General features: G+C 46.6%; 1 protein-coding gene across 1 annotated transcript; it reads left to right on the top strand.

Moving 5' to 3' along the window:
- The first annotated feature begins 12098 nt into the window (after positions 1-12098).
- LOC149468114 (uncharacterized) lies at positions 12099-104068 on the top strand. Its single transcript, XM_089670636.1, has 3 exons — positions 12099-13327; positions 80571-82101; positions 102778-104068. Exons 1-3 carry the CDS (start codon positions 12223-12225, stop codon positions 103655-103657), a joined length of 3516 nt encoding a protein of 1171 aa, XP_089526762.1. The 5' UTR covers positions 12099-12222; the 3' UTR covers positions 103658-104068.
- Positions 104069-133279: the final 29211 nt, after the last annotated feature.

Here is a 133279-nt window from a genome sequence, read left to right as displayed (position 1 = left end):
AGAGTACTGCTCACCAAGTCCCGCCCCCACAGAGTACTGCTCACCAAGTCCCTCCCCACAGAGTACTGCTCACCAAGTCCCGCCCCCACAGAGTACTGCTCACCAAGTCCCGCCCCCACAGAGTACTGCTCACCAAGTCCTGCCCCCACAGAGTACTGCTCACCAAGTCCTGCCCCCACAGAGTCTTGTTCTCCCAAGTCCAACACCCACAGAGTACAGACACATAGAAAGGGAAATGGGTGCTAATAGGCTGCAGGAGATCCGCTGAGACATAGAGAGGGAAATGGGAGCTAATGGGCTGCGGGAGATCCACTGAGACATAGAGAGGGAAATGGGTGCTAATAGGCTGCAGGAGATCCGCTGAGACATAGAGAGGGAAATGGGTGCTAATAGGCTGCAGGAGATCTGCTGACACATAGAGAGGGAAATGGGAGCTAATAGGCTGCAGGAGTGTGTTCAGGGTGTTATGAATGTGTCTGATTACACCCTAATCACCCTGTTCATATTGGCATTTTGGCTGTGTGTGGTGGTGGGGGGATGGGAAAGGTCCCCCAATGAGCAGCTGATAAGTGTGGAAGATTTCTCCTTCACTCTGAATCTGCAGGCAGGGAGGTCATGTGTCGGGGGAGGGGATCAGAAACATCTCCTCTGTGAATGGCAGAGGGCCTCCATGTATGTATGAAGATTGGATTGTCTGTGTCCCACCAATCATTAAGAGGAAACATCTCTGGAAATGGAAACCTCCGGAGAGGGAACATCAACAGAAATGTCGGCCAATCAAATGCAGGTAAATACTCTAAGCCACACCTCTTTTCCTTAGATAAGGGGGTTTTGGATATAAAAGGGGAGGGGCTCTCAGACAAGGACTGACACTGGACGGTGCACACGGATCTTCACAGACACTCATCTGATCCTCATCTCCACTCTCCACCAATCCAGACTCTCCATACCAGAACAGATTCTATGGGGAGCAGCCATTGGGAATCCTCGGGGGCGGTCCTATCATCCACCACAGCTCTCCTCACCTGGTAAAGTATAAATGAATCTCTCCTCTGTGAAATGTCATCTCATTTCTGAATCTGAGGGAGTTTGGACCTTCATAGTTTGTCTGATAGACATTTGGGGTTCAGTCCTCTTCCAAGGTGTCATCTCCACTAAGGAATCCAAGTCATGGAGAGGGGCGGAGTCAGTGGGAGGCGTCATCTAGACTCCATCCTGGTATTCTGCTGCAGAGACTGGAAGGTGACGGACTGATTGGGGGACCTTGTTGTCTACCAGTGGAGTCTGAATGACTTGTATTCCCAGATGGTGGGGACTGGACCTCCTGAATGAAGAATAGGGAACCTGAAAATTGTCCTGGGCAGGAAGGGGGTAAAAGTGCCCGGAATTGAAGGAGTTAAAGGGCAAATATGACAAGAAAACATTCAAAATGCTGAACACAGCACAAGGCCGGGATCACACCATGAGACATTTCTTGGGGCTGCAGTTCCTCTGAGCTCCACAAGGTGGTGATCTCACTTCTACCCAGACAGGAAGTCTCTATGGAAGACAGAAAGTGATGTCAGCTACAGACAGGAAGTGATGTCAGCTAAAGACAGGAAGTGATGTCAGGTACAGACAGGAAGTCATGACAGCTATAGACAGGAAGTAGAGAGGAGACGTTGCTGGAAGTGGCAGCAGAGGAGGTAATAAGATGTTATGTTCTATTTACACCCAGTAACCCCCTGTCACGTCCATCCTCTTCCTCCATCATCACGTCCGTCCTCTTCCTCCATAGTCACGTCCGTCCTCTTCCTCCATAGTCACGTCCGTCCTCTTCCTCCGTAGTCGTGTCCGTCCTCTTCCTCCGTAGTCGTGTCCATCCTCTTCCGTAGTCACGTCCGTCCTCTTCCTCCGTAGTCACATCCGTCCTCTTCCTCCGTAGTCACTTCCGTCCTCTTCCTCCGTAGTCACGTCCGTCCTCTTCCTCCATAGTCACGTCCGTCCTCCTCCTCCGTAGTCACGTCCGTCCTCCTCCTCCATAGTCACGTCTGTCCTCCTCCTCCGTAGTCACGTCCGTCCTCTCCCTCCATAGTCACGTCTGTCCTCTCCCTCCGTAGTCACGTCCGTCCTCTCCCTCCGTAGTCACGTCCGTCCTCTCCCTCCGTAGTCACGTCCGTCCTCTTCCTCCGTTGTCACGTCCGTCCTCTTCCTCCATAGTCACGTCCGTCCTCTTACTGCATAGTCACGTCCGTCCTCTTCCTCCATAGTCACGTCCGTCCTCTTCCTCCATAGTCACGTCCGTCCTCTTCCTCCATAGTCACGTCCGTCCTCTTCCTCCATAGTCATTTCCGTCCTCTTCCTCCATAGTCATTTCTGTCCTCTTCCTCCATAGTCATTTCCGTCCTCTTCCTCCATAGTCACGTCCGTCCTCTTCCTCCATAGTCATGCCTGTCCTCTTCCTCCATAGTCATGTCCGTCCTCTTCCTCCATAGTCACTGTGACATCTTTTATCTCCAGCAGATGATGATACACGCATATATAGTGTGGGAACCCAGATGAACCCCTTCAGGGGCAGAACATTCCCCCACTTCCGGGGCCGGAACATTCTCCTCATTGTGGAGATAAATTCTAGTAATATGGTCCTCTAAACAAACAGCACTGACAATAAATAGACAAGACAAGGACCATCCTGACCATACATGGCCTACAAAGGACAATGATGACACTACACAGGCAGCCAATGGGCAATCATTACACTATGCAGCCAACACAATGATGGAGTGCCGGGGTCAGGAGTATGGAGCATAGAGCCCCTTACATTGCTGCTCAGGAGGAAGGAAACATTCCCCAGCCGGCCATGAAGAATATGTTCCATCATTGGTGTCAGAGGGAGGGAAATACTGAGGGGTCTGAGGGAAGTAGAGGAGCTGAGGGGCAGTGAGGGTTTAGTAAAGCTGAAGGACTTAAGGGCCTCTGAAGGGGGAATCTGGGACCTTTTAGGGGGTAGTCAGGCTGCAGGGCTTTGGGGGAATAGGGGGCTGGAGGGCTCAGGGGACTTGGAAGGAGGGGAGGTCTCTGGGTCTGTGGTGGCCCCCACCTGTCCTTATTTTTCTGACCTTACAGAACTGGCAATCTTAATCATCTTATTATCTCACTGGTCATGTGACATGTTCTGGAATATCAAGTAACATAGAGAAGGACATTCCTTCACTCAGTGAGCACTTGTTCTTAGAGGAGTCCTGATTCAGCTGCAAACCAGTTCAGAAACAAAACAATCCCAACAGAGAAAAGGGAATTTCTGATCCGACGAACCAAGAGGGTTCCAGGTCCTTCAAGATGTAACAAACACTAAACAGTCCAAACTAAATGTCTTCCCATGGGGGGAGTAGTCCTTACATGTCCAGCAACCCTCCTATTCCCCCCTCACATCCACATCCTATTATTGTGTGACCAATACCATCCAAATCATTCTTACTTTCATTTCCCAAAGTTATCCGTCTACAAGGAGACCTGTATAGATCACATGATGGCACCAATGAGGATGGAGGAGGACCGGAGTCACATGACTGAGAAGATACTAAACCTCACCCTGGAGATCATCTACCTGCTGACCGGAGAGGTGAGGAGGATTCTAGGAGGTCACATGACATCACTCTCATCTCTATTAATAAAATACAGACCTGACCGGAGAGGTGAGGAGGATTCTGGGAGGTCACATGACATCACTCTTATCTCTATTAATAAAACACAGACCTGACCGGAGAGGTGAGGAGGATTCTGGGAGGTCACATGACATCACTCTTATCTCTATTAATAAAACACAGACCTGACCGGAGAGGTGAGGAGGATTCTGGGAGTCTAACATGATATTCCTATTGGTTCCCCAATACAGAGATTTCCTCTTCTGAAGTCAGGTGATCATATGACCATCACAGTGCCTCCATGTGACTCCCTAAACCCTGAGAGACACAACATGCAGAAGATTCTAGAAGTCACCAAGAAGATGATGGAGCTGCTGACAGGAGAGGTGAGCGGTGCCGGGAATTCTGGGACATTCTCCAGTAACAGACAAGGGATGTGTCTGGATGGTGACTGTATCATTGTGTGTGTCAGGTTCCTATAAGGTGTCAGGGTGTCACTGTCTATTTCTCCATGGAGGAGTGGGAGTATTTAGAAGGACACAAGGATCTCTACAAGGACGTCATGATGGACAATCAGCCGCCCCTCACATCACCGGGTAAGAGGAGACTTTATTGTAAAGGAGAGAGCAGTACGGAGGATCCACCTAGATCCCCCATCATCTGATAAACACATAGAAACAATGGATTCAGTCAGTGTGTGTGTTTCCTACAGATGGATCCAGTCATGGGAACCCACCAGAGAGATGTCCCCGTCCTCTGTATTCCCGGGATTCCACACAGGAAGGTCACACCATCCCTCACCATCATCAGGTAGATGATGACAATTATTGGTAGTTGTGATTTATACACAGCATGTTTGTTACAATGAATGTTTTATTATATCTTTCAGAGTGGAATCCTCGGGGATGAGAATATTGATGTTAAAGAAGAGTATAAAGAGGAGGATGAGGAGTATGGAGTGATGGAGGAGTTTTCAGAAGGACACAAGGAGATGATGGAGCCACCTAATACCAGGAACCCACCAGAGAGATGTCCCCGTCCTCTGTATTCCCGGGATTCCACACAGGAAGGTCACACCATCCCTCACTATTACAAGGTTGGTGGGATGGAGCATCTAGAACATGGACTTGTGGAGACAATGTGTGGATTTTTATGTGACCTTATATTTTACAGATGATATTTTCTCTCATTTCCTTGATTTAGAGTGGAGATCCAATCGATATAGAATTTGAGGTGAAAGCAGAAGAAGAAGAGGCGTATGTGAGGGATGATCAGCAGTCTATGGAGGAGGATGGAATAACGGGGACATTTATAGAGGAGGACACTCCTACAGAGATCAGCACAGGTGGGTCATGAACACTAAATCCATTCCTCCACCCATACTGCTCACTGATTGGTCCAGAGTAGGGCGGGGACTGGGTGATATCAGCCTGTAATCCCCTGGTCACTTTCCTGAGCTGTGTTCCCCGTCCTGTATTCCTGGATTTCTCTCGGATAATCTTCCTTCTCTGTGCTGCAGACACAATTTATGTATCTAGACTGGATTTATGGAGGTTCTGGGGTTCAGCTGGCAGCAAAATGTTGATTTTTACTCTAAGCATTGCATAATGTAGGCACCCAGGACATGTGACTGGGGTCTCCTGCCTTGTGCCTGACTCCTCCAGGGGACCTTCTCTGTTATCTGCTGGCTGTGCCGGGTGGAGGGATATGTCTGTAGTGTCTCAGCCCCAAGTCACTGAGTGCAGTCTCAGGAGATGGGAGGCAGCGGTGTGGGACCTACATAGTTACATAGTTAGTCTGGCTGAAAAAAGACATCCATCTAGTTGTACCATTAAAAATAAAAGTTATAATCCGACACCCACAGCTGATCCACCAGAAGGCAAAAACCCAGCAAAGCACGATCCAATCTGCTCCTGCAGGGGAAAAAATTCCTTCCTGACCCCCCGAGAGGCAATCGGATATTCCCTGGATCAACTTTCCCTATAAATGTTATATCCAGTTATATTCTGTGTATCCAAGAAAGAATCCAGGACTTTCCTACAGCAATCCCCCCCTTATGTATTATACATGGTGATCATATCCCCCTTATGTATTATACATGGAGATCATATCCCCCCCTTATGTATTATACATGGAGATCATATCCCCCCTTATGTATTAAACATGGAGATCATATCCCCCCCTTATGTATTATACATGGAGATCATATCCCCCCTTATGTGTTACACATGGAGATCATATCCCCCTTATGTGTTATACATAGAGATCATACCCCCCCCCTTATGTATTATACATGGAGATCATATCCCCCCTTATGTATTATACATGGAGATCATATCCCCCCTTATGTATTATACATGGAGATCATATCCCCCCTTATGTATTATACATGGAGATCATATCCCCCCTTATGTATTATACATGGAGATCATATCCCCCTTATGTATTATACATGGAGATCATATCCCCCTTATGTATTATACATGGAGATCATATCCCCCCTTATGTATTATACATGGAGATCATATCCCCCTTATGTATTATACATGGAGATCATATCCCCCTTATGTATTATACATGGAGATCATATCCCCCCTTATGTATTATACATGGAGATCATATCCCCCCTGATGTATTATACATGGAGATCATATCCCCCCTTATGTATTATACATGGAGATCATATCCCCCCTTATGTATTATACATGGAGATCATATCCCCCCTTATGTATTATACATGGAGATCATATCCCCCCTTATGTATTATACATGGAGATCATATCCCCCCTTATGTATTACACATGGAGATCATATCCCCCTTATGTATTATACATAGAGATCATACCCCCCCTTATGTATTATACATGGAGATCATATCCCCCCTTATGTATTATACATGGAGATCATATCCCCCCTTATGTATTATACATGGAGATCATATCCCCCCTTATGTATTATACATGGAGATCATATCCCCCCTTATGTATTATACATGGTGATCATATCCCCCTTATGTATTATACATGGAGATCATATCCCCCCTTATGTATTATACATGGTGATCATATCCCCCCCCCTTATGTATTATACATGGAGATCATATCCCCCCCTTATGTATTATACATGGAGATCATATCCCCCCTTATGTATTATACATGGAGATTATATCCCCCCTTATGTATTATACATGGAGATCATATCCCCCCTTATGTATTGTACATGGAGATCATATCCCCCCTTATGTATTGTACATGGAGATCATATCCCCCCTTATGTATTGTACATGGAGATCATATCCCCCTTATGTATTATACATGGAGATCATATCCCCCCTTATGTATTATACATGGAGATCATATCCCCCTTATGTATTATACATGGAGATCATATCCCCCTTATGTATTATACATGGAGATCATATCCCCCTTATGTATTATACATGGAGATCATATCCCCCTTATGTATTATACATGGAGATCATATCCCCCTTATGTATTATACATGGAGATCATATCCCCCTTATGTATTATACATGGAGATCATATCCCCCTTATGTATTATACATGGAGATCATATCCCCCCCTTATGTATTATACATGGAGATCATATCCCCCCTTATGTATTAAACATGGAGATCATATCCCCCCCTTATGTATTATACATGGAGATCATATCCCCCCTTATGTGTTACACATGGAGATCATATCCCCCTTATGTGTTATACATAGAGATCATACCCCCCCCCCCTTATGTATTATACATGGAGATCATATCCCCCCTTATGTATTATACATGGAGATCATATCCCCCTTATGTATTATACATGGAGATCATATCCCCCCTTATGTATTATACATGGAAATCATATCCCCCCTTATGTGTTATACATGGAGATCATATCCCCCTTATGTATTATACATGGAGATCATATCCCCCCCTTATGTATTATACATGGAGATCATATCCCCCCTTATGTATTATATATGGAGATCATATCCCCCCTTATGTATTATACATGGAGATCATATCCCCCCTTATGTATTATACATGGAGATCATATCCCCCCTTATGTATTATACATGGAGATCATATCCCCCCTTATGTATTATACATGGTGATCATATCCCCCTTATGTATTATACATGGAGATCATATCCCCCCTTATGTATTATACATGGTGATCATATCCCCCCCTTATGTATTATACATGGAGATCATATCCCCCCCCTTATGTATTATACATGGAGATCATATCCCCCCTTATGTATTATACATGGAGATCATATCCCCCCTTATGTATTATACATGGAGATCATATCCCCCCTTATGTATTATACATGGTGATCATATCCCCCTTATGTATTATACATGGAGATCATATCCCCCCTTATGTATTATACATGGTGATCATATCCCCCCCCTTATGTATTATACATGGAGATCATATCCCCCCCTTATGTATTATACATGGAGATCATATCCCCCCTTATGTATTATACATGGAGATTATATCCCCCCTTATGTATTATACATGGAGATCATATCCCCCCTTATGTATTGTACATGGTGATCATATCCCCCCTTATGTATTATACATGGAGATCATATCCCCCCTTATGTATTATACATGGAGATCATATCCCCCCTTATGTATTATACATGGAGATCATATCCCCCTTATGTATTATACATGGAGATCATATCCCCCTTATGTATTATACATGGAGATCATATCCCCCCTTATGTATTATACATGGAGATCATATCCCCCCCTTATGTATTATACATGGAGATCATATCCCCCTTATGTATTATACATGGAGATCATATCCCCCCTTATGTATTATACATGGAGATCATATCCCCCCTTATGTATTATACATGGAGATCATATCCCCCCTTATGTATTATACATGGAGATCATATCCCCCCTTATGTATTATACATGGTGATCATATCCCCCCTTATGTATTATACATGGTGATCATATCCCCCCTTATGTATTATACATGGAGATCATATCCCCCCTTATGTATTATACATGGAGATCATATCCCCCTTATGTATTATACATGGAGATCATATCCCCCTTATGTATTATACATGGAGATCATATCCCCCTTATGTATTATACATGGAGATCATATCCCCCTTATGTATTATACATGGAGATCATATCCCCCCCTTATGTATTATACATGGAGATCATATCCCCCCCTTATGTATTATACATGGAGATCATATCCCCCCTTAATCTCCTCTTCTCAGTAGAGAATACATTCTGTTCCTCTAATCTTTCCTCATAGCTGATCTCCTCCATTCCTCGTATCAGTTTAGTTGCCCTTCTCTGTACTTCCTCCAGTTCCCCAATGTTCTTTTTGTTAATTGGAGCCCAAAACTGAACTGCATATTCCAGATGAGGTCTTACTAATGATTTGTACCCGGGGGGGGGGGGAGGGGGGGTGATATCTCTCTCTCTGAAGTCTATACCTCTCCTAATACAAGAGAGGATTTTGCTCGCTTTAGAACCCACAGTTTTGCATTGCATGCCATATTTAACTTGTGATTTACTAGAACTTCCAGATCCTTCTCCACCATTAACCCCCCAGATCCTTTTTCACTATTGCCCCCCCCAGATCCTTCTCCACCACTGACCCCCTACCCCTCCAGATCCTTCTCAACCACTGACCCCTACCCCTCCAGATCCTAATCCACCACTGACCCCTTCCCCTCCAGATTCTTCTCCACCATTGACCCCCTAGATCCTTCTCCACCATTGACCCCCTAGATCCTTCTCCACCATTGACCCCCTAGATCCTTCTTCACCATTGAACCTCCACCAGTTGTACCCCCTAGTATGTATGATGCATATTCTTAGCCCCCCCAAGTGCAGAACCTTACATTTATCACCATTAGCCCTCATTGGCCCCATAGTCCCCCAATTACACAGAGCATTGAGGTCGGCTTGTAAGTTGGAGACATCCTGTAAGGACGTTATTCCCCGGCACAGCTTGGTGTCATCTGCAAAGACTGGAATGGGGTTTATAATCTCACACCCCATATTGTTTATATACTGTATATATTAATAAGTAAGGGTCCCAACACTGAACCTTGGGGTACCCCACTAATAACACTGAACCCTGGGGTACCCCACTAATAACACTGAACCTTGGGGTACCCCACTAATAACACTGAACCCTGGGGTACCCCACTAATAACACTGAACCCTGGTGTACCCCACTAATAACACTGAACCTTGGGGTACCCCACTAATAACACTGAACCTTGGGGTACCCCACTATTAACACTGAACCCTGGGGTACCCCACTAATAACACTGAACCTTGGGGTACCCCACTATTAACACTGAACCCTGGGGTACCCCACTATTAAAACTAAACCTTGGGGTACCCCACTAATAACACTGAATCATGGGGTACCCCACTAATAACACTGAACCCTGGGGTACCCCACTAATAACACTGAACCTTGGGGTACCCCACTAATAACACTGAACCCTGGGGTGCCCCACTAATCACATTGAACCTTGGGGTACCCACTAATAGCACTGAACCTTGGAGTACACCATTAATAACACTGAACACTGGGGTACCCCACTAATAATACTGAACCTTGGCGTCCCCCACAAATAACACTGAATCGTGGGGTACCCCACTAATAACACTGAACCCTGGGGTGCCTCACTAATCACATTGAACCTTGGGGTACCCCATTATTAACACTGAACACTGGGGTACACCACTAATTACACTGAACCTTGGGGTACCCCACTGAAGACACTGAACTTTGGGGTACCCCACTAATCACACTGAACCTTGGTGTACACCACTAATAACACTGAATCTTGGGGTACACCACTAATCACACTGAATCATGGGGTACCCCACAAAAATTCCTGAACCTTAGGTTACCCACTTGTCACACTGAACCTTGGGGTTTCCCAGTAATAACACTGAACCTTGGGGAACCCCACTAATAAAACTTTTGCGTACCACACTAAGAACACAGCCACCCTTCTGTCCAAGTATACCACATCCACCGACACCCCTCTGTCCAAGTATACCACGTCCACTGCCACCCCTCTGTCCGAGTATACAACATCCATCGCCACCCCTCTGTCCAAGTATACCACGTCCTCCACCACCCCTCTGTCCAAGTATACCAGATCCAAGGCCATCCCTTTGACCATGTATACCACGTCCTCCACCACCCCTATGTCCAAGTATACCGTGTCCACAGCCACCCATCTGTCCAAGGATTTGCTCACCCCCAATCTAACCTGTTTCATGATGGTTGAATCCCATCTCACCTCTACATGTTGTCTACAGTAAACATTTAGGCTTCCACTGATTACAGAACACTAATACTGTGAGTCCTGACCCTGATACTATATAACTTGTACATTACATACTCCTGACCCCTGCACTATATACTCTATGTTGTACATTACATACTCCTGACCCCTGCACTAAATACTATATGTTGTACATTACATACTCCTGACCCCTGCACTATATTCTTTATGTTGTACATTACATACTCCTGACCCCTGCACTATATACTCTGTGTTGTACATTACATACTCCTGACCCCTGCACTATATACTCTATGTTGTACATTACATACTCCTGACCCCTGCACTATATACTCTATGTTGTACATTACATACTCCTGACCCCTGCACTATATACTCTATGTTGTACATTACATACTCCTGACCCCTGCACTATATACTGTATGTTGTACATTACATACTCCTGACCCCTGCACTATATACTCTATGATGTACATTACATCCTCCTGACCCCTGTACTAAATATGCTATATTGTACATTACTTCCTCCTGACCCCTGCACTATATACTCTATATTGTACATTACATACTCCTGACCCCTGCACTATATACGCTGTTGTACATTACATACTCCTGACCCCTGCACTATGTACTCTATGTTGTACATTACATACTCCTGACCCCTGCACTATATACTCCATGTTGTACATTCCATAGTCCTGACTTCTGCTCTCCCCCTCCCCCCACTGCTATATTTACACATAATATGGATTCTCTTTTGTTTCCCCCATTTCCTCCCAGCTGGACATTTTATATCGGATGATGTGATTGGAGCACAGACTTTTACATGGTGATAATAATGTGATAACATCCTCCAATTTTGGACCCTTAAACAGAAAGTGATAATGAGGGAGGAGTCAATACCCCAATGATGGTGGTCTTCAGGATCAGTCCAGTCTTTATGTTGGTTGTTCTCCCCCCATCCTCACTCTCTGACCTCTGGTGGGGCTCAGCCCCGCTGTTCTTCATGACTAAATCATGGACTAAATAAGGAAGTGCAGTACTTCTTGTGTTGGGAAGATGGTGATGAGTGATAGAGGGGGTGGGGACCCTCGTCCTATAATCCCCTCATCACTGTCCCTCCTATAAAGGACAGTTCTGGTTGTTTCCTCACTCTCTGACTAAGGTCCATGAATAAAGAAATGACCTGGTAGGAGATCAGAGGAGCCATTTCCTAGTTCCCTTGAGGGTGGAATTGTAAGCTCCTCAGAGACCAAGCTGCCTGATGTGGGCGGAGTCCTGGTTTGGGGGAACCAATCAGCTCCTGTCTAGTAATCCTCTTTGTCTTTGTATTTTAGTCCATGGCCGGGAGATGAGTAAAACCTCTGAGGATTGTCTCACTTTGTCTCCAGACTGGAAAGTAGAAGATGAGGACATCACACAGTATAGTCCAGGAGAAAACCCGGCTCCCTCCAATGTCCATCCAGCACCACCCAGTGTAGATGGACCATCGGATTCCTCGTATCCTGAGGAACCTCAGACTGTGCGGGACCGAGCCGGCCTTCCAACAGGGAAGAGCTTCTCCTGTACTGAGTGCGGGAAGTGTTTTTCAGATAAGTCTAATCTTTACAGACATAAGAAATTGCACATTGGGGACAAGCCACATTCTTGTCCTGAGTGTGGGAAATGTTTTTCACAGAAGTCCCATCTTTACAAACATCAGAGATCTCACACGGGGGAGAAGCCATATTCCTGTTCTGAGTGTGGAAAATGTTTTCCATGGAAGTCCGATCTTTCGAGACATCAGAGATCGCACACGGGCAAGAAGCCATATCCCTGTCCAGAGTGTGGGAAATGTTTTTCAGACAAGTCCAGTGTTCACACACATCAGAGATCTCACACGGGGGAGAAGCTGTATTCCTGTCCTGAGTGTGAGAAATGTTTTCCACGGAAGTCCGATCTTTACATACATCAGAGATCGCACACGGGCGAGAAGCCATATCCCTGTCCAGAGTGTGGGAAATGTTTTTCAGACAAGTCCAGTGTTCACACACATCAGAGATCTCACACGGGGGAGAAGCTGTATTCCTGTCCTGAGTGTGAGAAATGTTTTCCACGGAAGTCCGATCTTTACATACATCAGAGATCGCACACGGGCGAGAAGCCATATCCCTGTCCAGAGTGTGGGAAATGTTTTTCACACAAGTCCAGTCTTCAGACACATCAGAGATCTCACACAGGGGAGAAGCCGTATTGCTGTTCTGAGTGTGGGAAATGTTTTTCACGTAAGCGTAATCTTTACACACATCAGAGATCTCACACGGGGGAGAAGCCTTATTCCTGTTTTGAGTGCGGGAAATGTTTTTCAGACAAGTCCCATCTATACACACATCAGAGATCTCACATGGGGGAGAAGTTGTATTCCTGTCCTGAGTGTGGGAAATGTTTTTCAGTGAAGTCCCGTCTTTCTAGACATCAGAAATCTCATATGGGAGAGAAGCCATATTCCTGTCCTGAGTGCGGGAAATGTTTTTCACAGAAGTCACATCTTTCCACACATCAGAGATCTCACACGGGGAAGAAGGCACTTTCCTGTCCTGAGTGAGGGAAATGTTCCTCACTGAAGTCCTGTCTTCCTGTACATGAGGGGTCCCACACAACCCTGGAGGTGTATTACTGCCTTGAGTGTGGGAAATGTCTTCTAGATGAATGTTGCTGGACATCCCAGCTCTCATGTGGGGAAGAAGCACACCCTGATATACACCTCAGATATACTCCATGGCTGATCTTCATCATGGAAGAAACAGTTGATAAGGAGATGAGAGGCCCCCAAAGACATGGATGAAGTGCAGTAAATGTCGGGGTGCAGAGTGGTCAGTAGATCCTGGAATTGAAGGACACAACTTCAGCCCTTCTTGGGTGTCGGAGTTGCGTTTCCTGATAATGATATAGCGGGTTACAGAGCTAGAAGCCGGGAGAGCCCAGATCTCGTTATCGGGGAACTTTACACAGACAACAAGAACTTCTGAAGTTGATGTCCTTCATTTCAAGGCTCTACAGAACAGTGGTGACCCCGAAGCGTCTCTCTGTCTTCAGTCCATCCTTCTCCCATCCCCCAACAGGAGGGAAGGAGAACTCAGCCCCAAACTAGGGGGGAACTTTCCTCTCATTATTTCCCTTGGCTTCTGTGTGGGTTTGGGTGGTTGGAGGAGTGCGGCACGAGAGGGAACACAGCTTGTTGTTCTATGTCTACATATGGGGTCTGGGTAGAGGGGATCCACCAGAAAATATTTCTACTCTTTGATTTTGTGCAAATCGTTTCTGTTTTCACTTTGAAGGGCGATATTATGTGTGGTTTGTAAAAGGGATTGGCCCAATAGATACCACCCCACTTAGAGAATAGATGGACTAATATGACCAGCATTCATTCAGCCATGTCACATGTTGGGATCTTTTCTACAATACTTTGTTATAATAATGGAACACGTTGTGTATTGTATTGTACACCAATAATAATGACTCCGCCCCCACATTCCAGAAAAGGGATCTTCCTGACCAATCAGATTCCTTCTTTTACCGTTTACTGATTTTTTTTCTGCAATCTTGTTAAAAGTGAAATTATAATAAAAAATGTATTGAACAGAAAAAAATTGTGTGTGTGTGCAATGATGACAAAGCTGTGTATCCAGAAACGGCTGGTCGGTGACACTTCCATATACAGCCCAATGAAGTGACAAGGAAGCCCTAGAACCCTTTGGAGGAACCCTGGCTGAGAAAGGCTGGACTAGGCAGTCACATATCTCTGCCCCCCTTGCAGGGTTCCCAACCCTCCGTGACTTTTATTACTGACACAACATGAACATTTACTGACGGAGGACATGTTTTTACTGACATCCTGAAAAATGACAGAACTCCTGTTAGGATGTCAGACGATGGATATTGAATCCATATAACAGGACATGTGATCACTGACAATCCCCAGAACAAGCCATCTGCCTGGTTTACACCTAATAATTCAATCCATGGTGACCACAAATCAGCCCAACGCAGACACATGAAAACCAAGTTCTGCTCGGCATGCCATGGAGAGTAATGGGCACGGTCAGATGGGAGGGGCTTAGAAGAGGATGATGTCTCAGACCCGCCCCCTGATCACCTACCTCTAAATGAAGAAAGCAGCTGATTGGGTGAGTACACATTGCTGTGACCTCCATGCTTAGCTTCACAGTGCGGCAATTTTACCTTCACATGCCGAGTCTCACAGGTGGCACCGCCTGTCATCCATTGTGCTGAAATGTCATTGCAGCAACTCAGAATGGTCCTCAGTAGTCTGTATGGCCCCCATGTGCTTGTATTCATGCCTGACAACGTCGGGGGAGGGTCCTAATAATATATCACCAGCAAGACTCCCATCATCCATCCACTACACATCTGCATCAGAGGCTGGTCAGGAGCTCTGAGGAAAGGGATTCATCCTCGAAACGCGTCAGCCATTTGACCGCACTGATACTTGGAACACCTTGCTTGTCGTTGTGGCCATCGTCATTATGCAAATGATTTTTAGATACATGCTTCACCTGTGAGTATGTTTTTATTTTTCACTCCTTTCAATAAACCTTGGATAATGCACAAGGTGTGTGCGCACCTGTTTATTCTCTATCTAGTGGCTGATCTCCCCGTCTGAGGAGAGCTGCACCCCTGAAGCATTTCCTTTGGTTGTCGCTGTCCTGGTTCCCTTGGCTTCCCTTTTGGCTGTGCATATCCTGAGGCGCTGGAAACTACATACGATATCTGGTTTGGTTGCAACCTGGTGGCGTCGGATGGACCAAAACATGATATCCTAGAGGTGTTCTGTTGGATTTAGGTCAGGTAAGTGAAAGGATGATTTTCTTATCCCCTCAGAGACCCCCGGTCTGTGGAGAGATTCCTGGTTTATCAGCAGAATTCTGGGAACACCCCTTGAACACGGAAATAACGGCAGCTTATGTTCAGAGATGTTCAAAGTTTATTAGACATTACTAAGATTATATAGGATACAGAAATAATAAGGGAGGGGGGAGCGAGTTCTAAAACTGTAACTTGTAAGTTTCCATCATGAGCTGACTACATGAAACATGACATATACATTTCTTGGTATAAACTGATTTTGCTAGCTTTCTGAGAAATAGCCGGGCAAAGAAAACTTCAGGGTCATGTTATCTTTTGTTGATACATCCTTCAGCAAACTAAAACAGTTCCATTAAACTTCTAATATATCTGCAAAAACCTAACTTAATACTTAAAATGGCGTACATCAACACAATGGAGGTTCTCTAGATCCTTTCAATCCCCTCTTAGATCATGAACATGATCTCAATTCTTTACCTCATTCATCTTTTTGTACATAGCCAGATAACCTTCATTTGTATTTTGCGGCTTGGTAGCTCTAGCAATGCAATATAATAAGCATTTAAAACATAGATATAAAAATAAAACAAAAAACAATATCATGACTATTCTTACAGTGATACCTTTCATCCATGAAAAGACGGAACCAAATCCTGATCCTAGCCAATCAAAAGGAGTCCATCCATCTTTTCCTATAGCTCTAGCTTCTTCCATTAAACCATCTACCTGTTCCCTGTGTTGCTTTATTATTTCATAATAATCTGGAACAGTCATTGTGGTATTATATATCCAAGTACAACATTCAGAATCCTCTGTCATCTCACACAGACCTGTCAGAGCAGCACTCATGCTTTCAATAGCTAATTCTTGCATCTCCAGCTGTTCTCTAATAGCTCTGGTCTCAGTATTTAGCAACCCCATGTCCTTAGAGTTCCTCTCCAGTATATCATCAATAATGTTTGTGTAATTATTTATTTTGTTCATGAGTGTTATTCCCCATCCCGTGTAGGTAGGGAACCATGACCAAACCTTATCACCTGTAGAGAATAGATCTACCTTTTCTTGTTTGGTTTCCCTTCTCTGTCTCAGAGTTAGTTGGTGTTTTGGGTATGTACTGGCTTTTACCTGATGTTCCTTCTGGTCTATGGCTGCCATGATTGGCACTAATTGGGCTACATAGCACCAGCCCTGGACATTACTCGGTATCCAAGGGTAACAGATCTTACCACAACAGATATAGGTATTGTTTCCCAAGGAGATCGGCAATTTTTGTATTGCAGAGCAAAATTCAGGGGTGACAACAAGTGTGAAATAAAAAAGAAGTTTTCCAAACATAGTTTTCCCAACATTATCTTGTATCTCTTCTAAACTTTCATTCAGGGCTCTACCATTTACTTGCCAGAGTTTCACAGAAGAAGTTCCATCCCTCCTTCCAGGATCAGATATATTTAATATGGACTGAGAGCACATTCCCTTTCCCTTGTGGGAAGTATTCCCCAGTCTAAAACACCAATCGGGGAGTTGAGTGACTCCCAGAGTTGGAAAAGATATGGCGGCATTAGAAGTAATATTGGTCAAACCAATACTTACATTCCCTGTTATTAAAAAAATATTTTGCCTGGAGCGGCCAGAAGAGGAATTTCCTATGTGCTCGGATGTAACTTACTACAGATCCAACATTTATCAGAACCTGACTTTTGAGCATAAGCAGATTTAAACTGCATCATCAACATTTTCCTGAAAAAGGATTGTTCTCTTCAAAACTTCTTTTTTATTTTCTTTCACTTTTGGTTATCTGGGTCTCATTTAAATCTAGTCCTTGACCACAGATACCTTTTATTAGGCCCAAGTCCTCAGGGTGATAAATACAGTTAGTTAGGATCCATACTGGCAGGAAAAAGAGCAGTCAGTGTGCCCAATAGGACCCAGATCTTCAAAGCACCATGAGGGGCAGTAAGGAATGTCATCTTCAGGGTCTTTTTCACTTACTTCACCCGCTCTTTGAGGATTTTCCTCTCATACTTCACCTCCTTTTTCCGTCTTGTGTTTCTCAAGTGTTTGGTTCACCTTCTTCACTCGACTAGCATGGATCCAGGACTGGGAATTCTCCACCAGAACAGCCGTTCTGGTAACCGCTATCACCGTAGTAGGTGGTCCAAAGGGGTAGCCTTGCTTCTTGTCTTTAGCGAGTTGGCGGACCACTACGACATCTCCCACTTGGAAAAGGTGTGTTGGTTCCTGAAAAGATAAAGGAGAGGTGCGAGCAACATTTCTTTCAATCTGATCTAAAGTCTGAATCAGTTTTCTCACATATTCTTGTTGTACCAGGTCAAGGTCCCCTCTTTCTAACATAAGTGGCTGTCTAGCCCAAGGAGTGGGGAACGGTCTTCCCATTAATATTTCAAAAGGAGATAACCCTGTAGTCTTATTAGGTGTCATTCTTACCTCTGCTAGAATTGCAGGTAACATCTTCTTCCAGTGGGTATAGGTTCCTCCAGTGGCCTTCCTCAACTTATCCCTAATTGTCCTGTTCATCCTTTCTACTATACCCCAACTTTGAGGATGATAGGGAATATGACATTTCCAATCTAAGTACTTTTACCAGGTCTTGGCGTACCTTGGCCACAATGGCTGGTCCGTTATCAGAATTTATCTGCAGCGGACATCCCCATCTGGGTATTATCTCCTGTGTAAGAATTCTGACTACAGTCTGTGCATCTTCTTTATTAGTGACAAATGCTTCCACCCATCTGCTGAACATATCCACCATTACCAACAAAAACTCTTGCCTCTGTCCTGTTTTTGGCATGTGGGTAAAATCTATTTGTAAATGGGTGAAAGGTGTAGTTGGGTACACTAGATGCTGGTGTTGTGGTTTCTTTGGGTTCTGTGGATTGTTCCTTATACATGTAATGCACCTGGAAACATATTCTTTCACCAACCTAGATAAGCCTGTAATGTAAAAATCCTGCAATAATGTTTCACACGTCGTTTTCCATCCTCTATGTCCTAGACCGTGGTACTGTGCAATGAACAATGGGGCACTTGACATGGGAATGCATGGTTTCCCCTCTAAGCACACTAGACCAGAAGCTGGATCTAGTTGTGCTCCAGAACCATTCCAGTCTGCTAGATCGACTTTTATAGCAAATGTTTGTAAATCTGCTATACATCTGGTCATGTGGGGTGGTTGTGATGCCTGAAGTGGGCATAGACATCTGTTCACTGGCCACCTGTTGTAATGCAGCTTCCTTTGCTACCTTATCTGCTAATGCATTTCCTTTGGCAATATGATCTCTGTGATTTGTATGTGTCCTGCAATGTAGAATGGCTGATGTTTTTGGTAACTGTATGGCTTTGAGTAGATCAGATATCAAGGAAGAGTGAGATATGGTTTTGCCATCAGCAGCAATGAATCCTCTTCTCTCCCAAATGACCCCAAAATCATGTACAGCACCATGGGTGTACTTGGAGTCTGTGTAAATGTTGACATCCTGTCCTGCAAATAATTGACATGCTCTTGTAAGGGCAATCAGTTGGGCTGCTTGGGCTGACTGATATGGGATTGGCTTTGCCTCGAGTATTTTGTCAGGAAGTTGCACAATGCCGTATCCTGCATGGTAAGTATTATCATTTGGCCTAGAGCATGAGCCATCTACAAACACATCTGGGGCCCCATCAAGAGCCACAGCTGACATGTCGGGCCTAGGGGAAGTGTCTTGCTGTATGTGGGTTATACAGTTGTGTTCTGGTGCCACTTCATCCTGTTCTCCCTTTAGCCCCAATAGGGCATTCAAAATTGGAGCAGGACCTGAATTTGCTGAAGAATATTTAATAATCAAGTTGGGATCAGATAGAAGAATCACTTCATATCCGCTCAACCTTTGTGCTGACATGTGTTGAGTGTGTATGTTTTTCAGTAGTAAGGACACTTGATGTGTGGTGTGTAGGGTAGTTTCATGTCCCAATGTGAAAGAAATAGCCATCTCCACCACCATAGCGCAGGATGCAACAGCTCTCAGACAAGCAGGCATGTCCTGAACCTGAGTTGGCACTACTTTGGAAAAAAAAAGCTACAGGGCGGAGCTTGCCTCCATGTTCCTGAGCCAGGACCCCCGCCATGGTTGTACAATTTTCCCCCGCATACAGATGAAACATTTTCTATAGTCAGGTAGTCCAAGACCAGGGGCCGTTACCATAGCATTCTTCAGGTACACAAAGGCATCAACCATTTCATTTGACCATGTGAGAATGTCAGGTGATTCTGAAAGTGTGACAGACCTCAGAGTGTGATCATAGAATGAACAATCAGGTATCCATTGGCGGCAGTAACCAATCATACCAAGAAAAGGTAGCATGTCCTTTTTTGTTTGTGGGCGGGGCAGACCCACGAGAGCCGCAGCTCTTTTGTGACTGACATTCCTCTCACCATGACTTAGAGTAACACCAAGGGATTCAACCTGTTTTTGGCACCATTGCAGTTTCTTTTTAGATGCTTTGTGACCATTCCCTGACAACCATTCTAACAGAGACCAACTATCCTCCTGACTGGCCGCATGACTTGGACTACAAATCAATAGGTCCCACATATTGTAGGAGGACCGAACCATTGGGAGGGGTCCAGGACCTCAGTGTGGTCTGGAGGGCAAGTGAGTAGACTGCAGGCAAATCTACAAAACCCTAGGACATTCTACACCAGGTGATCTGGCAATTTCAGAATATAAATACAAATAGCGCCCTCGTCTGGTGGTCCATAGGAACCGAAAAAAATGCATTTGTTAAATCAATCACTGTAAAATACTCTGCATCGGATGGAATGGAGGTGAGGAGTGATGGGACATCAGGCACTATTGGGGCTATTGGAACCACCAAATTATTTATGGTCCTCAAATCTTGTACAAACCTGCAGGAGCCATCTGGCTTCTTAACAGGATTGATAGGTGTGTTGTAAGGAGAAACCGTTTCTTCTAAAATACCTGTCTCTAAAAATCTTTCCACTAGAGGAGCAATCCCTTCCTCCTTCTCTGGCGACAATTTGTATTGTCTCTGTTTGTAGGGCAATGCCCCTTCCTTGAGTGTGACTGTGTACGGTGTACATGAAATGAATCCTACATCCATAGAATTTGTGGCCCAAACTGGATGTGTATCAGGAGGGGGTGTAATGTGTGAGGGATGACTCTCATCATTGAAATAGGCAGGTATAATGGGTACTTTGGAGGATCTGGAAACAATACCTCCTTCTGATGTTACACTCAGAGAAATCCCTAAAATTCCCATAAGATCTCTTCCCAACAAATTTACAGGGCAATTTGGAATGATTCTGAACCTGTGACAAGTGATGGCCTCATCCCATGTGAGGGCTGAAACGGGCAAGGGGGGAGTCTTGAGGGTTTTTGTTAGTATCCCATTTATTCCCATAGAAGGTTCGGCATTTTTAGTTTCCCCATGATACATTCCTCACTCAGGCTGCTGCATGTAGCACCTGAATCAATCAAAAATGGAACTTCAGCCCCCCCTACTTGTAAAGAAATGAGGGGCTGCTGCCTGTATGATGAAGAAACCAAGGGAAATGCCGGGACACCACCTTCCAGGCATCCCTATTGTCTATGGTTCTGCTGTGGCCCCCACTGAATTGGATATTTAATATCTTGGGGTTGTGCCTGTGGTGTTTGGGGGGTGGTGGTGGCATTAGGTGGTTGGTATCTCTGTTGGCGCTGTTGTGGCTGTCCCTGGGAGGAGGAAGGTTCATATGGACAGTTATATCTCCAGTGATCCTGTCCTCCACAGTTGAAACATCCAGTTCTTCTGGGGATTTGGAGGGGTTCAGAGTTACTTCTTCCCCTGCCAATCCTCCTTTTCCTCTACCTCTATACCATCCTCTTCCTCTTTGTCCTTGCCCTTGATTTCCCTGTTGGGGGTCACTTTGGAAATGACTACTATTAACCTTCTCTTTTCTTACAATATCTAAACATCCCGCTGCCTCCTTCTTGTGAAGGGAGGTCTGAAACTCAACAACAGTTTTAGTTGCCCAGTCAGACCTGCTGCTTCACGGCTAATCCTGCTTCTGGCTTAAGACCTGTTATGTCTGAATCATCAATGAACTTAACTCTCCAGTTAGAGCCAGTCCTGCTTCTTGTGTCCAGACATCCTTCAACCTTTTCCAGAATTCTAATACAGTTTCTCCTGCCTTCTGTTTACATGCTGTAGCAATAGGGAGGGAAGCCTTATTCTTGAAAACCCTTTTTAGTTCTGTGTCAAGCTCCCCCCACATAGTTTCTCTCCCTTCTGTGGTGTTCAGTTTATAGGCAGTAGCCTGTGTATTACTTGGTTCTATGTGACTAATGCTTTTTACATTTATCCAATCCCAAGCTGGATTATTTCCCAGAATACCATCAATGATCAATCTCATATCTTCCTGTGTGTAATTTCTTCCCAAACATGCCTTTTTTACATAAGCAAGTGTACCTCCAGGAGATACTGTAGGCTTGGGACAATGTTTAACAATCTTACTAATATCTTCTAATTCTATGGGGTTTTTTAGAATTAGTTCTCCTGCTGTGAGAAATGGTAGTGTCAATATAGCCACCTCCTTTCCTCCTACGGCCCCCTCATCTTCTCTTTTTCCCTCTTGTTTCTTATCCATGGATCTAAGCTGCATTCTAAATTCCTCCACCTCTCTGCCCTTTCTATGACTGGTGTCACTTCTTCTCCATTGACCATCCTTTTTCTGTAATTTTATTATATTTACCTGTCCCTGTTCTTCGTATTCCAACTCTCCTTCGTTGTCATTATTTTCCGTAAGGATGCCTTGAACTTGGCTACCCTCTTTGTCTGGTGATTTTATACTAATGATCTGTTTGGGTCAAGTGGAGGGGCCTGGCTGTATTAAGTTGTTTTAAAAATTGGTTGTAGATCCGGGACGGGAAATGGCGCAGGGACAGGGGCAGGGACTGGAGGGGCAGGGGCAGGAGCAGGGGCTGGAGCTGCAGAGACAGGAGCAGGGGCTGGAGGGGCATTAGGCTGGGGAGTAATCATCCCCAAACTAATCAAAAAATCATCATCAGCAGCATTTTTAAAACAACTTAATGAAGGATATATATTATACGGAGGGGGTGGGATTGGTGTCTGAACTGTTTTCAGTCCAATCTTGGGTCTGCATGTCTTTTCAGATTGATGCTTTTCCTGTCATATTTTTAATGTATCCAATTTCAACTTCCTCTTTTGTTTTAAAGAGAAAATCAAATTTAACTTTCCTTTGCTATTATCAACCCAATACGGTGACCATTTCAACCAGTTTTCTCCCCCTTTCTTCATATAAACTTGGTCCCATTGTGGGTCCCCCTCATACCAAGGAAAGGCTTGTTTGTCCCCCAAACATAATCCCTTAACCATGTCTGTATGAAAAGGATCATTTGCCCCCTTTCTTGGGAATGGGTCTGTACTCCCCATAGCTTCTGTCCAGCCTGCCATACAATCCACCCAGGGATTTATTAAATAATAGTCCGTTCCACAAACTCTAGCAACATAATCCCTACAATTTTCTCCCTTTTCTGGGGGACCTGGTGGGTAACTACCTCCTTGACCCATATTTAGACAGTGGATAAGACAATTTTACCTTCAAATCTTATTTTGTTCCACACAACAAATTATCTTATACTTCTACGCGACAGAAAGAAAAAGCAAAAGACAGACAAACCAGAATCTGCTCCACAGACTTATTAACCTTTTGATAACTTCCCAAAAGTTATCTCTTCACTGTTTTACCAAAGGACAGTGTGTTCTACCAAAGAACAATTTCTTTTATGTTCTACCAGAGAACAATCTGTGTTTTACCAAAAAGACTCTTTTTTTTTATAGTGCACTATATTGTAACTTTACCAAAGAGTTACGTCTGCTTTACCAAAAGCAGCTACAGGTTATCACGGGTCTATATAGACAATACAGAATGATTCAAGACCTTCCCTCAACACAGGGCAAGAAAGAGCTTTTAGTCATAAAAAGACAAATGGTTTACTTACCAAGTGAGGTGGGTGGTCATCCCGGACGAGCCCCCAGCTGAAAGGATGATTTTCTTTATCCCCTCAGAGACCCCCGGTCTGTGGAGAGATTCCTGGTTTATCAGCAGAATTCTGGGAACACCCCTTGAACACGGAAATAACAGCTTATGTTCAGAGATGTTGAAAGTTTATTAGACATTAATAAGATTATATAGACTACAGATAATAATAAGGGGGGGGAGCGAGTTCTAAAACTGTAATTGTAAATATCCATCATGAGCTGACTACATGAAACATGACATATACATTTCTTGGTATAAGTTATTTTGGCTAACTTTCTGAAAAACAACCAGATAAAGACATTGTCAGGGTCATGTTAGCTTCTGTTGATACAACCTTCAACAACTAAAACAGTTTCATTAAACTTCTAATATATCTGGAAAAAGCTAACTTAATACTTAAAATGGCGTACATAATACAATGGAAGTTATCTAGATCCTTTCACATAATGCTGCCCCAAACTACCTCACCGATCTGATACCCAAATACCACCCAACCCATAATCTTCGCTCCTCACAAGACCTCCTACTTTCTAGCTCCCTGGTCTCCACCTACCACGCCCATTTGCAGGACTTCTCCAGGACTTCCCCCATCCTCTGGAACTCACTACCCCAATCCATAAGACTGTCACCTACCCTCCTCACCTTTAGTTGCACCCTGAAAACCCATCTCTTCAGGGAAGCCTACCCCACCCTCACCTAACAACCAATCTCCTCCACTCCTCCTACCTCTCCATCCCCCACAGCCACTTCCTCCTGTACCACTATCCCCTCCCTCCTAGATTGTAAGCTCCCAGGATCAGGGCCCTCACACCCCTCATGTATTGTATTGTTACTGTATTGTCTCATGTTCTGTCCCCACTATAATGTACAGCGCGGAGCAAACCTTCTGCCGCTATATAAATACTGTATAATAATAAGAATGGATGGCGAGGGGTTAATGGCTCTAACGAGCTGTTAATGACTCCCTGGTGTCGTAGTGTGCCACGATCGTACTGGCAGGTGGACGGAGCTCTCTTCCCTGAGCGTCCATCGCCGGAGCCACTGCGCATGCGCCCCTACATCACTGGACTTTGAATGGTAATACCAGGATGATGCCTACAGCATTGGAGACCAGAGTGGTGCCAATCATCTCTATAGTCTAAGAATTCGGAAGCTACAAGCATTTCATCACTTCAGTTTCGCAGGATAGAAACAGCGCCATTTGTAAATTGGGAAAGCATCTGATCACCGATGTTGGTTTGATTAGATAATGTAAGGGCAGAGGAGATATCCAGAGTCTGATAGACCCCAGATTTCTCAAAAAAGAATATATGACAATGTCCATTGAAGTTATAGGGGATATTTGTATTCCCTGTGATTGTATTAAAAGTGATAAAAAAAATGAAAGGGACAGTGTAAAAATAATAAAAAAAATCAAAATATTTAAAAAAAAAAACCAGGGCTGGCCAGCGGGTGCTCCCAGCAATCAGAGACTCAATCTTGCAGCCAGCCAAACACCTGAAACTGCTTATACTGGTGTATTTAAGGGATGGCCAGACCTGCAGACTCGGCCTTGGTGTGTGTTTTTCCTGGGCCCTGTATCCTGCTTCCTGCTTCCTGTTTCTGTTCCTATTCCTGTTCCTGTCTTGTTGCTGACCCGGCCTGATCTGTACCTCTGCTGACTTCTCCTGCTCTGACCCCGGCTCGTTCCTGACCATCCCTCTGCCTGACCCTCTGTACCACGCTGCCCGCTACCTGCTGACCCTGGCTTGTGACCCCAACCATTCTCCGCTTGCTCCCCCTGTACCTACCTGCCCGATTGATATTGACCCGGCCTGCCTGACGACGCTTGCATTGTATGTACTGTTATCTGTGGGTGGTTGGTTTGGTTTGTTTGCACTGTATTATGTTAGCATTGCACTGCGTTTATGTTTGTATTGTTAGTGTTAATAAATTATATTGTTTATAACATATCTGAAGCCTGCGTTTCCCTGCGTCAGTCACACACCTCTGGTCATACCCGGGAGCCCTGACATTACACCAAGGCCAATCCTGACCAGAAGTGGCTGCACAGGGAAGCCATCTTGGCTTGTTGATGGGAAGGATGGATCTGGATGAGGTTGTGTATTTATCTCTGCTAGTGTTTGTCTTGGAAATTCGCTTTAACGAATTTCTCCTTACCGTGAGTACTCGCAGTTGGATGCGCAGAAATCCCCCATAAAGCTGTGCGAATCTCGCTTACCACGACTGCAGCCAAACTACACGATTCCTGCCCATCCAAATACTTTGGTTCTGTTGAATTTGTGGGTGATTGGAGCTCCGTTACCCTAGAATGATCAAACGACACTCAGGATCTGTTGCAACTCACATAAGGGCCGGCTTTAGGCTCAGCTCTCTGTTTTATTAAAAATACACACATGCCCCCCACATGAATAAAGTCAATCCCTCCCACCGAACAATGCAATGGGGATTGCCTATACAGAGGATGTACATTCCAATTGGAGCATAGCCTTTGCTATTATCTATCACTGGTCCTCCCCCATGAGTCTTCTGAGGTCAGCAGACTTCCTCCCCTTCCCCCCTATGAGCCATCTGAGGTCATATTTCCTGTCCTACTAGCTTCTATTGGTATGCAAAATTCTCTGCACAAGCATCTCCCTAAAAATATCAGTCTGTACCTGGATGGGCCCGATACGATCTTTATTAAAACACATCCATCCGGATACAGTTCAGATTTGTAATGGGTTGTAAGATATGCATAAGCCTACACGTGGAGTTCACACCGCTTGCGCATTGCGTTATGAAGCCCACGTGGTACCATGCTGCTGATATGCGGATACAGGCCCACGGTCTACTGACAGCAGCATTCGCATGGAATGCCGTGGTGGTATACACGCCGGTCTATAAGCGCAGATCTGCCATCTCATCCATTACCAAGCTGAGTACTGTAATACATACATTGTACATGCGCATGGCCCAATTGCAGCCTTCAGAGCTTTAATTAAGCCACACGAGAGACATATGAATAACACGAATATATGACACATTTAAAGTTCGACCAATAATACAAAATTTCCATGACATTCCCTCCTGTTTTATCATATTCTCCTCGTGTCCCTTCTTGATCTTCTTCAGCTTGATGGGTGTAGTCTCAAACTTCAAAGAGTTCCTGTAGTTGTCCCTGAGAATAAAGCTCCACGGGGTACCTGAAACAACAAGACCCGACGCAGACTCGACGCAAACAGGCTTGATTGAAGCGATGATCCTCAAGAGCGTTGGAACCTTCACTACAGGAAGGCTCTTGCAAAAACCACAAACAGACTTGTGGTATGAATAAGGCTTGTGATCCCACGGTGGTCTGGGGAGATCCAGCAATAGATTCTCAAATTGCCCCTGCAGACGGGGCCACACAAGGCTGGTCTCGACCCAGACAGTTTTCCAAATCGCAGACACAAACCATGATGAGGCTTGAAGCTTGCTTGAAGGTCTTGGAGAATGTGGTCTTCAGAGAGATAAATTAGAGGGAAGCCAGGATGTAATCTGTAGAGAAGGTGGTTGGTTGGTGAGGTCTTCCTCCGATCAGTGGTTGGAGTGGAATCCCAGGAGCGGGCATGGAGATGTGGTCGTCTGCCCGAGCTTGGCTTACACGGTCGATGAGGCAACAGGAACATCTCACCGCGGCATATAAAAGGCAGATGAAAAAGAGAAGCATCAGGACATACACTCCCACTTCCTTCAACCAAGATCCGATGGAGAACAGGAAATCTCCCAATCCTCCCAAACCCTTGAACGGATTCCAACCCTCACTAGCTATAGCTCTAGCTTTTCCCTGTAGTTCACTAACTTTGTCCATATGGGCCTGGACCTTGTCATCGGTGTCTTCTATCCAAGTACAACAATCCTCTCCGATGAACTCACAGAACCCCCCTTTGGCGGCTAAAAGATAATCAAGGGCCATCTTCTCCTGAAGCACTAAAATTCCCATCTGCCGTTGTTCTTGGGCAATTTCTCTGACAGCCTCTACGGTCTCGTTAAACATACTATCCACGATGACAGAAAAATTGTTCAGGCGCTTCATAAGTTCTATTCCCCATCCAGTCCATGAGGGGAACCAAGCCCATGCCTGGTCGCCCTCAGAGAACAGCTCTCTGCGAACTCTCCCTGCCATCCTTACCTTCTTGTGGACCATCAACTCTTCATGGTCCATCACTACATAGGATGCGGGGACTAGCTTTATGAGGGCACACGAACCTTTCGCGTTCTGGGGGAATGTTCTATAGGCTGCCGAACCACACAGAAAATAGTATGGACCTGTCAGAGCAGAACAGGAGGAGTTCCTCGTTCGGCCTCTGGCACTGAGCAACAGTTGCACAGACTGGGGGATTGCTCCCTCAGTCTGCACATCACATCCGTCCTTCCAACACACGTGGTCTGGTCGGTCAGTGTGGTTACTCAGAAGGGAAGTCTGGTTAGTCAGATTGACAGTTATACCTCCCTCACAGGTGGTAGTCCCAACAAACTTGTTACCTGTGCCAAAGCTGATGTTAAAGCACACCTGAGGGCTGCCTAGCTGCCCAGTTACCCATAATGGACTGGTGAGGGCCCTACAGGAGCTAGAGCTAATATTGGTGCTGAAACTGATGTTACCTGCTAAAAATGTGTCATTAAGTTCTACCGATAAATGTCTACGTGGGGGCTGACCAGGGGTCCCTTGCTTTTTCATGCCGACGCGGATGTCATATAGGGCATGAACAGCGGCCATTGCGGACATGTGATGACTGGGTGGGGGCTTAGAGCATACCCAACAGTTGGTTTTGTTGGCGGTTCTGGCTAAACGTAGGTGCATTTTAAATAAAAGGTTGGGGTATCTGCCATCTTTTCCTCCGTTCACACACATGTAAGACATACAAACAAAAAGAAAAAGGAAAATGACACCCCTCATTCTCTGGTGTAGCTGAGAAGCTTCTTGCAGTGGCTTGCGTGCACCCAGTTGTCTCGTCCCTCGAGCTTGAGTGAGGTAGGTGTCGTCAGCTGGACTTGGTATGGTCCGGTGAACCGTGGCTCGAGTCCGGTTCTTTGATGTTTCTTTAGGACGACCCAATCACCTGGCTCAATAGAAAGAACACCTGTTATTGTATTTGGATCGGGGAGCGATTCGCGAACCCGATGGTGTATCTTCTGCAGCTCCCGTTGCAGAGATTGCACATAACCTGTAAGCTGTGAATGCAAAGACAACAACTGTTGAGGAAAGTACAACCCTGTTTTGGGAGGTCCCCCAAACAACACCTCGTAGGGTGATAGCCCATGTGGTTGCCGAGGGGCATTCCGGATGGAATAGGGGGCAATGGGGAGACACTCAGGCCAAGGTTTTTGGGTATCGGAAGACGTTCAACCTTACCGCTACTCTCGGGGTGATATGGGGTGTGTCGCCGCTGACTCCAGTTCCACCAAAGAAATGCAGTCGTGTCCTTTGGAAGAGAGATTAGTAGTGGACAAAGAAGACATGTTAGCAGAAGAGGTGTTAGTATTGTTAGTCGTGTTGCAAAATTCAGCACTGTCATTGCTGTCCTCCCCCCCCTTCTCATCTTCCGACACAGGAAGAAGAGAAGCTGGGTTAAGAATAGTGCATCGTTTGATAGTGAGGTTAGTAGGGGTTAGGAGGGCTTTCCCCTGAGAGGGGTACCTTGCCTTGGATGTCCTGTTTTCGCAGGACCGTTCTTGCTGCACCGGTGTCAGTGAGGCAAGGGAGGGGATATTTTAATTCCTCTAGAAAAAGATGGATCTGGGCCGACACCGATTTGTCAACTTCCTATGAGAATTCATAGGAGTTACTTACCATGGTGGTCATAGGGGCGGAGGACTCATCAGGAATGAACTGCCACCGACCTTTAGGTAATTGGGGACAGCTCCTCCTCATGTGCCCCGTTTGGTGGCACTGGAAGCACCTGGGTGGGGGCCTATCCTTCCTGTGACCCAGATCCCTTGGTTTTTCGTGTGGGGTCTGGGACATAAGAACTTTGGCCTTGTCTTGTTTTCTTCTATCCATTTCCCTCTCTATTGCCGCAAGAGTGGAAAGGATAGCAGGGATAGACATCTCATTATATTCGGGTCAGGCCAGAACCAGCCTTTCCCGAATTTTAGTATCGATGCCTTCCAAAAATTTGGCCCGCAACAGAATGTGCGTCGCGGTCACCTTTACCCCTTCAGTTGGAGCATCAGGTCCAACTTCCAGATCCGCATCCAGTGCCGTCTGCTTGAGACGGCGCCAGAAGCAGGCGCTTTCCTCATTAGGACCCTGGGTGAGCTTCATCATGTCCGTAGTAGAGGTAGCACCATACATTTCTGGAAGCTTTGCCTTTAGCTGTGTACAGAACTCTTTGCCCCCTGAAGTCATCTCCTCATGCGTGGTTATAGAGCACCCTGCAATCACTGTACTGGCCACTTCCATGCCCACCTTTGCCCGTAGGATCTGTGCACAATCTGACCCGCTCATACCATAGCTGAACTGGTTTTGTCCAAACATTCGAGCAAATCCTCTCGGATTGACTCGATAGTCCGGGAGCTCAGCCAGAATAGTGCGGATCTCTGCCGGGGTGAAGGGGACATGCCAAACTACCCGTTCCCCTAAAGTCCGTTCCCCCCGTGCATTGGGAGGACCTTCAAATTGCTGCACCCTGACTGGATAGGCCTCGGTCCGGGAAGAGTGCAAGGGCTGACCCAGCATCATCGGTGGGCTTAGATTAACCACCTCGCTTACTGCACCTTCAGGTTTGAGGTCCCTCAGATCAGGGTATAGCTGGGGGGCAGGGGTCTGATCAGTGGTTCGTAGCGCTTTGATGCAATCCGCCCTGTTTTTTAACCGGGTGTCTATTCCCCTTGATTCACAGATAGTCTGCAAATCGGTTGTTGAGTAGGCTTCATAGTTGGAAACAGAAGGAGCTGGGGTGAAGCAGGGAGAAGGGAGAGGTAGAGGCAGAGGCTGAGGCATAGAGACAGAAGACACAGAAGGTATGTCAAGAGTGACGTCACTAACAGAAGAGACAGGTGCAGTTATACTTATCTCAGCCACTGTTGGTTGTTGGGGGACCCCAGCAGACCCTGATCCTGCCTGCCTTAGTAGAGTCAGCCCTGAAAGAGCTTCCTCCACCTCTGACACTGGATCCTCCTGTTTTATTCCCTCTGGAGGCCAGGTATACATCACCTGGTTCTTCCGGACAGACACCAGTTTATGTATGCCCTGCTTCCCTAATCGGATTGACCTGTGAAGCCATAGCTGTGCGATCTCTAGTTCTGACGCCTGCATCCGTGGTTCAAATTCAGAGATGAATTTTTCCCACCTCCATGCGTCAAATGTACCTTCCCGGGGAATTTCCCATCTGGTACCCTTCGACCATTTATTCCACCTTTTGAGGGGTTCTGTAGACTTCCCCCCCAAACTCACCTTCATCAGTTGTGCAGCTGTCCTTACCCTGAAGAGGGCTGGTTCCCCCTCTCTCTTCATGGACTGACTACTGCCCATCGTGACTAGTCACTGGTATATATCCCGCGTCCGGGTACCTGTTTACCCCCTGGAGCACTCGGTGGGATCCTACCGAGAGGCCTGATTCCACCACTTTCCCAGCACAGCGTAATTTATGTGATACTTATCGATCACCCGAAGCGCATCAAGTGGCGGTCAGACTGAGAGCACACCTCCCACTCCCACAGCGCAATTTGTGCGATCCTGACCACCCGAAGTGTTTGTGGTAACCAGGCTAAGTGTTACTTCCCTGGACCGCCCACTCCCACAGCGTAATTTATGTGGTTCTCATCACCCACTGTGTTTGGCAGGCCACACCGCACAATGATGAAAGTGGCTTTTCTCTCCCTGCACACAGTAGCTAACACAAGTCAAAACAAAAAGAGGGGTTCTTGGATGTTACTTCGGGGTCACTGGTTGGGCAGAAACCTACTAACTGACCTTTAGGAAATTTGTGTAAAGAAAAAAACTTTCCTAATACACACAGAAAAACCCTTTTTCAACCTGAAAAACTGTTAAAAAGGACAAAGTGGATCCTTATGAAAAACACGGGACGTTTCACAGTAAAACAATTACACAGAGGTAAACCGAAAAACTGCGCCAAAAGTAACCTTGTTGCTGACGCAAAAATCACTCCTATCAGCACCGCTAAACGATCCACGTTATACACGCAATCTTTACTGCAACCACCTAGAACCGTTTACACAAAAAGTCTGCTGGACGTGAAACACGCGACACAGCAGCTTAAAACAAACCCGCTTTACAATAAGGAACTACTTTTAACAGGAAAAACACAAGAAAAACATAATCACTATACAAGAAATCTATGTGCAAAAACCCAGACTACACCGCGCTCATTAAATGTGGAACACGTGAAGGGAAAACTCGCTTAATACACTTTAAATTGGCTGGCAATACGCAAATTTAAAGCTAAAAGCAAACAAATGAAACTGTAAAAAATTTGGATTAAAAACACAATATGGGTCAAATGCATATAGGAAACTTCATGCACATTGCATAGAGATTACTGCACATTTGGTAGCCAACAAAATGGCCACCAAACAAAAGGAGTCCATGTGGTTTAGTCAAGAAAATGACCCCCCACAGTGAAGCACATGGTAACACTCTAGCCTCAAAATTGCCTCTTACATAAAACAGACTTTTAGACAGAACATACACTGGACAATTACACAACAATATGAAGTACACATACAACACAATTTGGGCACAATCACAGAACGGACATAAAACACCAACATATCACACTAACATGCACATGTAACAGAAAGGACCCCCTGCTGCATGCTTGCTGGGAGCAGTAGTACCACAAAACATTGCACAGACTACATACAAAGATCTTACAACAGTTAACAATTAACCTAAACCTTTCAGCACTGTAATAATTACCTCACGTGGAGGGGGGTAAAGCAATCACCACAGTACCTACAGCCCACAAATACTTACCTAACACTATGCAACAACTTTTACCCACTAAAACATATACCCGTTTAATTTTTGGTTGGAAGATTTTTTAAACTTGACCAAATCCAGCCAACCAAAACCCCCCCCTCTGCTGCTCTCAGCAGAGACAAACCCTCGTCTTTCACCCACAAATCAAGAGTTTAGGACAAAAAACGAGGTCCTTGTTAAGCGGTATTTCTTGTTAGCTAACAGAGAGCGAAATCAGCCACACGAACACGCAAAAAGCGATCCTCTTAATGGCAGAGAGACCTGAAATGTGCCGGCATACTTTTTGCTAGTTCATGATAGTTCATTTCCCCCCCGTTCTTTGTTAGCTATGCAATAATACGCGTTAGTATCCACCAGGCTCGCCAAACTGTCTTGGAAATTCGCTTTAACGAATTTCTCCTTACCGTGAGTACTCGCAGTTGGATGCGCAGAAATCCCCCATAAAGCTGTGCGAATCTCGCTTACCACGACTGCAGCCAAACTACACGATTCCTGCCCATCCAAATACTTTGGTTCTGTTGAATTTGTGGGTGATTGGAGCTCCGTTACCCTAGAATGATCAAACGACACTCAGGATCTGTTGCAACTCACATAAGGGCCGGCTTTAGGCTCAGCTCTCTGTTTTATTAAAAATACACACATGCCCCCCACATGAATAAAGTCAATCCCTCCCACCGAACAATGCAATGGGGATTGCCTATACAGAGGATGTACATTCCAATTGGAGCATAGCCTTTGCTATTATCTATCACTGGTCCTCCCCCATGAGTCTTCTGAGGTCAGCAGACTTCCTCCCCTTCCCCCCTATGAGCCATCTGAGGTCATATTTCCTGTCCTACTAGCTTCTATTGGTATGCAAAATTCTCTGCACAAGCATCTCCCTAAAAATATCAGTCTGTACCTGGATGGGCCCGATACGATCTTTATTAAAACACATCCATCCGGATACAGTTCAGATTTGTAATGGGTTGTAAGATATGCATAAGCCTACACGTGGAGTTCACACCGCTTGCGCATTGCGTTATGAAGCCCACGTGGTACCATGCTGCTGATATGTGGATACAGGCCCACGGTCTACTGACAGCAGCATTCGCATGGAATGCCGTGGTGGTATACACGCCGGTCTAAAAGCGCAGATCTGCCATCTCATCCATTACCAAGCTGAGTACTGTAATACATACATTGTACATGCGCATGGCCCAATTGCAGCCTTCAGAGCTTTAATTAAGCCACACGAGAGACATATGAATAACACGAATATATGACACATTTAAAGTTCGACCAATAATACAAAATTTCCATGACATGTTTGATGACAGGGAGTATGCTTATCAGACTCTGAAGGAGTATCCCCGGGATGAACTGCTAGAATGTATACGGATCGCTCATGTTCTAGTAGATCAGGGCACAGAGTTCTCTGAGGTGCAGCCTTTGATTGAGGTTTGTGCAGAGTTGGTTTCATCTGGTACCCCCGAATGCAGGGATGAATTTTTGCCCCCATTTAGTGCAGACCAGGTAGAGTCCCTGGTGTGGTTATTAGAGGATGATGTGGGTTACTTTCTGGAGCGTTATTCCACATGTTCACCACAGATACTAAGAGATTGTATAAACGCAGTGCAGTCTTTGGTCAGACAGGCTTTGTGTAAGCTCAGCTTTGTTCAACCCATACTGCAGACATGGTCAGACTTGTTACACCCAGCCTCAGTCAGCTTACAAAGACCCAGTCCTGCTTCTAATCCATTTCCTCAAAGCTCTATTCCTGCATTCCCAACAGCACCTTCAGTTACAGCCCAGTATACCCTGCTACCTACCGCATGTCAGTACCCTGTTCCCACTCGCTGCACCTATCCTGCCTTTAACCCTGTAAAGAAGTCCTCTGTAGCAACTGTTCCCTCCCCTGTTCCATCCTCCAGCTCTTCTCTGTCTCCAGCTGCTCCATTCATTTGCAGACCTGCGTTTACTTGCAGTGCTCCAGTAGTTAAAACCAGAAAAAAAGCGAAAATTCTTTCCAACCAGTACCATCCTGCCAGTATCCAAACCGGTGAGCCTGCCGTCTGAGAAGCTGCCTTCCGTTGTTCAGCCTGGTGCCTCGGCACCCGCACTTCAGCCTGATGCCTGTACCCAGCCTGATGCCTGTACCCAGCCTGATGCCTCTACCCAGCCTGATGCCTCTACGCAGCCTGATGCCTCTACGCAGCCTGATGCCTCTACTCAGCCTGATGCCTCTACTCAGCCTGATGAACTGATCCAGCCTGATGATCCTATTAGGCCAGTTGACCCGATGCCCGCTGTCTAGCCAAACGATCCAATGCCTGGTGACCCGGTGCCCACTGCCTTGCCAGATGACGCGGTGCCCGCTGGCAAGCCAAATGACCTGATGCCTGGTGACCCAGTGCCCACTGTCATACCTGGTGACCCGATGCCCGCTGTCGAGCCAGACGATCCAATGCCTGGTGACCCGGTGCCCACTGCCTTGCCAGATGACGCGGTGCCCGCTGGCAAGCCAAATGACCTGATGCCTGGTGACCCAGTGCCCGCTGTCATACTTGGTGACCCGATGCCCGCTGTCTAGCCAGACAATCCGGTACCTAATGACCCGGTGCCCGCTGTCATGCCAATTGACTCAGAGCCCACTGTCATGCCTGGTGACTTGGTACCCACTGCCTTGCCAGATGACGCGGTGCCCGCTGTTGAGCCAAGTGACCTGATGCCTGGTGACCCGATGCCCGCTGTCCAGCCAGACGATCCAATGTCTGACCCAGTGCCCGCGTGTCAAGGTCCTACATTTTCCCTGCGGTTATGTTACTCCATGTGCTGGCGTCCATCTTGGATTCTGCTGTGCATGATGGGAATCCTTTTATGCCTTCAGGTCTCTGTGGTCCATCCCCCAGAGGGGTGTGGCTGATGACATATAAGCCTGTGGCCCGCACATGCTCTTTGCACTTGTGTCTTGTGTCTTTGTGTTGCTATTACTCTGTTCTGACTCTCGTGACTCTCCTGGTATCTGATTCGGCTTGTGACTTGACTATTCTTTGTATTCTCCTTTGATCTGACCCTCTGTTGCTGAACCCGGCTCGTGACCTGTGATTCTCGTCTGCTGTCCTGTACTGTTTTGTCCTGTTGTTATTGACCCGGCTTGTCTGACTACTCTTTTGTCTCTTCCACCAGCTACACGCCATTGGCGGCGGCCATTACCGCAGCTGAGGTGTCTCGGGGGCCGCGACCTGGTTCCTGGCTGCGTCAAGTCCATCCCCACTATCAGGGGCCCTGGTGAAGGGCAGCCTGGGACTTAGACTCCGCGCCCTGAGGGACTTCGGTCTGTGGGTGGTGGTTGTCGTCAGCCAGTGCGTTACATTGTTAGGCCTGCCTGTCCGTTCCTCGGCCCCTGCCCTGACACCGCGGTCATGCCAGTTGACTCGGAGCCCACTGCCTTGCCAGATGACGCGGTGCCCGCTGTCGAGCCAAGTGACCTGATGCCTGGTGACCCGATGCCCGCTGTCCAGCCAGACGATCCAATGTCTGACCCAGTGCCAGCGGTCATGCCAGTTGACTCGGAGCCCACTGTCGTGCCTGGTGACTTGGTACCTGTCGCTCCGCCTGGGGGTCCGGCACCCGCCGCTCTGCCTGAGGGCCCGAGACCTGTCGCTCCGCCTGGGGGTCCGGCGCCCGCCGATCCGCCTGAGGGCCCGAGACCTGTCGCTCCGCCTGGGGGTCCGGCGCCCGCCGCTCCGCCTGAGGGCCCGAGACCTGTCGCTCCGTCTGGGGGTCCGGCGCCCGCCGCTCCGCCTGAGGGCCCGAGACCTGTCGCTCCGCCTGGGGGTCCGGCGCCCGCCGCTCCGCCTGAGGGCCCGAGACCTGTCGCTCCGCCTGGGGGTCCGGCGCCCGCCGCTCCGCCTGGGGGCCCGATGCCTGTCGCCCCGCCTGGGGGCCCGATGCCTGTCGCCCCTCCTGGGGGCCCGGCACCCGCCGCTCTGCCTGGGGGCCCGATGCCTGTCGCCCCGCCTGGGGGCCCGATGCCTGTCGCCCCGCCTGGGGGCACGATGCCTGCCGCTCTGCCTGGGGGCCCGATGCCTGTCGCCCCGCCTGGGGGCCCGATGCCTGACGCCCTACCGCCTGCTGCTCCCCCCGGGGGCCCGGTGCCTGCTGCTCCGCCCGGGGGCCCGGTGCCTGCTGCTCCGCCTGGTGGCCCGCTGCCTGCTGCTCCGCCTGGTGGCCTGCTGCTCCGCCTGGTGGCTCGCTGCCTGCTGCTTCACCTGGTGATCCGATGTGCCTCTGCCCGGAGTCCAGCCCGATGTGCCTCTGCCCGGAGTCCAGCCCGATGTGCCTCTGCCCGGAGTCCAGCCCGATGTGCCTCTGCCCGGAGTCCAGCCCGATGTGCCTCTGCCCGGAGTCCAGCCCGATGTGCCTCTGCCCGGAGTCCAGCCCGATGTGCCTCTGCCCGGAGTCCAGCTCGATGTGCCTCTGCCCGGAGTCCAGCTCGATGTGCCTCTGCCCGGAGTCCAGCTCGATGTTCCTCTGCCCGGAGTCCAGCCCGATGTGCCTCTGCCCGGAGTTCAGCCCGATGTGCCTCTGCCCGGAGTCCAGCCCGATGTGCCTCTGCCCGGAGTCCAGCTCGATGTGCCTCTGCCCGGAGTCCAGCCCGATGTGCCTCTGCCCGGTGTGCCTCTGCCCGGAGTCCTGCCCAGAGTCCTGCCCGGTGTGCCAGTCTTTGATATCCCGCCAGTTACCAGACCCGGGCGGTGGAACATTTTGCCCAACTAGGACTGTTTGGAGCGTCCTGAGGCCGCTCCTTGAGGGGGGGGTACTGTCAGGAATGGACTGGCCAGCAATGGTGGGACTCACCTGCCTTATGGACTGCAGTACCAGGGCTGGCCAGCGGGTGCTCCCAGCAATCAGAGACTCAATCTTGCAGCCAGCCAAACACCTGAAACTGCTTATACTGGTGTATTTAAGGGATGGCCAGACCTGCAGGCTCTGCCTTGGTGTGTGTTTTTCCTGGGCCCTGTATCCTGTTCCTGCTTCCTGTTTCTGTTCCTATTCTTGTCTTGTTGCTGACCCGGCCTGATCTGTACCTCTGCTGACTTCTCCTGCTCTGACCCCGGCTCGTTCCTGACCATCCCTCTGCCTGACCCTCTGTACCACGCTGCCCGCTACCTGCTGACCCTGGCTTGTGATCCCGACCATTCTTCGCTTGCTCCCCCTGTACCTACCTGCCCGATTGATATTGACCCGGCCTGCCTGACGACACTTGCTTGTATGTACTGTTATCTGTGGGTGGTTGGTTTGGTTTGTTTGCACTGTGTTATGTTTTAGTATTGCACTGCGTTTATGTTTGTATTGTTAGTGTTAATGTTAGTGTTAATAAATTATATTGTTTATAACATACCTGAAGTCTGCGATTCCCTGCGTCAGTCACACACCTCTGGTCATACCCGGGAGCCCTGACACAGCGGTTGCACCATACATGTGAGGTATCACCACAAATATCAGATGAAGGGCAGTAATTCTAGTATTCTATTAGTAACACTAGACCTCCTCTGTAAATCTAAAATGGTAGCTTGTAATGGTTTTTAAAGTGCTGCCTATGGATATTAAAAACGTATGCAGTTTGTCGCCATTGCACGGGGCATGCACAGTTTTAAAGCATGTCAGGTTTGGTATCTATTTACTCGGCATATCATCTTTTATATTTTACCAAATAATTGGACAATATATTGTGTTTTTGTGCATTAAAAGTAAAAAAGTGTATTTTTTTTTTTTTAAATTGCGTTTGAAAAATCTCTGCTCAAGTACTATGTGACATAAAAATTGCAGCACCCGCCATTTTATTCACTAGGGTGATTGACAAACAAATTTTTTTTTTACACAAAATTGTCACTACCTATCACAGATGCGGGGGCCCTGAAATGCCAGGATAGCACCAACCCCCCCCCCCCCCCTTTTTGGAAAGTAGACACCATGGAATTTAATAAGAAGCACGGTAAGTATTTTACAGATCTCGTCTGTTGCCACAAGTTTTTGGAAAATGAAGAAAGTAAACAAAAACTTTTTTTTTCTTTTTATATATTTTAAAACCTTATAAGAAAAAAATGAGATGTGCAAGATACTCACCATGCCTTTTTTTAAATTCCTTGGAGTGTCTACTTTCCAGAAAGGGGTCATTTGGGGGGGTTTGGTGCTATCCTGGCATTTCAGGGCCTCCGAAACTGTGATAGGTAGTGAGGAAGTGTAATGAGGAAGTTACGCACCTTCAGGCTTTCAAAGCGGTCATTGGATTTCATGCTCCTGTATGTGGCTAGGCTCCCAAAAAGTCTCACACACGTGGTACCCCCATACTCAGTAGAAGTATCAGAATGTATTTTGGGGTGTAATTCCACATATACCCATGGCTTGTGCAAGAAATTTATCATTTAAATGACAACTTTGTGTAAAAAAAAAAAAGGTTTTTGTAATTTTCCAGAAACTTGTGGAAAAAAAATAAATCTTCCATGGACTCAATATGCCTCTCAGCAGATAGCTTAGGGTGTCTACTTTCCGAAAAGGAGTCATTTGGGGGTGCTTGTACTATTTTTGTATTTTAGCACCTCAAGAAATGTGGTGAGCAGTCAGAAAGTAAAAGCTATGAATTCCATTATCTCTCCCATAGATTGTAGATGCTATAACTTTCACACAAAGCAATCAATATACACTTATTGGGATTTTTTTTTACCAAAAACATGGAGCAGAATACCTTTTGGCCTAAATTCATGAAGAAATTTTAGTTTTTTTGGATATTTTTTATGACAGAAATGAGAAAAAATCGTTTTTTGCAAAAAAAATATTTTTTTTCTCAAAACTTTCTTTTTATAGCGCCAAAAATAAAAAGCGCACAGGTGATCAAATACCACCAAAAGAAAGCTCTATTTGTGTGAAAAAAGGACATAAATTTAATTTATGTACCGTATTGCATGACCGCACAATTGTCAGTTAAACTAGTGCAGCGCTGTATAGCAAAGAAATGGCGTAAATTCCATGATCTCTCCCATAGTTTGTAGACGCTATAACTTTCACACAAAGCAATCAATATACACTTATTGGGATTTTTTTACCAAAAACATGGAGCAGAATACATTTTGCCCTAAATTTATAACTAACTTTGAGTTTACTATATATTTTTTAGAGTCAAAAGTAAAAAATATTGTTTTTCTTCAAAATCTTTGGTCTTTTTTTGTTTATAGTGCGAAAAATAAAAGTGCAAAGGTGATGAAATACCACCGAAAGAAAGTTCTATTTGTGTGAAAAAAAGGACGTAAATTTAATTTGGGTGCAGCGTTGCATGACCGCGCAATTATTAGTTAAATTAGTGCAGCGCCGAGTAGCAAAAAGAGGCGTGGTCATTAAGGGGGTAAATCCTCTGGAGGGGGAGGGGTTAATCAGTCCATGAAAAGGATCATCTTATCTATTGTTTGTAGAATGTAATGCTTTCAGGACCCGTGTACAGGCAAATACATAGAAATCTTTAACTGCTTCAAAGCACGAACCTTTCATAACAGAGGAATCCTCAAACCCTTAGAAAGAAGAAGAATCTGAGCAGCAGAGAGGATCACTTTGGAAAGGTTAATGATGTAAAAGTCACTTTCATGTATTGTTTGTCCATCCTGTGTGTATCTTCTTCTATCCCCGGTCTCTTGGGGCCTCCCCACCCACTCTGTGCTGTGTGGTTACACCTCAAATGAATACCCCCATTTGTGGAGAACCTCCCTCCCCCTCCCATCCCTTCCTATTCCCCCTCCTTGACTAAGATCCCTTCCTTTACCCCCCTCCCCTCCTCAATACTCCAGATCCTACAACACCAACTTGGCCCTTATGTGCAAAAAATAGATGGAACTGGAATGAAGCTCCTTTAACCATTTGCTGACAAGCGGTGTACAGGTAGATCACTTGACTTCAAGTGGTTGTACTGGGATGGAGCCACAAGGGATTCCTTGCCACGTGAGGCGGAAAGGAGCTGTTCTTTAGAATTGTAATAGTGCTGTTTGGCAATTATGTCCCAAGGGGGGACCATTGATGAGGAGCTGGGTCCCTGTGGACCCTGTCCATTTCCAGATGCTCGGTTGGGATGGAGGGTGCCAGATCTTGAAAAGGAGCAGCTACCTTGGACTGTACATCTGTGATGGTCTCTAGCATCCTGTGGATGAGGAGGTTATAGCATCGGGACTTATTCTTGAAGTCCTCCAAGCAACACTGTAGGATGATATTTTCCTCTCTGAGGGCCTCAAGCTCATCTGTATGGTTGTGAACAAAGGGTGCCCAGATCCATGATGGTCTCTACATCCTGTGGATGAGAAGGTTAGAGCACCAGGCCCTATTCTCTAAGTCCTCCAAGCAACACTGTAAGATGAGATTTTCCTCTCTGAGGGCCTCAAGCTCATCTGTATGGCTGTGAACAAGGGTGTCCAGATCATCAACCCATATCTGGAGTTCAGCTGTGCCCTGTCCTAGCTCTCTGATTTCCAAGGATAGCCAGTCTGTAATGTGGTCTGAGGTTGCCTTCAGAGCCTTTGTGACCATCTGCACAAGTTTCTTAAGCAAGTCAGGGTGAGTGGGATCTGATTGAAAAGCCAGGGGAGAGGTTCCCAGATCAGTATCAGACTCTTGGCATAGATCTTTGTGAGAACCTCCCAGATGGATTTCAGCTTGGGTTTCTGTGTGAAGGTGGCGTACACCATCCTGGATTGTCTGACACCAGCTCTGGGGTGTGAGGAGGCAGCTGGTGAGCTGTGCCAAGACAAGCAGTAGATGTGAGTGGCTGAGTGATCACTGAGCGGTGCGGAGCCTCATGTAGACATGTCTGGTCCAGAGGGCCTTGCGCATGCGCCTCCGGATATTTAGATACTTTTATGCTTTAGGATTCATTTGGGATTTTCTTCACCAAAAAGATAAATTTAAGGGGTTATCGGTTTTATTAGGTATACCTTTGTTTGTAACATGTGTCCTATGTCTTCAAGACTTTTCTATATGTAATACATCATTTATATTAAATAGTTGGTTACATAAAAGCTACATTTATTTTTTCTAACTTTTTTTAAATTTCTTCGATCTTTCGTAGTAGCCAAAGGAATGGTTATTATAATACATTTCTCGGGGCGGAAATGTGTCTAGACGCCGTCTATGTACATTAGTAAATCAGGGCCAGGGTCTCTAGGGTGATGACAGAGAGGTCAGGCATTCTCCATCTCCTGAACCCTATGGATAGCACGGCCTCCTAGGAACAAAGAGTCATAGAATCGGCTCCTGACTGTCTACAGGGATGTGTGGAGTGACTGCCTGACAGCCTGCTGGCACAGCGAACAGTGATGTCTGTGTGGTGGCTGGACAGTAACAGCCCCGCTGCAGACAAAGACTGATACAATCCCGGGGTGGTAGTCGGAGTCACAGCTATGCAGAACAGCTACCCAGAGTCCCACGTCCACAGACCCACAATCCTTTTCTTCCTGAGAAGGGCAGTCTCTGTGTGTCCAGCTCTGACTCCCGTACCAAGAAAGCCAGCCTGGAACTTGCAGTAGAATAGATCTGCTCTCCCAGAATCCTTCTGGTTTGCCTGCTCTCTGGTAGTTGTAGTTCAGTCAGCACTCAGGAATACAATATGTATTGTCTATAGGACTACAGGTCCCAAGATCCTCTGCTGTAGGAGAATTGGATCCACTCTACTAACAGGAAGTGAGGTAGCCCTCCCACCACTGGGCACTAGGGGGCAAAGGTGTCATCATAATCCCATCTGTAAGTGTCCCGGTATTGCTTAATGACATATCCGGCAGCTGGCTACACTGCTCATTGGGTATGGCTACACTATAACACACACACAGAGCATCCAGAAAGTATTCCCAGCCCCCCCATGTACATAAGTATTCCCAGCCCCCCCATATACATAAGTATTCCCAGACCCTCATGTACATAAGTATTCCCAGCCCCTCCATGTACATAAGTATTCCCAGCCCCCCATGTACATAAGTATTCTCAGCCCCCCCATGTACATAAGTATTCCCAGCCCCCCTATCTACATAAGTATTCCCAGCCCCCTCATGTACATAAGTATTCCTAGCCCCCCCATGTACATAAGTATTCCCAGCCCCCGCCCAATCCTTTGTTGAAGCCCCTTTAGCCCCCATTCTGGCCTCGAGTAGTTTGGAGTATGATGCTACAAGCCTGGACCTGGACACCCATTTTGGGGCGATTTCTCCCATTCTTCTTTGCAGGACCTCTCCAGCTCCATCAGATTGGATGGGGGGTGTCGGTGCACAGCCATTTTCAGATCTCTCCAGAGATGTTCAATCGGGTTCAAGTCTGGGCTCTGGCTGGGCCACTCCAGGATATTCCCATCATTGGCCCGCAGCCACTCCTTTGTTATGTGGGCCGTGTGCTGAGGGTCGTTGTCCTGTTTTTGATGAACCGTCTCCCCAGTCTGAGGTCCAGAGCGCTCTGGAACAGGTTTTCATCAAGGATGTGTCTGTATATTTCTGCATTCATCTTTCCTTCCATCCTGACTAGTCTCCCTGTTCCATCTCCACAGCATGATGCTGCCACCACCATGCTTCACTGTAGGGATGGTGTGACGAACAGCAGAAATATTCTTTTTTTGTGTGTTGTCTGAAGTTCCTGGGCCTCAGAGGGGGAGGGGAAATGGGATGTATCTCCATATAGAACAAAGGCAGCATGGCTCTGTGTGGCTGGGGAAGTCCAGGCCACTTCTTAGCCGGAAGTTGGGGGTGGGGACAATTGCAGGACCATGTGGACTCGTTGTTGGGAGAGCTGGAGTCATGATGGACAGGGCTACTCCTGCCTGAGCCTTAACTAGGAGATGCTTGGAACTGTACTTTGCTATGTACACTGCTGGCTGGTGAGTCCCTGGATGGCTACCCTGTGACCTGCCCTCTGCTGAGTGCACGGACCTCCTTCCTGCCAGAGCTACCTTCTGCTGTGGGCCCTGCTTACCTTGCCTGCCTGAATTGCCCTCTGCTGTGCCTGGACCTCCTTCCTGCCAGAGCTATCTTCTGCTGTGGGCCCTTCTTACCTTGCCTGCCTAAATTGCCCTCTGCTGTGCCCGGACCTCCTTCCTGCCAGAGCTACCTTCTGCTGAGTGCCCTCTCCTGCCTGCCTGAATTGCCCTCTGCTGTGCCCGGACCTCCTTCCTGCCAGAGCTACCTTCTGCTGATTGCCCTCTCCTGCCTGCCTGAATTGCCCTCTCCTGTGCCTGGACCTCCTTCCTGCCAGAGCTACCTTCTGCTGAGTGCCCTGATTACCTTGCCTGCCTGAATTGCCCTCTGCTGTGCCCGGACCTCCTTCCTGCCAGAGCTACCTTCTGCTTAGTGCCCTCTCCTGCCTGCCTGAATTGCCCTCTGCTGTGCCCAGACCTCCTTCCTGCCAGAGCTACCTTCTGCTGTGGGCCCTGATTACCTTGCCTGCCTGAATTGCCCTCTGCTGTGCCTGGACCTCCCTCCTGCCAGAGCTACCTTCTGCTGTGGGCCCTGCTTACCTTGCCTGCCTGAATTGCCCTCTGCTGTGCCCAGACCTCCTTCCTGCCAGAGCTACCTTCTGCTGTGGGCCCTGATTACCTTGCCTGCCTGAATTGCCCTCTGCTGTGCCCGGGCTCTCTTTGCCTCAACTGCCCCTCGGCTGTGTGCTAGAACTACCCGCTGTTGCTGTGTGCTGAGCAGGGTCGCCGCTGCTGCCGTCCGCTGTGAACCAGGACATCCCTGTCAGACCCGTGAGTTTATGCTCTCCTGTTTTCCCTGAACTGTTCTTGTACTCCCACTCCACCTCCCTGTTGGATTACAACTACTACAGAGACTCACACCACCCCCCTGTTGGATTACAACTACTACAGAGACTCACACCGCCCCCCTGTTGGATTAAAAAATGCTGTAGAGACTTTAACTTTCCCTTGGGGCTGGACTACAAGTATTGTGGACTCTCTCCCTGCACTACTCCCCATTGAGTGACTGTTGTCTGTTTTAATAAAGCTTTAAGTGATTGCCGTCTGCCTTGTGTGTTCTGTCCTGCTTACCCTCACAGATGGTATTGGCCAGGTGATGAGCGGTGCCTGCTTTCCTCCAGACATGACGGTTGGCAGATAAATCAGAGTTTTCACACGGGGAGAGGCCGTATTCCTGTCCTGAGTGTGGGAAATGTTTTTCAGAGAAGTTCATTCTTTACACACATCAGACATGTCACACGAGGAAGAGGCCGTATTCCTATCTTGAGTGCGGTAAATCTTTTTCTAATAAGTCATATCTTTACATACATCAGAGATCTCACACAGGGGAGAAGGCGTATTCCTATCCTGAGTGCGGGAAATGTTTTTTATGGAAGTCAAGTTTTTACAGACATCAGAGATCTCACATGGAGAAGAAGCCACTTTCCTGTCCTGAGTGAGGGAAATGTTCCTCTCTGAAGTCCGGCCTTCCTGTACATCAGGGGTCCCACACAACCCTGGAGGTGTATTAGTGCCTTGAGTGTGGGAAATGTCTTCTAGATGAATGTTGCTGGACATCCCAGCTCTCATGTGGGGAAGAAGCACACACTGATATACACCTCAGATATACTCCATGGCTGATCTCCATCCTGGCAGAAACAGTTGATAAGGAGATGAGAGGCCCCCAAAGACATGGATGAAGTGCAGTAAATGTCAGGGTGCAGAGTGGTCAGTAGATCCTGGAAATGAAGGACACAACTTCAGCCCTTCTTGGGTGTCGGAGTTGCGTTTCCTGATAATGATATAGCGGGTTACAGAGCTAGAAGCCGGGAGAGCCCAGATCTCGTTATCGGGGAACTTTACACAGACAAAAAGAACTTCTGAAGTTGATGTCCTTCATTTCAAGGCTCTACAGAACAGTGGTGACCCCGAAGCGTCTCTCTGTCTTCAGTCCATCCTTCTCCCATCCCCCAACAGGAGGGAATGAGAACTCCGCCCCAAACTAGGGGGGAACTTTCCTCTCATTATTTCCCTTTGCTTCTGTGTGGGTTTGGGTGGTTGGAGGAGTGCAGCACGAGAGGGAACACAGCTTGTTGTTCTATGTCTACATATGGGGTCTGGGTAGAGGGGATCCACCGGAAAATATTTCTACTCTTTGATTTTGTGCAAATCGTTTCTGTCTTCACTTTGAAGGGCGATATTATGTGTGGTTTGTAAAAGGGATTGGCCCAATAGTTACCACCCCACTTAGAGAATAGATGAACTAATATGACCAGCATTCATTCAGCCATGTCACATGTTGGTCTTTTCATACAGAGATTTCCTATGATCATTGGTTCCAACTAGTGGCCATAATGTGGTATTGAACTGTTTTTCCTGACTGAGGTATTTTGGAAGTAATACCTCATTATGGCCACTAGAGGGAGCTGATGATTATAGGAAGTCACTGAGTTTATTAAAATATGGACAGATATGAATACGGTTTCTGATATGAAGGATGGGAAATTCTGAGTAGTCTGTCTCTCTCTAATATGAAGGATGGGACATTCTGGGTAGTCTGTCTCGGTCTCTGATATGAAGGATGGGACATTCTGGGTAGTCTGTCTTGGTCTCTGATATGAAGGATGGGACATTCTGGGTAGTCTGTCTTGGTCTCTGATATGAAGGATGGGACATTCTGGGTAGTCTGTCTCTGTTTCTAATATGAATGACGAGACATTCTGGGTAGTCTGTCTCTCTCTCTGATACGAAGGACGGGGCATTCTGGGTAGTCTGTCTCTCTCTGATATGAAGGACGGGACATTCTGGGTAGTCTGTCTCTCTCTGATATGAAGGACGGGACATTCTGGGTAGTCTGTCTCTCTCTGATATGAAGGATGGGACATTCTGGGTAGTCTGTCTCTCTCTGATAGGAAGGATGGGACATTCTGGGTAGTCTGTCTCGGTTTCTAATATGAAGGACGAAACATTCTGGGTAGTCTGTTTTGGTCTTTGATATGAAGGACGGGACATTCTGGGTAGTCTGTCTCTCTCTGATATGAAGGACGGGACATTTTGGGTAGTCTGTCTCGGTCTCTGATATGAAGGATGGGACATTCTGGGTAGTCTGTCTCTCTCTGATATGAAGGACGGGACATTTTGGGTAGTCTGTCTCGGTCTCTGATATGAAGGACGGTACATTCTGGGTAGTCTGTCTCTCTCTGATATGAAGGACGGGACATTTTGGGTAGTCTGTCTTGGTCTCTGATATGAAGGATGGGACATTCTGGGTAGTCTGTCTCTGTTTCTAATATGAATGACGAGACATTCTGGGTAGTCTGTCTCTCTCTCTGATACGAAGGACGGGGCATTCTGGGTAGTCTGTCTCTCTCTGATATGAAGGATGGGAAATTCTGAGTAGTCTGTCTTTCTAATATGAAGAATAAGACATTCTGGGTAGTCTGTCTCGGTCTCTGATATGAAGGACGGGACATTCTGGGTAGTCTGTCTCTCTCTGATATGAAGGACGGGACATTCTGGGTAGTCTGTCTCTCTCTGATAGGAAGGACGGGACATTCTGGGTAGTCTGTCTCTCTCTGATATGAAGGACGGGACATTCTGGGTAGTCTGTCTCTCTCTGATATGAAGGACAGGACATTCTGGGCAGTCTGTCTCTCTCTCTGATATGAAGGACGGGACATTCTGGGTAGTCTGTCTCGGTCTCTGATATGAAGGACGGGACATTCTGGGTAGTCTTTCTCTTTGATATGAAGGACGGGACATTCTGGGTAGTCTGTCTCGGTCTCTGATATGAAGGATGGGACATTCTGGGTAGTCTGTCTCTCTTTGATATGAAGGACGGGACATTCTGGGTAGTCTCTCTCTTTGATATGAAGGACAGGACATTCTGGGTAGTCTGTCTCTGTTTCTGATATGAAGGACGGGACATTCTGGGTAGTCTGTCTGTCTCTGATATGAAGGACGGGACATTCTGGGTAGTCTGTCTCTCTCTTTGATATGAAGGACGGGACTTTCTGGGTAGTCTGTCTCTGTTTCTGATATGAAGGACGGGACATTCTGGGTAGTCTGTCTCTCTCTGATATGAAGGACGGGACATTCTGGGTAGTCTGTCTCTCTCTGATATGAAGGACGGGACTTTATGGGTAGTCTGTCTCTGTTTCTGATATGAAGGACGGGACATTCTGGGTAGTCTGACTCTCTCTGATATGAAGGACGGGACATTCTGGGTAGTCTGTCTCTCTCTGATATGAAGGATGGGACATTCTGGGTAGTCTGTCTCGGTTTCTAATATGAAGGACGAGACATTCTGGGTAGTCTGTCTTGGTCTCTGATATGAAGGATGGGACATTCTGGATAGTCTGTCTCTCTCTGATATGAAGGACGGGACATTCTGGGTAGTCTGTCTCTCTCTGATATGAAGGACGGGACATTCTGGGTAGTCTGTCTCTCTCTGATATGAAGGATGGGACATTCTGGGTAGTCTGTCTCTCTCTCTCTGATATTAAGGATGGGACATTCTGGGTAGTCTGTCTCGGTCTCTGATATGAAGGACGGGACATTCTGGGTAGTCTCTCTCTTTGATATGAAGGACAGGACATTCTGGGCAGTCTGTCTCTCTCTCTGATATGAAGGACGGGACATTCTGGGTAGTCTGTCTCTCTCTGATATGAAGGATGGGACATTCTGGGTAGTCTGTCTCTCTCTCTGATATGAAGGACGGGACATTCTGGGTAGTCTGTCTCTCTCTCTGATATGAAGGATGGGACATTCTGGGTAGTCTGTCTCGGTCTCTGATATGAAGGATGGGACATTCTGGGTAGTCTGTCTCTCTCTGATATGAAGGATGGGACATTCTGGGTAGTCTGTCTCGGTCTCTGATATGAAGGACGGGACATTCTGGGTAGTCTGTCTCTCTCTCTGATATGAAGGACGGGACATGCTGGGTAGTCCGTCATTCTCTCTGATATGAAGGATGGGATAAGCTGGGTAGTCTGTCTCTCTGATATGAAGGACGGGAGATTCTGGGTAGTCTGTCTCGGTCTCTGATATGAAGGATGGGACATTCTGGGTAGTCTGTCTCGGTCTCTGATATGAAGGACGGGACATTATGGGTAGTCTGTCTCTCTCTCTGATATGAAGGACGGGACATTCTGGGTAGTCTGTCTCTCTCTGATATGAAGGACGGGACATTCTGGGTAGTCTTTCTCTCTCTGATATGAAGGACGGGACATTCTGGGTAGTCTGTCTCTCTCTGATATGAAGGACGGGACATTCTGAGTAGTGTGTCTCGGTCTCTGATATGAAGGACAGGACATTCTGGGTAGTCTGTCTCTCTCTGATATGAAGGATGGGACATTCTGGGTAGTCTGTCTCTCTCTCTGATATGAAGGACGGGACATTCTGGGTAGTCTGTCTCTCTCTCTGATATGAAGGATGGGACATTCTGGGTAGTCTGTCTCGGTCTCTGATATGAAGGATGGGACATTCTGGGTAGTCTGTCTCTCTCTGATATGAAGGATGGGACATTCTGGGTAGTCTGTCTCGGTCTCTGATATGAAGGACGGGACATTCTGGGTAGTCTGTCTCTCTCTCTGATATGAAGGACGGGACATGCTGGGTAGTCCGTCATTCTCTCTGATATGAAGGATGGGATAAGCTGGGTAGTCTGTCTCTCTGATATGAAGGACGGGAGATTCTGGGTAGTCTGTCTCGGTCTCTGATATGAAGGATGGGACATTCTGGGTAGTCTGTCTCGGTCTCTGATATGAAGGACGGGACATTATGGGTAGTCTGTCTCTCTCTCTGATATGAAGGACGGGACATTCTGGGTAGTCTGTCTCTCTCTGATATGAAGGACGGGACATTCTGGGTAGTCTTTCTCTCTCTGATATGAAGGACGGGACATTCTGGGTAGTCTGTCTCTCTCTGATATGAAGGACGGGACATTCTGAGTAGTGTGTCTCGGTCTCTGATATGAAGGACAGGACATTCTGGGTAGTCTGTCTCTCTCTGATATGAAGGACGGGACATTCTGGGTCGTCTGTCTCTCTCTGATATGAAGGACGGGACATTCTGGGTAGTCTGTCTCTCTCTGATATGAAGGACGGGACATTCTGGGTAGTCTGTCTCTCTCTGATATGAAGGACGGGACATTCTGGGTAGTCTCTCTCTCTCTGATATGAAGGACGGGACATTCTGGGTAGTCTGTCTCTCTCTGATATGAAGGACGGGACATTCTGGGTAGTCTGTCTCGGTCTCTGATATGAAGGACGGGACATTCTGGGTCGTCTGTCTGTCTCTCTTTGATATGAAGGACAGGACATTCTGGGTAGTCTGTCTCTGTTTCTGATATGAAGGACGGGACATTCTGGGTAGTCTGTCTGTCTCTGATATGAAGGACGGGACATTCTGGGTAGTCTGTCTCTCTCTTTGATATGAAGGACGGGACTTTCTGGGTAGTCTGTCTCTGTTTCTGATATGAAGGACGGGACATTCTGGGTAGTCTGTCTCTCTCTGATATGAAGGACGGGACATTCTGGGTAGTCTGTCTCTCTCTGATATGAAGGACGGGACATTCTGGGTAGTCTGTCTCTCTCTGATATGAAGGACGGGACATTCTGGGTAGTCTGTCTCTCTCTGATATGAAGGACGGGACATTCTGGGTAGTCTGTCTCTCTCTGATATGAAGGACGGGACTTTATGGGTAGTCTGTCTCTGTTTCTGATATGAAGGACGGGACATTCTGGGTAGTCTGTCTCAGTCTCTGATATGAAGGATGGGACATTCTGGGTAGTCTGTCTCGGTTTCTAATATGAAGGATGAGACATTCTGGGTAGTCTGTCTTGGTCTCTGATATGAAGGATGGGACATTCTGGATAGTCTGTCTCTCTCTGATATGAAGGACGGGACATTCTGGGTAGTCTGTCTCTCTCTGATATGAAGGACGGGACATTCTGGGTAGTCTGTCTCTCTCTGATATGAAGGATGGGACATTCTGGGTAGTCTGTCTCTCTCTCTCTGATATTAAGGATGGGACATTCTGGGTAGTCTGTCTCGGTCTCTGATATGAAGGACGGGACATTCTGGGTAGTCTCTCTCTTTGATATGAAGGACAGGACATTCTGGGCAGTCTGTCTCTCTCTCTGATATGAAGGACGGGACATTCTGGGTAGTCTGTCTCTCTCTGATATGAAGGATGGGACATTCTGGGTAGTCTGTCTCTCTCTCTGATATGAAGGACGGGACATTCTGGGTAGTCTGTCTCTCTCTCTGATATGAAGGATGGGACATTCTGGGTAGTCTGTCTCGGTCTCTGATATGAAGGATGGGACATTCTGGGTAGTCTGTCTCTCTCTGATATGAAGGATGGGACATTCTGGGTAGTCTGTCTCGGTCTCTGATATGAAGGACGGGACATTCTGGGTAGTCTGTCTCTCTCTCTGATATGAAGGACAGGACATTCTGGGTAGTCTGTCTCTCTGATATGAAGGACGGGACATGCTGGGTAGTCCGTCATTCTCTCTGATATGAAGGATGGGATAAGCTGGGTAGTCTGTCTCTCTGACATGAAGGACGGGAGATTCTGGGTAGTCTGTCTCGGTCTCTGATATGAAGGACGGGACATTATGGGTAGTCTGTCTCTCTCTCTGATATGAAGGACGGGACATTCTGGGTAGTCTGTCTCTCTCTGATATGAAGGACGGGACATTCTGGGTAGTCTTTCTCTCTCTGATATGAAGGACGGGACATTCTGGGTAGTCTGTCTCTCTCTGATATGAAGGACGGGACATTCTGAGTAGTGTGTCTCGGTCTCTGATATGAAGGACGGGACATTCTGGGTAGTCTGTCTCTCTCTGATATGAAGGATGGGACATTCTGGGTCATCTGTCTCTCTCTGATATGAAGGACGGGACATTCTGGGTAGTCTGTCTCTCTTTGATATGAAGGACGGGACATTCTGGGTAGTCTGTCTCTCTCTGAAATGAAGGACGGGACATTATGGGTAGTCTGTCTCGGTCTCTGATATGAAGGACGGGACATTATGGGTAGTCTGTCTCGGTCTCTGATATGGAGGACGGGACATTCTGGGTAGTGTATCTGATTTTGGGGTCGCTGTTTTATTATGTATTCCTTTGTTTTTATCTTGTGTTCTGTGTCTTTAAGACTTTTCTATCTGTAGTAAAATATCTTTTTAAACAGTTGGTTGCATAAGAGTTAGATTTATTGTTTCTTACTTTTTTTTAGTTATTTTGGCACTTTACTGATATCCCTGTAAGGTAGATACAATGCTGGAATGGTTATTAGGGGACATTTCTCGGGGCTGCAGTTCCTCTGAACTCCACAAGATGGTGATCTCATTTGTACTACCCAGACAGGACTTCTCTATGGAATACAGAGAGGACAGACAGGAAGTGATGTCAGGTACAAACAGGAAGTGATATGGAATAAAGACACAAAGTTGCATGCGGTCTGAAGGAGATCGGAGAGGTTGCTGGACATGGCAGTAGAGGAGGTAATTATTATTATACAGGATTTATGGCGCCAACAGTTTGCTCAGCACTTTACAATATAACGGGAGACAATACAGCAACAATACAGATCAATACAAGAGGGATAGGAGGGCCCTGATCCTGGGAGCTTACAATCTCGGAGGGAGGGGCTAGTGGTACCAAACATTGTAACTGTGGGGATGGACTGGTTGGAAGAATAGAATATTCCATTATTAGCTGAGGGCAGGATAGGTTTCCCTGAAGAGAGAGGTTTTCAGAGATCGCCTAAAAGTGAGCAGAGTAGGCGATAGTCTGATAAATTGGGGTAGAGAGTTCCATAGGATGGGAAGCTCTGGAGAAGTCCTGGAGATGAGCATGGGAGGAGGAGACAAGGGAGCTAGAGAGTAGGAGGTCTTGCGAGGAGCGGAGAGGACGGTTTGGGTGACATTTAGAGACAAGATCGGTGATGTAATTTGGGGCGGATTTATAAATGGCTTTATAAGTCAGAGTTTTAAATTTTATCCGTTGAGCAACGGGAAGCCAGTGGAGGGATTGGCAGAGAGGGGTGGAGGCCAGTGGAGGGATTGGCAGAGAGGGGAGGAGGACACTGAATGGAGGCCAGTGGAGGGATTGGCAGAGGGGAGGAGGACACTGAATGGAGGCCAGTGGAGGGATTGGCAGAGAGGGGTGGAGGACACTGAATGGAGGCCAGTGGAGGGATTGGCAGAGAGGGGTGGAGGACACTGAATTGAGGCCAGTAGAGGGGTGGAGGACACTGATTGGAGGCCAGTGGAGGGATTGGCAGAGAGGGGTGGAGGAAACTGAGTGGAAGCCAGTGGAGGACACTGAATGGAGGCCAGTGGAGGGATTGGTAGAGAGGGGTGGAGGCCAGTGGAGGGATTGTCAGAGAGGGGTGGAGGACACTGAATGGAGGCCGGTGGAGGGATTGACACAGAGGGGTGGAGGACACTGAGTAGAGGGATTGACAGAGAGGGATGGAGGACACTGAATGGAGGCCAGTAGGGGGGTTGGTAGAGGGGTGGAGGACACTGAATTGAGGCCAGTGGAGGGATTGGCAGAGAGGGGTGGAGGCCAGTGGAGGGATTGGCAGAGAGCGGTGAAGAGATTGGCAGAGAGGGGTGGAGGCCAGTGGAGGGATTGGCAGAGAGGGGTGGAGGCCAGTGGAGGGATTGGCAGAGAGGGGTGGAGGCCAGTGGAGGGATTGGCAGAGAGGGGTGGGGGCCAGTGGAGGGATTGGCAGAGAGGGGTGGAGGCCAGTGGAGGGATTGGCAGAGAGGGGAGGAGGACACTGAATAGAGGCCAGTGGATGGATTGGCAGAGAGGGGTGGAGGACACTGAATGGAGGCCAGTGGAGGGATTGGCAGAGAGGGGTGGAGGACACTGAATTGAGGCCAGTAGAGGGGTGGAGGACACTGATTGGAGGCCAGTGGAGGGATTGGCAGAGAGGGGTGGAGGAAACTGAGTGGAAGCCAGTGGAGGACACTGAATGGAGGCCAGTGGAGGGATTGGTAGAGAGGGGTGGAGGCCAGTGGAGGGATTGTCAGAGAGGGGTGGAGGACACTGAATGGAGGCCGGTGGAGGGATTGACACAGAGGGGTGGAGGACACTGAGTAGAGGGATTGACAGAGAGGGATGGAGGACACTGAATGGAGGCCAGTGGGGGGGTTGGTAGAGGGGTGGAGGACACTGAATTGAGGCCAGTGGAGGGATTGGCAGAGAGGGGTGGAGGCCAGTGGAGGGATTGGCAGAGAGCGGTGAAGAGATTGGCAGAGAGGGGTGGAGGCCAGTGGAGGGATTGGCAGAGAGGGGTGGAGGCCAGTGGAGGGATTGGCAGAGAGGGGTGGAGGCCAGTGGAGGGATTGGCAGAGAGGGGTGGGGGCCAGTGGAGGGATTGGCAGAGAGGGGTGGGGGCCAGTGGAGGGATTGGCAGAGAGGGGTGGAGGCCAGTGGAGGGATTGGCAGAGAGGGGAGGAGGACACTGAATAGAGGCCAGTGGATGGATTGGCAGAGAGGGGTGGAGGACACTGAATGGAGGCCAGTGGAGGGATTGGCAGAGAGGGGTGGAGGACACTGAATTGAGGCCAGTGGAGGGATTGGTAGAGGGGTGGAGGACACTGAATTAAGGCCAGTGGAGGGATTGGCAGAGAGGGGTGGAGGCCAGTGGAGGACACTGAATGGAGGCCAGTGGAGGGATTGGTAGAGAGGGGTGGAGGGATTGGCAGAGAGGGGTGGAGGACACTGAATGGAGGCCGGTGGAGGGATTGGCAGAGAGGGGTGGAGGACACTGAATGGAGGCCGGTGGAGGGATTGACAGAGAGGGGTGGAGGACACTGAATGGAGGCCAGTATAGGGATTGGCAGAGGGGGTGGAGGGATTTCCAGAGAGGGGTGGAGGCCAGTGGAGGGATTTCCAGAGAGGGGTGGAGGCCAGTGGAGGGATTGGCAGAGAGGGGTGGAGGACACTGATTGGAGGCCAGTGGACGGATTGGCAGAGAGGGGTGGAGGATACTGAGTGGAGGCCAGTGGAGGACACTGAATGGAAGCCAGTGGAGGGATTGGTAGAGAGGGGTAAAGGCCAGTGGAGGGATTGGCAGAGGGGGGTGGAGGGATTGGCAGAGGGGGGTGGAGGGATTGGCAGAGAGGGGTGGAGGCCAGTGGAGGGATTGGCAGAGAGGGGTGGAGGCCAGTGGAGGGATTGGCAGAGAGGGGAGGAGGACACTGAATGGAGGCCAGTGGAGGGATTGGCAGAGAGGGGAGGAGGACACTGAATGGAGGCCAGTGGAGGGATTGGCAGAGGGGAGGAGGACACTGAATGGAGGCCAGTGGAGGGATTGGCAGAGAGGCGTGGAGGACACTGAATGGAGGCCAGTATAGGGATTGGCAGAGGGGGGTGGAGGGATTTCCAGAGAGGGGTGGAGGCCAGTGGAGGGATTTCCAGAGAGGGGTGGAGGCCAGTGGAGGGATTGGCAGAGAGGGGTGGAGGACACTGATTGGAGGCCAGTGGACGGATTGGCAGAGAGGGGTGGAGGATACTGAGTGGAGGCCAGTGGAGGACACTGAATGGAAGCCAGTGGAGGAATTGGTAGAGAGGGGTGGAGGCCAGTGGAGGGATTGGCAGAGAGGGGTGGAGGCCAGTGGAGGGATTGGCAGAGAGGGGTGGAGGCCAGTGGAGGGATTGGCAGAGAGGGGTGGAGGCCAGTGGAGGGATTGGCAGAGAGGGGAGGAGGACACTGAATGGCGGCCAGTGGAGGGATTGGCAGAGGGGAGGAGGACACTGAATGGAGGCCAGTGGAGGGATTGGCAGAGAGGGGTGGAGGACACTGAATGGAGGCCAGTGGAGGGATTGGCAGAGAGGGGTGGAGGACACTGAATTGAGGCCAGTAGAGGGGTGGAGGACACTGAATGGAGGCTAGTGGAGGGATTGGCAGAGAGGGGTGGAGGACACTGAATGGAGGCCGGTGGAGGGATTGACACAGAGGGGTGGAGGACACTGAGTAGGGGGATTGACAGAGAGGGATGGAGGACACTGAATGGAGGCCAGTGGGGGGGTTGGTAGAGGGGTGGAGGACACTGAATTGAGGCCAGTGGAGGGATTGGCAGAGAGGGGTGGAGGCCAGTGGAGGGATTGGCAGAGAGGGGTGGAGGACACTGAATGGAGGCCAGTGGAGGGATTGGCAGAGGGGCGGAGGACACTGAATTGAGGCCAGTGGAGGGATTGGTAGAGAGGGGTGGAGGACACTGATTGGAGGCCAGTGGAGGGATTGGCAGAGAGGGGTGGAGGACACTGAATGGAGGCCAGTGGAGGGATTGGTAGAGAGGGGTGGAGGATACTGAGTGGAGGCCAGTGGATGGATTGTCAGAGAGGGGTGGAGGACACTGAATGGAGGCCAGTGGAGGGATTGTCAGAGAGGGGTGGAGGACACTGAATGGAGGCCAGTGGAGGGATTGGCAGAGAGGGGTGGAGGATACTGAATGGAGGTCGGTGGAGGGATTGACAGAGAGGGGTGGAGGACACTGATTGGAGGCCAGTGGAGGGATTGGTAGAGAGGGGTGGAGGATACTGAGTGGAGGCCAGTGGAGGGATTGTCAGAGGTGGGTGGAGGACACTGATTGGAGGGATTGGCAGAGAGGGGTGGAGGATACTGAGTGGAGGCCACCTCCTGCTGATACTTCACTCTCCTGCTGACCCAAACACCAGCACTGGAAGGCATGTGCACTCATGTACATCCTGCTCCCATCTTACTTTCCTCACCCTCCTCCTCCTAATCTCTGGGAATATCTCCCCAAACCCTGGTCCTCCACTATCTCACCCCCACACCAGGCACCCTCCTTCTCCTAACCTCTTCTACTAGCAATTATAGGAACCTGACTCCAAGCAGCAGATTCTGCTTCTCCCGCAGCACTTTCCTATGGAGGCCTCATCTGGACTCACCCAGACCCAGTGGTCAGAAAGGTGGTGGGGTTGGTTTGCTTCTATCCTCACTGAGCACCTTTCAAGTCCCCCCTAACCCTCCCTCTCTATCCTTCTCTTCTTTCCAGACTCACTGCATCCGGCTGTTTTCTCCCATTTCTCTGAGGATTGCAGTGATCTATCGGCCTCCTGGACCCGTGTCCCGCTTTCTTGATGATTTCTCCGCCTGGCTACCCTACTTTCTCTCCTCTGAACTACCCGCTATCATTCTCAGAGATTTTACCATCCCTATTAATGTCAACAACCCGGCTACATCCCAACTCTTCAACATAACCTCATCTCTTGCATTAGCACAATGTATACCGTCCTCCACTCACTCTGATGGGAATACATTACACCTTGTTTTCTCCCATCTTTGCACTCCCTACAACCTCACAAACACCCCCTTTCCTCTCTCTGATCACAATCTCATCACCTTCACAGTCTCCTCGTCTTCAAACACCTATCCCTCCAAGCAGCCAACAATTACCTGCAGAAACCTTCACAACTTGAACCCTGCTCCTTTCCACTCTGCAACTGACCAACTCTATGACAGAATCTCTCCCCTGTCCTGCCCTGACCTGGCCACTGCTGTCTACAACAGTTCACTGTCATCAACATTAGACTCCCTTGCTCCCCTAACAACACGAAGCATCAGGCCCCGACCATTACATCCCTGGTAGACTGACCACACCAGACATCTTAAGAGACAGTCGTGCGCTGGAGCGATTGTGGTGTAAATCCAAATCTCAGCAAGCGTTCACCCGATATAAATCTGCTTTCTTCACATACAATTCCTCCCTTCATGCTGCCAAACAAGACGACTTTGTCACTCTCATCAATACCTTGTCATCCAGTCCTTATCATCTCTTCTCTGCTTTTAACTCTCTACTTTCTCCACCTCCACCCAGTACCTCACCCACTGCTTATGAGATTGCAAAATATTTCAAAAACAAGATTGATGCAATTTGTAGGGGCATCACCACTGCACAGACATCCATCCCACTTAGCATACCTTATACTAAACCTCCCTCAACATTTCCTCTTCTGACCTCGCTACTACTGAAGAGGTCACTAAGGTCTTCTCAGAAGTCCATCTCACTACCTGCCCCCTGGATCCTGTCCCCTCACAACTACTACAGTCACCCTCTTCTTCCATCCTATGCTCCCTCACTCACATCTTCAATCTCTCCCTCTCTACTGGTGCCTTCCCCTCCCCTCTAAAGCATGCGCACATCACTCCCATACTTAACAAGCCCTCCCTGGACCCCACCAACCTGAACAACTTAAGACCCATCTCCCTGCTGCCATTTACCTCTAAACTCCTAGAACTCTTAGTCTACAATCGCCTGACCTCCCACCTCACTGACAACAACCTTCTCGACCCTTTACAGTCTGGCTTTCACTCACTACACTCCACTAACACCGCCCTCCTAAAACTCACTAATGATCTACTAACTGCTAAAACCAATGGCCACTACTCCGCACCAATCCCAACCAATGACCACTACTCCGTACTCATCCCAACCAATGGCCACTACTCCGGACTCACCCCAACCAATGGCCACTACTCCGGACTCACCCCAACCAATGGCCACTACTCCGGACTCACCCCAACCAATGGCCACTACTCTGGACTCACCCCAACCAATGGCCACTACTCCGGACTCACCCCAACCAATGGCCACTACTCCGGACTCACCCCAACCAATTGCCACTACTCCGGACTCACCCCAACCAATGGCCACTACTCTGGACTCACCCCAACCAATGGCCACTACTCTGGACTCACCCCAACCAATGGCCACTACTCTGGACTCACCCCAACCAATGGCCACTACTCTGGACTCACCCCAACCAATGGCCACTACTCTGGACTCACCCCAACCAATGGCCACTACTCTGGACTCACCCCAACCAATGGCCACTACTCTGGACTCACCCCAACCAATGGCCACTACTCTGGACTCATCCCAACCAATGGCCACCACTCCGTACTCATCCCAGCCAATGGCCACCACTCCGTACTCACCCCAGCCAATGGCCACCACTCCGTACTCATCCCAGCCAATGGCCACCACTCCGTACTCATCCCAGCCAATGGCCACCACTCCGTACTCATCCCAGCCAATGGCCACCACTCCGTACTCATCCCAGCCAATGGCCACCACTCCGTACTCATCCCAGCCAATGGCCACCACTCCGTACTCATCCCAGCCAATGGCCACCACTCCGTACTCATCCCAGCCAATGGCCACCACTCCGTACTCATCCCAGCCAATGGCCACCACTCCGTACTCATCCCAGCCAATGGCCACCACTCCGTACTCATCCCAGCCAAGGGCCACCACTCCGTACTCATCCCAGCCAAGGGCCACCACTCCGTACTCATCCCAGCCAAGGGCCACCACTCCGTACTCATCCCAGCCAAGGGCCACCACTCCGTACTCATCCCAGCCAAGGGCCACCACTCCGTACTCATCCCAGCCAAGGGCCACCACTCCGTACTCATCCCAGCCAAGGGCCACCACTCCGTACTCATCCCAGCCAAGGGCCACCACTCCGTACTCATCCCAGCCAAGGGCCACCACTCCGTACTCATCCCAGCCAAGGGCCACCACTCCGTACTCATCCCAGCCAAGGGCCACCACTCCGTACTCATCCCAGCCAAGGGCCACCACTCCGTACTCATCCCAGCCAAGGGCCACCACTCCGTACTCATCCCAGCCAAGGGCCACCACTCCGTACTCATCCCAGCCAAGGGCCACCACTCCGTACTCATCCCAGCCAAGGGCCACCACTCCGTACTCATCCCAGCCAAGGGCCACCACTCCGTACTCATCCCAGCCAAGGGCCACCACTCCGTACTCATCCCAGCCAAGGGCCACCACTCCGTACTCATCCCAGCCAAGGGCCACCACTCCGTACTCATCCCAGCCAAGGGCCACCACTCCGTACTCATCCCAGCCAAGGGCCACCACTCCGTACTCATCCCAGCCAAGGGCCACCACTCCGTACTCATCCCAGCCAAGGGCCACCACTCCGTACTCATCCCAGCCAAGGGCCACCACTCCGTACTCATCCCAGCCAAGGGCCACCACTCCGTACTCATCCCAGCCAAGGGCCACCACTCCGTACTCATCCCAGCCAAGGGCCACCACTCCGTACTCATCCCAGCCAAGGGCCACCACTCCGTACTCATCCCAGCCAAGGGCCACCACTCCGTACTCATCCCAGCCAAGGGCCACCACTCCGTACTCATCCCAGCCAAGGGCCACCACTCCGTACTCATCCCAGCCAAGGGCCACCACTCCGTACTCATCCCAGCCAAGGGCCACCACTCCGTACTCATCCCAGCCAAGGGCCACCACTCCGTACTCATCCCAGCCAAGGGCCACCACTCCGTACTCATCCCAGCCAAGGGCCACCACTCCGTACTCATCCCAGCCAAGGGCCACCACTCCGTACTCATCCCAGCCAAGGGCCACCACTCCGTACTCATCCCAGCCAAGGGCCACCACTCCGTACTCATCCCAGCCAAGGGCCACCACTCCGTACTCATCCCAGCCAAGGGCCACCACTCCGTACTCATCCCAGCCAAGGGCCACCACTCCGTACTCATCCCAGCCAAGGGCCACCACTCCGTACTCATCCCAGCCAAGGGCCACCACTCCGTACTCATCCCAGCCAATGGCCACCACTCCGTACTCATCCCAGCCAATGGCCACCACTCCGTACTCATCCCAGCCAATGGCCACCACTCCGTACTCATCCCAGCCAATGGCCACCACTCCGTACTCATCCCAGCCAATGGCCACCACTCCGTACTCATCCCAGCCAATGGCCACCACTCCGTACTCATCCCAGCCAATGGCCACCACTCCGTACTCATCCCAGCCAATGGCCACCACTCCGTACTCATCCCAGCCAATGGCCACCACTCCGTACTCATCCCAGCCAATGGCCACCACTCCGTACTCATCCCAGCCAATGGCCACCACTCCGTACTCATCCCAGCCAATGGCCACCACTCCGTACTCATCCCAGCCAAGGGCCACCACTCCGTACTCATCCCAGCCAAGGGCCACCACTCCGTACTCATCCCAGCCAAGGGCCACCACTCCGTACTCATCCCAGCCAAGGGCCACCACTCCGTACTCATCCCAGCCAAGGGCCACCACTCCGTACTCATCCCAGCCAAGGGCCACCACTCCGTACTCATCCCAGCCAAGGGCCACCACTCCGTACTCATCCCAGCCAAGGGCCACCACTCTGTACTCTTACTACTTGACCTCTCTACGGCTTTTGATACGGTTGACCACCCCCTCCTCCTTAAAAAAACTCCACTCTCTTGGCCTCCTAGACTCTGCTCTCTCCTAGTTCTCCTCCTTCCTATCACAGCGCTCCTTCAGTGTTACCTATAACTCTGCCTCCTCCTCTTTACTCCCTCTCTCTGTAGGGGTCTCTCAAGGTTCTGTCCTTGGACCCTATCCTCCATCTACACCTCCTCCCTTGGTCACTTGATAAACTCCCATGGCTTTAAGTAACATCTCTATGCTGATGACACACAAATCTATCTTTCTACCCCTCACCTCACCCCTTCAGTCTCCTCCTCACCTCACCCCTTCAGTCTCCTCCTCACCTCACCCCTTCAGTCTCCTCCTCACCTCACCCCTTCAGTCTCCTCCTCACCTCACCCCTTCAGTCTCCTCCTCACCTCAACCCTTCAGTCTTCTCCTCACCTCACCCCTTCAGTCTCCTCTCACATTACTAACCTACTAAGTGACATATCGGCATGGATGTCACTCCACTTCCTCAAACTCAATCTTTCCAAAACTGAGCTCTTAGTATTCCCTCCAGCCCATGCCCCCCCCCGACTTCTCCATCAAGATCAATAACACAATCATCAGTCCCTTCCCTCATGCCAGTGTGGGGGAGATGTACATGTTTTGGGGTGGAGCAGAGGGGTTAAGAAGTGAGATTTTGGGAATGCAGGAAAGTAATATGAAAAGGAGGAGTAGAGGGGACATATGAAAGGTACACGGAGTGGGACTCAGACTTGTAAGAGATGTTTTCTGGGGTGTTTGCTTGCAGTCTGTCCAGCATGCAGGAGAGTTACTTGTATCTTCCTTCTGCTTGAGTTCTCCTGCTTTAGTTCAACTGCTTCTTAGCACTCCATCAACGCAGCACTCACTGAAAAGCAGCACCCCATCAGTGACTGTGCCCCCCCCCCCCATCAGTGATCTCCCCCCATCAGTGACTGTGCCCCCCCATCCGTGATCTCCCCCAACAGCTGATTTAAATTTATAGGGAGATGGCCAAATGAGCACTCATCTCCTCCCCAATTAGGAACTGATAAGGATCAGATGAATATGGGGGATGATTCTCAAACAGACCAGACACAGGCTACAGTCATAAAACGGTAATAAGATGTTATGTTCTATTTACACCCAGTAACCCCCCATCATGTCCGTCCTCTGCCTCCATAGTCCTCTCCATCCTCTGCCTCCATAGTCATGTCCGTCCTCTTCCTCCATGGTCACTGTGACGTCTTTTATCTCCAGCAGATGATGATACTCAATATTTAGAAGGACACAAGGACCTCTACAAGGACGTCATGATGGACAATCAGCCGCCCCTCACATCACCGGGTAAGAGGAGACTTTATTGTAAAGGAGAGAGCAGTACGGAGGATCCACCTAGATCCCCCATCATCTGATAAACACATAGAAACAATGGATTCAGTCAGTGTGTGTGTTTCCTACAGATGGATCCAGTCATGGGAACCTACCAGAGAGATGTCCCTTTCCTCTGTATTCCCGAAATTCCACACAGGAAGATCACAACTATGCAGAACATCATCAGGTAGATGTGTATAAATCATAACTATTAGTGATTGTTCCTCAAGGGTGTTTGTTACATTGAATTTACTTTTGAATGTTCAGAGTGGAATCCTCGGGGATGATAATATTGATGTTAAAGAAGAGTATAAAGAGGAGGATGAGGAGTATGGAGTGATGGAGGAGTTTTCAGAAGGACACAAGGATATGATGGAGCCACCTAATACCAGGAACCCACCAGAGAGATGTCCCCGTCCTCTGTATTCCCGGGATTCCACACAGGAAGGTCACACCATCCCTCAGTATTACAAGGTTGGTGGGGCGGAGCATCTAGAACATGGACTTGTAGAGATGATGTGTGGATTTTTTAGCTGATATTTTCTCTCATTTCCTTGATTTAGAGTGGAGATCCAATCGATATAGAATTTGAGGTGAAAGCAGAAGAAGAAGAGGCGTATGTGAGGGATGATCAGCAGTCTATGGAGGAGGATGGAATAACGGGGACATTTATAGAGGAGGACACTCCTACAGAGATCAGCACAGGTGGGTCATGAACACTAAATCCATTCCTCCACCCATACTGCTCACTGATTGGTCCAGAGTAGGGCGGGGGCTGGGTGATATCAGCCTGTAATCCCCTGGTCACTTTCCTGAGCTGTGTTCCCCGTCCTGTATTCCTGGATTTCTCTCGGATAATCTTCCTTTGTGCTGCAGACACAATTTATGTATCTAGACTGGATTTATGGAGGTTCTGGGGTTCAGCTGGCAGCAAAATGTTCATTTTCACCATAATTGTTACTAGACCTAGGTGCCCTGGACATGTGCTTTTGATCTTATTCCTCATGGTGGTGACATAGCAATTCTCCCAGTATTTGTCACCTGTGCCGGGTGGAGGGATATGTCTGTAGTGTCTCAGACCCAAGTCACTGAGTGCAGTCTCAGGAGATGGGAGGCAGCGGTGTGGGACCTACATAGTTACATAGTTAGTCTGGCTGAAAAAAGACATTCCATCTAGTTGTACCATTAAAAATAAAAGTTATAATCCGACACCGACAGCTGATCCACCAGAAGGCAAAAACCCAGCAAAGCACGATCCAATCTGCTCCTGCAGGGGAAAAAATTCCTTCCTGATCCCCCGAGAGGCAATCGGATATTCCCTGGATCAACTTTCCCTATAAATGTTATATCCAGTTATATTCTGTGTATCCAAGAAAGAATCCAGGACTTTCCTACAGCAACCCCCCCTTAGGTATTATACATGGAGATCATATCCCCCCCCTTTTGTATTATACATGGAGCTCATATCCCCCTTATGTATTATACATGGTGATCATATCCCCCTTATGTATTATACATGGAGATCATATCCCCCCTTATGTATTATACATGGAGATCATATCCCCCCTTATGTATTATACATGGAGATCATATCCCCCCTTATGTATTATACATGGAGATCATATCCCCCCTTATGTATTATACATGGAGATCATATCCTCCTTATGTATTATACATGGAGATCATATCCCCCCTTATGTATTATACATGGAGATCATATCCCCCCTTATGTATTATACATGGAGAGCATACCCCCCCTTATGTATTATACATGGAGATCATATCCCCCCTTATGTATTATACATGGAGAGCATATCCCCCCCTTATGTATTATACATGGAGATCATATCCCCCCTTATGTATTATACATGGAGATCATATCCCCCTTATGTATTATACATGGAGATCATATCCCCCTTATGTATTATACATGGAGATCATATCCCCCTTATGTATTATACATGGAGATCATATCCCCCCTTATGTATTATACATGGAGATCATATCCCCCCCTTATGTATTATACATGGAGATCATATCCCCCCTTATGTATTATACATGGAGATCATATCCCCCCTTATGTATTATACATGGAGATCATATCCCCCTTATGTATTATACATGGAGATCACATCCCCCCTTATGTATTATACATGGTGATCATATCCCCCCTTATGTATTATACATGGAGATCATATCCCCCTTATGTATTATACATGGAGATCATATCCCCCCTTATGTATTATACATGGAGATCATATCCCCCTTATGTATTATACATGGAGATCATATCCCCCCTTATGTATTATACATGGAGATCATATCCCCCCCTTATGTATTATACATGGAGATCATATCCCCCCTTATGTATTATACATGGTGATCATATCCCCCCTTATGTATTATACATGGAGATCATATCCCCCCTTATGTATTATACATGGAGATCATATCCCCCCCTTATGTATTATACATGGAGATCATATCCCCCCTTATGTATTATACATGGTGATCATATCCCCCCTTATGTATTATACATGGAGATCATATCCCCCCTTATGTATTATACATGGAGATCATATCCCCCCTTATGTATTATACATGGAGATCATATCCCCCCTTATGTATTATACATGGAGATCATATCCCCCCTTATGTATTATACATGGAGATCATATCCCCCCCTTATGTATTATACATGGAGATCATATCCCCCCCTTATGTATTATACATGGAGATCATATCCCCCCCTTATGTATTATACATGGAGATCATATCCCCCTTATGTATTATACATGGAGATCATACCCCCCCCTTATGTATTATACATGGAGATCATACCCCCCCTTATGTATTATACATGGAGATCATACCCCCCCTTATGTATTATACATGGAGATCATATCCCCCCTTATGTATTATACATGGAGATCATATCCCCCCTTATGTATTATACATGGAGATCATATCCCCCCTTATGTATTATACATGGAGATCATATCCCCCCTTATGTATTATACATGGAGATCATATCCCCCCTTATGTATTATACATGGAGATCATATCCCCCCCTTATGTATTATACATGGAGATCATACCCCCCCTTATGTAATATACATGGAGATCATATCCCCCCTTATGTATTATACATGGAGATCATATCCCCCCCTTATGTATTATACTATTATACATGGAGATCATACCCCCCATTATGTATTATACATGGAGATCATATCCCCCCTTATGTATTATACATGGAGATCATATCCCCCCTTATGTATTATACATGGAGATCATATCCCCCCTTATGTATTATACATGGAGATCATATCCCCCCTTATGTATTATACATGGAGAGCATATCCCCCCCTTATGTATTATACATGGAGATCATATCCCCCCTTATGTATTATACATGGAGATCATATCCCCCCTTATGTATTATACATGGAGATCATATCCCCCTTATGTATTATACATGGAGATCACATCCCCCCTTATGTATTATACATGGTGATCATATCCCCCCTTATGTATTATACATGGAGATCATATCCCCCTTATGTATTATACATGGAGATCATATCCCCCCTTATGTATTATACATGGAGATCATATCCCCCTTATGTATTATACATGGAGATCATATCCCCCCTTATGTATTATACATGGAGATCATATCCCCCCCTTATGTATTATACATGGAGATCATATCCCCCCTTATGTATTATACATGGTGATCATATCCCCCCTTATGTATTATACATGGAGATCATATCCCCCCTTATGTATTATACATGGAGATCATATCCCCCCTTATGTATTATACATGGAGATCATATCCCCCCTTATGTATTATACATGGAGATCATATCCCCCCTTATGTATTATACATGGAGATCATATCCCCCCCTTATGTATTATACATGGAGATCATATCCCCCCCTTATGTATTATACATGGAGATCATATCCCCCCCTTATGTATTATACATGGAGATCATATCCCCCTTATGTATTATACATGGAGATCATACCCCCCCCTTATGTATTATACATGGAGATCATACCCCCCCTTATGTATTATACATGGAGATCATACCCCCCCTTATGTATTATACATGGAGATCATATCCCCCCTTATGTATTATACATGGAGATCATATCCCCCCTTATGTATTATACATGGAGATCATATCCCCCCTTATGTATTATACATGGAGATCATATCCCCCCTTATGTATTATACATGGAGATCATATCCCCCCTTATGTATTATACATGGAGATCATATCCCCCCCTTATGTATTATACATGGAGATCATACCCCCCCTTATGTAATATACATGGAGATCATATCCCCCCTTATGTATTATACATGGAGATCATATCCCCCCCTTATGTATTATACTATTATACATGGAGATCATACCCCCCATTATGTATTATACATGGAGATCATATCCCCCCTTATGTATTATACATGGAGATCATATCCCCCCTTATGTATTATACATGGAGATCATATCCCCCCTTATGTATTATACATGGAGATCATATCCCCCCTTATGTATTATACATGGAGAGCATATCCCCCCCTTATGTATTATACATGGAGATCATATCCCCCCCTTATGTATTATACATGGAGATCATATCCCCCCCTTATGTATTATACATGGAGATCATATCCCCCTTATGTATTATACATGGAGATCATATCCTCCTTATGTATTATACATGGAGATCATATCCCCCCTTATGTATTATACATGGAGATCATATCCCCCCCTTATGTATTATACATGGAGATCATATCCCCTCCCTTATGTATTATACGTGGAGATCATATCCCCCTTATGTATTATACATGGAGATCATATCCCCCCTTATGTATTATACATGGAGATCATATCCCCCTTATGTATTATACATGGAGATCATATCCCCCTTATGTATTATACATGGAGATCATATCCCCCTTATGTATTATACATGGAGATCATATCCCCCCCTTATGTATTATACATGGAGATCATATCCCCCCTTATGTATTATACATGGAGATCATATCCCCCTTATGTATTATACATGGAGATCATATCCCCCTTATGTATTATACATGGAGATCATATCCCCCCTTATGTATTATACATGGAGATCATATCCCCCCTTATGTATTATACATGGAGATCATATCCCCCCTTATGTATTATACATGGTGATCATATCCCCCCTTATGTATTATACATGGAGATCATATCCCCCTTATGTATTATACATGGAGATCATATCCCCCCTTATGTATTATACATGGAGATCATATCCCCCTTATGTATTATACATGGAGATCATATCCCCCCTTATGTATTATACATGGAGATCATATCCCCCCCTTATGTATTATACATGGAGATCATATCCCCCCTTATGTATTATACATGGTGATCATATCCCCCCTTATGTATTATACATGGAGATCATATCCCCCCTTATGTATTATACATGGAGATCATATCCCCCCTTATGTATTATACATGGAGATCATATCCCCCCTTATGTATTATACATGGAGATCATATCCCCCCTTATGTATTATACATGGAGATCATATCCCCCCTTATGTATTATACATGGAGATCATATCCCCCCCTTATGTATTATACATGGAGATCATATCCCCCCCTTATGTATTATACATGGAGATCATATCCCCCCCTTATGTATTATACATGGAGATCATACCCCCCCCTTATGTATTATACATGGAGATCATACCCCCCCCTTATGTATTATACATGGAGATCATACCCCCCCTTATGTATTATACATGGAGATCATACCCCCCCTTATGTATTATACATGGAGATCATATCCCCCCTTATGTATTATACATGGAGATCATATCCCCCCTTATGTATTATACATGGAGATCATATCCCCCCTTATGTATTATACATGGAGATCATATCCCCCCTTATGTATTATACATGGAGATCATATCCCCCCTTATGTATTATACATGGAGATCATATCCCCCCCTTATGTATTATACATGGAGATCATACCCCCCCCTTATGTAATATACATGGAGATCATATCCCCCCTTATGTATTATACATGGAGATCATATCCCCCCCTTATGTATTATACTATTATACATGGAGATCATACCCCCCATTATGTATTATACATGGAGATCATATCCCCCCTTATGTATTATACATGGAGATCATATCCCCCCTTATGTATTATACATGGAGATCATATCCCCCCTTATGTATTATACATGGAGATCATATCCCCCCTTATGTATTATACATGGAGAGCATATCCCCCCCTTATGTATTATACATGGAGAGCATATCCCCCCCTTATGTATTATACATGGAGATCATATCCCCCTTATGTATTATACATGGAGATCATATCCCCCCTTATGTATTATACATGGAGATCATATCCCCCCTTATGTATTATACATGGAGATCATATCCCCCTTATGTATTATACATGGAGATCATATCCCCCCCTTATGTATTATACATGGTGATCATATCCCCCTTTATGTATTATACATGGAGATCATATCCCCCCTTATGTATTCTACATGGAGATCATATCCCCCCCTTATGTATTATACATGGAGATCATATCCCCCCTTATGTATTATACATGGAGATCATATCCCCCCTTATGTATTATACATGGAGATCATATCCCCCCCCCCTTATGTATTATACATGGAGATCATATCCCCCCCCCTTATGTATTATACATGGAGATCATATCCCCCCCCCCCCCTTATGTATTATACATGGAGATCATATCCCCATTATGTATTATACATGGTGATCATATCCCCCCTTATGTATTATACATGGAGATCATATCCCCCCTTATGTATTATACATGGAGATCATATCCCCCCCTTATGTATTATACATGGAGATCATATCCCCCTTATGTATTATACATGGAGATCATATCCCCCTTATGTATTATACATGGTGATCATATCCCCCCTTATGTATTATACATGGAGATCATATCCCCCCCTTATGTATTATACATGGAGATCATATCCCCCCTTATGTATTATACATGGAGATCATATCCCCCCCGTATGTATTATACATGGAGATCATATCCCCCCTTATGTATTATACATGGAGATCATATCCCCCTTATGTATTATACATGGAGATCATATCCCCCCCTTATGTATTATACATGGAGATCATATCCCCCCCTTATGTATTATACATGGAGATCATATCCCCCTTATGTATTATACATGGAGATCATATCCCCCCTTATGTATTATACATGGTGATCATATCACCCCTTATGTATTATACATGGAGATCATATCCCCCTTATGTATTATACATGGAGATCATATCCCCCTTATGTATTATACATGGAGATCATATCCCCCTTATGTATTATACATGGAGATCATATCCCCCCCTTATGTATTATACATGGAGATCATATCCCCCCCTTATGTATTATACATGGAGATCATATCCCCCTTATGTATTATACATGGAGATCATATCCTCCTTATGTATTATACATGGAGATCATATCCCCCCTTATGTATTATACATGGAGATCATATCCCCCCCTTATGTATTATACATGGAGATCATATCCCCTCCCTTATGTATTATACGTGGAGATCATATCCCCCCTTAATCTCCTCTTCTCAGTAGAGAATACATTCAGTTCCTCTAATCTCTCCTCATAGCTGATCTCCTCCATGCCTCGTATCAGTTTGGTTGCCCTTCTCTGTACCTTCTCTAGTTCCCCAATATTCTTTTTGTGAATTGGAGCCCAAAACTGAACTGCATATTCCAGATGAGGTCTTACTAATGATTTGTACTCGGGGGGGGGTGATATCTCTCTCTCTGGAGTCTATACCTCTCCTAATACAAGAGAGGATTTTGCTTGCTTTAGAACCCGTAGCTTTGCATTGCATGTAATCTACCAGAACCCCCCCGATTCTCCACCATTGATCCTCCCAGATCCTTCACCATTGATTCCCCCAGATCCTTCTCCACCATTGACCCCCCCCCCCCCCCGATCCTTCTCCACCATTGACCCCCCCCCCGATCCTTCTCCACCATTGACCCCCCCCCCCGATCCTTCTCCAATATTGACCCCCCCCCCGATCCTTCTCCACCATTGACCCCCCCCGATCCTTCTCCACCATTGACCCCCCCCGATCCTTCTCCACCATTGACCCCCCCCCCCCCCTATCCTTCTCCACCATTGACCCCCCCCCCGATCCTTCTCCACCATTGACCCCCCCCCGATCCTTCTCCACCATTGACCCCCCCCCCCCCCCCAGATCCTTCTCCACCATTTACCCCCCCAGATCCTTCTCCACCATTGACCCCCCCCTGATCCTTCACCACCATTGATTCCTCACAGATCCTTCTCCACCATTGATTCCTCACAGATTCTTCTCCACCATTGACCCTCATCAGATTCTTCTCCACCACTGTCCCTGTCAAACACCTCCTGGCGGTATTTCTAGCAATCCACAGGACAGGATTCCCAGGAGCGTGGAGTCTAAGTCCCAGTCTGCTTGTTCACCAGGGCCCCTGATGGTGGGGATGGACTTGGAGCAGACAGTGACTAGGTTGCGGCCCCTGAGTACACCTGCCCGTGGTAGAGGGATCTGCCAGAGGTATATGCAGGTAGAGAGCCTGACGCGAAGAGGCGGAAGGCTGGAGCCGTGATGACTGGATCTGTGCAGGATGGATGGCAGAAGTAGTGAGCGTGGTCAGATGTGCCAGATCGGTAACAGTGGGGTCAACGTAGTACAAGGCAGCAGGCAAAGAGTTGTCGGGTCACTCGCCGGGTTCAGTAACAGGAGGTCAGATCAAATAGGGATATCCAGGAGAGAAGTCAAATGAGCCAGAGGTCAGAGCAGGAGAAGTCAGCAGAGGTCAGGATCAGGAGAAGTCAGCAGAGGTCAGGATCAGGAGAAGTCAGCAGAGGTCAGGATCAGGAGAAGTCAGCAGAGGTCAGGATCAGGAGAAGTCAGCAGAGGTCAAGATCAGGCAGGGTTGGTAACAAGTCAGTCAGCAGATACACAGGAACACAGGATATAAGACCATACGGCAATGAGAGTCTGTGCAGGGCAGGTTTAAATACTGTGCCCTGTCATTGGTGCCAGGCGAGCATCCTGCGATCGCGAGTGTACATGCGCGGCCACCACTGCCCAGGTCCTAGTGCCCGCCGGATAGAATGAATCGGCGTCCTGCACATGCGCACACCCGCATGCTGCCGCAATCCCTGACATTGCTCCCCCCCACGGGCATCCTCCGGATGCCCAACCAATCTCTCCTCCATGGGTGGCTACGATAGAACTCCCAGACAATTCTAGGGGCGTGAACATTCTGGGCCGGCTCCCACGAATTCTCCTCAGGACCATAGTCCTTCCACTTAATCAGGAACTGTGTCTGGCCGCCTCTTTTCCTGCAATCTATGATTGCTTCAACCTCAAATTCTTCTTGTTCATTAATGGTTATGGCCTCCGGAGGTCTGGACCTTCGGTCCGGGAAGGGATCTGGCACTGCTGGCTTCAGTAGCAACACATGGAAAACTGGGTGAATCTTAAAAGTTCCTGGAAGTGCCAGTTCATACGCCACTTCATTGATTTTCCGCTTCACCCGGAATGGACCCTTAAATTTCGGCCCCAGTTTTTTCAAAGGAGAAGACATCCTCATATTGGTAGAGTCTAGCGAGACCTGGTCCCCCGATTGCAGGCTTAGTTCAGCTCTTCTTCTGTCGAAAGCCCTTTTGCTGTCCTCCTGGGCCTTTGCAACAGCTTCTTGAAGCACCTTGTTATTGGCAGAAAAAAAAACAGCATATTTTGCGTAGCAGGGACTGGGCTTTCAGGAATCGGGTCAGGTAAAAACGTGGGGTGAAACCCGTAATTGGCAAAAAATGGGGATTGCCCTGTAGCAGAATGATTTGTGTTATTGTACGCAAATTCAGCCAATGGCAAGAGCGCCAGCCAGTCATCCTGGAGGAAAGATGTGTAGCATCTCAGGTACTGTTCCAACGTCTGGTTCGTCCTTTCCGTCTGCCCATTTGTCTGTGGGTGGTAGGCAGACGAGAAGGACAGTTTGATTCCCAAAACCTCGCATAATGCTTTCCAGACTTTAGATGTAAACTGGACCACTCGGTCTGAGACAATATCTTCTGGAATTCCATGGAGCCTTACCACTTCTTTCACAAAGATTTGTGCCGTTTCCAGAGCCGAGGGTGGGTTCTTTAGCGGCAGGAAATGGGCCATCTTTGACAAGCGATCCACAATTACGAAAATCGCTGAATGGTCTTGAGATGGTGGAAGCTCCACTATAAAATCCATGGAGATCATCTGCCATGGCCAGTCAGGTATAGGCACAATCTTTAGCCATGCTTGGCCACCAGAACGTATGCTAGAGTAACTCTAGGATCTTTGCAATTCCAAAATGGCCTGCCAGTGTATGGTGATGGCAGTGCCCCAGAACTAAGGTTTGGACCTCCTCGGGTACCACAATTTGCCCTTCTTTCCAAAAGAGACCTTCCTTGCTCTGTAGAGAGAGCATCGGGCTTTGTATTCTTGGACCTGGGTCTATATGTAATGTGGAACACAAATCGGGAGAAGAAAAGTACCCATCTTGCTTGGTGTGGTCTCAGGCATTTGGCTGTCCTCAAGTACTCCAGATTCTTGTGGTCTGTGAAAATCAAGATTGGATGTGTGGACCCCTCCAGCAGATACCTCCACTCTTCCAGTGCCGTTTTTGATAGCCAGGAGTTCCCGGTCTCCAATGTCATAATTCCTTTCTGCTGATGTGAGTTTTCTTGAGAAGAATGCCACTGGGTGCATGAGTTCTCTGGGACAGAATGTCCCCCACTGCGTTCTCAGAAGCATCATCTTCCAGAATCTATGGCAGAGAGGAATCAGGGTGACTAAGGATGGGGGCAGTAGTGAACAGCTCCTTCAAGGTCTCAAATGCTGCTTGAGCCTCAGGTGTCCACCAGAAACGGGCCCCCTGCTTGGTTCTTGATGAACTTTCTGTAAAAGTTTGCAAACCCTATGAAGCGTTGCACACCCTTCTTGTCCGTGGGTACTGGCCATTCTAAAATTGCCAAGACCTTTTGGGGATCCATCGCAACCCCCGTGGTGGAGATGATCAGCCCCAAGAATGCAATGCTGTTCTGCTCGAAGCTGCATTTATCAGCTTTGGCATACAACCCGTGTTGGCGTAAATGTTCCAACACCCGTTTGACATGACCCCTATGGGTTTCCAAAGAAGAGGAGAAGATCAAAATATCGTCCAAGTAAACGACCACAAAAATGTCCAGTTAGTCTCTAAATACGTCCTTAATGAAATGTTGGAATGTAGCTGGGGCATTGCAAAGTCTGAAGGGCATGACAAGGTACTCAAAGTGCCCAAATCTAGTGCGAAATGTGGTCTTCCACTTGTCCCCCTCCCGTATGCGGACCAGGTTATACGCGCCCCACAAATCTAATTTAGTAAACACGGCTGCTGTCTTTAACCTTTGGAATAGTTCTGGAACCAAGGGAAGGGGATAATGATTCTTTATCGTAATCTTATTTAAGTCACGATAATCGATACAGGGCCTTAGGGATTTGTCCTTTTTCTTGATAAAAAAAAAAGATTCCTGCTCCGGCTGGTGATGTGGAGGGGCAGATAAACCCTTTCTGGAGGTTATCATCAATGTATTCCTTGAGTATCCCCAATTCCCGCTCCGATAGGGGGAATATCCGTCTGAAAGGAATCTCAGATCCGGGTAGGAGGTCGATGGGACAGTCGTAGGTTCGGTGTGGAGGAAGAATGTCTGCCTCCGTTTACTAAACATGTCTAGATAGTCGTGGTAGGCCGGGGAAATGAGCTTGGCGTCCCCATGAATACATAGGAGAGACTGGGGAGTCAAGGAGGTCGGGGCGTGACAATGTTCCTGGCAATAAGGTGATAGGAACTGGATAGACCCAGTTTTCCAATCAATCTGGGGATTGTGCCCACAACCAAGGGAGTACTAGGATAACTGGGAACAGAGGGGATGCAATGGCATCTAGACGGAGGAACTCTCGATGATGGTTAGCCACCGTAGTACAGATAGGTGGGGTCTCGCGGTCTACTAATCCTGACTTAATGCGTGACCCATCAGCCAAAAAGATATTAAGCCCACATTCCTTGATCTGGAGGGGGATCCTCTGTCGGTTGGCAAAATCTAAATCGGCAAAGCAACTACATGCCCCGGAGTCAATAATTGCTGTTGCTGACACGGTTCTTCCTGGAAGCTGAAAAGAAATGGGTATGGCTAAGTAATTGGAATGGTTAGAACATTTGGAGGATACGTTGGAAAAAACAGAAGCACACTTGCCCAGTTTTGCTGGGAAAGAACGCACCACATGACCTGCTTCCCCGCAGTAAAGACAGAGGTTGTTCACCCGGCGCCTCTGGCGTTCCTCCACTGACAACGATGGTCGTGCCAATCCGAGCTGCATAGGTTCTGGCATCTCCTCAGACTCCAAGTTCCGGCTTCCTCCTGGCAGGGATTGGACTGCAGCACGGGGAAGTACCCACGTGGGTCTCTGCCCTGAGTTGGACCTCTCTAACCTGCGTTCCCGCAGTCTGCGGTCAATCTGTATGGCCAGGGTGATGAGATCTTCCAAAGAGTCAGGTAGGCCCACCCTGGCTAACTCGTCCTTAAGGGACTCGGACAAGCCCATGCAAAACTGGTGATGTAGTGCGGCATCATTCCACCGGGTGTCCCCCATCCAGCGTCTGAACTCAGATGCGTACTCTTCCGCTGCCCGGCGGCCCTGTCTGTGGGAGTACAGGGCCGTCTCTGCGGATGCTGCCTGCTGCGGATCGTCATATAGGACTGCCATCGCATTGAAGAAGTCTGTCACGGTCTCCAGATGGGGATCGTGGGTCTCCATTAGTCAGTGAGCCCAGGCCTGGGGCTCGCCCTGGAGTAAAGAGACGATGAACCCCACCTTCACCGATTCAGAAGGAAATGTCCGTGGCTGCAGGCTGAAATACAGCTGACTTCTCCTGATCCGGAAGGCCCTGAATTTAGCTCGGTCCCCGCTGATACGTTCCAGCAATGGTACGCGGGGTTCCGGTGGAGGCAACGTGACTAATGATCGGGCAGGAGGTTCTGAAGGCTCTATGGCTGCAGAAGGAGAACTCGTGCTCTGGGATGGAGCAGCTGGTGCGGCTAACATCTGAATCCGGTTCTCGAGGTGTGTGTAACCCTCCTGCAGCATTTTGATGGCTTGAGTTAGTGCCGCCAGATGCTGACATATGTTCTCCAGTGGGGATGGCCCTCTTCCAGGCTCAGTCATGGCCGTATGGTTCTGTCAGACACCGCCTGGCAGTACCTCTAGCAGTCCACAGGACAGGATTCCCAGGAGCGTGGAGTCTAAGTCCCAGTCTGCTTGTTCACCAGGGCCCCTGATGGTGGGGATGGACTTGGAGCAGACAGTGACCAGGTTGCGGCCCCTGAGTACACCGTGGTAGAGGGATCCGCCAGAGGTATATGCAGGTAGAGAGCCTGACGTGAAGAGGTTGGAAGGCTGGAGCCGTGATGACTGGATCTGTGCAGGATGGATGGATGGCAGAGTAGTGAGCGTGGTCAGATGGGCCGGATCGGTAACAGTGGGGTCAGCGTAGTACAAGGCAGCAGGCGAAGAGTAATCAGGTCACTCACCGGGTTCAGTAACAGGAGTTAAGATCAGTAGGAGTATCCAGGAGAGAAGTCAAATGAGCCAGGGGTCAGAGCAGGAGAAGTCAGCAGAGGTCAGGAGAAGTCGGCAGAGGTCAGGATCAGGAGAAGTCGGCAGAGGTCAGGATCAGGAGAAGTCGGCAGAGGTCAGGATCAGGAGAAGTCGGCAGAGGTCAGGATCAGGAGAAGTCGGCAGAGGTCAGGATCAGGAGAAGTCGGCAGAGGTCAGGATCAGGAGAAGTCGGCAGAGGTCAGGATCAGGAGAAGTCGGCAGAGGTCAGGATCAGGCAGGGTCGGTAACAAGTTAATCAGCAGATACACAGGATACAAGACCATACGGCAATGAGAGTCTGTGCTGGGCAGGTTTAAATAGTGCGCCCTGTCATTGGTGCCAGGCGAGCATCCTCGATCGGGAGTGCACATGTGCGGCCGCCCAGGTCCTAGTGCCCGCCGGCTAGAATGAATCGGCGTTCTGCGCTTGCGCAGACCAGCTTGCCGCCGCGATCCCTGACAGTCCCTCATATCCTTTTCCACCATTGACCCCCAACAGATCCTTCTCCACCATTGACTCCTCCAGATCCTTCTCCCCTATTGACCCCCCCACAGATCCTTCTCCCCCATTGACCCCCCACAGATCCTTCTCCCCCATTGACCCCCCACAGATCCTTCTCCCCCATTGACCCCCCACAGATCCTTCTCCACCATTGACCCCCCACATATCCTTCTCCACCATTGACCCCCCACATATCCTTCTCCACCATTGACTCCCACAGATCCTTCTCCCCCATTGGCCCCCCACAGATCCTTCTCCACCATTGACCCCCCCACAGATTCTTCTCCAGCATTGATCCCCCAAAGATCCTTCTCCAGCATTGTCTCCTAGATCCTTTTCCACAATTGACTTCTCCAGATCCTTCTCCACCATTGACTTCTCCAGATCCTTCTCCCCCATTGGCCCCCCACAGATCCTTCTCCCCCATTGGCCCCCCACAGATCCTTCTCCACCATTGGCCCCCCACAGATCCTTCTCCACCATTGGCCCCCCACAGATCCTTCTCCACCATTGGCCCCCCACAGATCCTTCTCCACCATTGGCCCCCCACAGATCCTTCTCCAGCATTGTCCCCCCAAAGATCCTTCTCCAGCATTGTCTCCTAGATCCTTCTCCACAATTGACTTCTCCAGATCCTTCTCCAACATTGACCCCCCACAGATCCTTCTCCAGCATTGTCCCCCCACAGATCCTTCTCCAGCATTGTCCCCCCACAGATCCTTCTCCAGCATTGTCTCCTAGATCCTTCTCCACAATTGACTTCTCCAGATCCTTCTCCACCATTTACCCCTTCAGATCCATCACCATTGACTGCCCAGATCCTTCTCCACCATTGCACCCCCAGTTGTACCCCCCTAGTATGTATGATGCATATTCTTAGCCCCCAAGTGCAGAACCTTACATTTATCACCATTAGCCCTCATTGGCCCCATAGTCCCCCAATTACACAGAGCATTGAGGTCGGCTTGTAAGTTGGAGACATCCTGTAAGGACGTTATTCCCCGGCACAGCTTGGTGTCATCTGCAAAGACTGGAATGGGATTTATAATCTCACACCCCATATTGTTTATATATATTAATAAGTAAGGGTCCCAACACTGAACCCTGGGGTACCCCACTAATAACACTGAACCCTGGGGTACCCCACTAATAACACTGAACCTTGGGGTACCCCACTAATAACACTGAACCTTGGGGTACCCCACTAATGCTGAACCTTGGGGTACCCCACTAATGCTGAACCTTGGGGTACCCCACTAATAACACTGAACTTTCGGGTACCCCACGAATAACCCTGAACCTTGGGGAACCCCACGAATAACCCTGAACCTTGGGGAACCTCACGAATAACCCTGAACCTTGGGGAACCCCACGAATAACCCTGAACCTTGGGGAACCTCACGAATAACACTGAACCTTGGGGGCCCCCACGAATAACACTGAACCTTGGGGTACCCCACGAATAACACTGAACCTTGGGGTACCCCACTGACACCCCCAGACCATTCACAGTATGAATCATTAACCACTACTCTCTGAATACAATCTGTTAGCCAGTTTTCTATCCATTTACATTCAGATTTTTCCATCCCGTAGACTTTACCTTACACATTAGCCGTGTGTGCGGAACTGTGTCCAAGTATACCACGTCCACCACCACCCCTCTGTCCAAGTATACCACGTCCACCGCCACCCCACTGTCCAAGTATACCACGTCGTCCACCGCCCCCCCCCCCCGTCCTAGTATACAACCCCCACCACCACCCTTCTGTCCAAGTATACCAAGACCACAGCCACCCTTCTGTCCAAGTGTACCACATCCGCAGCCACCCCTCTGTCCAAGTGTACCACGTCCATTTGCATTCAGATTTTTCCATCCCATAGACTTTACCTTACACATTAGCCATTGGGGGAACTGTGTCCAAGTATACCACGTCCACCGCCAACCCCTCTGTCCAAGTGTACCACGTCCACCGCCAACCCCTCTGTCCAAGTGTACCACGTCCACCGCCAACCCCTCTGTCCAAGTGTACCACGTCCACCGCCAACCCCTCTGTCCAAGTGTACCACGTCCACCGCCAACCCCTCTGTCCAAGTGTACCACGTCCACCGCCAACCCCTCTGTCCAAGTGTACCACGTCCACCGCCAACCCCTCTGTCCAAGTGTACCACGTCCACCGCCAACCCCTCTGTCCAAGTGTACCACGTCCACCGCCAACCCCTCTGTCCAAGTGTACCACGTCCACCGCCAACCCCTCTGTCCAAGTGTACCACGTCCACCGCCAACCCCTCTGTCCAAGTGTACCACGTCCACCGCCAACCCCTCTGTCCAAGTGTACCACGTCCCCCGCCACCCCTCTGTCCAAGTGTACCACGTCCCCCGCCACCCCTCTGTCCAAGGATTTGCTCACCTCCAATCTAACCTGTTTCATGATAGTTTAATCCCAGCTCACCTCTACATGTTGTCTACAGTAAACATTTAAACTTCCACTGATTACAGAATACTAATACTGTGAGTCCTGACCCTTATACTATATAACTTGTACATTACATACTCCTGACCCCTGCACTATATACTCTATGTTGTACATTACATACTCCTGACCCCTGCACTATATACTCTATGTTGTACATTACATAGTCCTGACCCCTGCACTATATACTCTATGTTGTACATTACATACACCTGACCCCTGCACTATATACTTGTTGTACATTACATACACCTGACCCCTGCACTATATACTCCATGTTGTACATTACATACTCCTGACCCCTGCACTATATACTCCATGTTGTACATTACATACTCCTGACCCCTGCACTATATACTCCATGTTGTACATTACATACTCCTGACCCCTGCACTATATACTCTATGCTGTACATTATATACTCCTGACTTCTGCTCTCCCCCTCCCCCCACTGCTATATATACACATAATATGGATTCTCTTTTGTTCTCCCCATTTCATCCCAGCTGAACATTTTATATTGGATGATATGATTGGAGCACAGATTTTACATGGTGATAATAATGTGATAACATCCTCCAACTTTGGACCCTTAAACAGAAAGTGATAATGAGGGAGGAGTCAATACCCCAATGATGGTGGTCTTCAGGATCAGTCCAGTCTTCATCTTGGTTGTTCTCCCCCCATCCTCACTCTCTGACCTCTGGTGGGGCTCAGCCCCGCTGTTCTTCATGACTAAATCATGGAGTAAATAAGGAAGTGCAGTACTTCTTGTGTTGGGAAGATGGCGATGAGTGATAGAGGGGGTGGGGCCCCTCGTCCTATAATCCCCTCATCACTGTCCCTCCTATAAAAGACAGTTCTGGTTGTTTCCTCACTCTCTGACTAAGGTCCATGAATAAAGAAATGACCTGGTAGGAGGTCAGAGGAGCCATTTCCTAGTTCCCTTGAGGGTGGAATTGTAAGCTCCTCAGAGACCGAGTTGCCTGATGTGAGCGGAGTCCTGGTTTGGGGGAACCAATCAGCTCCTGTCTAGTAATCCTCTTTGTCTTTGTATTTTAGTCCAGGGCTGGGAGATGAGGAAAACCTCCGAGGATTGTCTCACTTTGTCTCCAGACTGGAAAGTAGAAGATGAGGACATCACACAGTATAGTCCAGGAGAAAACCCGGCTCCCTCCAATGTCCATCCGGCACCACCCAGTGTAGATGGACCATCGGATTCCTCGTATCCTGAGGAACCTCAGACTGTGCGGGACCGGGCCGGCCTTCCAACAGAGAAGAGCTTCTCCTGTACTGAGTGCGGGAAATGTTTTTCAACTAAGTACTATCTTTACATACATCAGAGATCTCACACGGGGGAGAAACCGTATTCCTGTATTGAGTGCGGGAAATGTTTTTCAACTAAGTCCTATCTTTCCATACATCAGAGATCTCACAGGGGGGAGAAGCCGTATTCCTGTCCTGAGTGTGGGAAATGTTTTTCAACTAAGAACCATCTTTACTCACATCAGAGATCTCACACGGGAGAGAAGCCGTATTCCTGTCCTGAGTGTGGGAAATGTTTTTCAACTAAGTCCTATCTTTCCATACATCAGAGATCTCACACGGGGGAGAAGCCTTATTCATGTCCTGAGTGCTGGAAATGTTTTTCAACTAAGTCCTATCTTTCCAAACATCAGAGATCTCACACGGGGGAGAAGCCGTATTCCTGTCCTGAATGCGGGAAATGTTTTTCAGAGAAGTCCAGTCTTTACGCACATCAGAGATCTCACACGGGGGAGAAGCCACATTCCTGTCCTGAATGCGGGAAATGTTTTTCAGGGAAGTCCAGTCTTTACACACATCAGAGATCTCACACGGGGGTGAAGCCACATTCCTGTCCTGAATGCGGGAAATGTTTTTCAGAGAAGTCCAGTCTTTACAAACATCAGAGATCTCACACGGGGGAGAAGCCATATTCCTGTCCTGAATGCAGGAAATGTTTTTCAGAGAAGTCCCATCTTTACAGACATCAGAGATTTCACACGGGGGAGAAGCCATATTCCTGTTCTGAATGTGGGAAATGTTTTTCAGATAAGTCCAGTCTTTACAGACATCAAAGGTCTCATACGGGGGAGAAGCCGTATTCCTGTCCTGAGTGTGGGAAATGTTTTTCACGTAAGTCCTATCTTTCCAAACATCAGAGATCTCACACGGGGGAGAAGCCGTATTCCTGTCCTGAATGCGGGAAATGTTTTTCAGAGAAGTCCAATCTTTACACACATCAGAGATCTCACACGGGGGAGAAGCCACATTCCTGTCCTGAATGCGGGAAATGTTTTTCAGGGAAGTCCAGTCTTTACACACATCAGAGATCTCACACGGGGGTGAAGCCACATTCCTGTCCTGAATGCGGGAAATGTTTTTCAGAGAAGTCCAGTCTTTACAAACATCAGAGATCTCACACGGGGGAGAAGCCATATTCCTGTCCTGAATGCAGGAAATGTTTTTCAGAGAAGTCCCATCTTTACAGACATCAGAGATTTCACACGGGGGAGAAGCCATATTCCTGTCCTGAATGTGGGAAATGTTTTTCAGTTAAGTCCAGTCTTTACAGACATCAAAGGTCTCATACAGGGGAGAAGCCGTATTCCTGTCCTGAGTGTGGGAAATGTTTTTCACGGAAGTCCAATCTTTACACACATCAGAGATCTCACACAGGGGAGAAGCCGTATTCCTGTCCTGAGTGCGGAAAATGTTTTTCACAGAATTCCGATCTTTACATACATCAGAGATCTCACACGGGGGAGAAGCCATATTCCTGTCCTGAGTGTGGAAAATGTTTTTCACGGAAGTTCCATCTTTCCAAACATCAGAGATCTCACACGGGGCAGAAGCCACTTTCCTGTCCTGAGTGAGGGAAATGTTCCTCGCTGAAGTCCTGTCTTCCTGTACATCAGGGGTCCCACACAACCCTGGAGGTGTATTAGTGCCTTGCATGCGGGAAATGTCTTCTAGATGAATGTTGCTGGACATCCCAGCTCTCATGTGGGGAAGAAGCACACCCTGATATACACCTCAGATATACTCCATGGCTGATCTTCATCATGGAAGAAACAGTTGATAAGGAGATGAGAGGCCCCCAAAGACATGGATGAAGTGGAGTAAATGTCGGGGTGCAGAGTGGTCAGTAGATCCTGGAAATGAAGGACACAACTTCAGCCCTTCTTGGGTGTCGGAGTTGCGTTTCCTGATAATGATATAGCGGGTTACAGAGCTAGAAGCCGGGAGAGCCCAGATCTCGTTATCGGGGAACTTTACACAGACAACAAGAACTTCTGAAGTTGATGTCCTTCATTTCAAGGCTCTACAGAACAGTGGTGACCCCGAAGCATCTCTCTGTCTTCAGTCCATCCTTCTCCCATCCCCCAACAGGAGGGAAGGAGAACTCCGCCCCAAACTAGGAGGGAACATTCTTCTCATTATTTCCCTTGGCTTCTGTGTGGGTTTGGGTGGTTGGAGGAGTGCGGCACGAGAGGGAACACAGCTTGTTGTTCTATGTCTACATATGGGGTCTGGGTAGATGGGATCCACCGGAAAATATTGCTACTCTTTGATTTTGTGCAAATCGTTTCTGTTTTCACTTTGAAGGGCGATATTATGTGTGGTTTGTAAAAGGGATTGGCCCAGTAGATACCGCCCCACTTAGAGAATAGATGAACTAATATGACCAGCATTCATTCAGCCATGTCACATGTTGGGATCTTTTCATACAGGGATTTCCTATGATCATTGGCTCCATCTAGTGGCCATAATGTGGTATTAAACTGTTTTTCCTGAGTGAGGTATTTTGGAAGTAATACATCATTATGGCCACTAGAGGGAGCTGATGATTATAGGAAGTCACTGAATTTATTAAAATATGGCCAGAATTTGTCACAGCTGGACACATGCTTGTCACACTCCCCCAATATATTTTTTGCATAGACCCCTTAGTTTACTATGTTAGGGGTAATTTCATACAAATACCTGAGATCATACATTTTCAAACATTGAAGATATAAATTACATAAAACCACAGAATTAAACCAACCATTGATTTAAAACCAAACATACCTCATTTGGCCTTTAGATGATACTACGTATCCTAGCAATTAGCACATCTAGTGTCCAAATTCTCAGGGAACACCTGAACAATTGATTTAGCTGACTAAATCAATTGTTCAGGTGTTCCCTGACACTTTGGACACTAGATGGTGCTAATTGCTAGGATACTTAGCGTCATCTAAAGGCCAAATGAGGTATTTTTGGTTTTAATCACAGTGTCTGCAATACAAAAAATGATTTATAAAAATAACTTAATCTGAAAAATTCTTTAAGAACTCAAACAAGATCTGTGTAGGTATAGTGTAAGGGACCGCCTGACAGCACCTCTATCAGTCCCCCGGTAGAGCCTTCCCAGCGTGCGGAGTCTAAGCACCGGAGCACTTGTTCACCAGGGCCCCTGATGGTGGGGATGGACTTGGAGCGCTCCGGTACCAGGTCGCAACTACCAGGTATCTCCAACAGGGGTAGAGGAGTCTGACGGGCTCCAGAGAGCTAGGAGTCTGATGTAAGGGAGCCTAGTGATCCCTGCGGGGTGGATGGATGGATGAGCTAAATCAGAGTCATGCAGGCCGGGACGATAACTAGAGGATCGGTAAGGTACAAAACGGTAGGCAAAGGATAGTCGGGTCACACGCAGGGTCAATACCAGGAGGTCAGATCTAAACGGGAACATCCGGGAGCAGAGTCAGGCAAGCCAAGGGGTCAGGACGGGAGAAGGCAACAAGGTCAAAACAATCCAGATCAGAAGTACTCACACACAGGTAACAGGATACAAAGACCATTCGGCAACAAGTGTCTGTGCAGGGCTAGCTTAAATAGGCCGCCCTGCACCTGACAGGCGTAGCCTGGGTCCTAGTGCCTGTCTAGTACTGTCCAGACGACAGGTACGCCTGGGTCCTAGTGCCCTGCCACCTATACGTCTCGGCAGACACCTACGCATGTGTAGACCCATGCGTCGCGATGGTTCCTGACATATAGACTGCAGAGTATGAAAATCAATATTTATTTACATAAGTCACTTACAAACACCATAAACAATAGTCAGATTGTGATTTACACTGACACTAAGATGTTTCTGTAAAAGCTCTAAAATAGAGTGAATTAAATTCAATAATCAGTTTCTCCCTGTAAACATCATAACCAATAAAAACAGACAATAATCTGTCTCCTGCAGAAGGAATAAACTATGCAGAATAGTCCACCACTATGGCCTAAGAACAGGAACATTTTTATAAATGACTTAACTTGAAATGATGTTATCATGGGGAGAGTTATTAGGTTACACAAAGGAATGTGGCAATTGGCTTACTAGTCTAAGCAAGCAAAATCAACAGAAAATATATAATTACCCTCCAAGTATCAGGTAATCTTTTTGGAGAACTGATGATCAGACTCAAAGATGGCTGCCAATTAACGGTTGGGATTGAGCTTCCACAAAATGGCATCTCTTCTTCAGTTGATAAGTGTCTTTAGATGATCTGAGTGTGAGATGATGTCTACCTTCCAGATGGCTGTGTAGATGGTCCTCCCTCTGTGAGTGTTCCTGCCAGTTTTATCTAGTTATGACTAATAGACTCATCAAATCTGAAAAAACCTGGCCAGGAGGTGGAACCTTCTCTGTGATTGGGGAATCTGATTCTCTAACCCATGTTTACTCAAGCATTACCTCCCATGGCCACTGGGTGTCATCCTTGGATAAGAATTGTCTGGTCTGAGTTTTTTTGGGGTCAGAAGTAACTAATCTGTGATCAGGAAAAATGAATATTTCACTATAACAAATTGGCCCTTGTGAAATCTATAGAATGCCTTGGAGAGTAGATATTATTCCTCATTTACAATCATTATGTTTTGGTGTAACAGTGATTAAATGGAGAATTGTAACTATCAGGAGGTTGGATTACATAAAGCGATTAGAATAATAGTTGTACACACAGAGGAGAGATAATAAAAGAATAATTTGTATACTGATCTACTGATTGATTACGGCTTTGGTAGCATGCATACAATATTCCTAACAATACCGATAAACTCCAACACACTAAATATATATCATGGGATTACAAATCAGCAAACATACCATAATATACGTCCTACATTCTTATGAGACAATCTGGTATTTTATCCCCATCACGTCTTTTCATATAGCATGAATTATATGGAAACATGGAGGTTCCTTTTTGTACCTTTTCACGAAAACAAAATGAGTCTCAGCAGTGTTACTGGAGTCACCTTGTTACATAGTTACAGAGTTCATCTGGATGGAAAAAAGACACCAATCCATCCAGTCCAACCAACAGAAAAAACAAAAATGTATGCAGTAAGTAGTAAAAGCGCCTAAGTATATAGGTAACAAGCTGCTATGCACAAAAAAGGTACCAATATCACCCTAGGAAATAGCAATGTATATATAAAGTGCAGCGCTTGATGTTAAAACCAATGTGTGTAAAGAAAAGAAAATAAATCCTTATTAAATTGTAAATATATATAAATAAAAGTTCAAAAGCCGAAGAAGATAGTCCAGCAAATCAATATAAAGATATAAGTGCTCAGGTGACTTAGAGATCCGGTACCCGTGTGGTAATGATAAGGCAATGCGCACTCACCGGACGCGCATAATAAATGCGGTTTTGTGTATAAATAATCCCGATGTCATCTGATAGTGGGTGGTCCTCCCTCTGTTGGGTATGAGGCTGATGGTCCTCTTCCACTAGGGGTCCCCCTATGAGCTCCTGGTAGGTGGTATCCCTCTGGTTAGGCTGGGTAGCAGTAATCCATCCCGGGAGTGTGTCTGTGGACTAAAGTACTCCCCCTTCTCGCCAGAGATTGTGGGCAGCAGCACGCAAATGTCATCACAGCTGGCTTTCCACTCTAATGCAAGGTGGATCCGTTTACTCTGAGTTTATTCTTGATCCAGTGCTGTGCTCTGCTGCATCTCTTCTTTCTTTTCCCTGGTCCCACTAGAGCAGTGGTCTCCAAACTTATTGGTTGATGGGTGGAGGGAAGGGAAACATAAAAAACAAAACACACAAATAGAACAATACATGAGGAAATGTACATCTTACTGTAAAGGTCTCAGTAATCTATAAACAGAAGAATCCAGAAAAGAACTCTCACAGATCTGCAGCTTTGTAGAGTTAGCATTCATAATACACGGCTCAAAAAATGAAAGAAAGACTTATTAATCAGAGTCTAGCATCAAGTCAATGAGACTCCTGAGATATTGATCTGGTCAGTGAAGTCGCAGAGGGGGCTGTTAATCAGTTTCAGCTGCTTTGGTGTTAATGAAATTATCAGGTGCACTAGATGGGCAACAATTAGTCAACCCTCGAAACAGGAATTTACAGGTGGAGGCCACTGACATTTTTTTCCCTACTCATCTTTTCTGACTGTTCTTCACTAGTTTTCCTTTTGGCTAGGGTCAGTGTCACTACTGGTAGCATGAGGCCATACCTGGACCATAGAGAGGTTGCACAGGCAGTCCAACTCCTCCAGGATGGACCATCAATACCTGCCATTGCCAGAAGGTTTGCTGTGTCTCCCAGCACAGTCTCAAGAGCATGGAGGAGATTCCAGGAGACAAGAGCATGGAGGAGATTCCAGGAGACAAGAGCATGGAGGTGATTCCAGGAGACAAGAGCATGGAGGTGATTCCAGGAGACAGGCAGTTACTCTAGGAGAGCTGGAAAGGGTCATAGAAGTTTCTTAACCCACCAGCAGAACAGTATCTACTCCTTTGTGCAAGGAGGAACTTCATGAGGGTGTCCTGAGGACCCAACATCCTCTAGTGGGCCCTGTGCTCACTACCTGGCACCATAGAGCTGGATTGGCATTTGCCATTGAACCCCAGAATTGGCAGGTCCAACACTGGTGCCCTGTGCTTTTCACAGATGAGAGCAGGTTCCCCCTGAGCACATGTGACAGATATGAAAGGGTCTGGAGAAGCCATGGAGAACGTTCTGCTGCCTTTAACATCATTCAGCATGAAAGTTTTGGTGGTGGGTCAGTGATGGTCTTGGGAGGCATATTCATGCAGGGACGCACAGACCTTTACAGGCTAGACCAGCAATGGGCAAACTACGGCCCGCGGGCCGTATACGGCCCGGCGGACCTTTTAATCCGGCCCGCGGAGCTAGGCTCCCGCAAGGCCAGTGGTCGGCAAGCCGCGGCTCTTTACAAATTTAGATGCGGCTCTCCTGTGTGCCGGGCGCCCGCTCCCCTCCCTCCTCTCCTCCTCTCCCCTCCCTCCTCTCCTCTCGGATGGCCGCCCCCCCTCTCGGATGGCCGCCCCCCTCCCTCCTCTCGGACGTCAGGACTCTGCAGCTGTCAGGATGTAGGCGGGGCAGCCAGGATGTAGGCGGGGCAGCGTGACGAACTCCTCTCACAGTCCTCCCTGAAGACCAGAACGGCGCGGGAATACGAGAGGAACGCGCGGACCAAAGGTAAGTGAATTGACACAGGGGGGACTTACTATATGGGGGATGAATTACTATATGGGGGACTTACTATATGGGGAATTAATTACTATATGGAGGACTTACTATATGGGGAATGAATTACTATATGGGGGACTTACTATATGGGGAATTAATTACTATATGGAGGACTTACTATATGGGGAATGAATTACTATATGGAGGACTTACTATATGGGGAATGAATTACTATATGGGGGACTTACTATATGGGGAATTAATTACTATATGGAGGACTTACTATATGGGGAATGAATTACTATATGGGGGACTTACTATATGGGGGATGAATTACTATATGGGGGACTTACTATATGGGGAATGAATTACTATATGGGGGACTTACTATATGGGGAATGAATTACTATATGGGGGACTTACTATATGGGGGATGAATTACTATATGGGGGATGAATTAATATGGGGGATGAATTAATATGGGGGATGAATTACTATGTGGGGGATGAATTACTATGTGGGGGATGAATTACTATGGGGGATGAATTACTATATGGGGGATGAATTACTATGGGGGATGAATTACTATAGGGGGGATGAATTACTATGGGGGACGAATTACTATATGGGGGACGAATTACTATATGGGGGACGAATTACTATATGGGGGATGAATTACTATATGGGGGATGAATTACTATGGGGGATGAATTACTATATGGGGGATGAATTACTATGGGGGATGAATTACTATATGGGGGATGAATTACTATATGGGGGATTAATTACTATGGGGGATTAATTACTATGCTTACTATGGGGGAATATTACTATACTTACTATGGATGACACATACACATCATTCATCTACTCTTGGTCCGGCCCCCGGGTCCAATATATGAACCCATTGCGGCCCTCAAGTCAAAAAGTTTGCCCACCCCTGGGCTAGACAATGGCACCCTGACTGCCATTAGGTATTGGGATGAAATCTTTGGACCCATTTTCAGACCCTACACTGGTGCAGTGGGTCCTGGGTTCCTCCTGGTGCATTGGGTCCTTGGTTCCTCCTGGTGCACGACAATACCCGGCCTCATGTGGCAAAAGTGTGCAGGCAGTTTCTGAAGGATGAAGGAATTAATACCACTGAATGGCCCCCCATGCTGTCCTGACCTAAATCCAATAGAACATCTCTGGGATGTCATGTTTAGATTCATCCAAGCTGCCAGGTTGCACTTTAGACTGTCCAGGAGCACAGTGATGCCCTGGTCCAGATCTGGGATGAAATCCCCCAGGACACCATCCGTGGTCTCATTAGGAGCATACTCCAACATAGTCAGGCATGCATGCAAGCATGTGGGGGCTATACAATCTACCGAGGACCATTCTGAGTTGCTGCAATTAAATTTCGGTAAAATGGACTCGCCTGCTGCATCATTTTTTCTTGATTTTTTGGGGTGTCTTTGAATTCAGTTCTCTGTAGATCGATCATTTTCATTTCCATAAAACAATGGGGCATCCTTACATTCCTAACACATTACCCAGCCCATGTCAGTAGTGAGATCCAGCAGGAGATTTTTCCTCATTGAGATCTGATGGGTTTTCAAAGTGTTCCTTTCATTTTTTGGAGCAGTGCGTAACATAAATGTAAGGGTCGAGTAGCTGAGATGTGAGGTGATCAGTAGAAATATGTAATTGTGAATCTAGTTTCATTCCATGTTATTACAGATAAGTGTTCAGTATTCGGTCAGAGACATATGTTCACCAATTAGCATCTGAAAGGACAGAGCAGCTTCTAGGCTAGAGGTGTCACCTGGATGCCAATACAATGTTGTCACCTATGTAGCCAGAGTTTGCCACCTTCTTGAACCTAGAAGAAGAATCCTAGTCATTTCGGCTACAAGAGTCAGCAGGAGACCAGGAGAAGGCTCTGAAAGTGTCTGTCAGCTTTGATTTATATCCACAAATCAAAGGAATGTATTTCATCTCTCATAAAAGCTAAAATATTTGTTGCAGAGAGATGAAAATACTTCCTTCTGTTTGGACACACTGTAGGCTACATCTGCATGTAAAACTATTTGTAGCCCCTGTGGAATTCCAGAGAAACACAGGAAACAGTTATATGGTGCCTGATTGCAACAGCTGAACAGCGATTGGTTCTGTTGTGTTCGGACTAACACACTGGTGTCGGAAATTCTATCGCTGACCAAGTGATCCAAACTATTCCTGGCCCATTCAGCTCTGGGCACTTCAGAACCCAGAACATCCAATGGGCTGCTACAGGAACACCCCCCAGGGTTGATTGGCCAAGGGCTAATGTGCAGCCCACATCCATATTTCAATAAATTGAGGAACCTGAGATATGGACGGGGTGATTTGTACGGAGCCGGTTCCATGTGACTGGTGAATCGTGGACTTTCTCTGACTTGCTCCAGTCACAGGATAAATCTTGGTAAAAGTTTTATTTCTGTTTTTATTCCCTTTTATTTTATTGTGAATAGCCAATTGTGTGTCTTTTTGTATTTTCGGCAACTTTTTTTCTTTGTACATATTTAATGCATTGCCCACTTTTGGGATATTAAATCATAAAATGAATAAGTGACTTCTGTGTACTAAGCTCGGGCTCATATCTCCGGAGAGATTGTTGTATTGTAGAGTCTATGTGCTCGGTCTAAGTTCATTGCCAATCTGCATGCAATTGTACTGTGTGTTGGCAGATTGCCTGCAGATTGTAACATAGATCTGCCAGACGGAGATCTGTGTGTGTGTGGTGGCCCAGTAGAACAGTCTGTGGACAAACTGTTGGGTGGTGGCAAGCTACCGTGTGTTGTGTGTCTAATGTGGGGGTCTGTGGACAGTGGAAGAGTGATTAACACCGGGGTTCTAGCTTGTAGGATAGCTGGAGGAATCCTAGAAGGGTGTGCCAATTGCTAGACTGCTCCTCAATCCTTAGCGTGCACCAGATTGTATATAAGATTCATATCTGCCTGTGTGTGGTCAGCCAGCTGGAGTGGAGTCTCCCTCTAGTGGTGGCCAGAGGTAGTGTGGGCTGTGAAAGGGTATCCTGGCCAGTCTTATATGCTGAAAGTCCCCCTCATTCCCTCTTTACCCCAAGTCACGGGTGGACCACGCCTTGGTTAGCTAGTCGTCATGGGCATGCATTTTATCCGTGACACAGTGTATAATCCATGATGTGGGACTTCTCTTGTCCTCATTACATTGGAGTACAGAAATTCTTCCATTGTGACATTTATTCCCGAGCTCTCCCAGAATCCCTCAGCTTGGAATAATGGTCCCTGTGTGTGCAGAAACGTAGAGAATACTTCCATATACCGCGTCTCTTCATCTTGTTCATCCTTCTCATTGGCAGAACAATGACATCTCAGCTAGACTAGAGGATGTGGGGACCACCACGGGATTATTTGGTGTTTGTAATCACCCCCCCCCCTTGTTCCTGCACTGAGGGGTCCCGGCTTCCATTCCTTCTCTATACACAGAACAAAATACTTCAGTTGGGGAAAAGTGTGTCCCTTGCGGGACTTGAGACCTGAAAATGACCCTTGTCTATTATTTGGTATAATAACTCCCATGGTTCAACCCGGGGAAACAATGAAAATATGATCTTCCTCATAGAAATTCTAACAAAAGGCAACATTTTCTATTTTAAGTCAAAATTCATTTTAAATTGTTCCCCATTCACACAGAAGGAATGTACATGCTTTGTCACTGAGCGCACTGCTATACAAATGTTTTTTATGAATAGACCCCTAAATGTCAGGAGATATAATATATTCTATTGTATTGTATTATGTTATGTTAAATTATATAAAGACGGGAAGTATGGAGCAGATAAATGAACAGACCTCCTAGTAATGTCATTACCAGGCTGCAGCTAGGGGGAGCTCTAATGTTTGAAGTGTTCCCACAGGAGAGTGATTCCTTCTAGCTCACATATACTTTTTGTATTTCTAGTAAAATTGGACTTTTGAGGTAGAAGATTATACATTGTAGCGCCCTCCTAGTTCAGCCAGGGGGATCTACACCCTAATGGTTGGTCAGAAGCTGCTTAGCAGCTGAGGTGTGATAGCCAGAGGGGTCACAATGTGGTCAGGGGGGCTGAGATGAATATATAGGTAGTGCAGCGCTAGACAATAATATCACATAGACAAATATAATGGAATAATACAAATAAACTGATGTGAGCACATATAGAAAACTCTTACAAGGATGTGATAGAAACACATAAGTGTATAGAAGTAAATAGAACCCCAATATTCCAGATGGCCTATAAAGTACAATAGTCCTTGTGTCCCTCAATACATGCTACATGGGGGCATAAACCCCTTCATAGTGTGTGGCATGCACAACACAATAATAAAGTGGCCTTAACGGAAAAAATCAATTCATGATAATAATTATGATCTTCATGCAGGTGTGCAACCAATCAGTGACAGTCCTCAGTGGCTGGGGTGCCCCCTCACCTTCCTGCCCCGGCCCCACAGGGCCAATGAGCCTTGCAGTATTGCTGTTCCACAGGAAAGCTTCCTTGTTAGTAGTAATGTTGGGACTCTCTCCTGTACCGGGGTCTCCCCTGAACTCTCCTGCTTCTCAGGGCCAATGACCTTGCAAACTCGTCCCCAATAAAGTAAGAAAATCCGATATAGTGTGAAACCTTTTATTGTTAAAATATAAAGACGGATCTACTCACATCTGTAGATGTTTTCACAGCATTAGTTCCACTACAGCATGGGTGTACTGCATGTGTGGATATATCCGGGTGCACCAAGATGGCGTCGATGCTGGATATGATGTCATTGCGCTGCCGCTCGAGCTCCTCCTACTGGCGTATCCCTGACTGATAGATGTCCTCTGTCATCTCACACAGACCTGTCAGAGCAGCACTCATGCTTTCCATAGCTAATTCTGGCATCTCCAGCTGTTCTCCAATAGCTCTGGTCTCGGTATTTAGCAACCCCATGTCCTTAGAGGTCCTCTCCAGTATATCATCAATAATGTTTGTGTCATTATTTATCATGAGTGTTATTCCCCATCCCGTGTAGGTAGGGAACCATGACCACACCTTATTCCCCATCCCGTGTAGGTAGGGAACCATGACCACACCTTATTCCCCATCCCGTGTAGGTAGGGAACCATGACCACACCTTATTCCCCATCCCGTGTAGGTAGGGAACCATGACCACACCTTATCACCCATCCCGTGTAGGTAGGGAACCATGACCACACCTTATTCCCCATCCCGTGTAGGTAGGGAACCATGACCAAACCTTATGCTTCCTAGCCATAAATAAAAGATGAGTTATAGCTGTGTATGTGAGGGTTCAACTATGTCCTCATCTAACCACCCCAACAAACAACATTTAGGATCTACAGGGAGAGCAAGAGTGAACATTTTATTATTCAGCTTCATTACAGATGTCCAATAGCTCACTCATTTAGGGCATTTCCACAGCATATGTAATAGGGTTCCGGTTTCTATAGCACAACGTGGGCAAAGGGGGGTGTCCCTCCTGTGCCAATCAAATAATCTCTGGGGGGGTGAAATAGGTGTGATGGACAATGAAAAGCTGGGTAAGCTTTTGTGATGAAGACACAGATGCCAATAAAATATTAAAAGAACCGTGGACCACTCTTCATCAGAAATACACTCCAAATCCCTGGACCACTGCAGTCTACAATTAACAGACATGGCCCTGGATACCCGTTGGATCAATGCACTATATAGTGAGGAGATCTGTCCCTTTTTGGTGGGGGAGTGCACCAGTCGACTAAGAAGAATGGGGTTATCCAAGACCCACGATGAAGACCTGGCCTGTGCAAAGATGGCATGTCTAAATTGTAGGCATTGAAAAAAGAGAGAGTTAGGCAAGCCAAGCTCCGCCCTTAAAGTTTGAATGTCTTTCATCAATTTCCCATGGTACGGCTGAGGGACATATTTAAGAGCCACAGCTGTCCGCACTGCAAAGCCCTTCAGTTTAAGAAGCTCCGGGTAGTTCTGGTTATTAAGGATACGTGTGAATGTGGTAAAACCTTGAGATTGGAAATAATATTTGGCCTTGCTCCACATTCTGTCAATCAGTGCTAGAGTGGGGAACTGTGCTAGGGCTTTGAACTCACCTGCTTCCAGGCATTCCACTAAATGATCTGTGGACACAATCCCTAGAAGAAGTGACCTGACCGGGTCTGGGTGTGGATTGTCCTGCCAGGCTGGAAAGTGTTGTAACTGGGCCACAATATAATAAAGAGAAGGATTGGGAACCTCAGGGCCTCCCATATCTTTTAGCCTCCTGTAGAGTTTCTAGTTCAATCCAAGGCGTGGTATCCACCAGATTAAGGAGCCAAACACCATATCAAATCTTCTAAAGATCCGTATAGGAATCCAAACAGGGACGTTGTGCAGAATATAAAGTCATTGAGGGGCCCAGATCATTCTGATGAAGTTACACCTCCCTACCACGGATCGAGGGAGTTTAGTCCAGCTAGTTGTTTTCTGTTGAAATGTTTTAATGAATGGATGTCAGTTTAGATCTGTATATTCGATAGAGTGGGGTGAATGATAATACCCAGATATATAAAGGAGGCCACTATTTCAATCTGCGCAGCTTTAGGTGGTGTGGGATGTGTAAGGGTGTCCAGTGGGAGAAGGGTGGACTTATCCCAATTTATCGAGAAGCCGGAGAAGGAGCCAAATTCACTGATTAATGTCATTGGTTGTGTCAATCAGGCATTTGTATCACCCAAAAACAGAAGGGTGTGTATTGATAAACCCCATAAGACCAATGAAGTGGGTGTAAAGTGGAAGCAGTGGATGTGCAGAGAATAGGATTTGGAGCCCCGAGCTCTTTATCTCTGAATGTCTCCACATATTTGTAGTGTATTTGTGATGATTTCTGTGCACACACAATAGGACAGCGCTGTGACACATAATGCTCTTCTAGATGACAGGGAATCCTTCCCTTTGTTACAGCAGCAGTCCGCTAGAAGGTTTTTGTAGGTTTGGAGTTGTTACACATAGCGCGGGTTTTATCCATTTATAGTGATGACATCATTGCCCAAATCTGGGGGTCACCAGCCATTTCCACCCTTTACTCCCAGCTGGGGGGCTTTGTATCCATATACCAGATGTTCTACAGGACTAAATCTGCAATCAATGTTACTGCAAAATCAAAGGAGCCAAAACCCCTCCCCCGAGGAGTCATATATTTCTGTCCCCCTTGGTGGGAGTGGAGGTGACCCCTCTATAAGGATCTACAGTCCATACACACCCAGCACAAGGTCGGGGTCACACTACCAGACGCTTCTCGGGGCTGCAGTTCCTCTGAGCTCCACAAGGTGGGGATCTCACTTCTACCCAGACAGGAAGTCTCTATGGAAGACAGACAGGAAGTGATGTCAGGTACAGACAGGAAGTGATGTCAGATACAGACAGGACGTTCCAGAGGAAACCGTATGGAGTAATGAGGGAGTAGAGAGGAGACATTCCAGGATCTGGCAGCAGAGGAGGTAATACGTAGATGAACCCCTTCAGGGGGAGGAGTTGATGATAATATATTTGCCCCCAAAGCTGGCCTACATGGTTCAGTTTTATTGTTCAGCCAGCGGGATGACCATAAAAACTGAAGCGATTCCCCCATCCACACATTGGAGGTGGATGGGGGAATCCTCCCCGCTGCACTCTTGTATTCTGACAATGGGGGGACTCCTCCACTCTCAGAATACACAGATCAGCACTGAAGCTATTGGCTGCAGCCGCTGGGGGAGTGGCTTTTATCCGGCAGTGACCACACATGGATGGAAATGTGAGCGATCCCTGCTGAACCAGCTGAATTTCCATGGAGCTGACCTCACAGCTCCTCCTCCCAATGTCCCTCCATCCAGAGTCAGAGAATCCTATGACATCACACTGACCTCACAGCTCCTCCTCCCAATGTCCCTCCATCCACAGTCAGAGAATCCTATGACATCACACTGACCTCACAGCTCCTCCTCCCAATGTCCCTCCATCCAGAGTCAGAGAATCCTATGACATCACACTGACCTCACAGCTCCTCCTCCCAATGTCCCTCCACAGTCAGAGAATCCTATGACATCATGCTGACCTCTTAGCTCTCAGGATGTGGGGGACCCTTGGCATCCTCAGTAGTAAAGTTGGACTTTTTGTCCATTATTGTATGTATTGATGCCAAAATTGCTTATGACAAACTTTTAACCTATGGAGTGTGAGGCCCTGTGTGTTGGTAATTTACACCTCAGCCTGAAGTGGGGCTTTAACCTCCCTGGCGGTATTCCCGAGTGTAGCTCGGGGTAAAATGTCAGTACCAAAAGCGGTAACACCCCCCAGCTACACTCGGGCTTACCATGCGGCGCTGCATAGGGATTCCCTGAAGCGCTTACCTTGTCCTGCGCTCCCACGATGTGTCCCCTGCAGCATCCCCGGCCATCTCCTCTGGCCAATGCCGGCATCCGACTTCCGTGTTCCGGTCCCTGTGACGTCGGGACGTACGGGCGCCAGAACCGACGGAAAACTTGAAATTTTTTAAAAAATTTCATTTTTAAAAAATGATTATTACATAGTAAAACATTCCTGTATCAAACCATTTCACATACATTGTGTCCCGAGTGCTTTGTCCGGCGCCCTGCCTGCATTTTGTCTGTTCTTTTTGCCAGGAAACTGAGAAATGTCCATGGCGTCCAAAAAGCATCCATTTAGGTAAGACGCGGTTTTAGACCGGCTAGAGAACAGCGATAGTAAATCAGAACCACTTGCAGAATTGAGTGATAATGATTGGCGGGGGAAATTCCTCATCAGACACTGAAAACGATTCTGCGACTTTGCTCAGCGATGTGCGAACTTGGCGCTATATTTCACATTTCAGTGTTTTTGGTTTGATTATATTATTCAATTACATTTATTATTATTATATTATTATTTTTATGATTATTTATTAAATTATAATTTATGATTTCGTGTTTCAAGTTTTATCATATCCGGGATGTTTACTAGACTCTTGTTCAGACAGATTTCAGTGAGTTATTCCTAAAAATTACAGGCCTACAATAAAAAAAAAATACATATTTCCATGCAAAAAAATGTACCGCTTTCAGCACCAAAAATCTGAAATAATCATACCGCCAGGGAGGTTAATAAAATGGAGACCTGAATGGAGAGGTGAGGAGGATTCTGGGAATATCATTTGATGTGACTATTTGTGTTCAGATGTAGAGTTTTCCTCCTGTGAAGTCTGGAGATCATATGACATCACATTGCCTCCACCTCCCTCCCTGATAGAAGAGAGAAAGAAGAAGAAGATTCTAGAAGTCACCAGAGAGATCACTGAGCTGCTGACAGGAGAGGTGAGCGGTGCCGGGAATTCTGGGACATTCTCCAGTAACAGACAAGGGATGTGTCTGGATGGTGACTGTATCATTGTGTGTGTCAGGTTCCTATAAGGTGTCAGGGTGTCACTGTCTATTTCTCCATGGAGGAGTGGGAGTATTTAGAAGGACACAAGGATCTCTACAAGGACGTCATGATGGACAATCAGCCGCCCCTCACATCACCGGGTAAGAGGAGACTTTATTGTAAAGGAGAGAGCAGTACGGAGGATCCACCTAGATCCCCCATCATCTGATAAACACATAGAAACAATGGATTCAGTCAGTGTGTGTGTTTCCTACAGATGGATCCAGTCATGGGAACCCACCAGAGAGATGTCCCCGTCCTCTGTATTCCCGGGATTCCACACAGGAAGGTCACACCATCCCTCACCATCATCAGGTAGATGATGACAATTACTGGTAGTTGTGATTTATACACAGCATGTTTGTTACAATGAATGTTTTATTATATCTTTCAGAGTGGAATCCTCGGGGATGATAATATTGATGTTAAAGAAGAGTATAAAGAGGAGGATGAGGAGTATGGAGTGATGGAGGAGTTTTCAGAAGGACACAAGGATATGATGGAGCCACCTAATACCAGGAACCCACCAGAGAGATGTCCCCGTCCTCTGTATTCCCGGGATTCCACACAGGAAGGTCACACCATCCCTCCCCATTGCAAGGTTGGTGGAATGGAGCATCTAGAACATGAACTCATGGAGACAATGTGTGGATTTTTTTTATGTGACCTTACATTTTACAGATGATATTTTCCCTCATTTCCTTGATTTAGAGTGGAGATCCAATCGATATAGAATTTGAGGTGAAAGCAGAAGAAGAAGAGGCGTATGTGAGGGATGATCAGCAGTCTATGGAGGAGGATGGAATAACGGGGACATTTATAGAGGAGGACACTCCTACAGAGATCAGCACAGGTGGGTCATGAACACTAAATCCATTCCTCCACCCATACTGCTCACTGATTGGTCCAGAGTAGGGTGGGGACTGGGTGATATCAGCCTGTAATCCCCTGGTCACTTTCCTGAGCTGTGTTCCCCGTCCTGTATTCCTGGATTTCTCTCGGATAATCTTCCTTCTCTGTGCTGCAGACACAATTTATGTATCTAGACTGGATTTATGGAGGTTCTGGGGTTCAGCTGGCAGCAAAATGTTCATTTTTACTCTAAGCATTGCATAATGTAGGCACCCAGGACATGTGACTGGGGTCTCCTGCCTTGTGCCTGACTCCTCCAGGGTTCCTTGCTCTGTGGTCTGCTGGCTGTGCCGGGTGGAGGGATATGTCTGTAGTGTCTCAGACCCAAGTCACTGAGTGCAGTCTCAGGAGATGGGAGACAAGCAACCCTTTAAGGACCTTTAATTACTGAATACCAATATTATGAGCCTTGACCATTAAACTATATAAATTATATTATACATACTCCTAACCCCTGCACTATATACTCTATGTTGTACATTACATACTCCTAACCCCTGCACTATATACTCTATGTTGTACATTACATACTCCTGACCCCTGCACTATATACTGTGTTGTACATTACATACTCCTGACCCCTGCACTATATACTCTATGTTGTACATTACATACTCCTGACCCCTGCACTATCTACTCTATGTTGTACATTACATACTTCTGACCTCTGCACTATATACTCTATGTTGTACATTACATACTCCTGACCCCTGCACTATATACTCTATGTTGTACATTACATACTCCTTACCCCTGCACTATATACTGTGTTGTACATTCCATACTCCTGACCCCTGCACTATATACTCTATGTTGTACATTACATACTCCTGACCCCTGCACTATCTACTCTATGTTGTACATTACAAACTTCTGACCTCTGCACTATATACTCTATGTTGTACATTACATACTCCTGACCCCTGCACTATATACTCTATGTTGTACATTACATACTCCTTACCCCTGCACTATATACTCCATGTTGTACATTACATACTCCGGACCTCTGCACTGTATACTCCATGTTGTACATTACATACTCCTGACCCCTGCACTATATACTCTGTTGTACATTACATACTCCTGACCCCTGCACTATATACTCTATGTTGTACATTACATACTCCTGACCCCTGCACTATATACTCTATGTTGTACATTACATACTCCTGACCCCTGCACTATATACTGTATGTTGTACATTCCATACTCCTGACCCCTGCACTATATACTCTAAGTTGTACATTACAGACTCCTGACCCCTGCACTATATACTCTATGTTGTACATTACATCCTCCTGGCCCCTGCACTATATACTCTATGTTGTACATTACGTACGCCTGACCCCTGCACTATATACTCTATGTTGTACATTACATACTCCTGACCCCTGCACTATATACTCTATGTTGTACATTACATACTCCTGACCCCTGCACTATATACTCTATGTTGTACATTCCATAGTCCTGACCCCTGCACTATATACTCTATGTTGTACATTACATACTCCTGACCCCTGCACTATATACTCTATGTTGTACATTACATACTCCTGACCCCTGCACTATATACTCTATGTTGTACATTACATACTCCTGACCCCTGCACTATATACTGTATGTTGTACATTCCATACTCCTGACCCCTGCACTATATACTCTAAGTTGTACATTACAGACTCCTGACCCCTGCACTATATACTCTATGTTGTACATTACATCCTCCTGGCCCCTGCACTATATACTCTATGTTGTACATTACGTACGCCTGACCCCTGCACTATATACTCTATGTTGTACATTACATACTCCTGACCCCTGCACTATATACTCTATGTTGTACATTACATACTCCTGACCCCTGCACTATATACTCTATGTTGTACATTCCATAGTCCTGACCCCTGCACTATATACTCTATGTTGTACATTACATACTCCTGACCCCTGCACTATATACTCTATGTTGTACATTACATACTCCTGACCCCTGCACTATATACTCTATGTTGTACATTACATACTCCTGACCCCTGCACTATATACTCTATGTTGTACATTACACACTCCTGACCCCTGCACTATATACTCTATATTGTACATTACATACTCCTGACCCCTGCACTATATACTCTATGTTGTACATTACATACTCCTGACCCCTGCACTATATACTCTATATTGTACATTATATACTCCTGACCCCTGCACTATATACTCTATGTTGTACATTACATACTCCTGACCCCTGCACTATATACTCTATGTTGTACATTACATACTCCTGACCCCTGCACTATATACTCTATGTTGTACATTACACACTCCTGACCCCTGCACTATATACTCTATATTGTACATTATATACTCCTGACCCCTGCACTATATACTCTATGTTGTACATTATATACTCCTGACCCCTGCACTATATACTCTATGTTGTACATTACATACTCCTGACCCCTGCACTATATACTCTGTGTTGTACATTACATACTCCTGACCCCTGCAGTATATACTTGTACATTACATAGGAGGAATTTTGCTCCCATTTCCTACCAGCTGGACATTTTATATCGGATGATGTGATTGGAGCACAGACTTTTACATGGTGATAATAATGTGATAACATCCTCCAACTTTGGACCCTTAACCACTAGCCTACAGGGCACTTATACCCCCTTCCTGTCAGGCCAATTTCCAGCTTTCAGCGCTGTCACACTTTGAATGACAATTGCGCGGTCATACAACACTGTACCCATATGAAATTCTTATTAATTTTTTTAGACAGAGCTTTATTTTGGTGGCATTTAATCACCTTGGGGGTTTTTTTTTTCTTAAACAAACCAAAAACCACTGAAAAGTTTGAAAAAAAAAAGTTTTTTCTTAGTTTTTGTTATAAAATTTTGTAAATAAGTAATTTTTCTCCTTCACTGATGTGCGCTAATGAGGCTGTAGTGTTGGCCACTGATAAGATGCACTGATGGACACTGATAGGTGGCACTGATGGGCACTGATGAGGAGGCACTGGTAGGTGGCACTGATGGGCATTGACAGGCATCACTGATGGGCACTGAGAGACAGCACTGATATGCGGCACTGACTGGCATTGATAGGTGGCACTGACTGGCACTGATGAGTGACACTGAAAGGCAGCTCAGATGGGCACTGATAGGCACTGATACGTGGCATTGATATGGCACTCATGGGCACTGGCAGGTGGCACTGATGATCAGTGTACCTGTCCCCTCTGCGGAATGCCGATTACTGGCTCTCCTCTCAAGCTGTCAGTGTGACAGCTCAAGAGGAGAGAAATGCCGATAACCGGCATTTCCCTGTTTACATGTGATCAGCTGTGATTGGACACAGCTAATCACATGACCGAACTGACATCTTCAGCTCTTTCAGTGGATCAGTGATCCGCTGTTTCCGAGGGACACAGCGCACCGCCGATCTCCACGCTGCGCGCTCCCTGAGCCATGCATGCGCGGTGAGAATGGAAGGACATCATATGACGTCCTATCAGAACGAGAGAACCACCTTGCGCCCGTCATTGGACTGTATGGCAGGCGGGAGGTGGTGAAACAGAAAGTGATAATGAGGGAGGAGTCAATACCCCAATGATGGTGGTCTTCAGGATCAGTCCAGTCTTCATCTTGTTTGTTCTCCTGACCCTTATACTATATATGTTGTACATTATATCATTCTGATACTATATACTTCTAACTTTTAACTCCCTTAATAAGTTGTACATTACATCGGCTTTACTTCTTTTGCTCCCATTTCCTCCCAGCTGGACATTTTATATCGGATGATGTGATTGGAGCACAGACTTTTACATGGTGATAATAATGTGATAACATCCTCCAACTTTGGACCCTTAAACAGAAAGTGATAATGAGGGAGGAGTCAATACCCCAATGATGGTGGTCTTCAGGATCAGTCCAGTCTTCATCTTGGTTGTTCTCCCCCCATCCTCACTCTCTGACCTCTGGTGGGGCTCAGCCCCGCTGTTCTTCATGACTAAATCATGGACTAAATAAGGAAGTGCAGTACTTCTTGTGTTGGGAAGATGGCGATGAGTGATAGAGGGGGTGGGGACCCTCGTCCTATAATCCCCTCATCACTGTCCCTCCTATAAAAGACAGTTCTGGTTGTTTCCTCACTCTCTGACTAAGGTCCATGAATAAAGAAATGACCTGGTAGGAGGTCAGAGGAGCCATTTCCTAGTTCCCTTGAGGGTGGAATTGTAAGCTCCTCAGAGACCAAGCTGCCTGATGAGGGCGGAGTCCTGGTTTGGGGGAACCAATCAGCTCCTGTCTAGTAATCCTCTTTGTCTTTGTATTTTAGTCCATGGCCGGGAGATGAGGAAAACCTCCGAGGATTGTCTCACTTTGTCTCCAGACTGGAAAGTAGAAGATGAGGACATCACACAGTATAGTCCAGGAGAAAACCCGGCTCCCTCCAATGTCCATCCGGCACCACCCAGTGTAGATGGACCATCGGATTCCTCGTATCCTGAGGAACCTCAGACCGTGCGGGACCGGGCCGGCCTTCCAACAGGGAAGAGCTTCTCCTGTCCTGAGTGCAGGAAATGTTTCAGTTCTAAATCCATTCTTAATGTGCATAAAAGATCTCACACGGGGGAGAAGCCATATTCATGTCCTGAGTGCGGGAAATGTTTTTCAGTCAAGTCCAGTCTTTACACACATCAGAGATCTCACACGGGGGAGAAGCCGTATTGCTGTCCTGACTGCGGGAAATGTTTTTCAAGGAAGTCTAATCTTAACAAACATCAGAGATCTCACACGAGTGAGAAGCCATATTCCTGTCCTGAGTGCGGGAAATGTTTTTCACAGAAATCCAGTCTTCACACACATCAGAGATCTCACACGGGGGAGAAGCCGTATTCCTGTCCTGAGTGCGGGAAATGCTTTTCAGAGAAGTCCAGTCTTCATAAACATCAGAGATCTCACACAGGGGAGAAGCCAAATTCCTGTGCTGAGTGCGGAAAATGTTTTTCACATATGTCCGATCTTTACAGACATCAGAGATCTCACAGGGGTGAGAAGCTGTATTCCTGTCCTGAGTGCGGGAAATTATTTTCACGGACTTATGATTTTTACAAACATCAGAGGTATCACATGTGGGAGAAGACACTTTCCTGTCCTGAGTGCGGCAAATGTTTTTCAACGAAGTCCCATCTTTACAGACACCAGAAATCTCACACGGGGGAAAAGCCGTATTCCTGTCCTGAGTGTAGGAAATGTTTTTCACAGAAGTCCAATCTTAACACACATCAGAGATCTCACACGGGGGAAAAGCCGTATTCCTGTCCTGAGTGTGGGAAATGTTTTTCACAGAAGTCCCATCTTAACACACATCAGAGATCTCACACGGGGAAAAATCCGTATTCCTTTCCTGAGTGTGGGAAATGTTTTTCAGAGAAGTCCAATCTTCATAAACATGAGAGATCTCACACGGGCGAGAAGCCAGTGTCTGGTCCTGAGTGAGGGAAATGTTCCTCACTGAAGTCCTGTCTTCCTGTACATCAGGGGTCCCACACAGCCCTGGAGGTGTATTAGTGCCTTGAGTGCGGGAAATGTCTTCTAGATGAATGTTGCTGGACATCCCAGCTCTCGTGGGGAAGAAGCACACCCTGATATACACCTCAGATATACTCCATGGCTGATCTTCATCATGGAAGAAACAGTTGATAAGGAGATCAGAGGCCCCCAAAGACATGGATGAAGTGTGGGACCGGGTCGGCCATTGATAGCAGGAGAAGAATAAAAATGGAGTCCTGACCTAGAGCACTGGGCTGACTTTTCATTGGTGTACAACCTATATGCTAGAGATGGTTTGCACCTGAATGGAAGGGGGTCTGCTGCGCTGGGGGAGGGGTTTATGGGAAGTCTGGAGGAATATATAAACTAGGATAGAGGGGGGAGGGAGAATTCAATTATAACGGGGTAGACAGATCAGACAGGTCAGTACTTATTGGGGGGTGGAATGGGGAAAGATGGGGGGAGGGCTATGGCAGATGGTAAGAAGGTTCCCATGTTACAAACAATCAGTGGAATTGGTACCATTTGTATGAAAATAAAAAATACACAAAATCCATATGAACAAGGTGTCAGTGAATGGACAAGGTGTCAGTGAATGAAAGTGTTTGTTCCCCAATGCCGGAAGTGTGCCCAGCACAATCGGTGAGTTGGAAGGTTTGGTGCATGAAGAGAACTAGGATTGAATTGGTATTGCTGAATCTTGGCTTCATTCCTCACATGACTGGGCCATTCATATTCCTGGCTAGGTTCTCTTTCGGAGAGACGGGGGAAATAGGAAAGGGGGTGGAGTCTGTCTGGAATAGGAAAGGGGGTGGAGTCTGGAACAGGAAAGGGGGTGGAGTCTGTCTCTATGTGAGAAGTGATCTCAGAGCGAGTGTGAAAGAGGACCTAGTTGATGGAGAGTGTGATGAGGCTGAAGTATTAGGGGTGGAACTGCACATGGGGGGCGGTACTACAAAGGTCATCATTGGAGTTTGTTATAGGCCTCCCAGTGTTAATGAGGTGGAGACTCAGCTCCTCACACAGATAGAAAGAACTTCAAGGGCTGGGACAGTGATAATAATGGGGTATGGTAACTACCCGGAAAGTGACTGGAGTAATGGTACTGCAGAAACAGTTAAAGGGCAAAAATCTATAAACCTACTACAGGACAGTTTTATGGTCCAGTTCATAGAGGCCCCAACTAGGAATGATGCTCTGCTGGACCTGGTCATCTCCAACCATGCAGAGCTTATTACGAATGTCCATATAAAAGAACATCTGGGTAGCAGTGACCATAACATGATTTCATTTATTGTTACCTGTAAACAGCAAGGACATACAGGGAAAATAAAAATGCTCAACTTTAAGAGAGCTAATTTTCCAAGGCTGAGAGCTGCTCTCCAAGACTTAGACTGGGAGGGAATATTGGCATCGATGAAAACAACACAGAAATGGGAGTTCTTCATAAAGACTGTATGTGACCGCACTGCAAAATATATTCCCATGGGCAACAAGTATAAAAGGCTACAAATCCAACCTATGTGGCTTACGGCCAAAGTTACAAAAGTGATAGATAATAAGAAAAGAGCTTTTATTACATATAACAATGAAGGAACGCGATCATCGTTTACACATTACAAAGAATAGAACAGAATATGCAAAAAGGAAATAAAGGCACAAAAACTGAAAACAAACGACAGAAAGATATCAGGACGACCCCAAAACATTCCTCCAATCTATGAATAGTAGAAAGGTCCGGTCCCAGCATGTAGGCCCTTTACAGAACCATCTAGAGGGGGGGGACAAAGAGAAGGACAATGTATGAAATCCCTTCTTCAGCTCTGTGTATACAAAGGAGCATGGGGGGGTTCTTGTCCATAATGGGGGGTGGTACTGACACCTCCCAGATGATCCACATTGGCTCACAGTTGATATGATCCAGAAATATTTGTACAGAATAAAGGTGAATAAAGCCCCTGGACCGGATGGCAGACACCCACGGGGCCTTACAGAATTCAGCTCTGTCATCTCACAGCCATTGTTTCTCATTGTTAGGGCCTCTTTAATGACTGGCATAGTACCACTGGATTGGTGTAAGGCCAATGTGGGGCCAATATTTATAAAGGGGACAAAATCTTTCCCAAGTAATTATAGAGCTGTTAGTGGAACTTCTATAGTTGGGAAGATACTGGAGAGTTTAACCCCTCCCCCTCCTGAGGATTTACCCCCCTTCCTGACCAGAACTCTTTTTGCTTTCGGCGCTGCACTAGTTCAACTGATAATTGCGCGGTCGTGCAATGCTGCACCCAAACAAAATTTATGTCCTTTTTTTCACACAAATAGAGCTTTCTTTCGGAGGTATTTGATCACCTGTGCGCTTTTTATTTTTTGCGCTATAAACAAAAAAAGACCAAAAATTTTGAAAAAAAAACAATATTTTTTACTTTTGGCTATAAAAATATATAGTAAACTCAAAGTTAGTTATAAATTTAGGCCAAAATGTATTCTGCTCCATGTTTTTGGTAACAAAAATCCCAATAAGTGTATATTGATTGCTTTGTGTGATAGTTATAGCGTCTACAAACTATGGGAGAGATAATGGAATTTACACCATTGTTTTACTATACAGCACTGCACTAGTTTTACTGACAATTGCGCGGTCATGCAATACGGTACATAAATGAACATGTAACTAAACTCTTCTTTAAACATAGATGAATCTATCCCAATATACAATAAAATAAAAAAATAAATTGTAAAATAAAATAAAATCCCCAAAAATTATATATCAAACTAAATTTCCCAAAAAATAAATGTCCAAAATGTCTCTGTAAAGATGTCTTTCCAAATTCCAAAGCAAACTCGTATCATCTTTAATCATCCAGTATGGAAATTCCAAAATTCTTTGTGAACCTCAAAAAAATAAACTTCTGATAGTGTATTACCTTTAAACTGAACATACATGTAAAATAGTGAAAGAACCGTGTATCATGCCAACTGCATAACGTGAGCTCACACGTGAAAAACAATTCCTCTACCAATATATCAATCTCTGAATATGTAAATACACTCGTGACAAGAATCAGAAGAGTGACCATTCCAAGTCCAAACGATGAAACGTGATCACCTCCAAATAGTGAGAATGGAGAATCACCCAAATCTCTAATAGTGAGCACTACAAACTCAATAATAGTGAACAATAAAGTGCTCTCCTCCAACTGGTGCAACAATGGATCATTCCCCTCTGGAAATAAATCCCAGGCTTTCAGGGGATAGTCGCACTCTCCAGGCTTCCTAATGTTCCTGTTGGCACTCTTCCATATTCCTCATCAGGTGAGATAGGAGACAATCAGCGCTATATAGTAACAGAAGTCAATATTTATTGAATATCTTACATTACAATTGAAGAATATCAGCTTCCAGCATTCAGAACAGCTCAGGTGTAGTCCTATGTATAGAGAACCGCATGTTCCCACTTCCAAAATGGCCACCACCACACTTCCGGTTTTGCGTGAGTGCGTTAGACGTCACGTGTCCCGACGTGTTTCGTCATTTCCTGGACTTTTTCACAAGGGATCAAGATGTCTGAGAGGTGGTTCCTTATATTCTGTCCCACATCATGGGCAGGAAATCGAATCCGCCATCTTACTATATGGAAAAATGGTGGCATGTATATCTTTATTCCCATTCCCTATACGAGCACTGCAATCCCTATACGAGCACTGCAATCCCTATACGAACACTGCAATCCCTTTACAAACACTGCAATCCCTATACGAGCACTGCAATCCCTGTACAAATACTGCAATCCCTATACGAGCACTGCGATCCCTATACGAACACTGCAATCCCTATACGAGCACTGCAATCCCTGTATGAACACTGCAATCCCTATACGAGCACTGCAATCCCTATACGAACACTGCAATCCCTATAGGAACACTGCAATCCCTATACAAACACTGCAATCCCTATACGAACACTGCAATCCCTGTATGAACACTGCAATCCCTATACGAGCACTGCAATCCCTATACGAACACTGCAATCCCTATAGGAACACTGCAATCCCTATACGAGCACTGCAATCCCTATACCAGCACTGCAATCCCTGTATGAACACTGCAATCCCTATACGAGCACTGCAATCCCTATACGAACACTGCAATCCCTATAGGAACACTGCAATCCCTATAGGAACACTGCAATCCCTATACCAGCACTGCAATCCCTGTATGAACACTGCAATCCCTATACGAGCACTGCAATCCCTATACGAACACTGCAATCCCTATAGGAACACTGCAATCCCTATACAAACACTGCAATCACACAGCATCTATACTAGAACCATATAACTGTGTACCTATACTGTAACATAAACTCCATCTTAATGACCCCCCCCCACTCCCCCTAACAGGTACACGCCCCCATACCTGATCTAAATCCCCATGTAATTACAATGCTAAAAAGGATCAACATATACTGTGAATCCAACTAAATAGTAGCAATGTATATACACCCTTCTTATATAATATATAAATATATAACAGACCGATATTCAATACAATGACAATCTTATACCCCCTATGGTAATGACTCCCTCTACTGGTCAATCTATGTATTCCCAGATCAATACATTCTACATCTACTCACACACAAACTAAACCTGATCCATATCCCCCAAACTATCTCATAAAAAGTATGATAAATATGATATATAATAAAATAAATTAAATATAACATAAATAAAATCAAACCCTAAAAAACACTAACAGTTAATATAAAATCTACCAAATACATAAAAGTTGTCACTATTTTACATGTATGTTCAGTATAAAGGTAATACACTATCAGAAGTTTATTTTTTTGAGGTTCACAAAGAATTTTGGAATTTCCATACTGGATGATTAAAGATGATACGAGTTTGCTTTGGAAGTTGGAAAGACATCTTTACAGAGACATTTTGGACATTTATTTTTTGGGACATTTAGTTTGATATATAATAATATTGTTTGGAATTTGTATTTTATTTTACAATTTATTTTATTTATTTTATTGTAAATTGTATTTATGTATTATTTTATTGTATATTGGGATAGATTCATCTATGTTTAAAGAAGAGGTTAGTTACATGTACACATACTTTCAAGGGTGAAAGTCTACTTTTCTTTTGGGTATAGTAGATATTTTTGCAGGTGATAGGGTGCGGAATTCTGTTTATTGATTATTGTGTAAGTAAATGAAATTTGCATCCTTTTTTTCACACAAATAGTTTTCCTTTAGTGGTCATTGATCACCTGTGCACTTCTTATTTTTCTTGCTATAAACAAAAAAAGACTGAAACTTTTTAATAAAAACAATATTTTCTCATTTATGTCATAAAAAATATCAAAAAACTCAAATTTCATCATAAATTTAGGCCAAAATGTATTCTGCTACATGTTTTTGTTATAAAAATTCCCAATAAGTGTATATTGATTGCTTTGTGATAGTTATAGCGTCTACAAACTATGGGATAGATAATGGAATTTACACAGCTTTTACTTTCTGACTGCCCATCACATTTCTTGAGGTGCTAAAATACCAGAGGAGTACAAACACCCCCAAATGACCCTTTTCGGAAAGTAGACACCCTAAGCTATCTGCTGAGAGGCATATTGAGTCCATGGAAGATTTTTTTTTTCCACAAGTTTTTGGAAAATTAAAAAAACATTTTTTTTTTTTTACACAAAGTTGTAACTTAAATTATATATTTCTCACCCAAGCCATGGGTATATGTGGAATTACACCCTAAAATACATTCTGCTACTTCTACCGAGTATGGGGGTACCACATGTGTGAGACTTTTTGGGAGCCTAGCCACATACAGGATCCTGAAATCCAATGACTGCTTTGAAATCCCGAAGGTGCGGAACTTCCTCATTTCACTTCCTCACTACCTATCCGTTTCAAAGGCCCTGAAATGTCAGGATAGCACCCCGCCAAATGACCCCTTTCTGGAAAGTAGACACCCCAAGGAATTTAAAAATAGGTATGGTGAGTATTTTGCAGATCTCATTTTTTTCTACAAGGTTTTGAAATATAAAAAAAAGAAAAGAAAAAATATGTTTTTTTATTCATTTTCCATAAACTTGTGGCAACAAACGAGATCTGCAAAATACTCACCATGCTTATTATCAAATTCCTTGGGGTGTCTACTTTCCAAAAAGGGGTCATTTGGGGGGTTTGGTGCTATCCTGGCATTCCAGGGCCTCCAGAACTGTGATAGGGAGATGTTATAGAGTCATTGTACAAATCCTGTGACCCGACTTGTATCCGGGAATATTGCATGGCCTTCTACTTCCTGCTTCCTGTTCTATGCTGACCTGGATGCAGTTCTGTTGTACAACATGATTCCTCACACCAGCAGCTTGTGTTGTCTTCATTCCTGTACATGAAACATGGTGTCAGAAGTGACTGGAATCAGGACTGAGCCTCTTGTTTGGAGAACAGCAGCTTTGGGAAACACAGGTTTGTGAACTACAGCCTGAGACTGAGGATTGTCTGAGATTTGATAGCTCAGAGGCTTCCTGACAATATGGCTGCCATGAATGGCATACCTCCCCCAGAGGGGATGACAATGAGTGGGGATTGGAGCAGCAATTGGGAATCTTTCAGAGCTAAATGTGAAGATTATTGTCTGGCTACAGGCTGGAATGAGAAATGTGCAGGAGTGCCGGCAGCAACTCTGAGAAGAGTCATGGGCAGTGAATGCAGGCATGTGTATAAACACAATGTGACCCTCACAGCAGATCAGCAACACAATGTTACAGCCATTGTAAATGTACTGGAAGATGATCTCATACCTGCTACAAATGTCATTTATGAAAGGGATGTGTTTGGATGCTGCAAACAAGAAGAGGGACAATCTTTGGATCACTTTGTTACACACTGGAGAGAAAAGGCAGCAACTTGTGAATATGGCACTCAGAGACCAATTGATAAGGGACACAATTGTTGTTGGTATAGGTAGCGAGAGAGCACACGCAGGCGCCTCCTAAGAGAACATGCGTTAACTCTACACACAGCCATTGAGACGTGCCGTACAGCAGAGCTCACTGACAGACGTCTGAAAGTTATGGAACAGGACAGACAACAGACCGACAGCATAAACATTGCAATGCAGCATGGCAACAGGAACAAACTTCAGCAACGCCGCCTGATGAGCACAAATACTGCCAACCCTACAGCTTGCAAATACTGTGGGACTGTGCATGAAAGAATTAAAGAGCCGTGTCCAGCTTATGGGAAGTCTTGGAAGTCTTGTGGAAGAACAAACCATTTTGCTAACGTTTGTTTGTCAAGTAAACGATGGCCATCAATAGGCAAATTACACAACGTGGAGAACACATCCACATATGAGGAAGAGACACACACCACTGAAGTTATATACAGCAGTGAATTGATTGGCGCTGTGCAATCCAGAGGAAAGAAATGGTTTGTCACTTTACATGTCAATAATAAGCCCCAATCCTGTCACCTCCATTCAGGAACAACGTGGGATGTAATGTGCTTCAGAGACAAAATGGTGTCAGCACCAGAAGCACGTCTACTGCCAAGTGACACCAGGTTAAAGTTATACTCCGGTGCGATGATGAAATCTCTAGGGCTCTTCAAGACAGAATGTGCCATACGTGGACTAACACACAAGCTGGAGTGTGAAATTGTGGAAGCCTGCCAAAAGCCACTGTTGTCTGGTTCAACCTGTGAGCGTCTAGGGCTGAGACGTTTCTCCATCCCTGCAGAGCTTAATGTGATGGACAATCTATCCAAGGGGCCCTTGACCAAACAACTGCTGATAAAGGAATATAGTGATGTGTTCACTGGGCCAGTGGAATCTGTACCAGGGGAAGTTCATTTCCATCTTGATGTGAGTGTCCCTCCAGTCTAATGTGCACCACGCAATGTGCCGGTGGCATTAAAACAGGCAGTTAAGGCACAGCTTGACCAGTGAGGCCAATGGACACTTGGCACCAGTGACTGACCCAACTGGCTGGATAAGTAACATGGTGATTGTAAGGAAGCCAAATAAGCTACGAATATGCATAGATCCCAAACTCTTAAATATGGCACTGAGACAATCTCACTACATCATGCCAACTCTCGAGTATGTTTTGTACAAGCTGCCTAAGGCACGTCTGTTCACGCTTGTTGATGCCCGGGATGCATTTTTACAGTGTAAGTTGGATGATGCAAGTAGTTACATGACAACCTTCTGGACTCCGTGGGGCAGGAAAAGATGGCGCAAACTGCGTTTTGGAGTATCAGTTGCACCAGAGGTGTATCAACGTAAACAACATGAACTATTGGCTGGACTCGGTGGTATTGAACCAATAGCTGATGACATCCTTGTGGTTGGCTGTGGGGATACAGATGAGGAAGCAGAGCAAGATCATGATGGCAAACTGCTGGAACTGATGAATCGTTGTAGGCAGGTAAAATTGAGACTTAGCATGAAAAAACTGCAATTCAAGGTCAAAGAAGTCCGCTTTCATGGACACATTCTAACCTGGGAGGGTTTGAAGGCTGACCCAGAAAAAATCAGAGCCATACTGGATATGCCGCAGCCAGCAAATGTGAAATCCCAGCAGCGCTTCATTGGATTTGTTACCTACCTAGCAAAATTCCTACCACACCTCTTAGAGGTCTGCGAGCCATTGAGAAGGCTTCTGGACAAGGACGCTGTTTGGCATTGGCTTCCTAAGCATGATAATGCAGTGCAGGACATCAAACGCTTGATCACAGACACACCTGTCCTGAAGTACTATGACGTTACTAAACCTATAACTATTCAAAGTGATGCAAGCAAAACTGGACTTGGGTGTGGTCTATTGCAAGCTGGCCAGCCTATCGCTTTTGCTTCAAGAGCACTGACTCTTACGGAACAAAACGACGCACAAATAGAAGAGGAATGTCTGAGTATAGTGTTTGCCTGCCAGCGCTTTCACCACTACCTCTATGGGCACGACGAGATCACGGCAGAAACTCACCATAAACCTCTGATTTCTATTTTCCAGAAACCACTTTTGTGTGCAGCCAAACGTCTACAGAGCATGTTGTCACGTTACAAAACTATTGCCTAAATGTTGTCTATAAACCTTGTCCTGAAATGTACATTAGTGACACTCTTAGCAGAGCTACAGCAGCAGGTGGTACACCTGAGTATGCACAACACACAGTTTGCAATGTTCAGCGGGACCTGGAGGTCCTGTCACAGATTAATCATTCAGACTATTAAACGTCACGGACCAACGATTGCTTCAGATAAAACAGCACACTGAAACCGATGAGAGTCTGCAGGCTCTTAAATATGTTGTTCTGAATGGTTGGCCTGATTCCAAGTTGGAAGCCCCATTACTTGTGAGAGAATATTGGACTTTCAGAGATGAAATCGCCATTCAAGATGGTATATTGTACAGGGGGCCAAGGGTCATCATTCCTAAATCTTTAAGATCAGAGATGCTGACTCGTATTCATACCAGTCACATTGGTGGAGAAGCATGCTATAGGCAAGCACGTGATACCCTATACTGGCCCAACATGCAGAATGAGATTAGAGACTTTGTTAGCTGTTGCTCGGCATGCAATGAATATGCGCAGGCACAACAGAAAGAACCTATGATGTCACATGTGCTGCCCACCCGGCCTTGGCAAATTGAAAGCATGGACTTACTGAATTATGCTGGGCAGGATTTTCTACTAATTGTTGATCACTATTCCGACTTTTGGGAGATTGAGCTACTTCCTGACCTGTCTGCTGATACTACCATCAAGCATTGTAAAGCACAGTTTGCACGTTATGGCCAGCCGGATAGAGTCATCTTGGATAATGGACCTCAATTTGCATGTGAGCAATTCAGACGTTTCTCTACAGATTGGGGATTTGATCATGTTACCTCATCCCCGAGGCACCCGCAAGCAAATGGCAAAGCGGAATCGGCTGTCAAGATAGTGAAGAATCTTTGTAAGAAGGCCAAGTTTGATGGTACCGATCCGTGGAAGGCCATTCTACATAGGAGGAACACCCCATCTGAAGGCATGGACAGCAGTCCTGCACAGCGCTTGATGTCTAGGAGACTGAAGACTTCATTGCCTGTGGCCAACATATTACTTGATCCTTGTGTGGTTACAGGTGTCCCGGCGAAATTGCAGCGGAGGAAACAGATTGCCAAACTGTCATCCGATGTGTCTGCTAAAGACTTACCTGAACTAAGCATTGGAGAGCCAATCCGTATGAAGCCGCTTCCAGGTGACAGGACCGGTCGCTGGAGACTGGGTTCCTGTGTTCAGGGGGTTGGTCCTCGATCATATCTTGAGGATGTAGAAGGCAGTCTTTACCACCTCAATCGAGTGGACCTGCGAAGGGCAGAACGATTCACCCCACAAGCCTATGAGCATCCTGCACGTGATCCTCCTGAGGTGCTCAATGCCCCGAGTCCTACTGGACCATATACTCAAAGCAGAGAGAACTCTGCTGTCATATCGGGATACAATGAGGATGACATAATGCAGCCACATATCCCAACAAGTTCTTCTCTGCCAAACACACCAGCCAGGAAAGAGGGTCACTCCTTATCAACACCTTCTGGAGCTGAACGGATTTCCCCAGGAAAATCCCTGTGGCCTTGCGTAGTGGTCGAGTTTCCAGACCACCAGATAGACTCAATCTGTAGTGTATCTACCAGTCACACAGCATGCCATGCTCAAGACTGTTCAGGATCTGGTTTAGTTTCATTGTTTACAAGGTTTGAATGGAATGTAAAAAAAGGGAGATGTTATAGAGTCATTGTACAAATCCTGTGACCCGACTTGTATCCGGGAATATTGCATCTCCTTAGACTTCCTATTTCATGTTCTATGCTGACCTGGATGCAGTTCTGTTGTACAACATGATTCCTCACACCAGCAGCTTGTGTTGTCTGCATTCCTGTACATGAAACAGTAGTCAGGAAGGGTAATGAGGAAATAAAGCCCTTTAAAAGCCTGAAGGTGCTTATTGGATTTTGGGGTCCTGTACTTGGCTGGACTGCCAAAACGTCTCTCACATGTGGTACCCCCATACTCGGGAGAAGTAGCAGAATGTAATTTGGGGAGTAATTCCACGTATACCCATGGCTTGTGTGAGCAATAAATCATTTATGTGACAATTTTGTGTAAAAAAAAAAAAAAAGGTAATTTTCCAAAAACTTGTGGTAAAAAAATAATTTCTTCTATTGATTTAACATGCTTCTCAGCAAATAGTTTGGGGTGTCTACTTTCCAAAAAGGGGTCATTTTGGGGGGTGGGGGCATTTTATGCCCAGCATTAGAAATTTTTGCCACACATCACTCACTCTTCTAACCACCTGAAGACCAAGCCGTTTCTGACACTTTTTGTTCACCTGAAAAAAAATCAGTCTTTTTTGCTAAGAAATTGTAGCAGCGATTTTTCAAAGCAATTTTTAAAAAAAAAATACACTTTTTTACTTTTAATGCACAAAAACACAATATGTTGGCCAATTATTTGGTAAGGTATAAAAGATACTGGTGTGCCGAGTAAATAGATACCAAACATGACATGCTTTCAAACTGCGCATGCCCCGTGCAATGGCGACAAACTGCATACATTTTTAATATCCATAGGTAAGGTTTTAAAGCCTTTACAAGCTACCATTTTAGATTTACAGAGGAGGTCTAGTGTTAGAATTACTGCCCTTCATCTGACGTTCGTGGTGATACCTCACATGAATGGTGCAACCGTTCTCTCCATACTGGCACAGGGTCAATGCTCATGAACGCAGAAACGCGCGTGCACGGGGGGCAAGGGTACTTTTTTTTAAAGTTATTTTGATTTTTTTATTATTTTTACACTGTCCCCTTCATTTTATTTTTTTTATCACTTTTAATGCTATCACAGGGAATGTAAATATCCCCGATAACCTCAATGGGCATTGTCATAGATTCTTTTTTGAGAAATCTGGGGTCTATCAGATTAGATATCTCCTCTGCCCTTACATTATCTAATCAAACCAAGATCGGTGTGATCAGATGCTTTCCCAATTTACAAATGGCGCTGTTTATATCCTGCGAAACTGAAGTGATGAAATGCTTGTAGCTTCTGATTTCCTAGACTATAGAGATGATTGGCACCATTTTGGTCTCCAATCAGCTCTATGGTCAGCTGGCAGAAACACCGGCTGCATTCTCAGGTTCCCCCGATGGCATGGGACTGCATGAGAAGGCCGTGGAAGGCAGCGGGGGAGGGGGACATCATCTCCCGCTGCTTATAAAAGCAATCCTGCAGATAATTAGCCACTAGGATTGCTTTTACATGAAAGTCGATCGCCAGCTGAAAAAAATGATACCAGGATGATGCCTGCAGCTTTAGGCATCCTCCTGGTATAACCATTCAAAGTCCAGTGATGTACCAATCCTGCAGAAAATCGTCCTCAGTAGGAAGCAGGAATGAACAGGTTAAAGCATCAAACAATGATAATGCCTGTAATGTCCCGATAAACAAGAGAGCACAAATGAAGCCAAGTGTCTGTATGTCTGAGAAGGATTGAACCTGTCCTATGCCAAAAGGTAGGGGGGGGGGCAGAATGTTTGTGTTTCTGTATTACAGCCCACAGAATCCTCCACAATGAAAACGTGACAAGCCGTCCAAGGAGCTTCCATGTGAAGAAGAAGGGGGGGTCAGCGGATGAGACAAAGCATAAAGACACCTTCACTTCTCACCCAAGGTACCTCTGCCCATTACAGGACATTGACAAAAGGTATTCCATTGAAGTGGAATGACATCATCATTTACCAAAGATCATGGCTTTATTAGACACGGGGAGCCAAGCAACTATTAGAACTCAGAAAGATTTCCAACAAATCCAAGACTTCTCTTCAGGGAAATATAAAGGTGAAAAGTTTCCCAGCAAAACCTGTGAGTGTATCCGGTACAGCCATGAAGGTATCAGGTACGGCTTGGCTACATTTCATAGTGGGAAATAAAAGAATCTGCCATCCCACACTGGTAGTTGGTTTGCCCTATGACCCCTAATTATTGCTATAGATCTCCTTCAGAGATGAAACCCTGTCATTGATTTTATCAGTGAGGTTATATGGTCACAGGTCAATGTGCCAATTAATTATGAGCACTCCCAATCCTATCACAATCCGTGTAACTGCCACGTGATGGAGGAAAGACCGGACTCTATTGAGGTCCATTTCAGGAACAGCCAAATTCCAGATGTTTCCTTCTTACAGGCAACACCTACCTCCACCTTATGTGGACAGGAGGAGAACACCATATGTGTGTCCCCTGAAAGAGTCAGAGATGTCTGCCTGGAAGGGGACGTTCTATTCACCTCCATAGAGAAGATACTGACTCTACTGGGTTCAGTAATCATACACAATTCCTAGCAAGGATTGGAAAGGTGAATGAGGATGTGTTCTTTCCCTTCAAAGTCAATGACCTGGGAAGAACTAAAAAGGCTAAACTGGCTTTACGCCGGGAAATAGTTACATTAGTAGAGATCTACTAAAACAAATGTCTAATCCTAAAGTAGTCAGGTATCCCAACCCTCAGGATAACTGGATCCATGATCTGGATAATGACTCCAAAAGTCATAATATTATTGCCAAATGCATGTTATCTATTTCAGTTGGGGGTAAAACGGCCAATCATTTATTCCTGGTAATCAATGAGCCCCGGTATCAGATTTACATTGGCAATGAGCTAGTACATCGCTTTGCCCTACACACGGATCTGGTGAATTCCACATTGTGGACCAGATTAAAGGGGATCTATGTAAATTTATAGATGAACATGAAGCCCTTAAATCATCCCAGATAGTGCCATATGCAGGAAACATATTAGTACCACATGATGTACCTATACAGGTACAAAAAGGACAAAAAGAATCCTGATGTATTTATGTCTCTCAAATAAGATGCAACAATCAGAAATTTTGGTAAATCCTACACCAATGGTGAATATCCAGCCATTGAAAACCCAAATAATTATTAATAATGGATCCCAAATGAAATCTCTTTGCCCCAAAACATTATAGTTGGTTTGGCTTTAGATTTAGCGCTGGATTGTGCCCAAGGTTATTGGACAGTCAGGATAAGTCCTGGAGACCAATGCAGACTGGCCTTCACCTTGGATAAAGAACAATATACCTGGACCCGTATGTCTTTAGGTTACATAAACTCAGGCCATGAATTTGCTGGTTTTACATAAGGCCATGCCTGATGCTGCAGAGAGAGGAAATGTAACATATGTGGATGATATTTTACTGAAAAGTACTTCTGTTGAAAAGCATATCCAAAACATGAGACGGGCTAAATCAGCTGAGAGAGGCAGGTGTTACAATGTCATTACAGAAAGCCCGATGGTGCCGTACCAAAGTCACCTTCCTTGGACATGAAGTGACCTCTGAAGGCCTAAATCCACAAAAGAAGAAAGTGGAGGCCGTGATGAAGTGTAGGCAGGACAGGACAGACAAAGAAGATGGTAAACACACAAAGCTTTATTGAACTAAGGAAGGCACTCAATCAGGGCAGGAAGGTAGCGTCCAGGTACCCAAAAAGGGGAAGAGAGGGGAGGAGCCCAAAATAATTGTAATACAGCCCACGATAGGGTACTTTGGGTAGCGATGGCCCAAACACTCAGGAGGGCAGTCCAGGTAGCTATAATCTGGGCATGCAATGGGGCAGTTCAGGCAAGGGTAATCCGAGCCCACAATAAGGGCAGTTTGGGCAAGGGTAAGTTGGGCACACAATAGGGGCAGTTCATGGCACTCCGCAACATGCAGCTTCTACGGACACTCACAGTAAGTGGTTTGCAGACACTCAGCAGCAGGTGGCTTCTAGGGACACTCACAGTAAGCAGCTTGCAGACATTCAGAAGCAGGTGGCTTCTAGGAACACTCATGGTAGCAGGCTTATGGGGACTCAATGGTGTCTTGGCTGTGGAGTCTGACCTCAGCACAGCTCCCACACAGCTCTCTAGGGACAACAGCAGGCTCACAGGGATTCAGAGGGGTCTTGGCTGTTGGGTTTGACCTCAGCTCAGCCCTCACACAGCCCTCTAGGGACAACAGCGATCAGCGGAAACTCAGCATCTAGGGAGGGTAATGGAGGGGCTCTCAGACAGTCCCGGTAGGGAGAAATAAGGGGGGGAGTTCACGGACAGTCCAGGCAGGGGAAACAGGGGTATGGACACTCACAGTTCTGGCAGGGGTTCTTTCTGGCTCCCAGCGGTCATCAACAGGCAACGACAACCCTCAGTACATGGCAGGTAATCCACAAAACACACAGCAGCAATGGGTAATCCTGGCCCCAGAGTATTAGGCAGCGTATTGTGGGGCCCACAGCAGATATTTCTGGTGCATGGCAGCAGTGGGTAGTCCTGGCCCCAGAGTATTAGGCAGCGTATTGTGGGGCCCACAGCAGATATTTCTGGTGCATGGCAGCAGTGGGTAGTCCTGGCCCCAGAGTATTAGGCAGCGTATTGTGGGGCCCACAGCAGATATTTCTGGTGCATGGCAGCAGTGGGTGATCCTGGCCCCAGAGTATTAGGCAGAGTGGCAGCGGGTACCGGCTGTGGGGGTTTGGCCACAGCTCAGACCCCTCACAGCACCCTGTCCTGAGTGGGGGATGAACACACACCCACCTGGGTCCTGCGCCGGCCTTCTTAAGCGAGTGCAAGACACTTCCTGGTTGCTCTGGCAACGGCCGGTCCAGCGTCGGGTTGCTGGGGCAACGAGGCATGCCCCTTACTCTGGCCGCACTTTCAGGAGTGCAACATTTGTCTCCGGTGGGTGGAGAGCTCGGGAAGCCTCGTGCCCATGCTGCGCCCACGGGGGGGCATGTGGAGACAGGTCGGCAGTACTGCGCTGTAACACCCGGCGGGTGGTCACTTTCCCCCCATCCTGCGCAGCCTTTCTTTAAAGGGTACATCAGGATGTGAAGAGGTGACAAGAGGCGGGGGGAGAGGTGCCACTTCTCATCCTATGCAGAGAGTGAGGGGACACAGGGGAGACACAGGCACCGGGGGGGGGGGTGGCAGAAGAGGAGCAGGCACTCCGTGACAGATGTGATGAAGTGTAAAACACCTCCCAACATCAGTGACGTGAGATCATTTGTGGGTGTGATGAATAACTCACGTACGTTTATTGATGACTAGGCAGAAATCAGGAAACCTTTATTGACATTACTAAAGAAGAATATACCATGTACATGGGGGGGGCTCAGGAGCGAGCCATGAATGAGCTGACAAGGAAACTCACCCAAGCCCCGTGCCTGGCTTATCCAGAAGGAGGAAAACCCTTCTATCTGGGAACTGGATTCACAAACCTCAGTATCAATGCTGTACTGGATCAAATACAAGACAATCTGAACCAATCATTGCCTATGCCAGTAATTCCCTGTCACCTGTACACATCACATCCAATGACTGTGAGAAAGCATTACTAGCCCCAGTCTGGGCCCTTCAAAACTGTAAAAGTTACATTCAGGGTGAGGAAATAATAATATAACTGAACATCAATGTTTTTTGGCATCTAAATAAGCACTTCTGTGTTTATTCTTAATGCACTACTTCTCTAAGCTCTCTTTTAATAAGATGCTGGAGATAAAAAAATGCAAAATGTTTACTATTGTTATTTATTTTATTTAATATTTTTTGGCCATCAAAAGAGGCACTTTTTTCTTTTTTCTTAATGCCGCACTTCTCTAAGGTCTCTGCTGGAGATAAAAAATACAACATGTTTACAGTAATTATTATTCCATGTTTTTTGGCATCAAAATAAGCACTTTTTCTTATGTTATACTTCTGTAAACTAAACTTACATCCTTTAAAAGAGACTTTACTGCAGTTACTAAAGATGCAGGAGATAAACAAAAGAAATACAAAATGTTCACTCCAAGTTTAAAGCTGTAAAACTTGATATTTTGATTGCAGCCGATTGCTATTAAGCTATTGCTGTGATGTTTAAATTGACATAATAAAGTTATAATTGCAGTTTTTTTATATTTTGGACTCTTTATTCTAAAGAAAAATGTAATTTTATAAGCTTTAAGGGGGTGTGGTTGGGGGCAGGGCTAGGGACAGGGTTGGGGGATGGGCTGGGGGTGGGGTTGGAGGTGGACCTGGGCAAGGTTGGGTGGGGCAACTGGTGGAGAGTAAGGTTTGTGCCTGGCTAGTAGGTTTAGACTCAAAATGGTTTATCCGGATGTATACAGTATATATATGACAAGGCAGACTACTTCATGTAACATTACATCTTCATCTCAGATTGTAAGCGGATTGGATTGGCCTGTGTATGGGATTCCAGATCAAGTCATGGCAAGGTACACGTTGAGCGTTGAATATCTGGGTGTAGAGAGATCACGGGGGGGATTTGTATATCTGTTGTCACATGTTGCTGAGTTACTGATTTCTTACACGACATTTCCAGACAGTTGGATGTAATTCATTAATATTTGGAAGTAATTGCTGGCTTGTATTTCTCCCCATTATTGTGGATTAGATCATTGTACTGTTATCTTGTATTGTTTATTATTTATCATCACCTATTAGATTTCCCCATTTTGTACTGATTTATATTATTAATAAATATATATTTTTGCACATTATTGCGTTTTATTTTGTCTTCCAATTATCACAAATACAGAACTGGGATGTCAGTTACTTTGTGAGAATTAGTAGGGAATCTCCTTCATACCAGATCCCGCCTGTTTCCATGAATTGTATACGGATTATTTCCTCACAGATAAAGTTCTGACAATTTGTACTGTTCTGGTGTTTTTGATCCTCAGAAATGAGATCTGCCGTCATCAGACATGATGGATTTTCAGACATCTATCCCATAGTTTGTAGACTCTATAACTCTCCTACACACTGAATCATAGACACTGATTGGGGTTATTGTACCCAAGAAATGGAGCAGAATACACCTTTGTCTACATTTATAAGGAAAGACGATTTATTTGTAAAAACAAGAAACAAGCAAAAATGGTAAAAAGTGGTGTTTAATACCACCAAAATAAATATCTATTTGTGTGAAAAAATTACAAAAATATAATTTGGGTACAATGTTGCATGACTGTGTAATTGTCATTCAAAGTGTGAGAGCGCTGATAGTTACCAGTCAGTCTGGGCAGGAATGGGGTGGAAGTGTCCGGTATACAGGAGGTAGAACCATTTTTTTTTTAAAAAGACCTCCAAGTGTTTGTGAAATCTCCCACCACAAAATGTACTCAGCCAATCACAGGGCAGGACTCCATTTTTATTCTTCTCCTGATATCAATGGCCAACCCGGTCCCACACTTCATCCATGTCTTTGGTGACCTCTGATCTCCTTATGAACTGTTTCTTCCATGATGAAGATCAGCCATGGAGTATATCTGAGCTGTATATCAGGGTGTGCTTCTTCCCCACATGAGAGCTGGGATGTCCAGCAACATTCATCTAGAAGACATTTCCCACACTCAAGGCACTAATACACCTCCGGGGTTGTGTGGGATCCCTGATGTACAGGAAGACAGGACTTCAGTGAGGAACATTTCCCTCACTCAGGACAGGAAAGTGGCTTCTCTCCCGTGTGAGATTTTTGATGTTTATGAAGACTGGACGTCTGTGAAAAACATTTCCCACACTCAGGACAGCAGTACGGCTTCTCCCCTGTGTGAGATCGCTGATGTGTGTAAAGATTGGAAGACTTTGTAAAACATTTCCCGCACTCAGGACAGGAATACGGCTTCTCCCCCGTGTGAGATCTCTGATGCTTGTTAAGATTGGACTTATCTGAAAAACACTTTCCACACTCAGGACAGGAATATGGCTTCTCCCCAGTGTGAGATCTCTGATGTGTGCAAAGACTGGACTTCTGTGAAAAACTTTTCCCACACTCAGGACAGAAATACGGTTTATCTCCCGTGTGAGATTTCTGATGTGTGTAAAGACTGGACTTCTGTGAAAAACTTTTCCCACACTCAGGACAGGAATGCAGCTTCTCTCCCGTGTGAGATCTCTGATGTGTGTAAAGACGGGTCTTCCTTGAAAAACATTTCCCGCACTCAGGACAGGAATACGGCTTCTCCCCCGTGTGAGATCTTTTATGCACATTAAGTTTGGATTTAGAACAGAAACCCTTCCCACACTCAGTACAGGAGAAGCTCTTCCCTGTTGGAAGGCCGGCCCGGTCCCGCACAGTCTGAGGTTCCTCAGGATAGAAGGAATCCGATGGTCCATCTACACTGGGTGGTGCCGGATGGACATTGGAGGGAGCCGGGTTTTCTCCTGGACTATACTGTGTGATGTCCTCATCTTCTACTTTCCAGTCTGGAGACAAAGTGAGACAATCCTCAGAGGTTTTCCTCATCTCCCGGCCATGGACTAAAATACAAAGACAAAGAGGATTACTAGACAGGAGCTGATTGGTTCCCCCAAACCAGGACTCCGCCCACATCAGGCAGCTTGGTCTCTGAGGAGCTTACAATTCCACCCTCAAGGGAACTAGGAAATGGCTCCTCTGATCTCCTACCAGGTCATTTCTTTATTCATGGACCTTAGTCAGAGAGTGAGGAAACAACCAGAACTGTCTTTTATAGGAGGGACAGTGATGAGGGGATTATAGGACAAGGGTCCCCACCCCCTCTATCACTCATCATGACAGAGGCATGCCTGTGTTAGCAACATCACGGGAACATATGCCCAGCAATCATCTTTGCAGTCATGGATTTTCTCCTGTTGCCCCTTTACTACACTTTCCAGTTCGGAACATTTTTCTTGGTAGGCTATAGCGGCCTCCATGTTTGGGTCAGATTTTTCTGTGCTGGTCAGAGCTCAGGCTCAGAGACCAGTATTTATAGAAGAAGACCAACCAACAGGATAGATATACAGGCAGGTCACCCTGACAGATGACGTAGGCTCACCTGAGGTGCGGGGTCTAAGCACTAACCAGTATCACCAGAGCTCCAGATGGTGGGTATGGGTTTTGCTGCGTGTTAGTACCAGGTCACAGTAGTAGTAGTCAATAAACAAGCCAAGGGTCAGTAACAAGTGGTTCCAGGTCAGTAGTGAAGGTACAGAAGGTAGCAGGAGAGACAAGGGCAAGATATTGGATGGAGAAGGAACAAATATCTGCCAACCAGGAAGTGCAGAGACATGGCTTAAATCAGGAAGTTCATGGGAGGAGCAGAGTTCAAGGCTCAGCAGAAAACAAAGCAATGGATTGAGCAAAGTGCCATCCATTATATCAGGTAGCTCAGTGAGAAGAGTTACTGCCAGACACAGTAGAGGTCCTGGGTTCAAGTCCAGGCTCTGACAGGTGTCTACGTTGAGCAGAGGCAATGAATTAAGATTTAGCTTCCAGCTGATCCCCAGAACCTCCATAAATCCAGTCTAGAGACATAAATTGTGTCTGCAGAACAGAGAAGGAAGATTATCCGAGAGAAATCCAGGAATACAGGACGGGGAACACAGCTCAGGAAAGTGACCAGGGGATTACAGGCTGATATCACCCAGTCCCCGCCCTTCTCTGGACCAATCAGTGAGCAGTATGGGTGGAGGAATGGATTTAGTGTTCATGACCCACCTGTGCTGATCTCTGTAGGAGTGTCCTCCTCTATAAATGTCCCCGTTATTCCATCCTCCTCCATAGACTGCTGATCATCCCTCACATACGCCTCTTCTTCTTCTGCTTTCACCTCAAATTCTATATCGATTGGATCTCCACTCTAAATCAAGGAAACAAGAAAGAATGTCATCTGTATTTTATAAGCTCACATTAAAAAATCCACACATTGTCTTCATGGGTCCATGTTCTAGATTCTCCATCCCACCAACCTTGTAATGGTGAGGGATGGTGTGACCTTCCTGTGTGGAATCCCGGGAATACAGAGGACGGGGACATCTCTCTGGTGGGTTCCTGGTATTAGGTGGCTCCATCATATCCTTGTGTCCTTCTGAAAACTCCTCCATCACTCCATACTCCTCATCCTCCTCTTTATACTCTTCTTTAACATCAATATTATCATCCCCGAGGATTCCACTCTGAAAGATATAATAAAACATTCATTGTAACAAACATGCTGTGTATAAATCACAACTACCAATAATTGTCATCATCTACCTGATGATGGTGAGGGATGGTGTGACCTTCCTGTGTGGAATCCCGGGAATACAGAGGACGGGGACATCTCTCTGGTGGGTTCCTGTAGCTGGATGACTCCACCATGGTGTCCTGGTACAGATCTTTGTGTTCTGTTAGACGCTCTGACTCCTCCATCCCCCCATCCTCATCCTCCTCCTCTTTTATCTCTTCTTTAACCTCAACTTTAGGATCTCTCAGGTTTCCACTCTGAATATATAATAAAAATGCCATCAATGGTAACAATGCAGATAATGTACAGATCCTAATGATACTATCAGTGATTGTTCCTCATCTACCTGATGATGGTGAGGGATGGTGTGACCTTCCTGTGTGGAATCCCGGGAATACAGAGGACGGGGACATCTCTCTGGTGGGTTCCCATGACTGGATCCATCTGTAGGAAACACACACACTGACTGAATCCATTGTTTCTATGTGTTTATCAGATGATGGGGGATCTAGGTGGATCCTCCGTACTGCTCTCTCCTTTACAATAAAGTCTCCTCTTACCCGGTGATGTGAGGGGCGGCTGATTGTCCATCATGACGTCCTTGTAGAGATCCTTGTGTCCTTCTAAATACTCCCACTCCTCCATGGAGAAATAGACAGTGACACCCTGACACCTTATAGGAACCTGACACACACAATGATACAGTCACCATCCAGACACATCCCTTGTCTGTTACTGGAGAATGTCCCAGAATTCCCGGCACCGCTCACCTCTCCTGTCAGCAGCTCAGTGATCTCTCTGGTGACTTCTAGAATCTTCTTCATCTTTCTCTCTTCTATCAGGGAGGGAGGTGGAGGCAATGTGATGTCATATGATCTCCAGACTTCACAGGAGGAAAACTCTACATCTGAACACAAATAGTCACATCAAATGATATTCCCAGAATCCTCCTCACCTCTCCATTCAGGTCTCCATTTTATTAAAGCCCCACTTCAGGCTGAGGTATAATTCCCCCCCACAGGACCCCCACACTACGCAGGGTATAAGGAATTCTGACATCATTACATACAACACAGGATCTACAGTTCTGTTCTGCTTATGAGGAGGCCAAGGGTCCCCACATCCTAAGACCATAGAATAAAAAGAAAGGAGCCAAATAAAGGGACATTGGGGGAGGGGCTGTGAGGTCAGTGTGATGTCATAGGATTCTCCATCCCCCGCAACTAATAAAAGAGGTATAATCCATTACTATAGACTGATGAGGTGAGAAGGTGACCCATCTCCACAATGAGGAGAATGTTCTGGCCCCGGAAGTGGGGGAATGTTCTGCCCCTGAAGGGGTTAATCTGGGTTCCCACACTATATATGTGTGTATCATCATCTGCTGGAGATAAAAGATGTCACAGTGACTATGGAGGACGGACATGACTATGGAGGAAGAGGATGGACATGACTATAGAGGAAGAGGATGGACATGACTATGGAGGAAGAGGACGGACATGATGGGGGGGTTACTGGGTGTAAATAGGAAATGTCCTAGATTGTAAGCTCCCAGGATCAGTCCCTCCTTTCTCTCTTGTATTGAACTGTATTGTTGCTGTATTGTCTCCCATTATAATGTAAAGTGCTGAGCAAACTGTTGGCGCCATAAATCCTGTATAATAATAATAATAACATCTTATTACCTTCTCTGCTGCCACTTCCACCAACGTCTCCTCTCTTCTTCCTGCTGCCTCACATCTTACCCGGAACTTCCTCTGTGTACATTACATCACTTCCTGTCTATCCCTGACATCACTTCCTTTCTGTACGAAACTTCACGTCCTGTCTGTACCTGACATCACGTCCTGTCTGTACCTGACATCACTTCCTTTCTGTACGAAACTTCACGTCCTGTCTGTACCTGACATCACGTCCTGTCTGTACCTGACATCACTTCCTTTCTGTCTTCCATAGAGACTTCCTGTCTGGGTAGAAGTGAGATCCCCACCTTGTGGAGCTCAGAGGAACTGCAGCCCCGAGAAGCGTCTGGTAGTGTGACCCCGGCCTTGTGCTGGGTGTGTATAGACTGTAGATCCTTATAGAGGGGTCACCTCCACTCCCACCAAGGGGGACAGAAATATATGAGTGCCTAGTCCAGCCTTTCTCAGTCAGGGTTCCTCCAAAGGTTTCTCGGGGTTCCTTCAGCAATGAACAATTCCTGTGTGAATCTGTCAGATTACAAGTCCCCATTATCTGGGTAAGGGGGTGTCAATCATCGCACGTCGCTGACATTTATAAATCTAGAGCAGAGTATGAAATGTTCTGTAGATGACATTTCCCTCCCGGATTCCTTCCCCCAGACCCCACAGTACATAGCGCCCCCTCCTGTATTGTGGGGGGACTCTGGAAATGAAGTTTTATCGGCAGCTCAATGTGTGTCATTATCGGTCACTCTGCTGTCACCCCATCCGGTGTTCTCCCAGGTTTGTTTTAGTAGAAGAACATCATGTGACCGCGAATTCCTGGAACTCTTCACACTCAGCCGATGCGGGGCCGCTGCGTTTTTCAAACTCCTGCTTAATGCATTTTTGCTGCAGGTTTGGGGTGGTAAGAAAACGCTCCAAGAACGCCCCTCCCCCATTGAAATCAAAGGAAAACATGGCAAAACGCATCAACAATGCCCCCACGGTGAGGGTTTGGTGCGGATTTTGAGTCACATGATCTTTAAGAAGTGCAATGCAAACACGGTAAAAACATGGCAGAAATGCAGCAAAAAGTCATACGTGTCCCGCGGATCAGTGTGGGAGGAGCCTTCATGTCACTTTTGTTGCAGCACATTCTACAGTGAGAAGGGAAACAATTCATAACCCCTCCCCCACCTCAACAAAACGCATCCCAGACTCCTACACACTGCAAAACCAGCTCTGGCAGTGAGAGGGTTAATGTGGGCTAGATGGGATCCCTCTGCTGGGGTGACATTAGAGCTCCCCCTAGCTGAAGCCTGGTAATAACATTGCTGGGAGGTCTATTCATTTCTCTGCTCCATACTTCCCGTCTTTATATCTGAATTCCATCTTTATATGAGCAGAAAATGAATGGAATAGTAAATCTAATCATAATCCCGCCCCCACAGAGTACTGCTCACCAAGTCCCGCCCCCACAGAGTACTGCTCACCAAGTCCCTCCCCACAGAGTACTGCTCACCAAGTCCTGCCCCCACAGAGTACTGCTCACCAAGTCCCTCCCCACAGAGTACTGCTCACCAAGTCCCGCCCCCACAGAGTACTGCTCACCAAGTCCCGCCCCCACAGAGTACTGCTCACCAAGTCCTGCCCCCACAGAGTACTGCTCACCAAGTCCCGCCCCCACAGAGTCTTATTCTCCCAAGTCCCGCCCCCACAGAGTACAGACACATAGAAAGGGAAATGGGAGCTGATAGGCTGCAGAAGATCTGCTGAGACATAGAGAGGGAAATGAGAGCTAATAGGCTGCAGGAGATCTGCTGAGACATAGAGAGAGAAATGGGCGCTAATAGGCTGCAGATCTGCTGAGACATAGAAAGGGAAATGGGTGCTAATAGGGTGCAGGAGATCCGCTGAGACATAGAGAGGGAAATGGGCGCTAATAGGCTGCAGGAGATCCGCTGAGACATAGAGAGGGAAATGGGCGCTAATAGTCTGCAGGAGATCTGCTGAGACATAGAGAGGGAAATGGGCGCTAATAGGCTGCAGGATATCCGCTGAGACATAGAGAGGGAAATGGGCGCTAATAGGCTGCAGGAGATCTGCTGAGACAGTGAAATGTGTATGAAATGGATGGATGTGCAGACACTCCCAGAAGATGATGTCATTATGAGTGGATTGATATATATTTTGCATTGTCCCCCCAGAAGGATCAGGTTTGGCGGGATCGCTCTCATTAGCTATACATTTGTATTTTGTGTTCTGTGTTTGTAAGACTTTTCTATATGTAATAAGAGATGTTTGTTGAACAGTTGGTTACATAAGAGTTACATTTATTTCTTCTTCCTTTATTCAGTAATGTTTCATCTCCCGTAGTATCCCTGTAAGGTACATATTATACAGGAAGGGGGATTATGGGATGGATCTCGGGGCTGCAGTTCCTCTGATCTCCACAAGGTGCTGATCTCACCTATACTCACACAGGAAGTCTCTATGGAATACAGACAGGAAGTGATGTCAGGGACAGACAGGAAGTGATGTCAGGCACAGACAGGAAGTGATGTCAGGTACAGACAGGAAGTGATGTGAGGGACAGACAGGAAGCAGAGAGGAGACATTGGTGGAAGTGGCAGCAGAGGAGGTAATAAGATGTTATGTTCTATTTACACACAGTAACCCCCCATCATGGCCATCCTCTTCCTCCTTAGTCAAGTCCGTCCTCTTCCTCCACAGTCACGTCCGTCCTCTCCCTCCACAGTCACGTCCGTCCTCTCCCTCCACAGACACGTCCGTCCTCTCCCTCCACAGTCACGTCCGTCCTCTCCCTCCACAGTCACGCCCGTCCTCTCCCTCCACAGTCACATCCGTCCTCTTCCTTCATAGTCACGTCCGTCCTCTTCCTCCATAGTCACGTCCGTCCTCTTCCTCCATAGTCACGTCCGTCCTCTTCCTCCATAGTCATGTCCGTCCTCCTCCTCCATAGTTACGTCCGTCCTCCTCCTCCATAGTCACGTCCGTCCTCTTCCTCCATAGTCATGTCCGTCCTCTTCCTCCATAATCACTGTGAGGTCTTTTATCTCCAGCAGATGATGATACACACATATATAGTGTGGGAACCCAGATGAACCCCTTCAGGGGCAGAACATTCCCCCACTTCCGGGGCCGGAACATTCTCCTCATTGTGGAGATAAATTCTAGTAATATGGTCCTCTAAAACAAACAGCACTGACAATAAATAGACAAGACAAGGACCATCCTGACCATACATGGCCTACAAAGGACAATGATGACACTACACAGGCAGCCAATGGGCAATCATTACACTATGCAGCCAACACAATGATGGAGTGCCGGGGTCAGGAGTATGGAGCATAGAGCCCCTTACATTGCTGCTCAGGAGGAAGGAAACATTCCTTTGTAACAGAAAATGTATATAAATCTGAGGCTCTTTTAGAAATGTCCGGGGGTTAAAGAATGAAAGGGGCTTTATAGGGACTAAAACATTTCATATGTGTAACATTGCTCTGTTTATCTCCTCTTCCCCTCCCCCGCCTGTCTCCAGCACTTCACCCGGGGACTAGCAGGGAGGGGAGAGACCTTGCAGTGTAATGAGAACCGATTGGCTGCTCCTCAGGAAAGGGGAGTGTCCAGCTTATCCTTTCTGCCTTTCACTCCCAGAGCTGTTTTTGCATTTTTTGCACGTTTAAAAATCATTTTAGGCCTGAAGATGACACAAAACCCCCAAAATATCGATTTTCTGAAAGTAGAGACTTTAGAGAATAAAATAGCAGCAGTTCTAATTTTTTATGTCAGAAAATATTATCACAAAGTCTAGGAAATGCCAAATTTCAGTAAAAAATACACTTAAGTTAATTTCAGGGCACAAAAAAGCAATAAATGACCCATTTATTTGTAAAAATATAAAAGCCGAGGTTGTAGCGAGTAAATAGATATCCAACATGTCAAACCTTAAGTTGTGTGTGCTGAAATGGTGACAACCTTTAGTCCCGGTATTATCTATAGGGGACACATTTATAGCCCCTTCTAGGTCATCAGTATAGAGTACGGAGGAGGTCTGCTCCTAGAATTATCCTCTCATTCTGGTGTGACCGGCGATATGTAACGTGTATCACAATCAATGTTATCACGTGTAGGCGCTCCAGCGTGTGCTCTTACGTTTGGGTGTGCATATATGTGGGGGTGGGGGGGCCTCAAAATGTTTTAAGGGGAGGAGTTATGTACTTGGGTGTAACTTTCATTCTTTACAATTAAAAAAAACATTTTTACTTAAGGGGACAAAGTCCTCTATGAGATGACTTTTGATGACAGGTTCTCTTTATTGAGTCATCCAGGGTCTAAAAGACCCCCAATGTCTCCCCTGTACTCCATTGGATTTAATGTAGTGCACATCGCACCGCATTACATTCTTTGCCGGCCTCGATGGTCGGGAAATCTGTCATAACGTCACTTCTGGGTCAGGACAAGAAGGGAGTGAACATGTCCACTCTCCTCCGTTGTCACTTACCTGGTGTGAGAGGCCAATAGAGAGAGGGCTTCCCTTGCAGTTAAGTTCCAGACTCCCCTGAGAGTGGGACAGCAGGAGTCAGGTGCAAAGTGGCACAGGTCACCTGTAGGAGTGCTTGTTGGTGGTCCACCCTGGAGCACAACTGATGCACTGAGATGAGGTCTGCAGACAGGAGGTGCCTGTGCGAGGTATGCAAGCCCTTCCGGGGAACAGAGGATTACTGGATAGCCAGTTCAAAGCCAAGGTCTGGTACTGGGTGGAGATCAGAACAGACGTAGTCAGATGGGATAACCGAAGTCATAAATAGAGGGGCGAGAGAGAATATCCGATAGCCAAGCCGAAGTCATGCACAGAGGAGCCAGAGAGAATATCCATTAGCCAAGCCGAGGTCAGGTCAGGGTTTAAGCAGAGAAGACAGGTCCAGGAGCAAACCGAGTCCGTAACAGGAAATCACAGATCACAGTAGCACAGGAACAGGAAATCACAGTTCACAGTAGCACAGGAACAAGGTACCGGGGAGCCAGAGATCAACCAGCACCTGAGAGTAGTGCAGGGCTTCCTTATAAAGGCCGTTTGCTGCCAAATTTGAGCCAATGTGAACTGTGGCCATGCAAGGTACTGGCAGGGGTATCAGGTCTCCTAACACCTCTGCTGAGGACAGAGCCCTGACAGTGCCCCCCCAAGGGCAGCCTCCAGATGCCTACTTGGGCCATCTTGTCTGGATATTTGGAGTAGAACTCCTGGAGAAGTCTTGGGGCATGTATGTTGTCTTTGGTTCCCAGGAGCCTTCTTCAGGAGGATATCCCTTCCATTTGATCAAAAACTGGATCTTCCTTCCTCACTTCTTGCAGTCCAGGATTGATTCTATCTCGTATTCTGCATCCTCCCCAACTGTTATTGGTGGCGGAGGAGGTTCTACTCTTCCCGGAAATGGATCATGAACTGCTGTCTTGAGCAGAAAAACATGGAAGACTGGGTGAATCCCATATGATTCGGGAAGAGATAGCTCATATGCCACTGGATTGATTACTCATTGGATCTGAAAGGGCCCAATGTATCTTGGTCCCAACTTCCGCGATGGGCAAGGAAGTTTTAGGTTGGCTGTTGATAACCAAGCCTGGTCTCCAACCTTCAGAGAAGGATTTCCCCTCCATTTCTTGTCATAGTATCTTTTGTAGTCAGTTTGCAATCTTTGTACGGATTCCTGGAGAGCTCAATAGTTGTCCTGTATCCTGCGGATTCTGTCCTGAACTGCAGGTACCGATGTTTCGAGTATGGTATCCAGCAGGCAAGAAGGGTGGAATTCGTAATTAGCCCAAAATTACTACTGATTCGTAGCGGAATGGACGGAATTATTGTATGCACATTCTGCTAATGGGAGTAGAGATGTCCAATCATCCTGGGAAAAGGCAGAGAGACATCGTAGATATTGTTCCAACGTTTGGTTAGTTTGTTCAGTTTGTCCATTACTTTGAGGGTGGTAGGCCGATGATAGGCAGAGTTCCATTTTCAGGGTTTTACATAAGGCTCTCCAGAACCTGGAGGTAAATTGAACCCCTCGGTCTGACACGATATTGCTGGGCAGTTCGTGTAGCCTAACGATTTCCTTAATAAAAATATGTGCCGTCTCAGGCGCCAACGGAGTTCCTATTATTGGCAGAAAGTGGGCCATCTTGGATAGCCAATCTATCACTACTAGGATGGTAGTAAACCCCTCAGAGGGCGGCAAGTGTACAATAAAGTCCATTGTGATAATTCCCCAGGGATGATTAGGAATGGATAGGGGCCTCAGCAACCCCCATGCCTTGGCTTTGTCTCCCTTGCTACGTAGACGTACTGTGCAGGATTTACTTAAGTTCTGCAGTCCTGACTTAAGCTGGGCCACCAAAATGATCGCTGGATCAGGTCCATTGTTTTTCAGCCAGTTGATGGTCGTGGAATGTCTTGAAAACTTGGGATCTTACCTCCTGGGGTACAAAGATCTTATCCTGGTGCCACAGAAAGCCATCCTGCCTTCTTAATGAGTTCTGCTCAGGTACGGCACACCGTGCAGATGCCTGTTCAATCAAAAGCTTCAGACTGGGCTGAATGAACAAAAAATTTTGGGCCGACAGGATGGTATCGGGGGCAAAGTTTCAACTGAATCTGGGAACATACGTGATAGAGCATCTGCTTTCCCATTCTTGGATCCTGAGCGGTAGGTCATGTGAAAATTGAAGATGGAGAAATATAGGACCCATCTAGCTTGCTGCGGTCTTAGGCGCTTGGCAGA

The sequence above is a fragment of the Staurois parvus genome, unplaced genomic scaffold, assembly GCF_062004578.1.
Source record: "Staurois parvus isolate SC_StPar_1 unplaced genomic scaffold, SC_StPar_1.0 ptg000092l, whole genome shotgun sequence".
Taxonomy (NCBI): Eukaryota; Metazoa; Chordata; class Amphibia; order Anura; family Ranidae; genus Staurois; species Staurois parvus.
This window is presented reverse-complemented; position numbering and strand designations above follow the sequence as displayed.

What these genes read in the sequence shown, in the direction of transcription:
- LOC149468114 (XM_089670636.1), top strand. Translation starts at nt 12,223, where the DNA reads ATGTGGGCGGAGTCCTGGTTTGGGGGAACCAATCAGCTCCTGTCTAGT. An exon ending in CAAGTCCCATCTATACACAC is followed by an intron (nt 13,328 to 80,570) that starts ATCAGAGATCTC and finishes ATCTTTACATAC; the next exon opens with ATCAGAGATCTCACACGGGG. An exon ending in CATCAGAGATCTCACACGGG is followed by an intron (nt 82,102 to 102,777) that starts GCAGAAGCCACT and finishes TGTGCATAAAAG; the next exon opens with ATCTCACACGGGGGAGAAGC.